Raw genomic sequence first — 107,472 nt, 5'->3', positions numbered from 1 at the left:
ACACGCGTGTAAACTGAAGCACCTCCACTCTCTGCTGTCGCCATGACTCTAATCTCTGCTCTTTATTTAAACTTGTTTTTGTTAATTTATTTTTTAAATACAACATTAAACCAAACACACACACACTCCGTCCTCCTCTGCTTCCATTCATTATTTAAACCAACAGGATCATGACTGGGTCAGAAGAAACCATCGGATCTACGACGCCCCCCCAGAGAACCACCTACAGCCCAGGTATTAACACCTGTATGGGCTTCACTTTCAGGACCCTCTGCTGTCCCTCTGGTGTCCCTCAGGTCAGATTGACCCAGGACACATTTGAGGTGTTAAAAACTATTCTAATATAAAGTTTTACTTCATAAACTATTAATGTTTAATGACTGTAATCAGCCTCCACTATAACACCGTTAACAGTGGAAGTGTGACGGCTCTTTTTGTCGTGAGGTGAGTGTTGTAGTCCAGTCTGACCTCTGGCTTATGGTCCGTCCCTGTTTAGAGGCTCATCAGCTCCACACTTCGTCCTTTCTGTGGTTTGTGAGACACCAGGGCAGCGTTGGCTGTGAACATGGAGCTGGAGGAATGAACGGGCCTTTTCTTCACAGTTTAAACCTCCTTTCTTTTGAGAAGCTCCTGTCCCAGACTGTGCGATGTAAAAACATGGTCACAGGTCATGTTGTGGTCACTGAGGCCTTGTGACATATCTAACCCCACTCGTGCCCCCTGGTTTCTTTCAGCAGCTACTGATATATATATATATATAGTGCCTGAAAGGGCAACGGCCTCTAAACCCCACAAGCTGTTCGTCCTCAGCGACACTGGAACCAGGTTTATAAAGACAGGGAGGGATGCAGATGTGTGCTATTTTGTTTTTGTTTCTTTATACGTGTTTATCACAGAGAATAAGTTTCAGATAGAAAAAAATGTGCAAAAATCTGAATTAATTAATCAATTTGAGCCGAGTGCCATACAAGAGTTAAACCAACGAGCCAGAGACAGAACAGATAAAACTGTTTCATCTGAAAAAGTCCTTCACAAACACTAAAAAAAATAAAAAAAAAATAAAAAGGAAGTAGAGACGCCTCGTATCAGAGGTTTTCTCCGTAACATGTTCCAGCTCACTGAACTGGAATCAACAATAAACGTTTTCCGATAAAATCAGTGAAGCAGTGGAGCCACAAGGTGGCAGCAAAACCTAGTTATCAGTTTAATATTAATGTTAAATGTGTGGAGTCAGAACAAAAAGAGACAAACGAACCAAACAAACGTCCTTCCGACTAATCATCATCACCGTCTACGACAGAGGCTCCTGTTTCTAATCATTTTACCCATGAACCACCAGGAACACCCCCCCCCCACAGAAACCTGGGACAGGCTGAACCTCATCTAAAGGTAGAGTTTAAGATAACGGTTCTGATCCGTGTGTTTATTGGCTGATATTTATTGTTATGATCATGACGTCATCTCTGCTCACGTTCTGTTTCATTTCTGACATAAATGTTTTAGGCTTCGTTTTTGGTTTTTAATGAATTTATTCATTAATAAATCCCCTTCACTGACCTGTCCAACACTTTTTGTTGGCCTGGCAACTCTTTATATTCCCCTCCACACTGAACACACTCCGTGTCTTTCTACTACTGTGATTCTCTATGTATTTTCCAGTTTGGTTGTTTTTTGTATGTGTTTATTATAATGTTCTCACTGTGACATTTCACACACGTGGAATAAACAAATAAATGAAACTTCTTTTCCTCTTTACTGTCAGAACTCAGAGAAAAGTTTCCCTCAGATCAAGAGAAGAGATGAGAGTCTGGTCCAGACCAGACCAGGCTCCACGAAGACCCGGATCCATCAGAAACCTTTAGCTCCACGGACCGTGGGGGGGGGAGGAGGAGGAGGAGGTGTTTTTCTTTTTTCGTGGGAGTTGGTGAGTGGAGGATGCTGGGATATTTTTAGGATGACGGTGACGATGAAGATGAGGATGACGAGAAGGAGGCGGAGCTCTGACGTCACTGCTTATCATGGGAAGTTTGTCTCTTTTCTGTGAATCGACTCTTGTACCACGTCCCAAAGAAGAGTCGATTCTTTATTCAGTATCGTTCATTTTAAAAATGAGGAGAAGTTTCATTTTAAGGTGAAAAACAACGATATAGAGTTTAACAGCTCTTTGGTTCAGGAGCAATAAAAGTCATATTTATATTATTATTATTAGTAGCAGTAATATTTCTTTTCATTGATATCTGAAGGAAATGAATGTTGCAGCAGAGACACAGTAGAGATGGACAAAATCACAATAACCACAATAAAATTAATAAAAAATAATACTTATAAAACGTGATGCAATAAAGTAAAAATGTAAACCACGCATAAAGTGAATAGCACTAAGAGAGAGAAATAAAACCAACGTATTAAATAAGTGAGGATGAGTCTAATGAGCCGGGAGGTTCAGCCTTTCTGTGGCCACAGGGATGAGTTTATTATTAATAGGTTTGATTTTTAGGCATCGTATTCTTATTCTTTATATTTTTGTGTATTTTTCTTGTATTTGACTTGAAACGGCCACTTTATGGGAGAAACCGCAACAAAACTGGTTCCTTGAAGGATTAATAAAGTTTTCTGCATCATAAATAGAAACTATAGCAGCATAAAGATAAAAACAAAAAAACTATAGCAGCTACACACAATAAAATACAGTGAACAGTAAAAGCACCAGAAGCACAGAAATGAATGGAACTGGTACAAACAGTGAACAATTAAACCATGTGTGTGTTGGGTGGAGGACTGGACTGGACTCTGTGTACGTAGGATACTAAAGGCAGTACTATAAACGAGCCTTTACTCAGTCTGTGAACTCATGGTTCATCATGGATCCCACACCCTGCTGGTTTATGAGTCCTCACACGTGATTAACCACGTGGTTTGTCCATGAAGTCAAAGTTCAGTCCCCTCCTCACCTGAGCACAGATGAACGAGTAAAAGGAAACATAAACACTGAGGAGACGGCTCTGACTACATGGGAATCGACTCTTCTGATTCACTACCAAGAATCGGCTCTTTTACGCATGACGCATCACAACTCCGCAGTACTGCTGAGAACCAGGGAACCAGGGAACCGGAGAACCGTGCAGCTGCAGGAAGGATTTCAACTTAAATACTTCTCCTCTATCTCTCCGTCTCCGTCTCCCTTTCTCCTTATCCGCCCCCACCCCCCCGCACCGACACAGACCCCGGGCCTCTCCGGAGCCGCCGCCCCGGCCTCCCTCCCTGCAGCCGGCGCACCGCCCCAGCTGCGCCCCGCCGCGGTGGCCTGGTTCCCGGGGAGAGATGCTGCCGCTGCCGCTGCCGCTGGTGGAGGTGGAGGAGGTGGAGAGGACGGTGGTGGAGGTGGAGAGGATGGTGGAGGTGTGAGGAGAGCGGAGAGCCGCAGGAACATGTCCGGGACCAAGCCCCTGACCCCGGTCACCGAGTCCGAGCAGGTGAGTCGTCCCCGCTCCGTCCTCCGGTTCCGCTTCTTTCCGGCTCTGGGTTTGTTGGATTAATAGTTAACTTTTATTACTTTTATTAATTTCAAACTTTCACTCCTGATTATGTTGCACACAGTTTGAACCTCATACTGTCGACTGGGTGGGATTAGTTGTATTTCCTGATGACTTTAGTCATTTTCTTGTAGTTCAGAGGCTGATGCTCCTCGCGGTTGATGCGCTCTGCTCCTCCGGTCTGAAGGAGTTTTAAAGGTCCTGACGTATTGATCCTGGAGCCTCTACAGATATAAACCTGGGCCCCTTTTATAGAGCACGGCTCTGTTTCATGACGGTGCAGTTCTGACTGGAGCACTGTGATCTCCCAGCGCCCCTGAACTCCACACAGCCTGTTAGATTTGACCTGAAAGTGAATGAGGAAGGTTTTAGTGGGTGAGGACCGGAGGTATCAGCGGCTCCAGGCTCCTGTTAGACCTCTTTGTTCTCTGGATGAAGTTTGTTAAACATATCTGTTGCCTCTGTCCTGAGCCGTGGGGCAGACGCGATGAAGATGATGAAGATGTCTGCAGAGACTTTAAGAATAAAAGCCAGACTCAGTCTCATTCATAGACAGATATTAAATATTAAATGTGTTGGAGAAGAGGATCAGGACCAGGACGTCCTGCCCGGTGCACCTTCTCTCTGTGGTGCAGGGGTTTTATATTTGTTGAGGGATCAGAGACTTGAGGAAACGCTTTAAACTTTAAAGGAGGAGGATGAGTAGAAGAGAAGACTCGTCTCCAGGAAACGTTTCTTTCTCCTGAACCATGCAGCATTCAGTGTCTGTTGTTGTTGTTTGTTTGCAGCCTTTGACCTGAGCGACTCCACGGATTCTGTTTAAACATCCACATGTTACTAGATCCTGACTAACGCCTCCGTCTCTGCTTGGCTGCACACGGCTTCTGGTTCCTCTTCATCCTCAGACGTCGTGACTCTACAGGGAAACATTCACAAGTATTCATTTAAACTTCCTGGGTCTGCGCTGACTCTGATGGACCTGCCTCTCCAGAGCAACAACACTTTAAATCTGTTTGTTTGCCACTGAAGGGTTTTATTCTTGGACGTCCTCTTTGTCCGTCCCCCTGACCTCAGCCTGTCCTCAGTGTGTTGTCCTTTAACACGGAGGAGACGAGGGCTGGACTCGGGTTTGATTTGTTTGCTCTGTATCTGTGTCGGTTTGTGGAGGTTGTTTTGTTGGCTCCTTTTAGTTTCCAGTCACAGTCTGAATCTTTCAGTTAATCGACCTCTTTCATGGACCAGGACCTTAATTAATCTGTTTGTGAACTGATTCTTTTTGCCTGATGTTTTTGGCCTCTGGAGCGTTGAACCTGGTCCGTGTTCGGATGTTCTCAGGATAAATGATGCTGCTGCTTTGACTCGGTTATTCTATTCTAATAATAATAAATGTCTCCGTCTTTCAGGTCAAGTCTTCAGACCTCGGCCTCCCCGAGCCCCCGGCTCCGCCCCCCAAACCGTCCGGCCGCCACGTCCTGCCTCCATGTCGAACCTCCTCCTCCTCCGACCAGCCTCATCTCGGCCACTACCGGCTCATCAAGACCATCGGCAAGGGCAACTTCGCCAAAGTTAAACTGGCCCGACACACGCTGACGGGACGAGAGGTGAGAACATGTCTTATATAATCTATAGGAACCTAACTGAGAACGTGTCCTATATAATCTATAGGAACCTAACTGAGAACGTGTCCTATATAATCTATAGGAACCTAGCTGAGAACATGTTATTTAATCTATAGGAACCTAACTGAGAACATGTCCCATTTAATATATAGGAACCTAACTGAGAACATGTCATATTTAATATATAAGAACCTAACTGAGAACGTGTAATATTTATTTATAGGAACCTAACTGGGAACGTGTCCCATATAATCTATAGGAACCTAACTAAGAACATGACATATTTAATATATAGGAACCTAACTGAGAACATGTTATTTGATATATAGGAATCTAACTGAGAATGTGTCATATTTATTTATAGGAACCTAACTGAGAACATGTTATTTGATATATAGGAACCTAACTGAGAACATGTCATATTTAATATATGAGAACCTAACTGAGAACGTTTAATATTTATTTATAGGAACCTAACTGAGAACATGTCCTATATAATCTATAGGAACCTAACTGAGAACATGTCCTATATAATCTATAGGAACCTAACTGAGAACGTGTCCTATATAATCTATAGGAAAATAACTGAGTACATGTCCTATATAATCTATAGGAACCTAACTGAGAACATGTCCTATATAATCTATAGGAACCTAACTGAGAACATGTCCTATATAATCTATAGGAACCTAACTGAGAACGTGTCCTATATAATCTATAGGAAAATAACTGAGTACATGTCCTATATAATCTATAGGAACCTAACTGAGAACATGTCCTATATAATCTATAGGAACCTAACTGAGAATGTGTCATATATAATCTATAGGAACCTAACTGAGAACGTGTCATATATAATCTATAGGAACCTAACTGAGAACGTGTCATATATGATCTATAGGAACCTAACTGAGAACATGTCTTATATAATATATAGGAACCTAACTGAGAACGTGTCCTATATAATCTATAGGAACCTATCTGAGAACGTGTCATATATAATATATAGGAACCTAACTGAGAACGTGTCATATATAATCTATAGGAACCTAACTGAGAACGTGTCATATATAATCTATAGGAACCTAACTGAGAACGTGTCATATATAATATATAGGAACCTAACTGAGAACGTGTCATATATAATCTATAGGAACCTAACTGAGAACGTGTCCCATATAATCTATAGAAACCTAACTGAGAACGTGTCATATATAATCTATAGGAACCTAACTGAGAACGTGTCCCATATAATCTATAGGAACCTAACTGAGAACGTGTCATATATAATATATAGGAACCTAACTTAGAATGTGTCATATTTAAATATAGGAACCTAACTGAGAACGTGTAATATTTATTTATAGGAACCTAACTGAGAACATGTTATTTGATATATAGGAACCTAACTGAGAATGTGTCATATTTATTTATAGGAACCTAACTGAGAACATGTCTTATATAATATATAGGAACCTAACTGAGAACGTGTCCTATATAATCTATAGGAACCTATCTGAGAACGTGTCATATATAATATATAGGAACCTAACTGAGAACGTGTAATATTTATTTATAGGAACCTAACTGAGAACGTGTCCTATATAATCTATAGGAACCTAACTGAGAACGTGTCATATATAATATATAGGAACCTAACTGAGAACGTGTTATATATAATCTATAGGAACCTAACTGAGAACTTGTCATATATAATATATAGGAACCTAACTGAGAACATGTCCTATATAATCTATAGGAACCTAACTGAGAACGTGTCATATATAATCTATAGGAACCTAACTGAGAACGTGTCCTATATAATCTATAGGAACCTAACTGAGAACATGTCATATTTAATATATAAGAACCTAACTGAGAACGTGTAATATTTATTTATAGGAACCTAACTGGGAACGTGTCCCATATAATCTATAGGAACCTAACTGAGAACATGACATATTTAATATATAGGAACCTAACTGAGAACATGTTATTTGATATATAGGAACCTAACTGAGAATGTGTCATATTTATTTATAGGAACCTAACTGAGAACATGTTATTTGATATATAGGAACCTAACTGAGAACATGTCATATTTAATATATAAGAACCTAACTGAGAACGTTTAATATTTATTTATAGGAACCTAACTGAGAACGTGTCATATATGATCTATAGGAACCTAACTGAGAACGTGTCCTGTATAATCTATAGGAACCTATCTGAGAACGTGTCATATATAATATATAGGAACCTAACTGAGAACGTGTCCTATATAATCTATAGGAACCTAACTGAGAACGTGTCATATATAATCTATAGGAACCTAACTGAGAACGAGTCATATATAATATATAGGAACCTAACTGAGAACATGTCATATATAATCTATAGGAACCTAACTGAGAACGTGTCCCATATAATCTATGATGAGGAGGCTGTTGAATCTGGACTCAGATCCTCTGCAGAGACGGTCGAACGTGTTTGAAAGGTTCAGTTTTTAGATGAATTATTGATGGTGCAGACGTCAGCAGCTCAGAGTCGAGTTCAGATCAAACAGAGACAGAGATTTATTTAGAGAGGAGGAGGAGGAGGTGGGGGGGTGGGGAGGAGGAGGGGGGGGGCAGGGGGGGCAGCAGAATGTCCTCCTGTGGGGGGTCAGGGTGGAGGTTTCACTGTGTTGATGATCTACTTCCTCCTGTCTGCAGGTCGCCATCAAGATCATCGACAAAACTCAGCTGAACCCTTCCAGTCTGCAGAAGGTAGGATGGATGGATGGATGATGGATGGATGGATGGATGGATGGATGGATGGATGGATAGATAGATAGATAGATAGATAGATAGATGGATGGATGGATGGATGGATGGATGGATGGATGGATGGATGGATGGATGGATGGATGGATGGATGGATGGAGTTTTGCCTGGTTCTTCTGATCTGATTCATATTATTCCCTCAGCTCTTCAGAGAAGTCAGCGTGATGAAGATCCTCAACCACCCCAACATCGGTGAGCCCCTCCCCCCTCCTCCTCCTCCTCTTCCTCCTTTTCCTCCTCCTCTTCCTCCTCCTTTGTCTTCTGTCGATAAAGTTGTTATTTTGCTGACGTTTGCACATATTTTGCTTTGTAGAACAGTGGAACCATGGTGCAGTATTTGGCAGGAGTGGTCCTTCACATTTAGCAGCAGTGCAGTTTTACAGCATCAACTAGTTCAGTATCAGAGGTCGAAGTACAAAGTACTTCATTTGTAGCATTAAGTATTTAGCAGCACTGGTACTCGGTATTTAGCAGCATTACAGCTCAGTATTTAGCAGCATTATTTAGCAGCATTACAGCTCAGTATTTAGCAGCATTGCAGCTCAGTATTTAGCAGCATTACAGCTCAGTATTTAACTGTATTAGAGCTCAGTATTTAACAGCATTAGAGCTCAGTATTTAGCGGCATTAGAGCTCAGTATTTGACAGCATTAGAGGTCGGTATTTGGCAGCATCTTGAGCTCAGTATTTGCCAGCATGTTGATGGCTCAGTATTTGCCAGCATGTTGATGGCTCAGTATTTGGCAGCATGTTGATGGCTCAGTATTGGGTAGCATATTGATGGCTCAGTATTTGGCAGCATGTTGATGGCTCAGTATGTGGCAGTATGTTGATGGCTCAGTATGTGGCAGTATGTTGATGGCTCAGTATGTGGCAGTATGTTGATGGCTCAGTATGTGGCAGTATGTTGATGGCTCAGTATTTGGCAGCATGTTGATGGCTCAGTATGTGGCAGGATGTTGATGGCTCAGTATATGGCAGGATGTTGATGGCTCTACTGTGTCTCGTTCCAGTGAAGCTCTTTGAGGTGATAGAGACGGAGAAAACCCTGAACCTGGTGATGGAGTACGCCAGTGGAGGTGTGTTCATGTGTTCATGTGTGTATGTGTGTCTTGTGTCTCAGATGTTTCATATGTTCATGTGTTCATGTGTGTATGTGTGTCTCAGATGTCTCATGTGTCTCATGTGTTCATGTGTCTCATGTGTTCATGTGTCTCAGGTGAGGTCTTTGACTACCTGGTGGCTCATGGACGGATGAAGGAGAAGGAGGCCAGGGCCAAGTTCCGCCAGGTGAGAACAGTACTCGGTATCCCACAATCCTCTCTGCTGCTAGCACTTAGCCTTTAGCTTCACAAGTTTATCTTATTAAATTCCGCTGCTGTGGGAAAATTCCGCTGCTGTGTTTGGATTGGGATATGTAGACCTGAACCAGAGGCTCACCTTCCCACCCAGACCTGCACCCAGACCTACACCCAGACCTACAGTCAGACCTACAGTCAGACCTACACCCAGACCTACACCTAGACCTACACCCAGATCTAAACCCAGACCTACAGTCAGACCTGCACCCAGACCTACAGTCAGACTTACACCCAGACCTACACCTAGACCTACACCCAGACCTACAGTGAGACCTACACCCAGACTTACACCCAGACCTGCACCCAGACCTACAGTCAGACCTACACCCAGACCTAAACCCAGACCTACAGTGAGACCTACACCCAGACCTACACCCAGACCTACAGACAGACCTACACCCAGACCTACACCTACACCCAGACCTACACCTACACCTACACCCAGACCTACAGTCAGACCTACAGACAGACCTACAGTGAGACCTACACCCAGACCTACAGTGAGACCTACACCCAGACCTACAGTGAGACCTACACCCAGACCTACACCCAGACCTACAGACAGACCTACACCCAGACCTAAACCCAGACCTACACCTACACCCAGACCTACAGTCAGACCTACACCTAGACCTACAGTCAGACCTACACCCAGACCTACACCTACACCTACACCCAGATCTAAACCCAGACCTACAGTCAGACTTACACCCAGACCTGCACCCAGACCTGCACCCAGACCTACAGTCAGACTTACACCCAGACCTGCACCCAGACCTACAGTCAGACTTACACCCAGACCTACACCTAGACCTACACCCAGACCTACAGTGAGACCTACACCCAGACTTACACCCAGACCTGCACCCAGACCTACAGTCAGACCTACACCCAGACCTAAACCCAGACCTACAGTGAGACCTACACCCAGACCTACAGACAGACCTACACCCAGACCTACACCTACACCCAGACCTACACCTACACCCAGACCTACAGTCAGACCTACAGACAGACCTACACCCAGACCTACACCCAGACCTACAGTGAGACCTACACCCAGACCTACAGACAGACCTACACCCAGACCTAAACCCAGACCTACACCTACACCCAGACCTACACCCAGACCTACAGTCAGACCTACACCTAGACCTACAGTCAGACCTACACCCAGACCTACACCTAGACCTACACCCAGATCTAAACCCAGACCTACACTCAGACCTACACCCAGACCTGCACCCAGACCTAAACCCAGATCTAAACCCAGACCTACACCCAGATCTAAACCCAGACCTACAGTCAGACTTACACCCAGACCTACACCTAGACCTACACCCAGACCTACAGTGAGACCTACAGTGAGACCTACACCCAAACTTACACCCAGACCTGCACCCAGACCTACAGTCAGACCTACACCCAGACCTAAACCCAGACCTACAGTGAGACCTACACCCAGACCTACACCCAGACCTACAGACAGACCTACACCCAGACCTACACCCAGACCTAAACCCAGACCTACACCTACACCCAGATCTACACCTACACCTACACCCAGACCTACAGTCAGACCTACACCTAGACCTACAGTCAGACCTACACCCAGACCTACACCTAGACCTACACCCAGATCTAAACCCAGACCTACAGTCAGACCTACACCCAGACCTACACCCAGACCTAAACCCAGACCTACACCTACACCCAGACCTACACCCAGACCTACAGTCAGACCTACACCTAGACCTACAGTCAGACCTACACCCAGATCTAAACCCAGACCTACACCCAGATCTAAACCCAGACCTACACCCAGATCTAAACCCAGACCTACAGTCAGACCTACAGTCAGACCTACACCTAGACCTACACCCAGACCTACACCCAGACCTAAACCTGAACCTACACCCAGACCTACACTCAGACCTACACCCAGACCTAAACCCAGACCTAAACCCAGACCTACACCCAGACCTACACCCAGACCTACAGTCAGACCTACACCCAGGCTTACACCTAGACCTAGAATGAAATCAAAGCTTAAAAGGAAATGATATTTGTCTTCTGAGGCGTCCTCTCTGTGTCTCTGTGTCTCCGTCAGATTGTGTCGGCGGTGGAGTATTGTCACCAGAAGAGGATCGTTCACAGAGACCTGAAGGTAGAAAATGAACCTCAGCATTTCACTGAAAGAGACGCCCTCTGTCTCTGTCCTCTGTCTCTGTCCTCTGTCTCTGTCTCTGCCCTCTGTCTCTGTCTCTGTCCTCTGTCCTCTGTCCTCTGTCCTCTGTCTCTGTCTCTGTCCTCTGTCTCTGTCCTCTGTCTCTGCCCTCTGTCTCTGTCTCTGTCCTCTGTCTCTGTCTCTGTCCTCTGTCTCTGTCTCTGTCTCTGTCCTCTGTCTCTATCCTCTGTCTCTTCTGACCCACCAGATGTCTTTGTGATGGATGATTAGATTGATTGATGTCAGAGCTGAATAACAACATAATAATAATAATAATAATAATATTTCCTACTTAGGGACCAGATATTATTTATTATCCATCCCAACGTATCAGACGTCTCCTCCTTGTTAAAGTTTCTACCTTCTCTTCTAGTTGTGCATCATCTCATGTATCTGTGTAATATCCAGATCATTTCATATCTAAAAACATCCTGTTTTCTTTCTGTGACTTCTTAAGATGTTACATAATGTACATGGAGCAGGGAGGTCTCAAAGTAATAATCTTACTTCTCACTTTAGTGACACCAGGTGGCGCTGTCACTCCACTTCTGTCTGGTTCACTGATGACTGATAATATTTCATTTCAAATCCTAATCTGAGGTCAATATTCAGCTCATATCTGATTTATTTGGAATGCTTTTTTTCTAAATTGCTGGAGATAATGAATGAGTATTGAACCAATGACCTTCCTGTCGTGACTGATGGGTCTTTAATGTGTTTGTGCTGTTTCAGGCGGAGAACCTCCTGCTGGACGCTGACATGAACATTAAAATAGCCGACTTTGGCTTCAGTAATGAGTTCACGATGGGCAGTAAACTGGACACGTTCTGTGGGTCGCCTCCTTACGCTGCTCCTGAACTCTTCCAGGTCAATAAACACATGTCCTCGCGTCTCTGGGCAACATGCCTAGTGTCTTAGGAAAGAAGGGACGGATAAATGATATGAAGACAATGATTCCATTTCCAGAGTGAACATGTGGTTCTGTCTTCATTCTAGGGCAAGAAGTACGACGGGCCGGAGGTGGACGTCTGGAGTCTGGGAGTCATCCTCTACACGCTGGTCAGCGGGTCGCTGCCCTTCGATGGACAGAACCTCAAGGTTGGACCACGCAGAGAAAACTCTCAAAGACAAAACTACCCCTGAGCTTGGCAGGGACCCTGCCACAGGTGGCAAAGATACGGCCCGTGGCCCAAAAGAGGCCCACCAGAGGATCTGATCTGGCCCACAGGAAACCGGACCACATTTCATTTTTTTAAAGGATAGAACACGATCTGGTCGTTTGTTTTATTCAAATCATAGAAAAGACTCAGATTTACTGAAACGTTCCATTTAAAGGGTGAACGGTGTCAAATGTTCAGGTACTTCAGCTCATTAATATTTGATGTGCTTTAAATATTTCAGTTTCATAGAAACTATGTGGTGATCTGGCATCCAGATCTAGACCCAGATCAAGAGCCAGACCCAGACCCAGACCCAGACCCTGATCTAGATCCAGACCCAGATCAAGATCAAGATCAAGATCAAGATCAAGATCAAGATTAAGACCTTGATTCAGATCCAGACCCAGATCCAGACCCAGATCAAGATTCGGATCCTGATGCAGATAAAGATTCAGACCCTGATCCAGACCCTGATCCAGACCAAGATCCGGACCCAGATCCAGATCCGGATCCATATCCCGATTCAGACCCAGATCCAGATCCAGATCTAGATCAAGATTCAGACCTAGATTCGGATCCAGATTCAGATCCAGATCAAGACTCAGATCCAGACCCAGATCAAGATCCAGATCCAGATCCAGATCTAGATCAAGATTCAGACCCAGATTCAGACCCAGATCCAGATTCAGATCAAGATCAAGATTCAGATCCGGATCCAGACCCTGATCCAGACCCTGATCCAGATCCAGACCCAGACCCAGACCCAGACCCAGATCCAGATTCGGATCCATATCCCAATTCAGACCCAGACCCAGATCCAGATCCAGATCTAGATCAAGATTCAGACCTAGATTCGGATCCAGATTCAGATCCAGATCAAGACTCAGATCCAGACCCAGATCAAGATCCAGATCCAGATCTAGATCTAGATCAAGATTCAGACCCAGATTCAGACCCAGATCCAGATTCAGATCCAGATCCAGATCCAGATTCAGATCCAAAACCTTATTTGTCGCCTGGGGCCATATTAAGTCACAAATGAGCAGCATGATGTGAAAGAACAAGACACTCTGGAGGAACAAAGTATATACATGTATAGTTTTTTAAGATCTGGTCCTGGTTCTGGTTCTGGTTTCTTCCTGTTAAAAGGAGTGATTTCTTGCTGCTGTGGCCTTAGTTCTTGCTCCAGGAGTTTTATTTTGTGTAAAGTGTCCGGAGACAGTTTAAATATAGGAAGTTAAACCTCCTCCAGGTCCAGTAGTGAACTGTTTCCTCTACATTAATCACTAAATGAGGGAGAATATATTTCAGCTTCGTCTCTAAAATAAGAAGAACAATAAATAGATAACAACCCTTCGCAGCTGGTTCTAAAGTATGTGTCACCTCCTCACACCTCAAACAGCTGACTGTAGAGACTCTGCTCTAATATAACATATTATATAACAACATATTGAAGCTGGACTCTGACTCTGAACAGGGTCTAGTCCAAAGGGTTCAAGCTCTGAGAAGATCAACACGCGCAACAGTATCTGACTTTATTTTCCAGTGTCAGAACCAAGAGAAGCTCTTTAATAACAAAGAACAGAAACATGTTTGTGTGTCTGTGTGCAGGAGCTGAGGGAGCGTGTTCTCAGAGGAAAGTACCGTATTCCCTTCTACATGTCGACCGACTGTGAGAACCTGCTGAAGAAGCTGCTGGTCCTGAACCCGGGCAAACGAGGCAGCCTGCAGGTGAAAACACAACCGCAGATCTACACAAAGACGGACGCCTTATGTCTTATGGGTTTTAAAGAAGTCATCTGGACTTTAGGAGAGTTTAGAGGATACGTTTCATCTGAGGATCTTCTTCAGTTCTGAGGAACTGGAGGAACTTTCAGTTAATGGTTAAATCAGTGGTTCCCAACCTTTACAATTGTCAATCATCCGAGGAGCTGTCCATCAGCACCACACACATATCAATCAGGAATCACTGCGCTGGATACGTACTGGTCATTGGGGGGGAGGGGGGTGTTGACATCACCCTATTTAAACCTCTTTAAACTTCCCTTCAGTCCCTCAGAACTGAAGAAGCTCCTCAGATGAAACAGTGATTTTAACAACACAACCCTGCTATGTGTCCACTAGGGGACAGTTACCAAATGGACCTACAGGGACATGTTCTGTCGTCATGGTGGGTCTGACTCCAGCTTCCTCAGTGGTTTTAAGTCTGTCCTGGTGTGAGGGAGTGGCTAAAGCAGACCACGTGGTCTGGACCTCTCAGAATGTGGATTCAGTGTCTGTGTTAGATTAGTCTGGATGTTCTAATGTGTCAGAGGACGTTTACACCAAGGACAAGAACAACACCTGTATGTTGGACCTGTGGTCACAGAGCAGGAGGATATAAAACGTCTCAATGTGGAACCCTGGACCAGTTTAGAGTCCGTCCACTAATATTCACACTGCTCTGTGCTGGTTAAAGCTGCATTAATCAGCTCCTGTTGTTCCTCAGCAAGTCATGAAGGATCGATGGATGAACGTCGGCTACGAGGAAGAGGAGCTGAAACCGTTTCCTGAACCAGAGCAGGACCTCAACGACCTCAAACGCATCGGTGAGACGATAATCGGCTTCATCATTTATATCATTTATAACTAACTTTATCATTTATATCATTTATAATCAGCTTCATCATTAATAATCAGCTGTATCATTTATAATCAGCTTCATCATTTATATCATTTATAATCAGCTTCATCATTTATATCATTTATAATCTGCTTCATCATTTATATCATTTATAATCAACTTTATCATTTATATTCGTTATAATTAACTTTATCATTTATAATCAGCTTTATCATTTATTATCAGCTTTATCATTTATATCATTTATAATCAGCTTTATCATTAATAATCAACTTTATCATTTATATAATTTATAATCAACTTTATCATTTATAATCAACTTTATAATTTGTATCATTTCTAATCGTTATCATTTCTAATGGACGTTTATATTCACTGAGCTTGTCTCATCCATTCGTCCAAACAGCAAAGTGTCTCCTGCTCCAGATATTCTGACCCCAGATAAAACAATGAGGGTCATGACGAGAGGAATTAGCCCGCGTTCCCAGTCTGTCCACTAGGGGTCGCTCTGTTTTTATCCAGATCTAAACTGCTGATGGAGCAATGAATCAATCATCTTAATGTTCTTGTTCTTCTTTGCTGAGGTGATCTGGGTTAGAGGAGGAGGAGGAGGATGATGCGTTCTGGAGAATAAATGAAAGATTAGAATAAAATAGTGAAAGGCAGTGAACTGAGAGGTGAAGGGAACAGTTCTCTCTCTAGTTCAGTTCATCGTTACAGTAGTTTCTGTGTGTTTTCATCCTGTGATATTATTCTAGTCTTTTCATTCAATACATTTGAGAAGTTGAAAGTTTTCTGGCCTTAAGCCGTTGAGGGGTGATGGGTCCTGAGGCCAGACCAGATGAGAACCACTGAATCCCTTGTGTCTTCTGTCCAATCAGAGCTGATGGGGACCATGGGGTTCCCCCAGGAGGAGGTGAGGAAGGCTCTGGACGGCCAGAAATACAACGAGGCCACGGCCACGTATCTTCTGCTGGGGACCAAGTCTGCTGAGGTTGGTCTGGTCTGATAAATGAACCACTGAGACCTGGACCAGCGTGTCTCTAAACCGTCTGTCCCCCGTCCTCCTCCAGTGTGAAGCCTCCACCGAGTCCTTCTCCAGTGGGGTCCTGGTCCACGGCTCCAGTGGGATCCAGTCCCCCGCCCCCCCACGCAGCCTAGCAACCACTCACAAGCAGCGACGCTACAGTGACCACGGTCAGTCCAGAACCTGGATCCATGCACTCCCTCTGGGACTGGATCCAGACCAGGGGGGAGGTCCTTCTTCTTCTTCTCCCTCCTTCAGCTTGTTCTTCTCTCTCTTCTTCTACTCTTCTGTGTTCTTCCTCTTCCTCCTCCTCTCCTTCTTAATCTCATTTTTATCTCTGTCCTCCTTCTCGTTCTTCTTCTTTATTCTAATGTTCTGAGTTAAATCCAGATGAATGAATCTTTCAAATCTGGTTCCTGGTCCTTAAACTAATGTAAACATGTATTTGTTAGAACATCATCAACATCATCACATTAGAAACATCAGGACACTTGTTCTTCTTCATGGTTCCTAATAAACCGGTTCAGAGGGGGACCTTTTCTTTAGTCTTCAGTCTTTAGTTTGTGTGTTTTGTGTCTCAGTGGCGCCCTCTATCCCCCCGCCCGTGTCCTACACCAAACGCTCTCATGCCAGCAGTGTGGAGAGCAGCAGGAAGGATGAGCCGGCGTCGCCCATGGGAGCTCCAGACCGCAGGAAGTCAGCCACCGCCTCCGGGGTCAGTATTTAGCTTTAGTGTTTAAATGTGGACGTACGACTTCACTTCTACTAACAACACGTTTTATGCTTCAGGTCAGTTTGACTCCAGCAAATTAAACCTATAATGATAATGATTACAATTCGTTTTTTTACTTTCTGTTTGTTTGTTGACTTCCTAAATAGCTCTTTAAATAAAAAGAAAGATATTAATCACATATTTAGAGATGAAAGCGCTGAATGATGGAGTTACTCCTTCTAGACTTCTAGACATTCACTATGAATGAGCTGATGATAACCTGTGTGTGTGTGTGTGTGTGTGTGTGTGTGTGTGTGTGTGTGTGTGTGTGTGTGTGTGTGTGTGTGTGTGTGTGTGTGTGTGTGTTACAGAGCATGACTCGGAGGAACACATGTGTCTATGACAGGAGCGCTGCTGAACGCCACTCGGTCGCCGTCCCCAACGGGAAGGACTCCAGGTGAGGTGCATTCTGGGAGACATTAAACCTGGACGACCTCCTAAAGTTTTAATGATAACAGAACAGAAGTGATGCTGTTTGGTCCCAGCTACGTTTCCGAACCCATGACATGTTATGTGAAGCTGGCAGTCTCAGCTCTGGGCTTTAAGATGATTTAAGACGTGAGTTTAAACTGGTGCAGTGGGTAAATCCAGATTTCCTTCTTCACATCTCATCTGGGCTGGATTACTGTAACATACTTTATTTTGGGGTCACTCTTCTCTTAACTAGAGGACATAAGAGGGACCACAGACCTGCTCGGCGAGGGTCTCAGGTCAGCTGATAAGGTTTTCCTGGAGGTACCGAGGTCTAAACGAAGCTCAGAGGGGACAGAGGTTATTCACAAACTACTGCGCTGCCTCAACCTCACTGTCCATTTTAAGACTCGAAACCCATTTTTATTCCTTGGCTTTCAACCCAGCATGAGACCCTGCTCCTGTTTAGTGTTTTTAATAGTTTGTCTTGTATCTTGAGTTCTTATTCGTACCTATGTGCATCGCTTTGTTTCAGCTGTGGTTGTTTTTGGTGTCTTTCTGTATCATTCCACACTAATATCTGACGTGCTCCAGTCTTCCTGAGGTTCCTGCTGCCTCCCCCTCCCCGTCGCTGGGGGCGACCGTCTCCTCCACTCGCCCCCGTCACGTCAAGTCCATGTCTGCGTCAGGACATCCCATGAAGTCCTGCCTGCCCCCCATCGACGACAACGCCGAGTATCAGAGGTGAGTTTAGATTTTTTTTCTTCTTATTTATTGAGGATGCAGGACGAGTGGCTGGTAACTACAGCTCCAGGTAGTTACCACGTAGTTACCACGTAGTTACCAGCCAGTCGTCCTGGGGTCCAAGCCAAGATACAATGAATCATTTACATCATCTGTAACTGATCACATTTTGTTTTTTTTTTTGGGACTTGATGATTCAAGGAGCAATTGATCGATCGATCTTATAGAAACCTTTTCAGCAACATCTCCGTCTGTCGTTAAATTCACTTAAGTGTTTTCAGTCCATGGGGCTCTGTTATTCTCTGACATCCTCCCCCTCCTCCCTCAGCTCGCCCCACCAGCCCCCGTCCTCACCCTCAGCCTTCAGCGTCACCAGCAGCACAGCCACCCCGGACCGGACCCGCTTCCCCCGGGGCACCTCCAGCCGCTCCACCTTCCACGGAGCTCAGCTTCGAGATCGACGTCCTGCCACTTACAACGGCCCCCCCGCCTCGCCAAGCCTGACGTCGCCGGCCACGCCCCATCGCGGCACCTCCACCTCCCTCATCGGCAAGATCACCTCCAAGTTCGTACGCAGGTCAGGAACAGCTGTGGAACATGTGGGCAATACTTTGATGGTCGAGGTTCTGCAAGATAAAAAAAATAAATTACCCTAGAGACTAGTGGACTAGTGGACCAGTGGACTGTTGCAGCTTCCTGCTACTAAATGATACGTACATGCTGAACCTTTACCCTATTAGGAAACTCAACGTAGGGGTGGGCGATATGACGATATTAAATGGTGAACGATTACAACGTGAAGACGATCTATCAAACTGCAGAGATTGTGGGATCGTCGAGGCCACATTCTGTAAATTGCAAATTAAACTGACACTATTTAAAATAAAATCGGTTAAGAAAGGTTCTTTCATTTCATTTTTCAATTTAAGATCGTGATAAAATTGAAATCGTGATTTTATTTTTAAAAATCGTGATATGATATTTTTGCCGTATCACCCATAACTCAGCATAGAAGCTTCCAGTAGATGTGTAGACGGAGCAGTAACATCTAGAGACGCCCCTTCACCTCCTGCTCCAGGTCATTATGATACGATGTGACTATGGGCTTTAGTCCACAGTCCATTAGTCCACTTCACTCTTTAAGCATCATGTGGGCTAGTCTCTGATCACATGACCGTACCAACATGGCCGCCACCATGAAGACAGGTGAGGAGTCCAGTGGGTCGCTGGTTCATCAAGTGTGTGGAAATCCTCCACTAAAGATGAAGCCCATTCTACTGTGGCATGTCAGTCCTGCAATGCAACTAAAGTCCTACTGCAGTTAAAAAGACATGCTAATGCTAATGCTAACAGAGGAACGGTCCAGATCCTCTGGACATCAGGTACAACATCCTGTGGTACCAGAGAGAAGGAGGCTGCACATCAACTATCTGATAAACTTATTAAAGAAATACCTGCTCCACCGTCTATCTACCACCAGGCTGTGGAGGACGAGGACATGCAGCCTGGTTTTATACAGGCTATACATATCTGCACCTCACAGTGTGGTGCACATGAGGGGTCTGTCCTCAGGTCAGTGATAGACATTCATTACTGTCTACTGGTCTAGTCGGCTCCATAAGAAAAACACCTGGACAGAAATTCATTTGGTTTAATGAGGATGAATCTTCGGTCACTTTTGTCAGAGCTGCTGTTCCTTAGTTTCATTCTTCCTTGTTTTTACTGGTTTCCTCCTGCAGGAGTTTTTCCGGTGAACCTAAAGAGGAGGGCCGGGAGTCCAAGCCTCGTTCCCTGCGCTTCACCTGGAGCATGAAGACCACGTCGTCCATGGAGCCGGGGGACATGATGAAGGAGATCCGGAGGGTTCTGGACGCCAACAACTGTGACTATGAGCAGCGTGAGCGCTACTTGCTGTTCTGCGTCCACGGCGACGCCCGCCATGACAGTCTGGTCCAGTGGGAAATGGAGGTGTGCAAACTGCCCCGCCTCTCGCTCAACGGAGTTCGCTTTAAAAGGATCTCGGGCACGTCCATAGCCTTCAAGAACATCGCCTCAAAAGTGGCCAACGAGCTGCGGCTCTGAGGAGCCCCCAGTTATTATCAAACACCCCCCCCCCCAAGTGACGGTGGCCGTCTTGTGTACAGCGCTATCCTGGGCTAACTGCTGTATGACTCAGAGATATTACTCCTTATTATACCTAACACCATTACTAGTTAATGTTGCCACTAGATGTTGATGCAAGTGAAACCAAATATTAAAACAGCTGATGGTGCAGATGTTTAGGAGGTTGTGGTTTATCCCTCAGAGCTTCAACTCCTACAAACCGGTGAGATGACAACCAAGAGCTGTAACTCAGTTCCTCTGCAAGCATGGAAGTCTGTTCACTACCAAGAGGAGCAAGCCTTCCTCTGGGTGAATCACTGTTTACATGCACTTAAGAAATCTTTTCTTTCTCTAGGACCTTAAAAACTGAGCTCTGAAACATGACGTAAAGCTGGAAAGCTGCTGCTCTGAAGAGATCAGGTTCTGTTGGAGGAGCCCCAGAGCCCAGATGTTTGTTAGAGCTTTGCATGTCAGAGAGCCTGGATGTGGATGTAGCTGAACCAACTGCATGCGATCTGGATTCTTATTTCAGTGCATGTCAATTTCTTGGCTTAACCTGACTGCAAAGACTCCTGGGTGTTTCTGGAGTGTAGGTAAACAGTCACTGAAATATCGCTGCTGCTCTGCCTGTGCAACTTTCTAGCATTTGCATTAAAGTGGATGCGTGTGAAGCTCTTATTTCTAATATTCATCAGCTGTGGCTGCAGCAGCTAACGAGCTAACGTCTGCTAACTAAAGATGAGTTCAGACTGATTGAGAGGCTGGTTGGAGATGCTGAAAACATCTGACTGTACCCTAACTCAAATACATACACTGACCAGCCACAACATTATGACCACTTTCCTAATATAGTGCAGGTCTCTCTTGACGTGACTCATCAGGGAATAGACATGGGCCTTCTGAGGGGGTCCTGTTGTGTCTGGGGTCTTTGGGAGGGCCTCTGTGGATCATCCCTCAGTAACTCGATCAGTTTGGGATCTAGTGGATTTGAAGGCCAGGTCAACACCTTGTGTTGTTCTTGATATATATATATATATATAAGTGTTTTTGTGTGTGTGTCTGTGTCAGGCTGCACCCTGCTGAGTGTCGCTGTTATGGGGTGGGGGGGCTGGTCTGGTTTAGATGAGGGCTACATGTCTAAATATCATCCACAGGAATGAATAGCAGGTCCAGAAGTTTCCTAACAGAACCCTGAATTGTCACAAGATGGTTTAAATGTTCTTCACTTCTCCTCTCAGTGGTCATAATGTTGTGGATGATTGATGTATGAGTGCAGTGTAGCAAAACTCACTCAAAATGTTATTGTCCATGTTCTCTATTAAATCAGTGGCTTAAGGCTGATAAAATGTTTCATGACTCATATTCAGACATTGTGTAACCATAGAGTGAATGTATTTAGTTTAACTCTCCCCAGTAAAATGACACCTCCTCCCTGACCCTGTTAGCTTAGAACAACACTGTTGGTGTTTATTGTGAACTAGATTTAGGCCGGTTGTCTCTCTGGCTCTGTGAGTTGCACGGTCAGCAGCAGAGGTAGTTCACACTGGGTCCAGTATCAGTCGGTTTCTATTGGGCTACACTATCAAACTTTAATGGTTTTAATTTATTAGTCCTGTTAACAAATAAGTACACTCCATGGAAATGGTTGACGTTTCTAATTCTAATCCATGTTGATCGTTGAGAAAAACAAACTATACTTAAATAACAATACAAAAAAAAAAAATAGCTTTTTCATTTATTTTCTTCTAGACCTGGTCTCAAAGGCCTCTTTAAACATAGACTGTATGAAAATATGGAGCAGCTCCTCTAAAGTGAAGCCAGAGCAAGTAGAGCTCCCCCTGGTGGCTGGAGCCTGCAGTTAGTGGGCGGGGCTTGGGTCAAACTTACATACGTCAAATTACTTTCAAGGATGGTTTCTGTCATTTTAGGTAGTTAATGAAATGTTGATGAATGTTAAAGTGTCATTTTTTTTTAGTTTGTTATTTGTTGCTATAGAAACAGGATATGACATAATGAGACCACCAGTTGCCTGGGCAACCGCTCCGTAAAGAGGTCCTGTGGAACCGTGAGAGTTGTAAAAAATATTTTTATAAATAAGTTCAGTGTATGATCCAACATTTACTTGTAGCTGGTGGAGGTTGAGCAGAGCGTAGGATTAATTATTAATTGTGGACGGGGCATAGTGAGTCTAGAGGAAGTGTGGGCGGGGCATAGTGAGTCTAGAGGAAGTGTGGGCGGGGCATGGTGAGTCTAGAGAGAGTGTGGGCGGGGCATAGTGAGTCTAGAGGAAGTGTGGGCGGGGCATAGTGAGTCTAGAGGAAGTGTGGGCGGGGCATAGTGAGTCTAGAGGAAGTGTGGGCGGGGCATAGTGAGTCTAGAGGAAGTGTGGGCGGGGCATGGTGAGTCTAGAGAGAGTGTGGGCGGGGCATGGTGAGTCTGGAGAGAGTGTGGGCGGGGCATGGTCAGTCTGGAGGAAGTGTGGGCGGGGCATGGTGAGTCTGGAGGAAGTGTGGGCGGGGCATGGTGAGTCTAGAGGAAGTGTGGGCGGGGCATGGTGAGTCTAGAGAGAGTGTGGGCGGGGCATGGTGAGTCTAGAGAGAGTGTGGGCGGGGCATGGTGAGTCTGGAGAGAGTGTGGGCGGGGCATGGTGAGTCTGAAGGAAGTGTGGGCGGGTGGGGAGGTTGGAGGGTTTATTTCCAGTATGTGTGAAGGTTCTCTGTCATCCAGGTCATGGTTTATCCAAAGACGTTTGTCCACTCATCCAAGTGGTTTCCAGTCATCTGTAAATTGGTTTAAACTAGAATCTAAAACTTCTCTCAACATTTTCTCCTGAAATTGAACGACCTGGTCTGACTCCTGGTCGCTCATTGAGTGTAATTTAATCTGCAGACACGGGTTGAACGACTGTTTCCATGGAGGGTACGTCTTTATGCTGCCTACATCCACTGAGTTTAATCTGCTCTAGTTGTGTTTTATATTCACATGTCTCCTGTGAGACTGGTGTTACCCTCATTATCATCATTATCAAATCCCAAGGGGAGATCCCAACTCTTTTACTCTGACACCAGAAAATTATAAATTCCTTTTGGAAATATAATCTGGATGTGACGAACCACAGATCTGTAGGTATCTTCAGGTATCTGCAGGTATTTTCAGGTATCTGCAGGTATCTGTAGGTATCTGCAGGTATCTTCAGGTATCTACAGGTATCTTCAGGTATCTGTAGGTATCTACAGGTATCTTCTTGTTTCTGTTAATTCCTGAGGGTCCGATGTTCAATGGTTCTCTACTGAAACTTGACAGCACTTAAAACAAACTGGTGTTACGTCCTTGTCGGACAAGGTCTAGAGGGGGTGGGGGGTGGGGTTGGGGTGTGGTCTGAATACGACGCTGCCTTCAGGTCACTTGGGAAAGACTGTAAACCTGAGCCTCTTACTTGAAAACAGCCTCCGCCTCAGCTCCTGAACTGTGGACTGGACTGGAGACTGAGTCCAGGTCTCAGGAGGGTGGTGGAGGTCCAGTGTAGCCGTGGTGGACTCATTTCAAATAAAAACAGTTTTCAGAGAGCACCAGTCATTCTGTGGTCTTTTTGAGTCAGTCCAGGCCAGATTCTGGGGGGCGGGGCCGCGGCTTGATGACCTTCAGGCCGTCAGGAGGAGGAGCAGAGCTTTTTAAAGCATCAGTAACAGAGGGTTGATGATGAAACTGATGTCTGATTATTACTCAGCTCTAAATTCACTTTACTCTCTTTACATTATTTGATTCATCACAGAGAAGAATTAGACCAGGTCCTGTCTCTAAATCTAAATAACACTGAACCCTTGTAGATACTCTGGAGGACTGAGGGGGCTGCAGCCACAGTCCTTCTGATTGGCTGAATGATGAGAATGTGAATCTAGATCAGATCTGATCTAGTCTTTCGGTAGCAGCAGATAAAGTCTGGTGTTTTATCTGCAGCTGTGAGAAGAGAAAGAGTCAGTCTACGCTGGTTTAAAGCTTTAAAGGTTAATTCAGATTCACAGTTATACATCAGTTTTATGTCGTTCTCTGTCCTGTTCCCTCGTTCAGTCTGTTCACCTGACGTCCATCCACCTGTCAACCTCTACATCCACTGATCCTGTAAGTCTCAGATTTACGCTTTATTTAACATTTGTGTCCACACTCAGCTTTTCAGCTACATCTTCTCTGCCTCTTTCCAGCTTCCTGTCTTCCCCTTCGTTATCTAATCTCTTAGTTTCTCTGATATCATCCCCGTGGCCTCCAGTCCTACTGAGAGAAACCAGGACCTGTCCTTTAATGGACCAGGACTGGTCAGAGACATCCTGTCTGTCTCAGAGTGATGCATTAGTGTCCAGGTCCAGGTTGGATTACTGTCCTTTTAAAATATGTCACATTAGTCCAGGTTTAGAGTTCAAACTCCTCCTCCTTACATCCATCGCATCTTAAAGAGCTCATAGGACCAGATCTTCTCAAAGTTCAGGTCAGGTTCTGTAAAGCATCTGGAGACAGTTTGTGTTGTTATATGTAAATTAAACTGAACGTCAGCCTCATCTAAACCTGCCAACGTTGGAGTAAGTTCCCTTGGTCTGGCTCTGGTCTGCACCGTCTTTTTTTTATATATATTCTCCAGAATTCTCTTTTAACGTCACTCACGTCTCTTTTTTTCTTTGTCCCTAAAACGCTGCTGATCTGATCTGTTTACATCCACTGCTCTGATATTTATAGCAGACTTGTCAGGAAGGTTCCCCTACCAACATGGCCGCCATGAGACTAGTCTCTAGGAGCTTTACTAACACACTACCTGCTACCTTCAGACTTCTGGCAGAAAAGCGAAGTCAAATTAAAACCCCATGTAAATTAAAATCCAAGTTTTATTTTCACCCTCTCCTTCTCCTGGGGAACAAACACAGACGGTAGAAACCAAGCAGAAGGTTTAGTTCCTAACTGGACATATTGTCTCTGATGCAGGCGGCTGGTCGTCCTCCTCACATCTACTTCTGTGTGGGGATGAGCTCGTCGATGTCCTGGTTGCGTTCCAGCCTCTTCTCCATGGCGATGAGCAGCTTGACCCCGTCCACCACCAGCTGGGTCAGCGCCACCTCGCTCTGGCCGAAGGTCGCCGCGTTGCTCACACAGTGCAGCCCCGAGGATTCTGGGAAATGAGACGAAAGGGCTCTCATATTCTGTTGAACATGGTCTCAGGACCAGGTCCTCCTTTAGAGGGGACACCTTTGGACTAAATGATCTTTCTGTAAAGCCGAGTCAGTCTGAGGATGCTAAATAGCATTGTTGCTATACTCTGGCATATTTACCTCTACTGCTGCCTGGATAGGTGTTCATTAACGTGCACTGTCCCTTGTCAGATAAAAAAACAAGAGAAAAGTCTAAATACTTCAGATTGAGACTTATTGATTCCTCAGACTGTAGAACAGAATCTACCCCACGTTGGAGAAACTTAAACACATCAGTAGTGATCAACTCTGTCGATGTTTGGAGTAATTTTTATGCAGAAACTGATAAAATTCTGAAAGAAATGAGAAACTAAACAATTACAGATGGAAAGTGAAGCAAATTTGGATTTCAGATGGACCTTCCTGTTGTCCTACAGTTTGGTGTAAATGTGAACAGAAGTGAACAATGTAAATGAATTAGCTGCACAGATGTTGGCTAAATGTGTGTAACACACAATTAGGTGGTGTATTTTAATTTCTGAGGCTTTAGAAATAGTCAGGGACCAGGTCTGGACTGGGAGTGTCTTGGTCTCTATGAAATGAACACATGTGTCCTGGCCTGTACTACAGATGTATTTAAAGGTTACAGGTTACTCTCTGTGTACCTGTGCTGTCCATGCGGATCCTCAGTCTCTTCAGGACGTCCTGGAGCCGTCTGTGTTTGGGGAGGAGTTGCAGTTTGAGGTGGACGTTGACCCTCAGACCTGTCCCCACGTCGGCCGGGGAGCTCGTCACCCACCCCAGCTGCTGCTTCCAGATGAACGGGTGTCTGAGCTCCCTGTAGAACTCCTCCAGCTACAGGCAAACAGTCAGCTCATGCTTTTAAAAATCCTTCATCTATTTAGAGCCATGTGGGCTGACGCAGTGCTGACTGGGTCCATTGGGTTTGACACATTTTACAGTTTACAGCTCTTCTTCTGGTCATTCTGACCCAGAACCAATGTACAACTTCATGGTATAAGCTGACATACTGAATACAAACAAAATACAAATACATTTGCAAGAAAAAGTATTTATGGACCAGTTGGCATGGCAATTGGGCACGTCCTGTTTCTATAACAAAAACAAAACATATCATTTCAGTTTGACCCAAGCCCCACCCACTAACATGGAGGGGGTGGAGCTTATGACCTATACTGGAGCCTCCAGCCACCATGAGGAGGTCTACTAGGTTTGGCTTCACTTTAGAGTAATGTGCATTAATGTGAAGCCGACCCATCACTGACCTTCTGCAGGTTGATGCAGATCCATCTGAAAGCTTTGGCCACGTTGGCATCGTTCCGCGTGGACACCAGCCTGAGGTGGTCCTCCATGTTGACCCAGACCACCAGGCTGTCGTCTTCACTCAGCCTGCACGACACAAGCAACCATTAACCACAGAGTCTTCACTCAATCTACACAACACAAGCAACGGTTAACCACAGAGTCTTCACTCAGTCTACACAACACAAGCAAAGGTTAACCACAGAGTCTTCACTCAGCCTGCACGACACGAGCAACCATTAACCACAGAGTCTTCACTCAATCTACACAACACAAGCAACGGTTAACCACAGAGTCTTCACTCAATCTACACAACACAAGCAAAGGTTAACCACAGAGTCTTCACTCAGCCTGCACAACACAAGCAATGGTTAACCACAGAGTCTTCACTCAGCCTGCACGACACAAGCAACCGTTAACCACAGGGGGTCGAACTATTCTTTTAAATAATATTCCATCAACAACCTGAAACGTGCAGTGTAGTGTAATGGGGTAATTTGAGCTGTCTAGTTCTGGGCCTCGGTGTTGTTTTCAAATTAGTGTGAATTTTATTGGAAAATGATGATTTCTAATTTTCACTCTTTGCAAATTCATCCCGCCGCAGGCCATATTGGACCCTCTGTTGGGCCGGTTTTAGCCCGTGGGCCATAGGTTTGACCCCCCTGGTTCATGTGAAGCTGTGATTCCTGGTCCGACCCCCTCTGTCCACATATGGAGCCAGACTGACCAGACGGCCCTGGCATCGGGCCAGTCCCGGGCCACACCGGTGCGGAGCTGGGAGGAAGACGGAGGCTTCAGGCTCAGATGCTTCTCCTGCTCCTGGTTCAGCTCCTCCAGACACAGGAGTCGACCCGGCAGCTCCTCCTCCAGCCTCTGCAGAGCTGAGGAGGAGGACGAGGAGGCGCTGGGTTAGAACCTGGGTCTGGACTGAAGGTTCTAAGTAGCTAATTCAGGAGGAACACCTGGTCATGTTATACCCAAAAACCAGCTGAAAGAAATGGGAACTGGACCTGGAGGGTTTGTTGAAGACATTTCATCCAAGTCTTTGGTTCTGAGAGACTGGTGGAGTTTAAAGAGGGAAGGGAAACAGGAACCATCTCTTCCTTCCCACCAGTCTCTTAGAACCAAAGAAGCTACTCAGATGAGTGTTGTCTTTTTTTTTTAAATGCCTTTTGTATCACCATGACCTGGATGACTGAGAACCTCCAGACATCAGAGTCAGATGTTGCAGCTGTGTTGGTATCAGACCTTCTACTTTAGGTTGGAAAACCACGTGTTCCTCTCTGACTCTGCAGCCCAGCTCTGCAACACAACTCTGTGCGAGGTCCCGTGTGGAGATACAGACATGCAGTACCTCTTCTGGCCAGCGAGAGGAGCTGTCTACGCTCTCCTCTGCTGCAGTGCGTTGGAAAGCAGAAGTCTTCAATGCTTCGTATCAGGCTGACCTCACAGCGTGCAGCGTACGCCCCGTCCAGGTCGTCACCGCCCTGCACACACCGGTCTGTTAGTGTGACACTATGTTGAAGGTTCAGAGGATGAGAAATGATGCATCATTAGTTATTGTCAAGTCTTCCCTTAAGAAACTCTTTGCTGCTGTTACTGACTGTAGATTACAACTTCTACCTCATACAGAAAAACAGTCTGCTGATACTAATACACATACACTGTGAACTCTTTATTTTCTTCTTAATACTAGTTAATGCTTCACCTGTCAACTTTAGTTATTCTTTACTGTTAGGACAAGTCTGTCTTTATCTGTTGTTTCTGTGCACTTTACCTCTTGGCTGGGGGAGAGTGAGAGACATTTTTTGATTGTCTATATGTACATGGTACATGTGAAGAAGCTGACTTTAGATATGTGATTAGTGGTGTAGGAATGAGGACAGAGTTTCCTTCAGGGACTGTTGAGTCGTGAGTAGGCTGCATGTGTCCCATGTTGCTGGACTGGTCATGAAATCTGAGCTGATGATGTTCTGCTGCTTTCTGATCTGTAACTTTTATAGTCGAGTTAAAAGCTAAACATGGCTGAATGTTGACGTTTCTCTGGTTTAAAATCACTGAAACATGCAGCGCCACCTTCAGGTTGTCGTAGTTGAAGTCGCTCTCTGGGGTTTGGTTGGTGACCTTGTGTCCGTGAAACGCTTCGATGACTCGGTCCAAGAAGTCACAGAACAGGACGTAGGACTCAGCATCACCGGCTACACAGCCGACAGACACGGGACCGGACCACTCACCTGCAGCACAAACATTCAGAGAACGTTACTGGACAGGACGACTTCACTTCATGAACATACACTGACCAGCCACAACATTATGACCAGCTTCCTAATCTAGTGCAGGTCTCTCTTGAGCCGACTCATCAGAGGATGGACATGGCCCCTCTATTGGGGCGGGGGTGGGATCTAGGGAATTTGGAGGCCAGGTCAACAGTTGTTCAGGAGTTGTTCCTAAAGTGTTTTTGTGTGTGTGTCATTTCTGTGGAGTGTCTGGTCTGGTTTAGGTGGTGCTACATGTCTATAGGTTACATCCACTCCACAGGATGGTTTAAATCACCTGGTTCCTCAAGACCCGGGCGGATGATGTCGTCAAAGATGACCCCGCTGTGGGTGCAGCGGTGGAACTGTCGGCGGTACATGGCCGGGGTGAGGATCCGGCCCATCCAGGTGAAGTTCCTGCACAGGTCAGGGAACTCGTCCTCAGGGGAACCCCTCCTCAGGTGGAACTGGGACATGGGGTCAGGGGGAACCAAACTCTGATGGAGCACACAGGACGATGTCACAGAGGACAGGGTTTTAACTGCTGCATGTACAAAATGTAGGAGGTAGAAATGTTTCTCATCATGCTCCTCAAGAAATAGTTGAAATGTGGAGAATAAAGTGGAGCTTGAGAGGCTATAAAATACTGTGCAGCCTGTTGGATGAAGTGGTGAAACTAGACTTGGGACCACGGAACAGTATTAGGGCCACTACTATTTATTTCTATTAAATTCATCTTGCCCCAGTGAGGCCTCCTCTTCAAGACTGTGTGGTTTCTCCTTGGGAACAGTCTCACTTTTGGGTTCAGATACTGAGAACCAGACTGTGTCTGAGCTAAAAGAGAAAGGATTTCTTTGGTACTGAAGTCCAGTATCAGGTCTAGTTTCACCACTTCATCTAACAGCCTGCACAACATTTAGTAGAAACAGTCACGTGATTTGGCTGTTATAGTCGCAGAAGGTCCATTTTATTCTCCACTTTTTTCTCAAAGTGCATGATGAGAAACAAATCTACCTCCTTTCATTGTTTCCTATAGTGTCATTGTATTATATTCCGAGTATGACACAAATAGAGCTGAAAGCAGAACCATTATACGTTCACACGTCTGTCATAACTCATCAGTACCACAGTACCTCTATCACACTATGTTGACTGGAGCTCAGTGTGGTTCTAGCTTTAAATAAAAAAAATGAAACTGAAGCATGAGAGCGTTTACCTCCAGAATTGGCCGGTACCTTGTCTCCATAGGAAACACGACTGGAGCTACAGAAAAACAGTGAAAACATTTTAATAGGAAATATCTTAAAGGTCTGAATATATGTATGCAGCTCTTCTTTTAGCCTTGTAAATTTATATATTCCGTCTTTCTACCCTAAAGTTCTTCACAGCCACAGTAACACATCTGTAGGTGTTGCTCCTTAGTGTCACTGAGAGGAGAACTAGAACAAAACCTCCAGTTCCAGGTCTGGTCCACAGACCCCTGTCATGAGCCATGTGATCACCACCGAGGTTCTTATTTTAACCCCCAACATGGCTTTTAACCTCTGGCCTTTACATAGAGACGTTAGACATATCAGTCATATATTATTTATAGCTTAAATCATGTATCTAGGAGGGAATCCAGTCTGCACTGGTGTTTTCTGTTTATACTACTGAAACATTACGTTTATATCACGTCCACCTCTCCTTATGAAATCTCCATCTGTTCAAATGAATTGTTCTGGAAACAAAGGAGACGTTAATCCTCCATCTCTGGGTCTAACAAACCTCTAGTCCGTCAAAACCTTCTACAACACTCCGTCATTTCTGAGTGAAAACCAGAGTCATGCAGTGAAAACGATGGGACACTCACGTTTGACCTTCCACATGTCGTCAGTGTGTCGGTGTCAGACGCCGTCAGAACAACAAAGGCTCTAAGAATAGTGGAGCTGGTCCAGGGCAGCTCATCCTGCAGGAGTCCAGTTACAGTCCAACCAGCGTCGGCCCTTTTTATAACCACCCCTGCTGCTGTGGGAATCTGTGACCTCATGCTTTTGTCTTCAAACAGTCACTGAGAGCACTGAGTAGTCCCACACTGGCCAACTGCTATTCTGATGGACAAACACATGTAGCTCATGGATGCACTTATGCATCAATTCATTCTGAATTCATTTTAGAGCAGAGCTCCATGGACGTACTGCAGGTCTAGGTTCATTAGACCCACGTCCCACGTCCCACATCTTTAAATCCACATTAACTTGAATCCAACATATCATGGTGAATGGATGAATGGAGAAAGAAGAAGTCGTCTTTTAGTCACAAACACATCCAGCATCACTACAACAACAGGACAAACCTGAAACAGTCCCTCCAGGTCTGGACCCGTCCATCCAAGTCTGGACCTCTGGACCTCCGAGTGACCCAGGACATATTCAGTCCTCCACTGACTCAGATCCAGATCGATTCAGATCCAGACTGACACAGATCAGATCCGGACCGACTCAGATCAGATCCAGACTGACTCAGATCAGGTCCAGACTGACTCAGATCCAGACTGACTCAGATCAGGTCCAGACTGACTCAGATTAAATCCAGACTGACTCAGATCCAGACTGACTCAGATCAGGTCCAGACTGACTCAGATCCAGACTGACTCAGATCAGATCCAGACTGACTCAGATGTCAGTGCTGCTGCACAAATAACCTGAATTAAACAAAGACAAAAAGAACTAATCCTGGATTTCAGGAGCAAACATCCAGCCCTGCTTTACATTCATGGAGCCACGTGGAGCAGGTTCACTCGTTGGTCCCTGGAGCTCCACATGTCAGATCCTATCAGAAAACACCTTCTGGTCCATAAAAGCTCAGCAGTGTCTCCTTTTCCTCAGACTGCTGAGGAGGAACGTTCTGGAGGAGAAGCTGCTTCAGACCTACAATGAAAATGTCACAGAGAGGAAACCTCCATCCATAGTCTCCTCCCATCACCCCTAAACGGTCCAGATCTAGAAACAGTTCCTTCCTTCCTTTCATCATTACTGCACCAAACTTTCAATAACAATGAAAGTAAGTAACTCTGTGAATGTGGGGAGGGTGGAGGACAGAAAGGCTTGGATCAAGTCCCATGAGATTAGAAGCCTGTGATGCCACTCAGCCTCAGTTTAGGCCGCCTAGCAGCGTTGGCTTGTCTTAACCTGTTAGGACGAGACAACAGACTGCAGACGTGGTTTGCCTCCTCCAGCACCAACAGCTGTTTGCTTGTAAACATGTTCATTATGTCTCGTGGTGATTCCCTCATTTGAAACCAAACCAAAGCTGTCTGAGGTTTCTGTTGATACTCCTGATGGGGTGACGGGTCTTATTCTTGGTTGGGGTTTAGTCGGGATGTTCCCTTTGAGGACTGGCCTAAGGAGCTGCTTTTCATTTTCTTTCATTGTCGTAAGCAAATACAAAAGCAAAAAAACACAAAAATGAAAAGGCAAACAGAGAAACACCAGAGTTGTGGGAAAAACAAAAGCTGCTGGTAGTGCAGGTAACTGGCTAAACACAGGAGCCACGGCTACAGCACAGAGAGCCGATTCAATGCACAGGACCTGGATCATGACAAACAAATCTTAATAAAGCTTTAATGTGACCTCTGTGTCTTGTTGAGAGACTGAGCTTTGTAACACTTGGTGTGTGCTGTTACTCATAGATTTATCTGGCACTTTAAAAACAAGTCCAATGAAATTTGAGTTGCAAATTTCTACAAACAAACTCATCTGGAGAAAACAGTCAACAGAAAATGACTCATCTTCACACCAGAGTAGCACATGCAGGGCTGTTTTCTTTTCCAGGTAAATGGTGTGAGGTCTGATGAGTCAGATAGAAAGATGGGCGTATTTCCTGGTGTGTCACATGATCACAGAGGCAGAAGACAAACAAAAAGCTATTGCAGAGACTCACTTTCATTTCTGCTGAACTAGCCAACAGTGTCCTGATGCTAACTTCCAAAGTCAGGTTGACTGCAGGTTCTTCTGAAGTCAGACGGTGGAAGAATGGAAAACAGGAACACTGTGGTTTCAGCAGCATCACAGGGTGGTAAGATGGTTGTTTATTTCTTTAAGGCCTTTCAAAACTTCAAAAGAAGATGACATATTGAGGTTTTCCTTCATTTTTGTTGCTGAATAAATGACAGCCTGTTTGGTTAGGGCAGGAAAAACCAGAATAATTCCAGCAAAGGCAGCAAGGAAAGTAACATCCTCTATAATAAACAGCCTCAGTGATGGGCCTATATCAAATAATATAGTATATTCAGTGTTTCATTGTTATAATCTGCACAGACTAAATCCTCTTAACACACTGTCTAATGGCATTATGGACTTCACTTCTTCATTCAATCACATATTAATTATTACACAAAGGTGGAGGCCTTAACACCCATAATAATGGTGTTGTTGTTGTTGCTTTTCAGAGTGAAGTGAAGCCGAGGAACATGGAAGGAGTCAGCGCCAACAACGGAAGCATCGTCAACCAGCCTCATCTATCCAGCGTTAACGTTCAAGGGAATCTGACTCTTAACACATATGGTAAATGAATCCCAAATAAACAAATGAATGCTTTATTTACTTTTAATTGAAGTGAATTATACATGTGCTAGAAATACTGCCTCTCCAAATAAAAGCTCCTCCCCTCTAGTCTGTAGGCGGAGCTCCTCCCCTCTAGTCTGTGGGTGGAGCTCCTCCCCTCTAGTCTGTAGGTGGAGCTCCTCCCCTCTAGTCTGTGGGCGGAGCTCCTCCCCTCTAGTCTGTAGGTGGGGCTCCTCCTCTCTAGTCTGTGGGCAGAGCTCCTCCAGTCTGTAGGTGGAGCTCCTCCCCTCTAGTCTTTGGGCGGAGCTCCTCCTCTCTAGTTTGTCTAGTCCAATGTCTCCAGATTTCTTCCATCCAGTGTTTTCAGTTCAGATCTTGTATTGATGATGTCAGAGTCTGAGTCTCCAGCTCATCCCAAACATTCTCTATGGGTTCAGGTCTGGACTCTGGTCTGGTCTCATGCTTCCTGAACCTCTTTCACTATCTGAGCCCCATGAATCCTGGTGTTGTCATCTGGGAGTATGGGTTTAGATCAGGGTTAGAGTTATGGTTAGTACATCAGGGAAGAAAGACTTTGGATGGAAGAACCTGGTCATTCAGTGTATTCAGGTAGTCAGCTGACCTCATTCTTTGGGACCAATGTTGATGAACCTGGAACTGAGCAACTGCACCAACCCCACATCACAGCACTGAGTTCTACTGCTGCTTTTCTTCCATCTGATTTCACCAAATGTTTCACCATCAATCAGGATTTATTTCTTACTGGAAGACCATGATTCTCCACTATCCTTCCAGTCTGTAATAAAGTTCTTAAGCCAGTTTTAGTGGTTTCTAGGTGGTTCCTCTGCTTGATATAGCCAATGATTTGACTCTTCTCCCCCAGACTAACATCTTCTCCACCACCACCAGTAATTATCCAGTAGAGGCTCCTACCTTTTTGCTTGGTTAAATCCAGGCCAGGCAGGGTTATAACATGCTTTTAATCATTTCTTAGAAGATGTTATTTCTGTTTCAGTTCAATCTTCCACCACGGCTGATGTGGTTCCTTCCCAACCCAAAGGTACTGAGCTTTTTCTGTGTTAAGCTAATCCACATGTTTACTTTAAACATCTAGATGTTATGGTGGCAATGAATAACAGAAGCTAAAAACGTTCCTGTCTGGTAAAGTTAGTGACGGTCACCTGTTTGTCTTTTCTGTCCTGCATGTACACACCAGGATGCGCTGGTTTGATGTGCTTTTTCACTAAATACTAACCTGAACCTTGTTAGTCTACCAGCATGTGATCATCCTGCAGTAAGATAGTTTGAAAACCTGAAAACTTTTGTTAACTTAGAGGAAAACAAGAAATGACTTGACATTTGTGCTACTGTATGTAGGTCTTTCAGAAAACATCAGAAGATGTCAAGATGACCTGAAATCTTTCCTTAAAGATGAAACAGAGAAAATCCGTGAAGGATTAAAGGAAGATGCATCATGGAGTTTGTTAGACAAGATCTACACAGAGCTCTACATCACAGAAGGAGAGAACGGGGCAATTAATGGAGAACATGAAATAACTGAATTAGAGTGTTCAAGGAATACGAGCGAGGAGAGGAAAATAGATCTTAATCACCTTTTTCAACCTTTGTCAGGAGAAGACATTCCTCGTAAAGTTTTGACAAGGGGCATCGCTGGCATTGGAAAAACTGTGGCTGTGCAGAAGTTCACTTATGATTGGGCAACTGGAAGAGCCAACCAAGGGATCCAGTTCATATTTCCCTTCAGTTTCAGAGAACTGAACTTAATAAAAGATGAGCGTTTGAGTCTTAAGGATTTAATATGCCAACATTTTGAAGAAGTTAATGATTTGGAAATATCAGATTACAAAAGCTGTAGTGTTTTATTCATTTTTGATGGTTTGGACGAAAGCAAATTAGCGCTGGACTTCAGTAAAAATCAAATGTGCCGCAGTGTTACAGCGCTTACAACAGTGGACGTCCTACTGACCAACTTACTAAAAGGGAAACTGCTGCGCAACGCGTCCATCTGGATCACGAGTAGACCGGCTGCAGCCAGTAAGATTCCTCCCGAGTTCATCGACAGAGTGACCGAGGTACGAGGTTTCACTGACGAGCAAAAGTATGAGTACTTTCAGAAGAAAATCAGTGACAATGTTATTGCTCAGAAAATCTATGACCATCTTCAGTCAAAGCCGCTCAGAAGTCTGTACATAATGTGTCACATCCCAATGTTCTGCTGGATCTCAGCCACGGTTCTCCAGAGCCTCCTCACTGATCAACAACAAACCGAGTTACCCAAAACTGTGACAGAGATGTATACACACTTCCTGATCGTCCAGACAAAAAGCAAACAGAAGAAAGATTACCAGGAAGGAGAAACAGACCAACATCTGATCATGAAGTTGGGGAAGTTGGCATTTGAACAGCTACAAAAAGGCAACATGATCTTCAAAGAAGAAGATCTGAAAGACTGTGAAATTGATCTGAACCAAGCTGCCGTGTATTCAGGAATCTGTACGCAGATCATCAGAAAAGAATGTGGTCTTTACAAACAAGAGTTTTACGCTTTTATACATTTAAGTGTTCAGGAGTTTCTTGCTGCTCTGTATGTACTACAGACCTTCATAGAGAAGAAGAAGAACCTCCTCTACCACGGAGTGATGGTGATGTCAGAGGAAGGAGAAATTCTTATCATCTTCCTCCACAAGAGCGCGGTGGATAAGGCCCTGAAGAGTGACTCTGGAGAGTGGGACTTGTTCCTGCGCTTCCTGCTTGGCCTCTCTCAGGAAACAAATCAGAGACTTCTTCAGAGCAGACTGGGACTTAAAGAAGGGAGTCCACAGAGCTACCAGGACACCATCGACTACATTCACGAGAAGATCAAGAAACTTTCTTACACTGACAAGAGTATCAATCTATTCCACTGTCTCAATGAGTTGGGTGACCGGTCTCTAGTAGAGCAAGTCCAAAGCTACCAGAGCTCTGGAGATGTGAGCAAAATTTCACCTGCTCATTGGTCAGCTCTGGCCTTTGTGCTGCTTGTTTCGAAAGATGACCTGTCTGTCTTTGAACTGAAGAAATACTATGGCTCAGATGAGGTTCTGGAGAGGCTGGTGCCAGTGCTCAAAGTGTCAAAGACCGCTCTGTAAGTATATGGATTGAAGAAACACCTCTGATGCTCTGAGTTTGAGATTTAATGCAGAAGAGTGTTAGTTGTGACACGTTAACCCACATTTTCTTCTTCACTTCAGGTTAAGTGACTGTAACCTCACTGTCAGATGCTGTAGGGTCATCACTTCAGTTCTCAGCTTCAAATCTTCTGGTTTGGAGGAGTTAGACCTGAGTGGAAATCAACTGCAGGACATTGGAATAGAGCCCCTCGCTTCTGGACTAAAAAGTCCCCACTGCAAACTTCAGCGACTCAGGTAAAATCCTCCGAGCCCCTCTTTGTGTGCAGTAGTCTATGAGAGAGTTATTGTCTATATTCCACAGCAGGATTTCTATGTGTAATACATCCCATGGAATCATGGGTTTGGTGTAGCTGGGAGGGAAGAGTAAGGTTATCATAGTAGAAACAAGTTTATAGCACCTGCCAGAGGTTCAGATGAATTTAACTTTACTGTTTCATCATGTTTGACCATGTTAGAGTACAAATACTCTCCTGCAGATTGAAGAAGGATCTAGCCTGACTGTGGTCCTAGCCGATACGCTTTGTATTTACAGTGTGAGCTAAAACTCTTTTCCGTGTTTCCTGTGGTGTAGCTTGAGACGGTGTGGCATTACTGAAACTGGATGCAAACCTTTAACCCTGGCTCTAACTGAGAATCCTTCCCACCTGAGAGAGCTGGATCTCAGCAAAAATAAATTCCAGGATGAACTGATGTTATTTCCAGTCATTGCTGAAAAATGCTGCTTGGAAACACTGAGGTAAACATACATTTATTTCCATGTTAGAATGTGAAGTTTGTTCAATTGCTGGTGCTAGTAGAGTAAGAGTCTTGGGATGGTTCAAATATGAAGGAGTCATTGTCATTAACCCTGTTCCCTGTTCTGCCTGCAGGTTATCTGATTGTGGCATCACGGAGTACGGATGCAATCTGCTGGTCTCGGCTTTTTGCTTAAATCCATCCCACCTAAAAAACTTGGATCTAAGTAGGAACAGTCTGGGAGACAAGGGAGTTGCTCGTCTCTCTGACCTCCTGAGGAGCCCTGACTGCCAGCTGCAAAGATTATGGTGAGACTCCCACCTTTAGACTGACAGTATGAAGGAATCATTTTCAGCTGAACTGAAAACATCTGTTTTCAAAAAGAGAAACCACGGGGATTTAAAATAAAACATGTCTAATTTTTCTGTAAAGGCTTTTTAAGACAGACCTCCAAAGTAAAGATGCAGAAGTTCTTGTCTCAGCTTTGGTTTCCAACCCTTCACATCTGAAGGAACTGGATTTGGGTGCTAATGACCTTGGTGATGCCGGAGTCAAGGAAGTAGCTGCTCTGCTGAAGCATCAAAGCTCCATGATCGATACACTGAGGTGAGACACATGCTGAGAACTAAAACCTTTTTAATATTTAAAAAATCCACCGTAGCTGATTTGATGTTCAGTTCTAACCAGGACAGACCGTTAAATAGCCGAGTGTGCCTTGCAAGCACAGGAGGATTTAATGGACAACCTGGACGTCTGATCTTCGCAACACATGTTTGTGTTGAAGTGTGTGATGACAACGGACAAAAGAGCTTTGTGAGGAGCTCAGAAAAAGAGTTGTTGTTGCTCATCAGGCTGGAAAAGGTTCCACAACCATCTATAAAGATGATTGAAGACGACTGTTCCTCTCCACAGGAGTGGTCCACCAACAAACATCACTCCATCATAGTGGGAGAGGAACCAGAGGAACTCAGGGGAACTTCTAAGCAGCTAAAGGCCTCTCTCACATTGGCTGATGTTCATGTTGATGGATCCACTCAACAACCAAAGACACTGCTCTCTGTCCAAAAAGAACATTTGGGACAATGTTTAGTGGACAGATGAGACCAGAGTAGAATAGTTTGGTTTAAATGTTTGGGCATCGTCATGTTTGGAGATGAACCAATACTGCATTCCAGCATCAGAACCTCATCCCTCCATGAAACATGGGGGGCGCTAATGTCCTGGTTTGGGCCTGTTCTGCTGCATCTGCTCATCATTGATGGACCAATGAACTGTGAATTCTACCAGTGAACTCTGAAAGAAAATGTCAGGACATGAGTCCATGAGCTGAATGTGAAGAGAAACTGGGTCATGGAGGAAGACAAGGAGCCCAAGAACACCAGTGGTTCTCCATTAAAACAGCATAAAGTGAAACATTTCTGCAGCATTGGACTTTCAGGGCAACTGAGTCACTTATATTAAATAAAAATGTAGAACATTTTAATAACGTTTTACGTTAACGTTTTAATATTGACACAACATCAGCAACCTGAGACTTCCATCTGTGAGACATAGAGGTCAGAGGTCAGATTGTGGACTTTCTATTGTGTTCTCCTTTTCATGAAGAAGGTTTTTCCCAACAGATTATCTGGCTGTCGGTTTACGAAGACGGGCTGTATTGAACTGGCCTCCAGTCTGAAGTCCAACCCCTCCTACCTCAGAGTCCTGGATGTGTCCAGAAACCACCTCCTAGACCTTGGAGTTGAAAACCTTTCTGAATTCTTGGCAGAGCCACTTTGCAAACTGGAGACACTGAAGTGAGTATTCGTAGCCATGATTCTGAAGCTGCCACATGGGTCCAGGTGTGCACAGACAGAGATAGTTTTCAGGCCATTTTGAAGCTAAAACAGATCACTGAAAGTCAGTATAGTACAAACCGAGCAGTTATCAGTCATGTACAGTCAGTATACAGCTGGTAAATAAGATAAGATAAGATAAGATAAGATAAGATAAGATAAGATAAGATAAGATATTACTTTATTGATCCCCGATGGGGAAATTCAGATGTTGAAATTCAAATTCAAATCAGCAGCACAAGTCAGAAAAAAACAGAAAGAAATGAAATAGGACAGAGGGCAGGCAGAAAACGTAAATGTAACCAGAACTGTGATTGGTCCTCTTTAATGTTTAAATGTAACCAGGGCTGTGATTGGTCCTCTTGGTAACAGTGCGTCTCCTCCATGTTCTAACTGATAGTTGTGGATCAGTACAGACTGAGTCAGGTTAACTGAGGAGGTTTGGAGACTCCTGTTCAGTCTCCATTGTTGAAAGTGAAGCAGGAAGTAGAAACTAAAATGACTGGTAAAAAAGACACAGCACCACCTAGTGTTTGGGTGGAGTTGTTCCAGAGTGAACCAGACTGAGGAGGAACCAGTAGAAGTGACTCAGACCGGTGGAAGATACGTTTGTACTGTGTGTACTGTACTGTATAGTGTCTGTGTCCTGCTGTACTATGAAAGAACTCCATCTACTAACTAAACCTCCTCTTGCAGCCTGAAGTGTTGCACTTTAACAGACTCCTGCTGCCGACTTCTGACCTTTGCTCTTAGCTGCTCCTCTGCTCTCAAAGACCTCGACCTGAGCTTCAACCAGCTGAAGGACCAAGGGATGAAGCTGCTCTGTGATTGGCTAAGAAAACCCAAGTGTCAGCTGGAGATACTGAGGTGAGACTTTTTATGTGAACAGGTTTAGTACCTGAATTTAAAAGAAAGCTGAAACAACACACTTGCATTTTTTATTTAATTTGTATTGATCAGATCTGTCTTTGGGCTGTTTAAATGTGATCTGAAGTATCATTTATTGCATTTGTGTGTTTCAAAACACAGATGTTAGCCTATGTATGAAGCTCATGTGGGTTTTTATTATTTTTTCCAGTAGTGGGGCCCACTCGGGTTTTTATGACCTCTCCTTCACATTTGCCTTATCTTTTCTTCTAGGTGTAATGTTCTATTTTGATAAGTGCAAACAATAAACAAACAGATGAGTGTTCACTTCTGGACTCTAGAGACCAGGTTCCTGGGTCTGAACATGTTGAACGCGTTTTCTTCCACAGATTGTCCTGGTGCACAGACAGAAGCTGCCAGTCTCTGGCCTCAGCTCTGAGCTTGAACCCTTCACACCTGAGAGAGCTGCACCTGAGCAAGACCAGTCCAGGAGGATCAGGTCTGGAGCTCCTCTCGGACTTAAAGGAGCTGAAGCTGATGGTGACGGAGTGATCACACCTCAGACTGAGCTGGACGAGGTTTATTCACATCAGATACCTCCTACAGCTGTGTTCAAACAAAAACATGATGCATTATTTATTAGCTACATTATAATAATTACTGTCTTTGAATTGCATTACATTTCATTACATTATATTTGCATTACTTTCAAGTTTTCAACAAAATAAATAAAGTGTGGATTCTCAGTGGATCTTATTTCTTTCAGTGGAGCTCATGTCCACATCCAGTAGAAGGTGAATGACATGATGACTGAGCTAGGCTAATGCTAACAACAGTCCAATATAATGGAGCAGTTACGGCTCATGGTTCGATACTTATTGCGATGGCGCTGCTGTAAATGTAGGTGTATTCATACTGAAGTAAATATTACTAGAAGCTTCTGCTGTATATTGTAACCTGACACCTATAGAAAGCTGCACCATGCCACACGTTTCCTTAAATTACTTGAGCTATTCCCTGAGCTCCACAGACCTTTTGGTTCCTCACACAAAGCGAACTTAACTCTAATGTTCTTTGTCTACTTTGTCCTCCTTATGTTGATGATTATCATTGTTTGTTAATCTCCTGTTTGTGTTGGTAGCTCATCACATCTGAGCTCATGTCCTCAGTTAGAAATGAAAACTTATCAAACAATCATCAGGTCTTTTCCTCAGTAATAATTTTATTCAGAGACAGTTGTCACAAGGATCTTTGTCGATAAAAGTTGGTAGTTCATTTCTAAGTAGAATATCAACACGTTGGACTCATTTGTGAGTGTGTTCTAAGTTCTGCTGCCTGGTCGCAGCATAGAGACGTCTGAGAGTTTACTCTGAAGTAAACTGAACTCTGGGTATGTAGCTGACATCATGAAAACACAAGCCAGTCAGAACGTAGGATTCCCTTTAAATCACCGTTCATCCTCTACATGACTTCATTCATCTTAATTCCATTTCATCTCATTTTATTTCCTTTATTCCACTGTTTCAGATGGTCATAAACTCAAGTGTTTACTCAGTTATTTTTATAACTTTACTCTTATTGATTCTGTTTCTCTCTTCTTACCACATGTTTCTGTTTCAGTCTTTTGCCCATTTCAGCCGTGTGAAGCACTTTGTGTTATATCCGTATGAAAATAAAGTTTGATTTGATTTACTTATTCATTTATTTCTGACCCCTGTAGGTTATTGCAGAGTCAGGAGACTGTATTCTGGCTCTTGGTCATTTTCTTTCTACATGAACCTGATAATTATCTTGACATTGTATAGAAACCTGCTGTCAGTACGTTTATCTCTCCTCATTAGACAGGATGATAAACAGAACCTGAACTCTCCCTCCACGTCACTGCTGAGAAATCTGAATGAAACACCATCATTAAATCCTGACCCCAGAGTTAAAGGAACAGCTTGATTTCTCTGGAGTGTGTAGGAACAGTCACTAGTAGGAGCTCATTCAGACTTGTGGACCAATCTCTGATCATGTGACCGTACCAACATGGCCGCCTCCATGAAGACAGGTGAGGAGACAGGTGAGGCTGCACATCAACTATCTGCTCCACCATCCAACTACCACCTCCTAGGAGGACTAGGAAATGCAGCCTGGTTTTATGCAGGCTATACATATCTGCAGCTACTACTACTTTACTGCCGTCTGCTGGGTTTTATTAGAGACCTCATCAGAGACTAGATGTGTCCAGTTTAAAAAAGCATCTGAGCTCATTCATCCCCCAGTCAGTATATTAACTACAGCGAACTGTGGTTGACGTGTTCCATACTCCACCAGACTCCATTGAGAAAAGCAGTGATTTTAGGTTTCAGGACACGAGTTGATGGTCAGTTGATCCGTGGTTGGTTAGTTTGTGTTATTGTGCCACGCTGATGTGTTAACGGGCAAATCTGGATCAGAATGAAGGAGTTAAAACTTCAGATACATTTAGTTTTTTCACAACTGCAGCTCGTAGCCATGTAGCTTGTTAAGAGCTGCTAGCACTGTTTTCCAAGAGTCTCCATCCTTTGTTCATCTTTTATTCATCCTTTATTCATCCGTGAGTCCTGAAGAGCTGCAGCAGCAGAGCAGCTTCCAACACAATGACCATGAATTCATAAAATTATAAATAAATAAATAAAATCAACGTGGTAACGGCCTCTGGATGAGCAGAAATCAGGAATTTTCTTTGAGGCAGAAAGTGTGGGCCTTGCTACAAACATTATTAAAACCTAATAATTAACTGAGCTCTTTGACGTAGTCTTGACCAGTCCCTGATAATAATCCCTGAGATAATCCTGAAGATTTCCACGAGTCAAGAAATCCTCTTCTTCTCTTTCTTGACAAAAGTCACATTAAAAAAAACTCTAGAAATGATAATTCATCATTTAAACTTCATTTAAATCCTTTTAACAGCTCCTTTAAACCTCAGTGTCCTCCCTGAACCGACCTCCAGACCCGACCCGGACCCTCAGAGCTGCTCCAGACCCGTCATGTCCACCTTGGCCTTGACGAACAGCGTGTCGTCTTTGACGTACGCGGCGTTCGGGCTGTTTTCCAGCAGGTTGAGGGGAATGAAGCAGGGGAAGCCTACAGCCACATTGCTCACGGACTCGGGGGCTGGTTGCTGGAAGCATTTGGTGGTGGGGTCAGGTCTGAAGCTCAGGATGCGGTGGTTAGAGGCGCCGCTCTGGTCCAGAACCGACAGGGACACGGTCTGTCTGAACGGCCACTGGAGCAGAGCGTCGAAGTCTCCGGGCATCAGGACCACGTACAGCGACAGGTGGGAGCCCCTCCCCTCGCCGTCTCCATTCAGGTACGCCTTCATGGCCATTTTGTAGCCGCAGCGTCCGATGTGGAACGGCACGCTGCTCAGGCACGGTGACTGACCTTTCACCTCGGCTTCCCGCCTCTTCTTGAAGTCCTGGATCTTCCAGATCAGTCTGCCGTCGTAGGACGTGGCCTCCAGCTCCTGCAGGTGCTGCTTGTTGAGATTGAGCTGAGCGGCGTGAAGGTCCAGGAGACCCGAGTGACGCTTCAGGTTCTCCTCCAGCGTCCCTGGAGGAAGAAAATACCACTAATGACACCAGCACCGGGACCTGGGACCTGAGTCCGTCCTCTTCAGCTTCCATGGAAACAGGTCTGATAAGTACTCATTGATGTGAACATCTCAACACTTTCTATGAATTTAATCTTGGTGCCTTTGACTGTGTGTTGATATATTTTCCATTTATGATCATGAGAGCACTATAAACTATGATAACTGAGATAACTGTGTCGACCATGTTTTACCTGGAAGGAGCTGCTCTAGTGTGATGTTATTGTCTCAGTGACTCCGGTCAGTAAAATGTAAGTATGGCTCCCTATTTAGTTTCAGATGGATTAGTTTCAATTCATCTCCTCATAACAGGTAAATGTTAAACTGAAACTGAAACTACGGGGTGAACCTCATAGTAGGCCAGGGGCCAGTGTGCTCTCACGGGGCAGTAACATAACAATCTATAAATATCATCAGCTGTTTACTCTGGTCTCAGTGTCCCAGAAAGCAGAGCGTCCCCTGGTGGACTGATTAGGATTAACTGCATTGATAAATTGCATGTTTTTGCTAATTCAAAGCTAATTCATCCTGTGGACCAGACGGGGCCCTCTGGTGGCCAGGTTTTGTTCTACTGCTTTACCCAGGTGTTCTTTGAGGGCCTCGGCTGTTGACACTTCCTGCATCACGGCATCCAGAGACTGTCTGAGCTGGTCCAGCTCCTCCAGGGTAGGACCCAGTCCCCGAGACACCTGCCGGACGTCCACCTGGACAGAGGACAGCACGTCGTCCTGCCTGCTGAGTGTCCTCTGAGACAGAGAGAGATGTGGAGGTGAGACACAGGATCCTCCCATGGTGACTAACCTCAGCCTCCTCCTTAATAATAGCTTTAAAATCAAGCCTGAGTTTGACTGGTAGAGACGAATGTCCCCCTGACGCCCCGGAGACGGAGACGTGGAGACGAGCCTTAACCATTCACAGGGCTCTCACTGAAATACCAGCAATAATACATTTCAACCCTAGTGGGTTATTGTAGGACTTTTCTAACGTTCCTGAGTTAAATCCAGATGAATGAATGTCTCATATCTGGTTCCTGGTCCTTAAACTAATGTAAACATGTGTTTGTCACATTAGAACATCATCAACATCATCACATTAGACAACATTAGGACACTTGTTCTTCTTCATGGTTCCTAATAAACCAGTTCAGAGGGGGACCTTGTAGACCACATTAGACCCTGATTAGACCTGACAATGTTTCCTTGATCTCCTCTGATTGGCTCAATGAAAACCACATGACGATAAACCTCACTGATAAATGAAGTTACCACATCTGGTTCCTGGACCTGTGGAGGGTTAAAGAGCATTAACCTGAGCCGTAGACACGACGTGTTCGTTGTTGTTGCTCTGCTGCAGCAGAGGACAGATTTGCTTCTCGAGACCAGGAAGCAGTAAACTCCCCGTCTGGACCTCCCTCCTCCTCAGCTGCGCCTCCTCCTGGAGAACCTCCACCTGACAGAGGACAGAGCTCATTAGTGAGTAAAGTTGACAGACTAACAACTGAACCATCGGACTCATGGACTGAAGTATCTCTCTGTGTCTGGAGATCAAAATGAACCTGAACTAAACAGAGAAGACATTGTGTGTTCGTCCTCCATTAACAGCAGCTCTCCAGGAACAGAACAGAACTATTTATTTGTCTCTCTCCAGTGAACTCCTCTCTACATGCAGCATCTGTTTCATGGATTTACATCATCATCATCATCATCATCATCTCGTTTTAACAACACTACTAAAATGACATTAGTTTTAATGTGTCCTCAATGGTTCTTGACAAACTGGAATATACTGAGGCCTTTAACAGCATCTACAGTAGGTTCAGAGTAATCAACAGATTATAATCCTGCTACAGCTGCATCTATCCCCATGTTTCCTGGAGACGTCGGCCTCAGCTGTGTTCACCTACCTGTTGTTCCAGGTGAGTGTTGCTCCTCAGCACCAGCAGCATGTGGTGATTGACAGCGGTGTCCTCATGAAGCTTCACTTTCCCTCTTTTACCCTAAAGGACACAGGACACCAAGACACAGGACACAGGACACCAGGTGTCAGAGACCAGGACACAGAGCACAGAGCTGGTAGTAAACGTCTACTTCAGGCGTCGTTCTGGACTCACCTGAACGGAGCAGCCGAACCTCTTATAGGAGCAGTCAGTATGAACCTCGGGACATGTCTCTCTGTGCTCGGGCAGCTGGAACCATACAAACGCTTTTACGAGGACGTCCTAAAATCTGTCCAACTCTAACTTGCTGAGATTAAATTTTAAATTGAAACCGTGTGGAGAATGAAGCTGTTTTTATTTTATGTTTCATTACTTGGCACCAGTTTGAAGATACTCATGACCAGAGACTGGACTGGACACATGTCCTCTTCCTCCCATTGGAGGATGAGGATGGGGGTGAGGATGAGCATTAAAATGAGGAGGAGGATGAGGGTGACGATGAGGATGAGAGTGAAGATGAGGTTGAGGGTCGGAGTGAGGATGAGCATGAAAATGAAGATGAGGGTGGGGTGAAGATGAAGATGAATATGAGGATGACGATGGCGGTGAGGGTGATGAAGATGGAGATGGAGATGAAGATGGAGATTAAGATGAGGATGAGGATGAGGATGAGGATGAGAATGAGAATGAGAATGAGAATGAGAATGAGAATGAGAATGAGGATGAGGATGAAGATGAGGATGAGGATGGGCTCACCTTGTGTCTGGGGACATTCAGGGAGCAGCCATCAGGACAGTCCACCTCTACTTCCAGACATGAGCTCTGCACATGATCCTAATGGGGAGTCATCACAAACACGTCACAGGGTGGAAACCCTTGGTTTAACTAAACAACATGACTAAAGATTAACTGTATGTTAGAGACACGAAACTGAAACTGTTCTTTACTCGCATCAAACAAGAAACCTGTCCTGAGAAAACGGGACCAAAAAGGACAAATCACCAAAAAGGTTACAAGTAAAGGAGATAAAAGAGCTGTCAAACTTAACCCACTGACATGGATTAAACCATCATCATGATTAATGCGATTAATGGACAGGAACCCTGAGATTATCTGATTAAAGGTTTTAATGGTTTGTCAGCACTAGTTGAAGTTCATGTGGACCCCTACACTCAGAGGCAGAGTTGACTCCTCTGGTCTATGGGTACTGTACCTGGACCAGGCTGAGCTGGAGCACCTGGCTGCAGTGAGGACAGGGCTCCTGCCGGTGAGGACAGGTATTGGTTAGGTGATCCTGGAGGTCCCTTCTCTGTAGCACCGTGGTGCAGTCTGGATTGGTGCATTGCATCTGTTCATACTGACACAACTTAAGGTGATCCTGCAGACAAAGGATTAAAGTCATTTCACGGAAATATTTACTCCACAGAAGCTACAGAGATCCATCAGATTGACAGACCGGTCCTCTGACACCACCCAAGCTCCTGTGATGAAGGTGAATCCAGTAGCTTAACAACATGTGACATCATGATCAACAAACCCTCAGGTTTAAACGCTGCAGATAAACTCCTATAATGATGTGGTCAGATGAGACCAGCACTGAGCTCCTTGGCTTCAGCTCTCTCTGTGTCTGGAGAATGAGACCCCCCAACATCAGGCTTTACGACGACTTCACCACACTGAGGGACCAATGAAACAAAATAAACTGAAAACTCTTGGATGACAACCTCCTCCCCTCAGCCAGTGGAGTGGAGAATGACTCAAGAAGGAGGTCAAGGAGGTTATTGTTAAGTTATTTATGAAACAACAGTTTAATTTTGGGAACTATTTCTTGTGATCATCAGTGTTCTGTTTGGTAGCTGCACCACATTTGAGAAGTGAGTGACAGCTCAAGAAGCTGATTAGTGCTTGACCTGCAGAGCTCAGATTTAAGCGTCCTAACTAATCTAAGTCACTTTCTTAGTGATACTCTTCACATTGTAAGAGAGAGAGGCACATGAGGACCAATACGATCAGAACTTCCAGCTTCCAGCTTTCAGGATGAGTTACCTGCAGATGGTTTAATGTGAGGACAGAGGTGCATTCTGGGGAGTTGGTGCAGTACACTTCTAGGCTGGAGATCTCTCGTTTGCAGCAGTTGTCCTGAAAGACCTGGGGGGAGAAAACTTTATTAAATCCAATGTTCTGGGTGTTCTGGGTCATCCAGGTGATGACACATCCAAACATCCAGCTGAAAAAGAAGGTGACAGGACTTCAGGGTTTCTTCAAGATGTTTCTCTGTAAGTCCTTTATTCAGATGTTTATTGGAAACTTGTGCCAAGGCCTCGTTTAATCTCATTATCTCCTCTCTCTTTTTAGACAATGTTTCCCTTCATTGTAGATGAATAAACTAAAGGAGCATTGTGCAACTATCTTTAGTAACAAGTTGGACCAGTAGCCAGTTGAGTTGAGTCTCTAACCTCAGCTGGTGTGATCGCAGCTCCCTCCACTGGACAAACTGGGCTGGACGAGGACGAACTCTCCCTGAAACGCAGTTAAAGTAGAACAAGAACACCACAGCGCTCAGTGACTGCATCAGAATGAGAGTGTTTAAGGTGGACTGTGGTAGCGTGTATTTAAGGTGGAGTGGCTCGTACAGAAGTCCTTGCAGGCAGTGGAAGCAGTAGATGTGTCCACAGGAGTTCTGCTGGGGGTTGAGGACGACTCCTCTGCAGACGGGACAGACAAACTCCTCCTTCAGCTTCAACACAAACTTCAAGGAGTGCTGGATGGAGGTCAGCTCTGACTCCCAGGAGATCAGAGGGCCCATCGACCTCATCCTGGACTCATCGGACCCAAGCCTCGACTCCTCAGACTGCAACCTGGGCTCCTGTGGTCCCCCTAGGTTAGTATCTGCTGTCTCCATGTGTCTGTGGGGGACAGATGGTCCAGAGGTGTTTAGACCACACTAGTTGATTCTGATGCTAAGCTGCTACCAACACAGTCAGGTCAGAAAAAAACAAGACATTAGACCTGTCATGACGGTCATCTTTTACTTCCTCCCCCCTTGCAATATCGCCCATAAGTACTACTCCCATTTCCACTGCTACATGGATGACACCCAGCTCTACGTCACAGCACATTTTTCATTTTATTTTCTGTTTATTCTTATGTTTTTGTTGTGTTGCTTGTTTTTCACGTATGATGACATTATTATTGTTATTATTACTATTATCTTCAAGTACAGGAAAATATGACCCAACAGCAGTTTACAACCTCGCCTCTAGGTGTCTCTACATCGCGCACATTGCTCCTTTAATTCCACTTCACTACATGTGGGTTTAGTCATTTACACGTGTTGGTGTTTGGATTCAATCTCTAACTTGTCTCTATATTTATTTCACTCATCGTTATTGTGAACTCTGCTGCAGGTGGAGATGGGGAGAGGAGAGGGGGTCTGCCTCTCAGAACACAACGGGAATCTCCCTGAAGCCTCTTGGTCCGATCAGAAGCTTTATTCCAAATTTATTTCAGCTTCTAATCTCGACTAAAGATGAAGACTGTGGAGAGTCTTCCTCCTGCTGTGAAACGACTGATTGAAACCAACCTCCGGGAATAAAATGAGGGTGGACCCATGTGCTACCGTGGCTCACATGCAGTTAAAAACCTGGACGTGTCTGTAACTCTGATCAGAATGAAGCTCTGGGGAAGTGTGGTGAAATATATGGTGAAGTATATGGTGAAGTTTATGGTGAAGTTTGGTGAAAAACTTTGCAGAGTTTCTCCTGGTGGTAGATTCACGGACTCCTGGGGAATCCCCGCTGCGACCTGTCCTCATGTCAGAGGGTTCTAGGACCTCTGGAGGCAGCCCCGACTGCATTAAATCATTAAATCACTAAACCGAGTCTACCCTGATCACCTCCCGGACCTTTACTGCTCTCTGACCGAATGATTTAAACCTCCAAGCCTCGATCCCGCCGCTGAGACCCGGGCCGGGTTTACTTTCACTTTCTCCCGTCACCGTCTCTCTTCAGACGGTCCCGGTGGATTTTCTTACCTCAGATACGGAAATCTGGTCCAGGTCCCCGAGAAGGAAATGTGTGGCCCTCAGGATGGATCCTCCTGATCAGTATCGATCAGGCTCAGATCAGCAGAACATCGGCAGCACAAGAACAAGAGGAAACCAGAAAGTTCAGGAAGTGACTCAACGAGTCAGAGAATGAGATGAACCGTCACCTGATGGACGAGGAGGACTCCCCCAAAGCCTCACTCAATAATAGATAAATAACTAATAATAATAGGTACATTTCCTCCCTGGCTTCCATAAAATACAATTATTTCTAATTCATTCAAACGCATTCAACTTTTAATATTTCTCTTAATATTCATTTTCAAAGGAAGTGTAATATATGTCCCCTCCATCCACCCCATCACCTCCTTAACGAACCTTACCAGGGGGTTTTCTGCAGTCAAATAAATAAATTTAAGCTGCAGTGTCATTAAAACAAACACAGAGACGCCTCAAAGGTTTTACGTCCTCCATAAAAATGAATCCAGACAGATTCAAAGTAGATGAAGAAGAGAACCCACACACAATGGAAATATTAGTTTATTCAGTAAAATGAGCCAATATTACACATCAGCCAGGTGTAAGGGCTGATACCTTTGTAATGATCTGATACTGTTACTGACCAGGTCCAAATTAAAGTCTGTGTGGCTGAAACAGGACAAAGACGCTCACGGTAGAAATGTAGTTTTTAATGAGAACGACTGAGACGTTGAAGAAGCAGCTTCATCCCAACATCAATATTTTACAAACTCAAAGGACTCTGTAGGATTCCAGTTACAACGACGCAGAGAAATAAGAGCACTTCCTCAATGATTTTTAATTTTTACACCGAGTCCAGACTGGTAGCACCAGGAAGAAGAAGAATAAATAATCCAGAGACAGACGGACAGGCGGAGGCTGTGAGGACCACCTTCGTTTGGCTGATGGAGGCGTTTCAAACTGAAATAAAAAAGAGTGTTTCTAAAAACAAAAAAGAATCAAGTCATCTAAATGTACATCGGAGTTAGTTAAACTACTGACAGCTGACTCACAAACTCAAAAAGATACCAAACTGTACACAACACTGCAGTCTTTCGTTTCTGTCCCTGTAGGAAAGCATGGAAGTTTAGACCTGGTGGTTTCTTCTCCTCTGACCATGAGCAGACCCACGTACACCAACGTTTGGACCAAGAGAAGAGTAGATCTACATCTAGTGAGTCTGGATCTGCATGACATGTGTTGACATGAACACAGAAAGTCACAAGAAGAAAACTTTAAACACAAGACTGACGGTTGACCAGCGCCTGTTGCTCACACAGAAGAGGCTGCGCTTTCAATCACAGCCACAACTCTGACCATTCATTTACAGCTACAACTTTGTCCTGAGGGTGGCGCTAGATGAAAATGTCATTGAAACCAGTAACTAAGGAAATGATGCAAATGTTCTCATTTCATTGTCGGAGATCATTTCCTTTCATTTATCTGAATAAACCCGGCTGTAAACAGTGAAACCAGCACAAACTCAATCCACTGGATCGATCGAAATAAAGTTAGGATTCAAAGAACTTTGGCGTTTTTCTGGTGCCACCATCAGGTCAAAATACCTCAAATCTATTGGCAAATGTTAGCTTGTTAGCAACTTCATAACCTACATACCTGCTAAACAGTCCCCTCCTTCGCCTATATATAGACTCGCTGCTATCTACACGGCTCCAGGAGTGACTCCATCACTTGAAATGTGGAACTGTTGGAGAAAAGAAAGGGACCCAGGACTGAACCCTGTGGAGCACCACACGACTGGCTGGGAACAGACGACAACTGGAAAGGCTCAGATTTAATAATCACAATGAGTTCTAGTCCAACCTCCTCCATAAAATAAAACCTTTAAAACCAGGCGTGTGCTACGTTTACGTTCTGTGGGAAAGACTGCTGAAGAAGAATGCTTCGAATTAAATTAAGACTGGTGTAACATTTATGTCCCCGTGTGGTGGGAGTGGCCATGTTATCAGTAGCAATGTAGTGATGTATTCTGTTGGATTTCCCACAGGAACTGAAGGCAGCAGCACTGCAGATGTTTGCAGGTGGTCTCAATCCGGCCCTGGTTAGTGAAGGGACGAGGACGAGGCCATGTCCGGCTGGTGGACGCCCAGGCCGGAAGGTTGCTGAACGGAGCCTGGCCCCGACACTCCGGGGTTACCGCCGAGGCTCATGGGAGCTGGAGGACGTGGGTTGAGGCGGGGGGGCAGGGGGTTGGAGGGGCGGATGAGGGGTGGCGGCTGCTGCAGGGTGGGGCGGGGCTGCAGGAACCGGGCCTGTTGTTGGAGGGGCGGGGGCTGGCGGTGCAGAGAGGGCGTGGCTGGGAGGGAGGGGCGCAGAAGGGGAGGGGGCTGGTGGAGAGACGACGAGGCGTTGGACGTCACCGGAGCCTGAACCGAAGAAGACGAGGAGGCGGCAGGAGAAGCACCCGAGGAGGTCACCTGACCCTGCAGAGAGGACGGGACCAGTGAGGACTACTGGTTATTACGTCACAGGAAAGTTCTACTGGCTTCTGAGATGTTATATACGGTGTCATTACAGTGATTTCTCCTGGAACATTATTAGATTATTATTATCAGCCTCTTAGAACAGGCAGTAAAGATGTGTCAGACAATCAGTTTAAACGATGCAACTCCATGTTCTGATCTGAGTCTGTAAATCTGGGCGTCTCACCTCTTCGTCCTCTTCATCCGTGCTTTTTCCCGACGGAGTGGTGGAGCTGTTCTTGCCCTCCTCTCCAGAGGTGGCGCTGTCTCCGTTGGGAGCTCGGGTTCCCTGCTCCGCCTCCCACTCCTGCAGCACCTCCTCCAGGTTGAACCGCCTCCGGTAGTTCACAAAGAAGTTCTTCACCTGTCCCACCGTCTTGTTACCGATGACGTCTGCGATGGCCTGGAAGTCCTTCCCGTACTTCCGGACACCTGGAAACATCCCACACAGGTTCAGTCAACTCTTGGATTATGAAAACAGAAAAAGTTGTTTAGTGTCTGTTTGATCTGATGAGATGAACCATGGACTCTGGTTTAGCTCTGAGTCTGATCTCCACCACCTCACAGGGACCAGATGTGGCTTTCATGGTTCCTCTGAATGATAATAATGAGTTCACCTTGAACAGCCAGGAGTTGTTCGTCCGTGGTCCAGCGGGCGTTCACCTTCTGGTTACACTACATCATCAGAGAGCACAGTTAGAGCCACAGTCAATTTATTTCCACAGTAAATGAGTCAGTGAAGGCGTAGAACTGCCGCTACCTCAGGAAGGATGTACTCTTTGATCCCAGACTCCAACATGTGTTTCAGTCCACTGTTCATCTGTTTGGCATTCTGGACCTGAACAACACAACGCAACACAACGCAACGCAACGCAACACAACACAACACAACACAACACAACACAACACAACACAACACAACACAACACAAAACAACACAACACAAAGCAGAGCAGACAGAGACGTCAGAGACCTTCCACCAAACACAGATGCCTGAAGAACAGTTGCAACTAACTTTAACTCCACAGAACAGCATCAGCACTAAACATCCTCCTACACAGTGGAGATGTCTGTTCATTTATTGACTATTTATTCTGTTTTCATTGTTATTGTGTTACTGTGTCACTTTCTCTCTTCAGCATTTTTATTATATTCCGTCTGATTTTTGTTTTGTTCCATGCCTGTTATTTTGTGACGGCTTTTACCTGCTGTTGTTGGGTTTCTCTTGCTCTTGTTCTAATGAATGCTGCTCTTACTGGTGGAGCTTCCTGTGCCTCGTTGTGTGTCAATGTGTGTAACATAGAACCCTGTTGGTTCTACTATTGGAGGAGTCTCAGAGAAGTGTCTGCAGCCAACAACTACACTGACTCCACAGAAGGGACTAGAACGCAAACCATGCTGAGCTCAATTTACTAAACGACCAACAGAAATGTGTCTGTTAGTGGTTCCTGACTGAAACATGATGATCAGAAGGTTGTTATTGTGATTTCAGATCAGTTTGGTGAATATTTCTGAGCATCAACATCTGATGTAGCCTCAGAGACGACTGGAAGAGCGATTGAGTGCTTCATTCAACAGACAATTGATGTTTTCATATGTAAGAGTTTTGGTGCTCAGAGCAAACAAGGACTGTAAGAGGAGCCGGATCCTGGGAACAAACGGAGATGACGTGGAGCAGCTGTCTTTAAAATACAATGAAAGCGTCCTACCTGTCTCTTGAGGGACACCAGCTCCATGTCCAGCTGGCGGAGCAGGGTGCTGGCGGCGGAGGCGCTGCAGGACACCGCCACCACGTCCTCCTGGGTCAGGTACATGCCTTTGGGGGGTCGGCAGCGGGAGCGCTGGTGGTGCCGGTGCTGCAGGGTCTGATGCTCCCGCCGGCCCAAAGCCACCTTAGTGCCCAGCACCACCGGCTCTGCCTGGTTCTGAATGAATGCAGGAATGAAGAAACACTGGATCAATGTAAATGATCAGATTGGTTCAAACTGAACTGGCTGCATGAACAAAAACTATTCAGATTTAAACTGACCCTCTTCATGTTTTAAATTAAAATGTTTCATTAAAATGAACATCAGCGTGTTCTCTGTCCAGGGACGCCTGGTATGACTGGGCTAACAGGGCTAAGCTCTCCCAAGCTAACACAACACTCAGGAGAAAATTGGTTTTAAATAACTTCCAACAGATTTGAACAGTTTAAAGTTTAGGTGAAACCAAGGGCAGCAACAGCACCAAAAAGTCAAAACAAAGACCTAGAATATCTCTAAATAGCCCCCCCCCCCGGTCAGCCTTCATTCATTTAATTCTTGTAAGTGGTGACAGGTGTCATGTCACGCCCCCTTCATTCACTGATCATTTGGGCTATATCCAGTCTCATTGGTCTAATGAGCTGCTGATGTCAGAGTGGGAGGAGCCAGGAGAAGTTCAGATATGAAGGTAAATTACTGGATTAGTTAAGAGACTGGGATCACATCGGCCAAACGATTAACTATTTAATTGGTATAATGCATTTGTTAGCCCACGCACCAGATTCCACCACCAGCCTCCACTGCTCTGTCCCATTTATTTTCTTCTTTCTAAACGTCCTCATATGTGCATGCAGCTCCAGAACAATGACAGATGTTTAATTTTAAATTCATTTAGTGATTTAACTCTGAGTTATTGATTAATAACCATGGCAACCCGGCTACAGATTTAGTTTTACAAAGTTTACTTCATAACTCTGTCGTGTCGAAGCTTCATGGAGCTGATTTAATAATTAAATTAAACATCACTTTTCCTGCTGAATAATTTATAATTTAAAGTTTAATAAACGGGTGGATCCGTTCTCAGATGAAGGTCAGTCATTGTTCTCTTTTACATCTCAAGACTTGTCTTTTTCTAGATGAAGTAATTAACTGAAGAAGAGGAACTCGTTCACCAATAAAATGCTAATGCATGACGTAAAGTCTGATCTTTATCTGGAGGAGACAGACGTAAACATCAGATATCAGACACAAACAGTCATGTTTACTGCAGCCTCTTCTCTTCAGACCATCTGCTTCCCACATTCATAAATATGCTGTGTATCAGACAGGCCTGGGCTCAGTTAGCTCATTTAACTCTGTTAGCTCTGTTAGCTCAGTTAGCTCTGTTAGCTCTGTCAGCTCAGTTGGCTTTGTTAGCTCTGTTAGCTCAGTTGGCTCAGTTAGCTCTGTCAGCTCAGTTGGCTCAGTTAGCTCTGTTAGCTCTGTCAGCTCTGTTAGCTCTGTCAGCTCAGTTAGCTCTGTTAGTTCTGTTAGCTCCGTTAGCTCAGTTGGCTCAGTTAGCTCAGTTAGTAAAGTTATCTCAGTTGGCTTTGTCAGCTCTGTTAGCTCAATTGGCTCGGTTAGCTCTGTTAGCTCAGTAAGCTCTGTTAGCGTGACGGCGTTGTGTTCACGTTACCTCTTTCTTGGTTTCCTTGTTGGGGTCGTAGTCGCTGTCGTTGGCTTCGATGGGATTAGCTTCCTCCATCTCCTCATCACTAGAGCAACAACAAGCCACAATTCAACTAGAGAAAGAAACGTGATCTGGAATGAATGAGGACGACAGAACAATTACAACCAACTCAAGACAACTCCAGGGTTGTGACCAAGAAACACTGATCCATCAAACTTCTTCTGTCTGCTCTCTCCCCGTGACAGCTGATGTTAATTATATGTCATCATTAGGCAGATGTACAGTAGATCCTTCCCTGACGATTCGCTCATAAAAAGACTTTAAATTGAAGAGTCTGTCTGCAGTAAACCAGCATCTGTGTGAGCTCTATCCAGGAGGTTAACAGTGATTTACAAGAACTTCAGGTCTAGATATCTGAGGACTGTACACGTGTTTGCTGGTTAATGTTCTGCAGACGTATTTATCTGTTCTATCCTTTAGATGACGCGTCTGTGATCGAACCTCAGCCGTCAGTCGTCTGTACCTGTCGTCCTGGTTGCTCCTGTTGGCCAGTTTACGAGCCTGCCGGTCCATCAGACTGGTTCTGGAGCGAGTCTTCTTCCAGGAGTAGTAGTATTTCACCAGACTGGAGATGGACTTGTCCGGCAACTGAATAAAGACACAGACACAGAAAGACATAAACAAGGATGGAGGCACATAAATTATCAGAGGCAGGAGTATCAGTACTGAGGTCTAGACAAGTCTGCTTCATCACAGAGGTGAGATCAGCTCTGTGAACCTCCTCCTCTGGTTTCCACGCTGAATTAGTCTCCTGCTGTTGTGAAGGGAAATGTGCAGGAGTCTTTAGATGAGGACACGTCCCAGTACTCTGATACTAGTACTCTGATACTAGTACTCTGATACCAGTACTCTGATACTAGTACTCTGATACTGGTCCTTTACCACAAACCTCCACATGAACTGTGTCTTTAATCATCTAACGTAGATGATGAAGATTGAACAGAAGACGAATCCCAGCTGAGCAGGAAACAGATCCACGGGTACTTCAGGGACCCACAGCAGTACTTCAGCAAAGGTACTTCAGTAAAAGTACTTCAGCAAAAATACTTCAGTAAAAATACTTCAGCAAAAGCACTTCAGCAAAAGTACTTCAGCAAAAGTACTTCAGTAAAAATACTTCAGCAAAAGTACTTCAGTTAAAGTACTTTACTGAAGTACTTTTTTAATTAGTGATATAATGATAAATAATGACGTTATTGTGGTTGTTAGTGGCGGTTGCTGTGGAGGATGTTGTTGCCGTGGTGGTTGCCGTGGTGTTTGTTGTGGTTAGTGGTTGCCGTGGTTACCATCTGCTGGATGCGGTGGAAGCTCTTGCCGTGGAAGCTGAAGGCCTGTTCAAACAGAACCTTGTCCTCCACCGTCCACTCGTCTGGGAACGGGGTGAAGTTGGGGAGGTCGGCCAGAGACTTCTCAATGTTGTGTTTGTGCCAGAAGAGCATCCCCAGCGCCTGGAGACAGCCACAAATATCCACTGAAGACTGGTAAACGCAGCGGTATCAGTACCGAACAAAGTACACCCAGTAAATACTGCAGTAAAACCCACCTGCTCCACGTTGTACCCATGTTTCTCTTTAGCGATGGCGATGTACTCGTCCACTGTGGAGACAAACCATGGACCAGGTTAGTGGACATTAAACAGCTGCTGTCTCCAGTGGACCTCTACTGGTATTATTTATTGACCTCTGCCCCGGACCACCTGAGACCAGGTGAGACCACCTGAGACCAGATGAGACCACCTGAGACCACCTGAGACCAGATGAGACCAGATGAGACCACCTGAGACCAGATGAGACCAGGTGAGACCAGGTGAGACCACCTGAGACCAGGTGAGACCAGGTGAGACCAGGGCGGTCTGAGTGAACTCACGTTTGGAGTCGACGATGGTGTGATACGGAGACCAGACCAGCATCCCTCCACTGTCTTTATCCGAGTACTTGGTGGAACCTGGACAAACACAAACACTTTTATTGAGCTGCAGTCAGTTCATACTTGTACTGATGAGAGGTTCTAGACCTGGGAGGGGGGCTACATTCAGACCAGTTTGATCTCAAGGCACCAGACCAGTAACACAACACAATAATAACCTGGAAATAACATCAACTCCAGACTTTTAACATTTGATTTAGAGCAAAGAAGAAGAAGGAGATTAGAGAATGTTCAGATTTCATAAAATATCAGAGTGATCTGGACTCAGGTCTGACTCATGGTTAGTCCTGGGCCTAGTCCTGGGCCTAGTCCTGGGCCTAGTCCTGGGCCTAGTCCTGGGCCTAGTCCTGGGCCTAGTCCTGGTTCTGTTTCTGGTCTGTCTGGTCCTGATCTGTTTAGTCCTGGGTCTAGTCCTGGGTCTAGTCCTGGGCCTAGTCCTGGGCCTAGTCCTGGGCCTAGTTCTGGGCCTAGTTCTGGGTCTAGTCCTAGTTAAGGTCCTGGTTCTAGTTCTGGGTCTAGTCCTGGGCCTAGTCCTGGTTCTAGTTCTGGTTCTATCTGGTCCTGGTCTGTTTAGTCCTGGATCTAGTTCTGGGTCTGGTTCTGGTTCTATCTGGTCCTGGTCTGTTTAGTCCTGGATCTAGTTCTGGGTCTGGTCCTGGTTCTGTCTGGTCCTGGTCTCAGTGTTGTGTCTCTGAACCAGAGGATGAATCAGAGATAAAAGTTATTTTATTCTACGTGATTCTTTTTACTCTGTAAATTCCTGGGACCATGGACCTGTTCAGACCCGGACCTCTGTTGGCCCACGGACCGCATGTTTGACGCCTGCGTTCTAAACCCAGAAAATAGCAGCTGAGGTTCTCCTGAATTTGTTTTTTTTATGTTTGACCTGATCCATAAAATGACCCATCGTCCTTTTTTTTTTTTAGAATATTTCAGGTCGTTCCAGATAAACTGATAAAACGTGTTGTAACGCACAAACTAACTTTTAATTATCAGCTGCTTTATTCACAGTGGATTCTACTTTATTCCATTTCATCCATTTATATATTTTATGTAGCAGCAGCCTGCAGGCATCACACTGGTGTCTGCTCTTATAAATAAAATAAAATAAAATAAAATAAAAATAAAATAAAAGGTCGACATGAAGCGCAGACATTATTTGTATGTAGCAGGTTCTGTGTGTTACTTTATCTTTAAAGTGGTTCCTAAAATAACACATGTCCAGTTAGAACAGAATATTTTTAGCTCTTCTCATAATCGTGTGATTTGTTCCTGATAAATTTCCTCAAAGCTTCATTGACGAGTCTCTTCCAAACAAACTAATGAGTATGAATATGAATAAAATGAGGAGTTATTCCAATTTAACGTGTGGCAGCTTATTTAAGATGCTGCGTTCACATGTTACAGTTTGATACGGTTTTAAAGCTGTTGATCACTGGTCCAATGACAATAAAACGGTTTTATAAAAATTATCTGAAAAAAAATAAACAGATTTGGACCAATAACAACTTTTTAATAGTAATAAAAATATACACTGAAGAATATTTATTCTATATTTCTATGTGTATTTATGCTCAAGAATTCTAACATAGTAAAACATATTTAAGAAAATAAAAATATACTCAGAGACTGACTGATATTTTCTGTCCATCTTTAAATATATTTTATCGGTTTTTTGGACAGAAGTCATCAACTCGGTCCAGAAGTTTTCATTCTCAACTATGAGACTTTTTACGGTTAATGGATAAATGGAGAAAATAAGAGTTGGGTGACTGGATGACTGGATGACTGCCTGTTGCTTATTTTAACGCCTCGCTCAGATTAACGGTGCGGCTGAAGCAGATGGAGAGAAAACAGTGAAGTAAATGGAGTCAGTCACAAGCTGTGAGGGAGAAGTGGAGGTATCGGCTCCTATCGGTCTGTTATCAGCTCAGAATAAACCTAGTGCGGCGTGTTTAAACACTGGTGTCAGGACCAGGAGCTCTTTATAACCCACTTACACCTGGTCCATCTGTGTAATATCTAACGATCATCTGTGGATTAAAGCCCGTGTCGTCCGTTGGACTTTTAGTAGAAATGATGCCAGTGCCTGTGTCTTTTTATTCTATTTTATTTTATGCCCTACACTTTTTATTCTTGATATTTTTGGATGCTGTTGTAAACTCCCCATAACGGGACGTTTTTTCCCTCTTAATCCTGATCTTAATCTTCATATGAACCACAGTTACTCTCCATGAGGCACCGAGGCTACCACCGTCCGTCCCCCCCGGCACAAACCACGCAAACCTCACCGGGGTCAAACTCGGGAATGTTGGCCTGATAATCGGCTCCAACGCGCATCCCCACATCTGCAAAAACACCAGCAACAAACAAGTTTTATTTCCATTTCTGAGGCTCGGGAGCCGCAGGACGTCGGGGCTGTTCGAGGCTATACTCGCCGTGTTCGTCGTCGCTGCCGCTTTCGTCTGAAAAATGTCCATTAGACGCGTTGGACGGACTCTTGGTGCCATTGGAGCGACCTTTCCCTAAATACTCCGAGCCTTTATCCATCATCCCCGGCATCTTCGAGCTGTATTACACGGTTTTCAGCGGCTTTTGTCGGATATAAAATGTCAGCGGCGGCTGGTCGCTTTTTCCGCTGCTGTTCGCTCGGTCTCCGCCGCTCGGCGCGTGTCGCTGCAGCGTTGTTCTCTGCAGCCCCGCCGCCTGTACGCACGGCTCGGCTCGGCCCAGCAAAGCACGGATATCAGCGGACATCAGCGGAGGAGTGACCTTTAATTTTAGTGTAGTTTAATATGTAAAACGTTAACACTGGCAGAGACTCCGCCGCTCTAACGCAGAGGGATCTAACCAGCGCGGCGGAAGGCTTTTTACGCACCGTGGAGCCGCGGTTCGACTCCGGGTGGCAGCGAATCCTTCCGCCGACACAAACTGATAAATTAAAATACAAATAAAATAAGATAAAATTATATGACGACAGCGTTTCAGGAGCAACGCAATAAATAATAAATCATCTGTTTTCACAAATAAACAAAAGACGAAGCATTTTCTATCTGGAACGTATAAATATTACAGTTAAATCAACACGTAAACAACATAGATCTAGAAGAGCACATGTCACAGGTTCATCTCATATTTAATATTCTCACACTGTTGCTTCATATTCTGATAATTGATGAGGACGTCGCTTCTTATTGTAGTTGTTTATCAGTGACTCCTGCACTGACTCTTTATGTCCAGCAGAGGGAAACAGACAACAACCATCCGACACCTTCAAAGTAATAAATACACAGTGGAACATACTGTCTGTATGTATAAACATATTAACCTCTTCTGTCTGTGAAACAAACTGAATCATATTAATGCAAATCAAATGATCTTTATTTACACCAGCTTTAATTAGCTGATATCTTTTGTTAATAAAGGAGAGAACCCTTCAAACTCTAGAGTCCACCCAGGTCTGGTTTGCAGAGAGGATTTATTTAAACACCTCCATTTATTTCATGAAGATGAGCTGTTTTCTGTAAATGTAACCTCCACCAGTATTATTGTAGTGGGTGGTTGAACCTGAGGACCCGGAGTCAGAAAGTCCATTACTCTCAACACGAGTGTTTCAATAAAACATGTTGTGCATGAGGTTTTGATGTGTCATTGTAATTCCAGACAAACACCTGTTGTGTTGATCGGAGGCCTTTGTTTAATCTGCTCATCGTTGTTTGGTTGTTAATGAAGGAGCAGCTTCAGTGTTTCCTGAAAGTCATCTAAGGTCACGACTGGACGCTTCAATAACATCAACATCATCCTTATATGTGTGTGTGTGTGTGTGTGTGTGTGTGGTGGGGGGGGGGGGGGGGGGGGTCAGGGAGTCGAACCCATGACCTCAGACACCTGCTGAAGCTGCTTCTCTAACCACTAATTCACAGGTTCGTGAGGCGTGATGAGTTCACTGTCACTAAGGTAATCTATCTATCTATCTATCTATCTATCTATCTATCTATCTATCTATCTATCTATCTATCTATCTATCTATCTATCTATCTATCTATCTATCTATCTATCTATCTATCTATCTATCCCTCCACCCCCACCTGGTCTTGTGCTGCCTCCATCAGCCAATGAGGTGACAGAGAGAGAGAGAGAGAGAGCACGCGGAGCTCGTGCTGCCTCCTCCTCATCCTCTGCCTCGCGCTGCGGGAGGACTGCACGAGGACGGCGGCAGGATGGCGGGAGGACGGCGGGGGCTCGTGGCCCCTCAGAACACCTTCCTGGAGAACATCGTCCGCAGGTCCAACGGTAAGTCCCGGTCCCGGTAGGATCCGGTACAACGGTATGTCCCGGTCCCGATATGTTCGCGTCCAATCAAAGGTAGTCCCGGTTCCCGGTCCCCGGTAGGATCCGGTACAACGGTATGTCCCGGTCCCGATATGTTCGCGTCCAATCAAAGGTAGTCCAGTTCCCGGTCCCGGTCCCCGGTAGGATTCGGTACAGCGGTAGTCCCGGTTCCTGTGGGTTCCGGTCCAACCAACGACAGTCCCGGTCCTATAATACATCCCGATCACGGTGGCATTCGGTCCAACGGTGGGACGTGCCCCGGTCCCTGGTTCGGTCTGGTTGTGCCCAACAGTAGGTCCCGGTAGGTCCCGGTCCAACTAGGATGCGCTACAGTTGTAGACAGGCTGTAGGTCCTCAGGTTTACCGGAGGGAACCAGCTGGAGGTTCTGATCTATCTATCTATCTATCTATCTATCTATCTATCTATCTATCTATCTATCTATCTATCTATCTATCTATCTATCTATCTATCGTTTCCATATTTAACGTTTATTTTTATTTTCTACTTGTTGTCATATTACATGTATAAATTTAGTGTATTGAGTTTCTAAGTTTCTTTCTCATCCTTTGTTCACAGGCTCAGCCAACACTGATGCTTTAATTATGAATGAAAACTAGTAGAAATAATTTGTGATCTCCAGCTGTTTCAAAACCACAACACACCTAATACTAATCACACTGTGACGGGTAGTGATGGAGGAAAAGAGCTTTTTTATATTTAGTCTGTATTTTAAACTGAGTCATCAGATAAATATGATTAAAGCGACAACAGTAAATAATCCAGCTGCTGAATGAATGAATCACATTTTGGTTTCAGTTCTTTTCTCACTGCTTCATCTGTTTCTTCTCCTTTAACTCGATTTTCTTTTTCGACTTTTCAGTTTGGACTTTGTCTCGTAGGCAGACAGGTACAGACCAGAGCTTCCACTTTGTGTCGTGTACATGTTTCCTCACCCGTCCCTGCACCTCTGTCATGTTCACTGTCATATCCACCGTGTGCTCAGTTATGAGGTTACACATTCAATCAGCTGATCACTGCATCAAGGTGTGCGTAATGATTTGGCAGACTTTCAGTAAAGACGTTAAATGAAAGAGTAACGACACATAGACGCGTCCTCGTCTAAACCCTGAGAGGCTTCATGTGTTCTCCCTTTAATCGTCTCACAGAGATGATCTGAGTTAAATCTTCAGGTTTGTTCTCCTCCTGTAACTGTGCACACAGTGTATACGCAGGTTTAGTCAGTTCCCATCAGAGAGTGTTTCTATGATACTTGTTGTTGTGTAACCGGTGGATTTCTGTCTCACCTGACTACACCTCCATCCTTCTTTCTTCTTTCTCCAGTTTAAAGACTCTGTGTAGGATGTACAGGGTTGGTTTTATTAGTTTACCCTCCTGGTAACTGAGGAACGATCAACTTTAACAACATTTAATATCACCCATGCTAAGCTCTTCCTTATCCACATCACTTCAGCCCTCTGCTTTATTTATTTATTTATTTATTTTTTGTCATTACAAACTCAAGTGACTTCTTCTTCTTCTTCTTCTCTGGTTTGATCGATAGTTTATAAACTAGTGTGTTGGTGCATCTCCCTCATCCAGGGTTATCCTGTGGATCAACATCTGTGAGCTTTCTACTTGTGTGTGATGTAACCTGGTGTGTAAACTGGGTAGAATTACAACGCTCTGCCTCCATAGAGCGAGACGATCCTCTTCTACTCTTCCTCAAACCAAACCAAACCATATTTAGCCTCCATGTTTCTTTCCACTGTGACAACGAACCAACCAAACACTGGCTCCAGACAGACAGACAGACAGACAGATAGATAGATAGATAGATAGATAGATAGATAGATAGATAGATAGATAGATAGATAGATAGATAGATAGATAGATAGATAGATAGATAGATAGAGACAGACACACTGAGACTCAGGCTTCAATCATCCACAAGGGAAAGTGCTTGGTCACAGTAGCTCAGTTACACATGAAAACACATGTGAGAACCACAAGTAGAAAGAAAGATGAAGTAAAAATAGCAGAGAAATAAAATAAAAGTGTGTCTGTGATCCAGGTCATGGTTTATCCAAAGGGCGTTGAAGTAAAATCGAGTTAAATAACATAAAAATAGTGTAAGCAAAAACTTATATGAACAAACATATAAAACTAGAGACGGAAAATCCACAAACATCCTTAGAATAAATACAAACTCTACAAGCCCAGTTTCTTTTTTTTAAACTCTTCTTGGATGAACCATGACCTGCGTGACTGAGAACCTTCACGGACACTAGAGACATTAGAACATATCATATAACGCACACAGGAATAATAAGGAGCCACAGTGTGAATTACGTGGAGTCATTATCTCGACCTGGAGAGATGAATAAAGATATTCAGTGGATTCAACTGTTCAGGTTTGGATACGACTACAATCCTTTCACTCATTAAACACTTTCTAGGCGTTTAGATCTAAATCTAAATCTAGAAACAGACATGTATAAGGACGAGGATTAAAACAGAGACACGGTCTCTGAACGACTGGAATCATGTCAGTTTATTGGTAGTTTCACTTGAAGCTTAAATCATGTGAGGAGCAGCAGCGATGAGCTAACGCTAGGACTGGGACTGGTGTCTACGTTAGTCAGTATTTCTCTTTTACGAGTCAACAACACACAGATCTTCAAGATAAAGCTCATCTCACTTTGGTTGGTTTCACTTCTTCCTCCTGGTCCATGTCATGTATTGTGCATCAGCCTGCTCTCTGCTGGTCTGCAGCTCTGGCTTTCATTTGAAAAATGCATGTAGGTGTTTGAAATATTCAGGAAATCTTACCTGAATATACGAGTGTGTATCTATGAGCATCATAAGAGATACATGACGTCACTGTTATACAGGACACAGTTAGAGCTGAGTGATACCATCCTGTTTTCATGAGGTAGGTAAAAGCTCCATCCAGGCATTAGTGAGAGGCTTCCATGTTCAGGTTTATTGGCGCAGGGACACAGTGTGGAGAAATGTTGCTCTGGATTTCCAAACATAGGGAACATTGATCTTAATGAAATCAGGATGTGAAAATCTTTTCACATCTTTTCGTTTTAAAATCCTCCACGTATTTGAAATCAGGCTTTAAACTCCTCTGTAATGCAGAAGATTTAAAAACACTGGTGGACATTTCTTAGATTATTGAGACACGTCATTGAGCATTAAATGTAAAAAACTGGATGAAAAACAGACGCGATGGAGCAGCATCATGATCCACATCAGGTGTCACTAATGTACCTGCAGACAACAAACCAGAAGAAGAAGAAGACATGATAAGTGGCTGTAACTGTGTAAAACCCTGCAGATGAAGATGAGGCAGAAAACTAAAGAGGTGTGGATGAGAAACGCCTACATCTCCATAAGAGTCTCTTCTTCTGCTGAGGTGACTCTGTGTTTAGACTTCAGTCCAAATCTCTTCTGGTTACAATCTTCAAACCTGTTCAACCAAAACTGGATCAAACTGCATTTAAATATCATCTGAAACGTAGCTGAAATTAGATTTTTATCGACTGGTCTGAGTCCAGATGCTCCAGCAGCTGAAGTCTGAATCCAAAGTGTCAAAGAACAAAGTCAGAACAGAATCAGCAACAAGGACGACAGCGGTCCAAATAAACCGACCGCAGCTGTTTCAGTTTCTGACGTTTCTGAATACATCGTGTTCCCTGAATGTGAAATGCTGTTCCCTTTATATCACTACAAGGCTTCCCTGCATCTCCACTGCTGATAGAGGCGAGTGAGTCAGGCAGAAAAAGATAAACTATGTGTTAAATCGGGTTAGTTTTTATATTAACGTTCATTCATCAGCCGCTGGGAACCAGATGAAACAAACTCCAGATGATAGAACGCGCGTTGGGTTTGGTTGGTTTCCGTGAAGCTGTGATGAAGCTACAAACACCTGGTTTAATGTCGTGTGAACGTTTGACTCTAACGTCCTGGTTTCTGTGGACAGACACCAACTTTGTCCTGGGGAACGCTCAGATCGTGGACTGGCCGATCGTCTACAGCAACGACGGCTTCTGCAAGCTGTCCGGTTACCACCGAGCTGAGGTCATGCAGAAGAGCAGCACCTGCAGGTACGACACGCTCGTGCTGCACAGCTGCTGCATTAATGAGAGATGCCGTCTCAGTGGTGACGCTGTGTTTCCTGCAGCTTCATGTACGGAGAGCTGACAGACAAGGACATGACGGAGAAGGTCCGGCAGACCTTTGAGAACTACGAGATGGGCTCCTTTGAGATTCTGATGTACAAGAAAAACCGTGAGTACTTCACAGTGCTGCATGTGTCATGTGACCTGAATCTTCAATAACCCAGAAAGGCAAGGAAACCAAGACCTTGAGACCCAGTTAACGTCCCAATCTGGGACACTCAGGGACAGTTGGTGGCCCTTCAGCTTCCTGAGCTTTTTAAATGTGGACCCATGGAGCTCTGAATCAGCAGCCTCACACATTTAGTTTAGCTTCTCTGCTTTATCTCAGACATCATTAGGGTTTAGATTAAATCTGTAGCTGATTTCAAACCACCTGCCTCATATACTGAATATACTGAATAGAACAGAATGTCTTTACTGCAACAAGTACAATGACATTATAAGGTACAGTTCTCTTTTAGTACCATTCAAAGAGTATAATAAAAACACACAAGAATAAAAATATGAAAGAAAGCAATAAAAGACATAAAAGAGTGTAGAAGCACAGGGACAGCAGCCAGTGAGACGTCTGTGTCCCTGTCTGATGAAGTGTTGGGTCAGTAGGAGCTCACTGCTGCTGGCTGGTTTTACTTCCTCCTGTTTGTCCGTGGCCCAGCGGAGCCGGGGTGGTCATACTGTTTTGGCTTTTGTTGTGTGTGTTTTCTGTTCCTGTGGTTGTGGGATATCACGTGACATCAGGAAATCCCTGCAGGGTCCTACTCTCCGTGTCTTTGTCCTCGTTGTTGTCCTGTCCTTCTCCAGGTGTGTTGTCTTGTAACTGAGGCGTCATGTGCTGTGCACACTGTGAAGCTCCGTAAGGGGAACGCGTGGGACGTCGTGGATAACACAAACTGGACTTGACATGTGTTTTTTTTGGAGGAGGGGCGGGGGGGTGTTTCTGGACTCAGGGCTTTTCATGTCATGATATCTTTGTGTGTCTGTGGGTGTGTTGGGTTGTAATAGTCACACTTGTTGATTTTTTTTTCTTACCACGCTGGGCTGTTCTGTGTTATGTAGAAACATGTGTTTAGAGTCAAGATCATTGTTTCAATCCATTCATCACACGAAGAGTCATGAGCAAACAAACATGCTGTAAATAAAGGTGTTTCATTAACTATCTGCTTCTCTAACCACTCAGTTATTCACTCTCTTTGAGCTCAGGTTTAGTCTCCACCAACTCCTTTGTTTTATTTTTTACTAAAGTAAATATCGTGATAAACTCTCCTCGATGTTCCTTCAGTCGTTTCTAACTGTGGTCATCTCCAGTTTGTGGTGATCAGGTGTTTTTTACTAGGACCAGTTCATCATTTACACCCAAAACCCCAAATAAAACGTATTTGAATCATATGTTCTGAGTCCTGTTCACATGCTATCGTGACAGATTATATAATGTTGGGAACATTTTCTCTTTGTGCTGCAGGGATGCCAGTTTGGTTCTTTGTAAAAATCGCTCCCATCAGGAACGAGCAGGATAAAGTCGTCCTGTTTCTCTGCACCTTCAGCGACATCACGGCCTTCAAGCAGCCCATCGAGGACGACTCTTCCAAAGGTGGGTCCCGTTCCTCTTGGTTCTAATACAGGAACAGAAAAACCTCCAAGCTAGAACCAGATCTGGTGTGTCACCGTTTTAGTCCCACACCTAGAATCTCTGTTTTCTGCTCATATACTCTTAGTAAATGTTCATTCAAAAAAAGACACAAGGACTATTTCAAGCTCCAGACTGATTCATTTATTAGGGAAATTAATACAGGATTAATCAACAAAGATAAAACCTCCTAATGGTTTATCATTTGGCCCAGAGGGAGCAAAGATTAGGGGCCCAGAATTCTTCCCTGAGGAACACCATTATTAATATAAAACGTTTTAACAATTAGACTAAAACCAATTCACCTTCACCCTCTGATACCAGAGATTACACATTATTTATGAGTCTCAGGTCTTCCTCTGCCCTTTATTCAGACACATCATCTACTGAAATCAACATTTCACTTTCAGTTAAAATCTTTTTTTCAGACCCCTGATTTAACACAGTGACCCAGAGCTTTAAGTAGAATTAAACGATGTGACACGTTGCTGCAGATTGTACATGAAGTCATTAACAGAACCATGTCTTCATGTCTTAGTCTCAGTTAATAAAGGGTTTAACCTGGAGTACATGCTCCTCACCTTCAGGTCGCCTGTTCATTTGGTTAAATGTTCATTACTTCTTTATTTACTGGTGTCTTGTTAGGTTTCTGAAGCCAGATGCAGACACACACAGCCACGATTGAACGGTTTAATTATAAGAAAAGAAATAAAACATGAGCGATGGTCATAGATGGTAGAATCCCTGGGCAGATGGAGGCTGGTGGTAGTTGCTTTGAAGTCTGGAGTCTGAAGGATGTGGAGCAGACCTGAGCTTCTTGTTCTTTGTGACCTGTGCTTTAAGTGTGTTGATGTGATTCTGTCTCGTTGGCAGGGTGGGGTAAATTTGCCCGTCTGACTCGTGCGTTAACCAGCAGTCGAGGAGTTCTTCAGCAGCTGGCTCCAGCCGTCCATAAAGGAGAGAACGTACACAAACATTCACGACTGGCCGAAGTAAGATGGCTTTTTATCCTCGTCTATGGGTCGGACGTGAAGTCCTGCAGAGATAACAGATGTCTGGATCAGTGATGGTTGACAAGACGTTAATGATCAGATCAGATCAGTGTTTATTGCACATTTGATGTCTGGACACACTTTACAGAACTATTACAATGGTGATGGTGGTCTAAGGACAGTGGTTTAATATTTGTTGTGACATGTGAATGTTCAAGTTATATATATATATGCTGTATATATTTATATACTGTATGTATATGGCGTATATATATGCTGTATATATTTTTAGTTGTTATTTGTTTTGCACCATGAGGACGGCTCTACTGCTATGCTGTAAAATTAAATGAATAGCTTGGAGGCAGTCATTTGGTTTTCTTAATGCATTGCACAGCTGTTCCACTGTCTAACATATCAGCCTACAGCAGACTGATTTCAAACTTTATTGCACTTAATTCAGGTGCTCAGTGCACAAATGATCTGGAAGAATACAACTAAGATAAGAAAGACCTTTATAAATCACCTGGGGAGCAAATATCATCTATTTACATAAAAAATCCGATGGGCTTGGATCAACCTGTGCTCAGTCAGTATTCACCGGGTGGGATCAGATCTGGTAGAGACATATTGTATTTATTGTATTTACTGAGTCCTCTGCAGCTCAGAGTGCAGTCATCTTCTTTTAAATAAACTTTATTGAAATTGTCTCAAAACAAACGTAGATTCCTTTTTATTTTCAGTGTTGATCTAGTATAAGCCTAGCACTCATATCTAGTGTTAATCTAATGTGGGTTTGTTACAGTGTGCTTGATGGATTCTGACATGAAGGATAAAGAATAAGAAGTTTTATTGTCAATGGCTGGTAGAAAAAAAAAACACTGAAATACACATTGCCAGTTTAACTGAGCTGAACTGAACTAAGTAGAATTAATAGATGCAGCTTTAAACGCCAGCAGCAGATCCTCTCACACTGAAAAGCTTTGTGTTAGTTTTAGATCTTATAACAGATGATGTGCTCCAGCATCGGGAGGAGGCTACGGGAAGACTCTGATGAGTATTGATGTTTTTATTCTATCATGGAATAAGAGGTGCTTTATTGATCCTCTTTAAATTGATTTGAAGTGAAGCCAAGCTGAGAGTTCATCTGACATCCTGTTCTTTGTGTGTTCACATGGGCTGGTAGGAGCAGTAACACAGTATGTGGCATGTTAACATATCCAGATATGATTATTAGTAGTTACTGGATCGATAAAAGTCCAGTTTTGATCTTTTAAGTGGTCAACGCTTGATTTCCATGAAGCTTCAGCTGGACCTGCCTTAGGTCTTCTTCAGTTCTTCGTGAACAATGGGCAGTTAAGGTTTTCAGTAGGAAAAAAAGACGACTTTTGAAGACATTTCATCCAAGTCTTCAGTTCTAGAGGAGATTCCAACCAGAGGGAGAAACTTTCTGAGTAGATGTGATAAGACTGTGTTGTAAGAGGCTGATAAATGAAATGAACCAAAGACTGAGAGTGGACATTCAGTATGTATGGTGCAGCTTTTCTCTCCAGATAAACATTAATAATTAGAAACCCTGACGTTCTCTGTAGATCAGAGCTGAGTGAATCCTAACACGAGGTGAGACAATCCATCTAAACCCAGTCAGGACCTGCTTCTCTGATGTAATGTCTATTGGGTCTATGTCTATGTGCATCTTTACTGCAGGTAGTTTACTGGTGACTGGTGATCTACTTAGAATCCGTTTGACAGTTTAAAAGCAGTCGTTGACTTTAGGGGTGATGGACGCTGGATGTCTCTGTGTCTTTAACATGTCTAGAGAACACATCTGATATTTACCGGTCTAGAGTTTAGAGGATGATCAAATTTACTGTGTAACCTGAGGGTGGACAGACTAAGAGCAGTATAGCTGCTCTATGTAGAGAAACCTGAGTCTTTGAGGAGATGTTCTCCTCAGTATCAGTCTCATCATTCTCTGTTAAAGCTCCAACCTGGTGTTTATTGAATCAATAAATGATTAGTGTTGTTTATAAAATGGAAAGACTTTTATTTGTTCTATTGCTTATGAAATTTGACAGTTCAAGATCTAAATAAATAAATAAACTTTCTTACTCCTAACCCTAAGCCCTAACTCCTTATTCATAACTCCTAACCCCTAAGTCTAACCCCTAACCCTATATAGCCAACTAACCCTAACCCCTAACCCTAACCCCTAACTCCTAACCCTAAGCCCTAACTCTAAGCCCATGCCCTAACCTTAACTCTATCCTGGAACGTTTTCTTGAAAATCTGTTTTCTGAGCTCCCTTAAAGTGACCTTAGTGTCTTCTGCATGAACTAGTCCCATCATGTCATGTTGGCTCGGACCAACCCACGGTCTAACTCTGTTTGTCGTGCCTCAGGTTCTCCAGCTGGGCTCAGAAATCTTGCCTCAGTACAAACAGGAAACCCCGAAGACGCCCCCACACATCATTCTGCACTACTGCCTCTTCAAGACCACGTGGGACTGGGTCATCCTCATCCTCACCTTCTACACGGCCATCATGGTGCCCTACAACGTCTCGTTCAAGACAAAGCAGAACAATGTGACCTGGTTGGTGGTGGACAGCATTGTGGATGTCATCTTCCTCGTCGACATTGTCCTCAACTTCCACACCACCTTTGTCGGTCCGGCTGGAGAGGTCATCTCCGACCCAAAACTCATCCGCATGAACTACGTTAAGACCTGGTTCGTCATCGACCTGCTGTCCTGTCTGCCTTACGATGTCATCAACGCCTTTGAGAATGTGGATGAGGTCAGTGACGTTTGATTAACACGTTTAATAAAAGAAAGATTCATTAAACAATATGAGGATGTGTCATATGGCCCAAGGGCTGTAGGTTTAACACCTGTGGCTCAGGGGGTCAGGTCTGTACAGTGAAGATGTTTCCTCAGATGTGGAGGAGAATGTGTGACTGTCTGGAGCTCCCAGGACCAACAGGGCGGTCATTGAGTCCCCCCAGGTCCCCTCCTAGTGTTTCAGATTCATCCTGTAGTCAGATCTACCTGGAGCTGGAGTCAGGCGGAGTAAAGATGCTCTGGGTCAGGTCTGGACCTCGTCTAGTACTGAGGTTTGAGAGGAATTATCTGGAGACAAATCTCCTGAACCTGTCACAGTTTGATGGGGATGATTACGTCCGTACTTTCACGATAGCTGGTGATAGGGTTAGGACAGCAAAGACATGGAGCAGCTCCTCTTTAACTTTTTCTGTTTAGTGGTTTGTTTCTGATGTCAGCATCAGTAGATTTACAGCAAGTTGTTGCACCACAGTCTGTTTTTGTCAGATCACCTGAGGAGGTGCATTCAACACGCCCTCATCGAGGCCCGTAGCAATCTCCTGTAATGTGTTTGAGACTGGACAGGAGAATATCTGGATCTGAACGAGATGGAAGCATGGCATGGCCAGCACCTTCCCAGTGTTCCCCCACTTCACACATGTTGTGCATGTTGTGCAAACTTGTCTTTGTCTTTTGTCTTGTGTCACTTTGCAGCTGAAGTCTTCTAAAAAGATAAACTAGTTCAGGTGGGCCGTGATGTTGTCAACACGTTAATGTTTATTAGAAGCTGCTGAAGATTATCCAAAGACAGAACATTATAAATGCATTCATTTAGGAACTCTTTGGCTACTATAGCAGAGACTTACTTGGCTCAGTAAATCGCCCTCTAAACATTACTATACACCACCGTGATAAATGATCTCATTGCAGCAAACTTCAGGCCTCTGCAGTTTGATTTCACAGTGTGCTGCCCAGCTGCCTCTGAGGAGACAAACTAGAGCTCAGTCCTGTTAAATGTCAGAGACTTTGACTTGTACAATGGTTACAGTGGGTCCAGCCCAGTGGGTCCAGCCCAGTGAGTCCAGTCCAGTGAGTCCAGCCCAGTGGGTCCAGCTGAGGTGTGAAATGAAACACAATGCCGTGGCTGCCTGGAGTCCAATCACGAAGATGGTGGGGACTGTTTTGCATCCATTCAGTGACTTTGCAGGATGTAATTGAAAGCAAAGGTCATGTCAACAAGTGCTGACATGTCAAAAATGCAAAACCCTGAGTGCTGCAATGAAAACATCTTCCAACTCACGCCAGTATTTTCATGTGGAGCAGATAATAGAAAAGACGGAGGGGAAATCTTCTTTGAGAAGAATAATCCAGTTCACCCGAAGCCGCTGAAAGAAAACCTGAAAGAGTCTGGAACAGATCTGACCTGAGACGCTCAGCTCCTCCAACACAGCAGGTTTAAATGAAGAGCACTAAGCTGGCCTCATGTCTACATGAAAGAGAAGCCCAGATAGAAGCACAGATCTCATTTATCTTTTCCTAAATAATATCTGGAGAACCATGTCCCAATAAATAAATAAAAAACATTCCTGTTATTAGGGTCAGTGATCTGTTCTGCAGAACTACATAAAACGTTTCTTTCAGAGTTCATTCTGTAATGATCGAGAGCCATGATCAGTTTAGCTTGATATGCTGAGATCAGATGGTATTTAGATCATAAACCATTAAACTGAATTAGTTTTGAATAAGCTTTTATTTCAAACTAAATTCTGAACCACTCACATCAGGACTTTTTACATCACACTGACAATTAGACAAAAACAGTAGAACAAATATAATTTGTATTTGACATAGAGAACGTAGAGATGTGTCGGGATGGGATCACAGCCTATCGGGGTAAAATAAACCTTTTCATCGTCCTCAGAGCTGATGCTTGGTGTCTCTCAGTGGTGAGGCCTTTAAACGGAGCAGCCATGGTCTGATAAGAGGCTTCGCTAACATGACGGATGACTCACACATGGGCAGGACATGTTTCTGGAGGTGGCACTAGCTGCAGGCTTCATGCATCTTTCATACATGATTATACATCTTTCATACGTCCAGACTTTAAAAGCACCAACGGATGCCAGAAAGGAGAATTAAAGAAACACTGAGCTCAGTCTAGAACCAGTCGTCATTACATGGAATCGGTTTGTCCCTGGTGAACATGATGAGTGGAAGAAGAGCAGTTTACAAAGTTGTGAATGTTGCAGCTTTTATTAAACATTTATCTGCTGCACTAACACATGCTGTGGCTCTGCCTAGAAATAAATGGGGAACTCATGCATGGCTCATTTATTGTTATTATACAGACACATAGCCACATCAGCCACAACATTATGACCACTGACAGGATAAGTAAATACCATTTAAATCATGTGGTGACACTTCAGTGTTCTGCTGGGACCTGGTGTTAGGAAGCACTCAGCTCTGATCTATGGAGACAGAGAACATCAGGAGTTCAATTATTAATGTTGATCTGGAGAGTAAAGCTGCACCATACATACTGTATGTCCACTCTCAGCCCTTCTTTGATTTTCTCCTCTATTCTACTGTCCTACACCGATCAAACTGTTGAAGACCCCTGGTCTAGAGCGACTGAAAACTGCACAGCATTGGTGTTTGTAACATTTGTCTTGAAGTCATAATGTTATGATGGGTCGATCATTAAAATCAGTCACAAAAACAAACAACAACAAAAAAAATCAAAAAAATGCATCAATAAAAGTTTCCACTCTGCACAGAGAGTCCCGACCTGGAATAAATCTGTGACCCAGTGTGGACTTATAAAGATAAAAGATGATCCACTTCATTCAAACTCAGAGAGACAGGATCTGGTAAATATCGTCAGGTTAATGAATTAGTTATGATGTTCTGTTAAACCAGAGAAGATAAATGAACTATTTAACACCACAGTGGTTGAGGTTAGCTTTATGAGTTGGACTCACTTGTTTTCCTCTTACTTCCTTCAACAATACTTAAGTGGAGCATGTTCAGGTGATGATGGTTCTCTACGTCGACACCTTCAATGTTTAATAATAAACTGTTAAATTAAATAGTTCAACTCCTCTTTTATTTTCTGATCCCTGCATTCACTTGTTCATTCGTGCGTTTCCGTGGATACTGAATAAGATGAGCCACAAAGCAGAAATACAGACGAGTGTTTTCATTCCGGCTAATGTCATAGGTCTAAATAAGAATTAGAAAAACCTTTATTTGTGGGGAAATTCCAGTTTACATCAACAGAGAGCAGGAAAAATCTCAAGAGTAAAAGGTATAGGAGGATAAATAGTAAAATGAAGTAGAATAAAAAGAAGTACTGGCATATATACAGAGTACAATGGACCATACAGGGACTATACAGGTGGACCAGGTGTACCTGGGTCATAAAGTTGTACACAGTTAATAGTGAATGTGTTGAACCCTGAGGTGTAATAATATTAACCGGTGGTTGCAGGAAGGTAAAGGCAGAGTCTGCCTGCTCTGGCTGAGGGGTAACGTAGGAACACCAGCTGAGTCCCAGCAGATGGAATTTAAGCTTTTTCAGTTTGACTAGAAGAAGATTTTTCTTTTTCTTTTTTGATCTCTGTTCGTGGTTTGTTTCATCTTGTCCCCCGTTCTCTCTCCAGGGCATCAGCAGCCTCTTCAGCTCCCTTAAAGTGGTCCGTCTGCTTCGTTTGGGCCGGGTAGCCAGGAAGCTGGACCACTACATTGAGTACGGCGCTGCGGTGCTGGTTCTGCTGGTGTGTGTGTTCGGCCTGGCGGCCCATTGGCTGGCCTGTATCTGGTACAGCATCGGAGACTACGAGGTTATCGACGAGGACACCAACCGCGTGAGGACGGACAGCTGGCTGTACCTGCTGGGGGAGACGGTGGGGACGCCGTACCGCTTCAACGTGTCGGGGTCAGGACGCTGGGAGGGGGGGCCGACTAACGACTCGGTCTACATCACCTCGCTCTACTTCACCATGACCAGCCTGACCAGCATCGGCTTCGGAAACATCGCACCCAACACCAACGGGGAGAAGATCTTTGCCGTGGCCATGATGATGATTGGATGTGAGTCCCTGTCGTCCCCTCTCATAGCTAACAGCTTGTGGCTTTTTCCAGGTGCTTGTCAGGTTAGTTGGTTCTGTAATCTCTGTCTCTACGTATAAAGTCTGACCCGTCTGACCCAGGACCCTGAGGCTTTGTGGAGGTCAGAGCTTCTTGTGGTTGGTTCTTTGTGATTCTTATCAGAAGGAGTTTGGAACCACCAGATGGAGATACTTCGTCCTTCAGGCTGGTTCTGGGTTATTGTAGAACATTTAGGAGCTGTTATTTAAAGGAGCAGCAGAGGGATCAGTGGTGATGGGTGTAGATGGACGGGTGGAGGATTTCCTCAAAATAAAAATATAAAGAGTTAAATGTAATTTCCTGACTCAGGAGGCGTGGTTTTATAACCTGTCAGACCTAAAATCAATAACTACCACAGATCAGACTTGGCTGCAGACTGATAGTAACTAGATGATTTTCATTCTCATTATAGTCTGTCTGAATAAACCATCATGTGATGCAAAGTAGGATTACTTCATTAATAACAGTTCTTCTACTAAAATGTCTAAATCTTAGACAGCTTTTATAAAATGATCCTGTTAGAAGTCCAGATGTTAAAGACTCTGTTCTGGCGGTTTCTTTGTCCCAGTGGAATGAGCGTGACATCCCACAATCATCCTGTACATAAACAGAGGAGAGCAAACACCAGAGCCAGACAGGCCCGTCGATAATTTATTGATGGATGACTCTGTCGTTTGACACGTCCTGACTCACATCCACTGCTGAGATACAGCTCACTGTGGGGGGAGGCGGGACAGGGCTGAAATCTGAAATATCCATCAAGTGAGGAAAAATAAATAAATGAAAAGCCCTACAGAAGAGACTCTACAAACCTTATGTCAACAGCATTTTGCTCTAATTGATCTGCTTTAATGTTTGATGGAATACAAACAGTTGTTATTTTCCACAACAAAACCGACTGTTGAGAGACTCAGAGGCCTGGAAAGGAAGTTTTCCACCTGTAGACGCCACTCTGCTTTCCACCACCCACACAAACCTCAGCCCTGCAGCTGTTAACAGCACATTTAAAGGAACCGTCTGCTGTTGATTCATGAGGATCTACCTCAGGACACTGATGGGCAGGAACAGGTTGTTGTGTCAGGCATCATGAAGCATTTAGTGGTGACAAGGTCATTCAGAGCCTCACAAAGCTATGATGAAGATGAACCTGATGATGAAGATGAATCTGATGATGAACCTGGTGAAGAAGATGAAGATGAACCTGAGATGAACCTGGTGATGAAGATGAAGATGAACGTGATGATGAAGATGAACCTGGTGATGAAGATGAACCTGATGATGAAGATGAACCTGAGATGAACGTCACCACATAAAAACCAGAGGAGCAGTTGTGCTGTGGACAGTGATCTCTGTACCAACTGATTTGGGTTTGATAGGTTTATCGATCTAAGACAGAAATACCAGCCAACACTGAGAAATATATTCATTCAAGCTATAAATGTGTGTTTTCTCTTTGCCGTTGTTAATATCACACTTTGCGGCTTCATGTGTTTGTAAACGCTGGGCTTTGTGACAGTAATAGAAAGCACGTTTGTTTGTGTAGTCTGACTGGATTCATAAGGTGGTGATGGTGATGTTCACACCCAGCATCTCTCAGCTGGAACAGACACACTTGACTCATTTGACTTTTCTACCAGGATTAATCAGAACTATCTTTTAGCTTTTGATGATGCACTGTTCATACTCATATTAGATGGATGACATTTGAGCCTTTTGTCAAACTCCATCCTCATCACAGAGGGAGTTTGCTCACTTGTAATAATTTGACTATTACCAGTGGCTTTTTTTCTACTGTTGGTCTCCAGACTGAGGTGGAGATAAATATACTGCTGACGTGACTATTTATTTAATGTCTTTAAGTCAACGAGGAGGTTTGGCTGCACGTATTACTGACAGATGTGGAAATGACTCAGTGGGCTTAGGCTCTCTTTGTCTTTTCTACGGTCATGTTTATTTGGAGACTCCTGCTACGCTGAAATGCTCCGTCACGTCTGCACTCAGATTTTAATGTGGTCTGGAAGCAGCCAGCAGCAGCCTTCAAGCAGTCAGCTGGAAACAGACAGGTCTTATAAAAATATCCTCTCTGACAACAGACCTCTCACCATCCATGTCTGACCTGGAGGCAGCATGTATGGCAACATACAGGAATGTGTGTCCTTTTAGTATTAAGCAAATACTGTGAACTTTTACTCACTAATGATTGAATGAGACACACTCCTGGAAAAACAGACCCACGGCGTAAAAATAGGGAAACATGCCAGAGAATAAATAAGATGCACCTGAGACACTGTGATGGGTTTATATCTGGCAGCTTTGGTAGAGCTGGACTCCAGTCCTGGTCCTCTCTGCACATGGTTCCGCCTGAAGTCTAGAGGAAACTCTACAGCAGCAATGCAACGGACATATTCTACAACATGTAGAGAAAGACAGAGACATCCCCATCAGTATACTCAGTCCTTCGATCAGAGTCCCCCTCTTGTCCTGAATGTCCTAGAGTCAGGACGTCCCTCTCTGGAGTCGACTGGATTCAGCCCAATGAATCTTTCTGTCAGGCACAGTTAATGTGGAGAGGGGAACTCGTACCCTGGTCCTCCAGCGCTGCCATCGCTGACATCCACCTGAGTGACTCCATGGATTCTGTCTACATCATCTCCTACAAACACCCACATGTTACACTAGTAACTGACTAACACCTCCATCACTGCATGGCTGCAACCAGGGCTCCGGTTCTTCTTCTTCTTCTGTGATCATTGGCAGCTGTGATGTTAGCCAACCAGCATTAAAACAGAAGAAGAAGAGGTCTATGATTCTTGGTTCATTTCAGACCAAAAATAAATCCCACAGATCAATGGACTCTTCTCAGACCTGGCTGAAGCCTGATACCAACCAGGACTGAAACATGTAGTAGACCAGCTGCAGCAGAAAATCAATAAACCAGCTGCATGAGCCTGACAACATAAATTAGTCGTAGAACAGAAACAGACAGGTTCTTCATCAACTACCAGTTTAACTTTATTCAACCTGCAGGTCCATTCGTGTCCTACTCACTGTGTCCTCCACTCTGACCTCCTCATATCTCCCAGTGGCTGGATTTAATGAGGATGGATCCTGGTGTTTGTTCTCACCAATAAGCAGAAAGACATCATGGCTGCAGTGATGTGATGTTGAACAGATCTACAGGGCCACTACCGTATGCAGACTAGATTAATCACATATTTCATATGAAGAAAGATGCACAAACTCTGTCTTATTTTTATTCAGGGACCTGTTCTCCAGAGGATGGATGTTTTTTCATTCTAATGCGTTCAGCTGCTTTCCTCTCAGTTCAACCCTTACATTACATAAGTCCTGACAGCGTGTGGAGCTTTTCCAGAGCTCAGAGACGATCTGCAGGTGAAGCCTTTTCCTCACTCAGCTGAAGGATGAAGAGTTTTAATGTTGACAATTTGTCTCGTTGATCGGAAGCTGCCGTCGCCTCGTGTCACGTCAGGATGTACAGTCTGTTAGTCTGGATCACATTCACAAGACAGACTTCAGACAGGACCTGAATCTTCTTTCAAACCCAACAAATGAAAAACCTCTTCTTATCCAGAGTCCGGGGAAGGGTCAAACTTCTGACCCTGGTTCAGTTCTTGTCTGAGATGTATTCAGAGGTCCATTTCGCTCTGACAGTTTGTCCCTCTGGGGATCCTGTAGAGGCTCTGAACAGAGAGGCTGCAGTGCATCCTGGGTAACCCTTTGGCTTTTCTATTTAGGCTCACAAGGAGCACTGAAAGAAGCTGAGTTTGGATGAACTCCCCCTCTCAGCTTCCTTCTGGGCCCCAGGATGAGAGTTTGGGTGATTAGCATAGGAGTGTGAGTGTGAAGCTTCCAGTGACATCAGGACGGAAATAACTGGTCCATTTTCTTTCCAGAACATCCTCCGTCTGTCTCAGAGAGACTGGACCAACACATGACCAACAATGAACTTAAATAAGCGTAAAAAATGAAAGCGTTAGTGTTGGTAGAGAAGAGAAACCAGAACAGACTAAAAGATCCTCCCCTGGTACCACACGTGGCTGATCTCTGTATGAATATATATAATATATAATAATATATCTCTATCTATATAAATTCATAGAAAAAATCTTGTTCTTATTAATGTCATTGTAATTATGTTATAAATAAATAATAATAAACAATGTAAATTAAAATCTGTATTTTAATGAGTTAAATCTATAAACTAAGCTGTAGCTCTGAGCCCATCCTTCTTTCCTTCATCCCTCCTCTACCTGCTTTCTGCCAGATATAAATATCCACCTCCTGGGCCGAGGTGTGCTGCCTCTCAGCGGTGAACCCCCAAACCTGGCTCTGGGTCTGGGTCTGGACCTGGACCTGCTGTTGCTGCTTCAGTGCTGGCCTGGCTCCACCACTGAGCTGATCCTGGGTTCTGGCTGTGGCTCTGATTCTTGTTCTGGCTCTGGTTCTTGTTCTGGCTCTGGTTCTGGTTCTGGCTTGGCTCCATCTTTGAGTGTAGCCTGGGTTCTGATTCCGGTTGTTTGTTGTTGCAGAGTTAGCATGGGTCATAAAGACATATACAACATATATAATATTAGATAAGATGTATTTGGTTCAGCCTCAGGAAGGAGAAATTAAGTTTTTTAATCTTTAAATTTAACACGGATGATTAAAGCTTTAGATGTATCTTATGGTCCAATACATAGAATAAACATAGTTTATTCATAGATCTAGTCTGACCTCCTGGTAAACACTGGGAACTCAAGCTCTGTGTTATATGGACAAGAAAAGCTCCTCCACTACTATTATATATATTATATCCTCCACTATTATATTATTAATACTATATTATTACCCACTATATTGTTACTACTATATTATGACACAAATGACTGTTATATGGATAATTAATGGTCGTCTAACCTTAACTGTTTCCTCTTTCTGATGAATCTATTAAACCTGTTTCACACGCTGAACCAGCTTCCACATGGTGGTTTAAGAGGAAATCCCTAAGTGTCTGTCTGTCTGTCTGTCTGACCGTCTGTCTGTCTGACCGTCTGTCTGACCGTATGCCCGTCTGTCTGCAGCGCTGCTCTACGCCACCATCTTCGGTAACGTCACCACCATCTTCCAGCAGATGTACGCCAACACCAACCGCTACCACGAGATGCTCAACAGCGTCAGAGACTTCCTCAAACTCTACCAGGTCCCCAAAGGCCTGAGCGAGCGGGTCATGGACTACATCGTGTCCACCTGGTCCATGTCCAGAGGCATCGACACTGACAAGGTAGAGAGAGGCTGTCCTGATTCTGAGGACTGACGCTGGACGTGTCCATGCATTAATGGACACACAGTAAAGGTCCAGGCTCCAGCTACTCCAGCATCTGCTTTTATTTTAAGTTCAGATATTTTAATAGATTTTTTTTTAAAATAATATAGTTATTAGACCTTAATTTAATGTTGGCTATTTAAACCCATGATATAGATTTAACTCCGACACTTGATAGATGTAGACTAGTCACTATCAGATAATTAGAGAGAAGCTTCACACTTCACTAACAGAGGGTCAGGGGTCAGCATCTAAACATTTTTGCAGAGGTCATCATTTATTCTTTTGCAAGCATCTGTATACATATGGAGGGTCATTGTTTCATAGTGTTTCATGGTGTTTCATTGTGTTTCATTGTGTTTCATGGTGTTTCATTGTGTTTCATGGTGTTTCATGGTCTTTCATTGTGTTTCATTGTGTTTCATGTTGTTTCATTGTGTTTCATGTTGTTTCATTGTGTTTCATGGTGTTTCATGGTGTTTTATGGTGTTTCATTGTGTTTCATTGTGTTTCATGGTGTTTCATGGTGTTTCATTGTGTTTCATGGTGTTTTATGGTGTTTCATGGTGTTTCATGGTGTTTCAGAGAGCAGTGCAGCATTAAATCCTCCCGATGTCATGGTTTTGAGTTTAGAGTGAAGCTGTCTCAGAAAGGTGCAGTTAAAACAAGCACGGTTCTGTTATTTAGTCATGATATAAATACGGTGGAAGAGTTTGGTTTAGTGCAGTTTAACTGATTACATTAGGGCTGAATTACCAGAGGTAACATCTCCATTAATGACCCCCGTGTTACTTTGACCTGACTGTGTCTGCAGGTCCTGCAGATTTGTCCCAAGGACATGCGAGCGGACATCTGCGTCCACCTCAACAGGAAGGTTTTTAAGGAGCACCCTGCCTTTCGCTTGGCCAGTGACGGCTGCCTCCGAGCCCTCGCCATGGAGTTCCAGACCATCCACTGCGCCCCCGGAGACCTGATCTACCACGCCGGGGAGAGCGTGGACAGCCTCTGCTTCGTGGTGTCCGGGTCCCTGGAGGTCATCCAGGACGACGAGGTGGTGGCCATTTTAGGTGAGATCCATTTAACTGGAAAGGTTCTGCCTGTATTTCATCCATCTACAGTTCAGGGTTCAAACATATGGCTGGTGGGCCGACAGCAGCCCACCACAGGGTCTAATCTGGCCCCAGCACCAATTTACAAAGTGTGAAAATTACATTACATCATATGTATCTCTAATTTATCCACTGGTTTATTCTGAGAAATGAACAGAACACTGAGACCAGGACCAGACAGACAAGGACCAGAAAAGACCCAGGACTAGACAGACCAGGACCAGACAGACCAGGACCAGGACCAGACAGACCAGGACTAGACAGACCAGGAGCAGACAGACCAGGACTAGACAGACCAGGACTAACCAGACATGAGCCCAGACTACTCTGATTATGATAAGAAAGTTCTTTTTTAAAGGATAGTTTATTAAATATAAACATTCTCCTAATTTCCTTGTTCTTCTTTGGACTAAAACAAAAAGTCTGGAGTTGTCGTTACTTGAGATCAAACTGGTCTGAATGTGACACCTGAACTAACATGAGCTGGACCCCCCGGTCTAAACGGTACCGATACGATGTTAAATTATAGAGAACAGAGAGTAAAAGCATTTAACTTACACTGATACACTGATGTTTCTTAAATTACTAAATTATCATCAGTGTTTGATCTGGTGCATTTTAAAGGAATCCTGTTGAAAAGTCATTTTAAAGCCAAATTCTTTGTAGGATTTATCAGAAACGCACACTGACGCTGGTATCCCCATACTGGATGAGGATAAAGTGTGTGTTATATACTGTATGTTAGCTGTGGTCAGAACGTGAAATGTCTATAAAATGTGTAAACATTAAAAAAGTACAGGAACTTTCTGCTTGTGTCACACGTGAAAGGAGTCTGAGAATCTTTCCTGAAAGTTTCCTTCATCCTTCATGTCTCGGGCCCGTCTGTCCGTCTTTACCGAAGTCAGAGAGATTTCCTGCAGACTCTTCTGGTTCTTATCCATCAACACGTCCTCTCCCAGGTTTATAAGATCAGAATTAAGATTAAGAAAACCTGCATTTGTCAGAAATTCCAGTTTATAACAGCGGACAAGAGATCAGCAAAAACATGAAGATGAAAAAATGTGGGATATAAAAGATAAAAAGTAAAATAAAACAGGATAAAAAGATACAAGTAGTGGCATAAATACCGAAAGTACAAAGGACCAGGGTTATTTAAACAGCGTTAAACCTTGAGCTGCAGAAACATTAAAAGAGTGAAAAGTCTCCATCAGCAGGAGCCGAAGTGAAGTGTGTTTAATGTGTAGAAGTTAAAAGGTTTTTGAGGTTTTAATGCTGAGGAGCAGGCGACTCAGCGGAGCTCAGGGTTTTGGTTTCAGAGCTCAGGTGGAGGTGTGTCAGCGGTAAAATCACCTCTCAGCTATTTCAGGCTCTCATTAGTATGGAGTGTTTTTTATTTTTCTGATGAGGGGAGCAAACAGGGTGAGGGATGATGGAGGAGGAGGGGGAGTCAGTTAGAAAATCAAACTGTTAAATGAATTTAAAGAGTCGGTCCCCTGTAGACGTCTGCTTTCACCTCCAGAACAGACGACTTATCATCAGACACAATCAGCTCCAGTTCCTCTCCGGACAAATATTTAGGTTTGACTCAGAACTCAGAACCCCCTTCTCCTCCTCCTCCTCCTCCTCCTCCTCCAGCGTCTCTTTAGTGATGGATGAGTTCATCATCCGTCTCGAGCAGGAGGGACACATGTTTTAGATGAAGGAAAAGAGACCTGAGAAGAAAAACGAACACTTCAGGTGACAACAGAGACACAACTCAAATTAACAAAGAGACAGAAAACGTGACAAAAAGGAGAATAACAGCACCTACAGGTGTCAAACATACGACCTGACGGCCACAACGGGTTATTTTCAGTTATTCCTACTAAGTCTGGAGGTGTAGTTGTTACTTAGATATTAGTCTGTTGTGTTACTGGTCCATGGGCTGAATGTGGCCCCTGATCTAGAGATTAAATCATCATCTTTTACATCACAGAAGCCCATCTGCTCTTTAATTTGAGTTGAACAGTAGAAATCTGAAGCTTCAGCATTCAGCTGTTTTCAGTCTGTATGAGACAGACGGATATAATTTGATGTAATTAGCCCCCCCTTTTCTAGCCCCCTTCTGACTGAAAACGTAATTGTTTCAGGTTTTTATTTTCATACGTCTCACTTCTCTATTGATGCACCACTCAGTGTTAGCGCCTCACCACCGGTGCAGATTAAACATAGATGAGGGTGACTAGAGAAATGAGGAAGCTGAGTCTGTGTCGCTGGTTCACACCTGCAGCTCACATGTGAAATACGTTAACTACGTTCCTGACAAACATCTACACACACACTTCAGATCTCATTAGACAACGGGGGGAACAGCTGTCTGACCTAAACCTGTTTTAAACAATGACAGATTGTGATGGACAAACACAACAAAACAAAGAAGGAGCATGAAGAGATAAACAGGATATGAATATGGACACCTCCTCTAAAGCTAGAAGAGCTCCCCCTGGTGGCTGGAGGCTGCACTATAGGTCATAAGCTCCACCCCCTCCATGTTAGTGGGCGGGACTAAAACATGAAAATACACGTCAAATAATTTATCTCAAGGACAGTTTCAGTCATTTTAGGTAGTTAATGTAATTCTGATGGATGTTAAAATGTCAACGTTTCGTTTTAGTTCGCTATTTGACGCTACAGAAACAGGATGTGATCAGTTGCCATGACAACTGCTGCGTAAAGACATCCCATGGGACCATGAGAATTATAAAAAATATTTTTAATAATAATAAGTTCAGTGAATAATCCAACATTTCCTTGTAGCTGGTGGAGGTAGAGCATAGTAGTAGTATTACTTATTTAAGTACTAGTATTAATTTAACCAAAACACCAGAGAGTCTGTAGGAAGTGTGGGCGGGGCATGGGCAGTCTGGAGGAAGTATTCGGTCTATGGTGGAGACGTGGCCTCCACACTTACATATGGTCTACGAGATGAACAGACTATAATTGCTGTAGTTAATTAAACATTATAACAACTAATTAAACATTCTCACTGGGTTCCAGGTCTGATTTGCTGATGAACATTAATTTAGCGAAAGAGCTAAAATTATCTCAAGGACTGTGAGAATGTTTTGTTGTTGTCCTGGAGGCTGAATATGACCTGATGAGACTTGTCAGATGTCCCCTGACGACTCCAACCAAAGATGTTCAAAATCTGATGGAGAATCTTAAAACTTAACAAATATATTTTAACGTAGGTGAAAAAAGAACTCATCACATTTATTAAATCTGTCAATCTACAGTTAATACTATTTAGTCTTCTTCATACTTTTTGAGGACTATCTCAAAATAGAATAGAATAGAATAGAATAGAATAGAATAGAATAGAATAGAATGCAATCCCGCTCTTTCATCCCTTTAATATGAACTAAATGTAAAAGATCCAACACTTATTTAGTTTAATAGTAAATAGTTTAATATTCTGAGTAGTTCAATGCTACCTTTTTCCAACGAATACAGTTGTTGTGTTTCAAATAAAACTTGTTTGTAATTCTTCCATGAAGGAGACCTGTGTGTATTATTAATGGATCATTTAATGAACAGAACGTGACACAACATTGAAAAGCTATTGGGATTATTGTTTTAAGTTTTTTGCTGTTTACTTTTTTTCGTTATTTACTCTGTTTCATTTTCTTTTCCCCTAGAGATGCCAATAATGGAGATCATAGTCCTCTACAGTGTATACTCTACACTGTAGAGGATGCACAAGTTGGACACTGACTAGTCTCTGATGACATGTCTAATAAAAACCCAGTTGACCTGAATCCATATGCTGAGAACAGACAGCGCATGTGCTCCATACTGTGAGCTGCAGATATGTATAGTCTGTATAAAACCAGGCTCAGGAGCAGAAATGTATAGTCTGTATAAAACCAGGCTCAGCATCCACCACGTCCTGTTGGTAGATGGATTGTGGAGCAGGTATTTCTCTGCAGCCTTGGTCTGTTTTCAGCCTGATGTGGCCGTCTGTGTGTGTGTGCAGGTAAGGGTGATGTGTTTGGTGATGTATTCTGGAAGGAGATGACGTTGGCTCAGTCCTGCGCTAACGTCCGGGCGCTGACCTACTGCGACCTCCACATCATCAAACGGGACGCGCTGCAGAAGGTCCTGGAGTTCTACTCCAACTTTGCAAACCACTTCGCCAGAAACCTGGTGCTCACCTACAACCTGAGGAAGAGGGTGAGTCCTGAAACTTATCCCATCAATTTATCAGAAAGTCACGGTAAAGACCTTAATGCAGCTTCCTGCTTCATTCCCATGACCTGTTTTTAGAGCTTAGTTAATCAGACCTAGGGTTGATACTGTATATGATGTAAGAGGGATGGATGCTGGACTGACATGGATCATGTTGCTTCCTGGCACTTTGTCCTCCTCCATAGAGCAGGTGTGGCTTTTGGTAAAGCTAACAGAGCGGAGGTGGATGATGACAGATCACCCTCCTACACAAAGACTCTTAAACCTGGTTGATTTAGGCTGAAGAGAATGAAACCCTTTGACCAGCTATGATCTACTACTACTAGCCCCACAGAGATAGCCTCGAAATTCTTCTTAGAATAAAACAGTTATTGGTGTGTGAAGTTAGCCAGTACTGACAATGACATAAATAAGAACATAAGTGATATATATATATTAAACATGTTTGCCTCTACCAGCTGTCAGGGTGGTGCCATGAAAACCAGGCCCTGACTGTAGATCAATATTTGACCTTAAAACAACCGACGGGACTCACTTTGTTCCAGATGAACTGCGTCATCTCCATTAAAATATGTACAGAGGAACCCTGACCCTAACCCTGACCCTGAACCATAACCCTGACCTGAACCCTGACCCTGACCTGAACCCCGACCTGAACCCTGAACCCTGAACCCTGACCCTGACCCTGACCTGAACCATAACCCTGACCCTGAACCCTGACCCTGACCTGAACCATAACCATAACCATAACCCTGACCCTGACCCCTGACCCTGAACCATAACCCTGACCCTGACCTGAACCCTGACCTGAACCATAACCATAACCATAACCCTGATCCTGACCCCTGACCCTGAACCATAACCCTGACCCTGACCCTGACCTGAACCCTGACCCTGACCCTGACCTCAACCCTGACCCTGAACCCTGACCCTGATCTGAATCCTGACCCTGACCTGAACCATAACCCTGACCCTGACCCTGACCCCTGACCCTGACCACAACCCTGACCCTGTAAAATAAAGGAATGAGCCGATGAGCTGCAGTGGATCAAGTCAGAACATCATGTTGTAAATATCTTTAACAGTTTGAGTCAATCATAAAATGTGATTGGAGAACCTGGAACCAGGACCTTGGTTCTTGGAATCCAGCTGCAGATTCTTTTCCTGATCTCTGTGCTTCTTATCTTCTGCTGCAGAGGTTAACAAGTCCTTGACAGTTGATTTAAAAAGAGCGGCAACAATCGACGCGCTGATTTACAGATATTGGCTACGATGCTTTTACTTGAAGTGCCCCCTGTTCTGACCCAGAGCTATTAATATTCAGTACCTGAGTCCTGATCTGATGTTAAATGTCCTAAAATTGTTCCCTTGTAGCTTCCTAAAGTCTTTTCTTTGTCTTTTTTTCTTATAAAATAGTTTTGATTCGTGCTTTTAATAGAGCTGTTGATGTCATAGTTTCTGGCAGCTTTAATTCTAGTTACCTGTCACTTAACAAGAAAACCTAAAATAGTACAAAAGATCATTCTTGGCTGAAGCCGGATACTGATCAGGTCATTTCAGAGATGCCTGGATGAGCCCTGGTACCGATCAGGACTTTACCACATCGTTGAGTTTCACCTTTACATCCAGACTGAACATCACAGTCAAAACTAGAGATGTTAAAATGAATATGGGACCAAGTGGAGAAGAAAGTCAGACACAATAGACCCAACGCAGAATGAGAAACTGCCAGAAACAAGAACTTAAATAGTACAGAGAATATATTTAATTTAGACCAGAAACTTACAGCTGCTGCTTTAGAACCACAGACACTGAAACCATTTGAAAGTTTTTGGGGAAGTGAAAACACCTGATAAGAGATGCATGGTTGGAGCTGAGGTCAACACACTCTCACATCTGCTTTCAGAGAGAACTCACTGGAAGTTAACCAAGTTATAAAAGTGGTGTAAAGTTAACAATAACTGGTTGTAACTGCAGTTCAGCCCCTGATACACCACCTCATTCCTCATGATAGATGGACAACAGCAAAAAGAATCTGTAAATCTAATACCTGTAAAGTGTTTGGTATCAAGGTGAATCAAAGTCTTTAGGTTTAATACAGGAATAATGATACTAATATTACTACTACTACTAAGTGCAGTAGGTATAGTAGAGTTCTCGTTACTGAGTAGCTGTCACTTGGAGGCATCTTGTGTTTTGCTGCTGATCATATGTAAGAGATGAAGACTCCCTGCTGAGGGCCTTAGTGTGTAAATATATATATATTAAACTAATATTACGTCAGGGGAAGGAGAACTTTGAAGTGTGAGGACTGTGGTGGTGGACAAAGCCAATCTAGGAGATGGTGGAGTTTCTCTGAGGAGTGTGATGTCGGCCGTAAGCTGCTCTGAATCAATGTGAAAGCCATCGTGTCCTGTTCTGCTTGGCTGTGCAATAATGATGCAGCTGAAGAGAAACGACCTACGAGAGCAGCACTCACCTCCAAACCAGCAGACTGCTGCTCCTGCACGACCCAGTCTGTCAGACACATTCCCCCAGACTAATCATGAGCAGCTTTACTTCCTCTTTTTCTTTTTATAAAGCAAAATTAACATAATTGTGTGGAGACATTTCATGTCGGACTGGAGCGTGAACCAGTGACTCCCAGTCAGTGGATCCTGAGTATTGACTGTGTTGTGTCTTTCTTTATTTGTGGATTGAGTTTAACAAAGGCAGATTTCACAGTCACAGCAAAAGAACTAGAAAACTTTCATGTGTTGGCATAAGCTGCTGGTTTAACCACATCTCTCTGTGTAGCTCCCAGGCTCATATACAACTAATATCTGACCCCACTCTTCTATAGATGGTGGTCAGCGTCTCCAGGAAGGTTTTAGTCTAAGTGTGACCATCCCAGTGACATTCAGATGTTCTCTGTTAGAAGACGTCATCAGTTCTCTAATGTGTTCACCTCTGAGAGCTCTGGGATCAGATTTCATCAGATCAGGAGCTCAACAGCAGGTTGAACATGCTGATGACATTACTGCTGCACAGTGAAGAAGCCTTCAGGTCCGACTCAGCAGAGGTCACCAGGTCACAAAGAGCCAATCGTGCCTTGACACCTTTAATATACATTAAAGTAATTTATCTGACACCTCTGACCATAAACAGAAAGGTCAGCCATGAGGTAACCTTCAGCTCCTGCAGCACCTGACACAAATTAAAGGATGGCGTCACGGTTTCAGAACTCATTGAAACCTATTTTACTTCACAGCGCTGCAGATCATTTCCCAAATTATTTTCATTTCCTTCTCTGCAGACAGAGACCGTTTTGCAGAAAACCTCAAATAACAAAGGAGGCAGTAGTTTACCAGAAGGTTGTGGTGTTGTGAAACAATGACGTGTAGAATAATCTCTACCTGAGGTCTCAGGTCCCTGGTCCACCGAGCTCTGTCTCTATCAAACTCTGTCCGTCTAAGATTCAGCTTCTATAACCATGATGTGTTACTGGACTTTCTTTCTTTCTTTCTTTCTTTCTTTCTTTCTTTCTTTCTTTCTTTCTTTCTTTCTTTCTTTCTTTCTTCCTTCCTTTTTTTAATAGATATTCAGATAAAGAGATTTTTCCTGCTCTGATATTTAGATGGAAGCTTTAGAGAAAGACTTTGTAATTTAATTTCTTCCTTTTTTCCTGATCAGATCTCAGCACAGAGATGTTTCTTCAATAATAAATGAACTCCATTTAACAGCAGAAGCAGTCGATGCTGCATATGAACACTTTCAGACGTGACTACTCCATTTGACAGTGTTGGATCATGCAGTTTTAATTCGTGGCCTCGAGCTCTCAAGCCATGAGTTCACATCTGCTCTGAGATTATTTCTCTTCCTGGAGGACAGATTCCTACTGGTGCTACCACATGAAGTCAGCTGTGTGCTTTATACAGGAGGGTGCTAAAGGTTCAGACCAAGATGAAGCCCATACTACTGTGACATGTCAGTCCTGAAATCCAACTAAAGTACTATTGCAGCTAAAAAGACATGCTAATGCTAACGCTAGCAGAGGAACGGTCTAACAGAATGGTTTTATACAGACTGTACATATCTGCAGCTCACAGAATGGAGCACATGAGCTGTCTGTTCTCAGGTCAATGATAAACATGTATTACTGTCTGCTGGGTTTTAGTTAGAGACCTCATAAGAGACTAGTCGTGTCCCCCTTTGCCACAGCCTACTGTAAACTCTAAAGTCTTTCATGACTGACACAGCTGGGTTCCTTCTGTCTTTCAACAGATTGTGTTCAGGAAGATCAGCGACGTCAAACGTGAGGAGGAGGAGATGCTGAAGAGGAAGAACGAGGCTCCTCTGAACCTTCCTCCGGACCACCCGGTCCGACGACTCTTCCAGCGTTTTCGGCAGCAGAGGGAGGCCCGACTCGCTGCGGAGCGGGTCAGCCAGGGCCCCGGTGATGTGGAGAAAGGTTCTGTTCATGCAGAGCCTTCCAGAGGACCGGAGATCCTGGCCTCCACCAGCATCACCATGTTGACTGAGAGCCCAGCCACGCCCACCACCTCCTCCACGTCCTCTTCCTCCAGGGCCTCCAGTCGAGTCATGCTCAACACTCCCGTCACCCAAAACGGAAACCTGACAAGCTGCAAATCTGCAGAGCCCCCCAAAGCCAAAGGCTGGGGGCGGTTCAAGGAGTCAGTGGTGAAAGCTGAGTCCTGGAGCAGCGTCTCCAAGGCCGAGTCCATGGAGACGCTTCCTGATAGAACTAAGTCTCACAACGAGGTGTCCCTCAAGAAAACCGACTCCTGCGACAGTGGCATCACAAAGAGTGACCTCCGCTTAGACAACGTGGGCGATGCCAGAACACCACAGGAGAGGAGTCCAGTCCAGTCCGACGAAAAGAGGGTCTTTTGTCCGATACCGGAGCAGAGCCTACAAGCCTCCTTCCAGGAGCTGAAACAAGAACTAAGAGGAGACATCAAATCTCTGAACAGTCGCATAGCAGCTCTGGAGACTCAGCTGGCAGAGATGCTTCGACTTCTCAGATCTAGAAAGTCGTCTGGCTCCTTTTTTGAGATATCTCGGCCTCCTTCCCCAGACTCTGATAGGGACAGTGTTTCCTAAACTGGATGCGGACTCAATCAAAGTCAACCTACTGAGCCTCCAGATACTGTAGCACAGTTCTTCCTGCTGTGTGGATCTGAACATGGCGGTGGATGAAATGACAGCAGCACTTTGAGTTAAAGACTGAAACCAGAATGAGGACGAAGCTAATTCTTACTCTTAAGAGTCTTGACATTCACAACAGCACCTTCGGTCCTCAGGAGGTTTAAACCTTCAGACCTTCATATGATATTGGCAATAATAAGAGATGGCTTTAATGTTGTTGTTTTAAATGTGACTTTGGCACTGTGATGGAGGGGGAGACTGTGTTAATCTAAGGGTCTGGTTTTACTGCAGCGAAGGTCCAGGTTCAGCCTGGTAGCACTTACCCCTGCAGGGCATCATATCAAAGCGACACTCTGTGATCACCGGTTAATCAAAAGCCAGGAGGCTCCTGAACCAGAGAAACTTGGCTGATTGTTCAGGTTAACTAGGGTTATTAGGACAAAAACAGAGAAACTATCAGAATATCTTCTCGTTGATGCAAACTAAACACTGTGTGTGCAGACTTAGAGAGAACTCACTGGTGTTTGGAATCGGTAGAGGAGCTCAGTGTTTCTGATGTTCATGTTTCATTTGTGAACTGTTGAGTGACTCGTCTGGATTTTTAGATTGATTTTATAAAATTGCATGTCTCCAAGTTAAACATAACGTAGTCTCTTTAACACAACTCCAAATTCAAGCAGTCATCTAGAAACTTCACTTTTAAAGAATGCATGTTTTAGATGGTAACTCTGAATCGTCCGATGCCTGAATGCATCTGGACTCAAGTGGAATATGTATTCGTAAGTTGCTATACACATAAATAAGCCTTGATTCAGAAATGATGTGAAATGTGAAATGATATACATTTACTAAAATGTCTGGCGGTGACATCGAGCTTCTAATACGTGTTCCAGGACTTCACATGCAGTCTTACAGTATTCTCATTATCACCATTTTGCTAATAGTCTGGTTTGATTTAAATATGCAAAGGACCAGTGCATAGGAGGTCAAGTGACTGGAGCTGTCTTGTCTGGTTGTGTCCTTTGTGCAGCAGCAGTTTCTAGAGAGTCTGGAGGCAGCGCCGCTCGTTTTCTTTGTGTGGATAAAGGCTCACATGTGTCTTCTTTTTCATCTGGTAGTTTGCCAAAGCAAGAAGAGGCAGACACTTTGTTTCTGGTGGATATTTCATGTAAAGAATGCTTGTAGCCTGGATAAGGCAAACCGCTGAGATCTGACTGCGATAATCCACATCCCACATGGAAATCAGCTCATATATAATGTGAGACGTCTGAAGGTTCTCAGTTCTCAGGTCATGGTATATTTAAGTGTTAAAGATGTTTCTGGATTTATGATGGATTATGTGTGTCTGCCATATTTTCATTTTTTTCTGCTTTGAGCAATAAGAGGGTGAAGGTAAGTCTGTCTCATTATGGCCTCACCTCGGGACTCATGAAGTTAACGTTACTGATGCTGGGGGGCCCATCCACACTGCAGCCTGACCTCTTTACTCCATGTTAGTTAATGAACAGCTGTATCTGAGGAGATCTCAGTGCTTATTTAAGGGTTCATTGTGTGGAGTGAGTGGTCATCTGTTTTGTGACTGCTCATTAATTTGTGGTAAAAGACTCCATGGACCTAATGCACTTGGTTCTGCCGTTATAAGAGTAGATGTATCGGCCGGTGGGTCACATGTGTTCACACTGGAAACAAACCTGTATGAGGCAGTGGTGAGTGCTCCTTAGCCGGGAGAAACTCTCCAGATCTACAACCAATGAAAAAGCACCACCAATGAAGTTCATAGACGATAAGACTGTACTTATTAACATTTGACCACGGGGGCAGAAAGACCCAAAGTTATCATGTATTTTAGTCTAAAAAGAGAGAGGCCAGTGTTTTGTCAGTCAGTGCCTCCATGGGGAGAAACAAACGTTTACTCAGACTTTTGTTGTCATGTTGTTAGCTTTCGTTAGCTTGGTGTGTGGCTGCTATTCCTTGGTAATAATTCATCCCTCTCGTAGTTGTGTTACTACGTCTCGTCCACAGAACAAACATGATGAACAAAGCCTTGAGTAAACAGGAAAACAGGAGCTTTTATTGTGGTCATGTCTGCTCGCTGTTTGTTCACTCCTGTTGAATGTGGGCGGATCATGGGGAAGTGTCCGCGGGGAGGACACTGAGCCAGTGATGGACCAACATGTGAGTGAATGAGAAACACTGTGGAGCTCTCTGAAAACTGCCAAGATAGAAAATGACTGTGATGGAGCAGGTGTAATGTCCTGTTCAGCCGGAGGAAGGGGGGGGTGGGGGGGGGGGGGGGGGGGGGGGGGGGGGGGGTGGCTCTGCTTGTCTTCCTTTGACTGTAGCTTTGATAACTTATACCTTCATCTGTGCCTCCATCAGAGTTTCATTGATTTTATAGACAAGGCGTTGATTTTACTTGTTTCTCTCTCAGGTTCACACCCAGCGCCTCCCTTCAATCATCCTGACGGGTCTGATCCTAATCTAGTTCCTTCTGGAGGCAAAGTAAATTTTATTGGCGTCTTACATAATCTGCTCTGAGCTCTGGTAGAAGTGCCAGCGGCTGACTGCACATAAAGATTTTCATGTGGAGAAAGGACTTGTTCAGAGGAGATGCAGCCTGGTTTAATGGTTCCTGGGTGAAGCCTGCTGCCAGCTCCTCGGACCCTCCTGCAATATTAAACCTTCTCCACAGTTTCTCGTATTCAGTTTCTCCATATCATCCAACAGCACGGTGTCTCTGAAGCCCTCTGCATCATCCTGGGTGTTAATGGAGCTTTAAGTTGAGTATCATCTGCAAACATGGTAACGGAATAAAAAAGCAGCGCTTCCCTGGTGAATCATTCATTGCTTTGTTCCTGATAGTCCGAGGAAATGTAACTGGATGCTAATCTGAGATGCTAATCCAAGCTGTACCTTCGTCTTGACTTTGGTCTGTTGTGTGTTCTGTGTAGATGTGATAATATATTGTCATAATATGCAATTCTAGTCGTGTATGCTGTTGTCACAGAGAGCCTGGTTGGTGTTTGTGGTACTTTGTGTATCTCACGCCTGTGTTCACACTGATGCACTTTGCCTGCATGGCGCTGGTTGTTGTAGAGGAAGGAGTCTGAGGTCTGACTCTGTCTAAACTAAACCAACCGTCTGTACGTTGGGGCTGCTGTCCATGCATGAAGAGCTCCCCTGTCTCACATATGCACTGTTTTCACAAGCTGGAGGAAAAGCCTGAGAGAAAACCTGCAGTAATCACAGACTCTTCTTTCTTTTCTTCACTGACTGTATCATCACAGAGAGGATTTATAAAGAAAATCAAATGTCAATAAAATGATTTTATACTTTTACTTGGATCTGTGCTGTTTCATTTAATCTCTGGTGAAAAGAAAATGACATACAGCAACAGGAATAGGAATAGTTTCTATGTAGAACTGTCACAAACATCTTTTCATACGAGTCCTGTCTTTGTTTAATCAAACCAACTCCTTCATGTTTCCTTCCCTCAGCGTCCACCCTGGCCTAGGTCTTCTGTTAGCTTTAACCACACTAATAAAAAAACACAGTCAGAACTATACGCAAACTAAAGGTGATATATTTCTCATGTAGCTGAATCATTAACATGTCGGTAAGAGGAGGTGGACGTTTGTCTTCATCAGAAGAAGAATAAACAGGATTATAACATTGTCAGTGTTTCTGATGAGCTACTCTCAGACGTTTCCTACACTTCCTAAGCTTTGCACCTTTTCTTGACCCCTCATATATTGAGATAAATGTCATTATTAAAGCAAGAAACTCCCTTAGAGTAATCTATAAGGTCACCTCCAGCTCCACACGCGTCAACTCCAGCAGAAGCATCAATATCAACACAATAAAATGACAAAAATATACATAAAAGATGTAAATATGATTCATTTCACTCACCAGAGCTTCAAAAACCATTTGTCAGCCGAGGGTAGCCTCATAGTTTCTGAGCTGTAGGGTCGGGATGGCCAGCTCCAGCCTTTCCTTCAAAGTCCACCTTGAAAACATCCTCCTAAGAAGATCTGCAGCCAGGTCCACAGCCTCTCCTCCCTCATCCTCCATCAGATAGTTAACATCAAAACATCAACAACAGATGAACGTGAACCTCTAGCCTGGTTTAAACTGAGCGGCTCTCTGGCGTCCAATCAGAGGACAGGAAAACACTGAGAACACTAACTAGAAATGTGATTGGTTAAAGGAACATTATGAGGTGTGTTACCTGCACCATGTGGATGGACTAATGACTGAAGTGAACCTGGTTATTCTTTGATGGTTTTAGTGAAGCTGGACCCGGAGGTTCTGACCAGTGGTGGCGCTGTGGAGCAGATGGAGGAATCACCTGCAGCTGGTTTCACTCTGTTCAGCTCAGGATAAAAACGTGTGACCGTGAGGAGTGAATCAGTCTCTCTCCTCCTTCTCCTCCTTCTGGAGCTTTTCCAAACCAACAGGGAATCCCTAAACCCCCCCTCCCCCTCTCCCCCTCCCCCTCAGAGAGAGAGAGAGAAAGCTTTCTGCACAGGCAGCTCCCTCCTCCTCCTCTTCCTCCTCACCCCTCCCTCTGTCCTTCCACCTCCTCATTTGATGATCTGCATTGCAGTGCCAGCCCCCGCCCCCCTGCCCCTCCTCCTCCTCCCCCTCTTCCTCCTCCCTCCTCCTCCAGGTTGATCTCTGCAGCAGAGAACAAACTGCAGGGTGATCCTCTGAGTCTGAGACTAAACATGCCTCCACAGCCTCCTCCTCCCCCTCCTCCTCCCCCTCTGCATCTATGTGTTCTCTAGTGCCACAGCGCCCTCTACAGACCAGACTCCTCATCCTCTTTAAATCTCCTCATGGCTTCGCTCCCATCTGGTTACTGATGATAACCTCTATGATGAACCAGTAGATCAGGACGTTAGGAGCCATGAGGACAGATGATCTTTCACTTAGATTACACACATTACTCCATGTTAGTTAATGAACTGAAATCACATTAGATTTCAGTTCAGGGACAGAGGCAGAGACAGAGACGTTTAATATTCCTCCAGGACTGATTTACCTGCTCTAGTCTCTACATCAGGATACATGAGTTTACATTAAATATTTGTGGTAACATCTGATCATTTGGAGGAACCTGATCCCACAACAGAACCAGTATGTGGAAAATAAGGAAAGCATATGTCAGTGTAAGTTTTTTTTTTCTATGCCTGTTGTAAAGACATATACTTTACGTATATGAAAAAATACCATTATATGTAGGTCTTCTGTATGTGAAGTGAATATTTTTTCCAGGGGGATTATGCTGTCTTTATATGTTTTATACAGGTTTATTAAATGGCATCTAATAAAAATCTATATAAAATGTATAGCAATATGTAACATTACATATAGATTATTGTATGTTAAGGGAATATTATTTTGTTTTCTTTATGTTTCACGCCACCTATGCAAGAATATTGTAGGCAATGCAACACATACTGTCATATAACCTTGTTCTGATAAATATCCAGATCACACCAGTTTTATTTGATTCAAATTTACTAAGGATTTTATATCTGGTTTCACTGTTGTATGCTTTACGTACATGCTTCAGACAAAGAAGATAAAAGTTCACAAGATTTATCTATATCTTTTCCATTTGGGTTAAACCAACCTGTTCTACTCTGGTCTCATCTGTCCACTAAGCATCGTCCCAAATGGTCTTTGTGGACAGAGAGTCTTTGGTTGTTCAGGTTTTTTTTTTTTTTTAACTTCAGACACTTTGATGATAATGATTTATATTTAATGGTCAAAGTTCACTGTGAGCGGGAGGCAATGAGACCAGTTATATTTGATATTTTACCACTAGGACTCACAGTCACAAACACAACGCAACACAACACAACACAACGCAACACATCGCAACACAACGCAACACAACGCAACACAATACAACACAACACAACACAACACAACACAACACAACACAACACAACACAACACAACACTGCAGATGGCAGCAAAGAGCCCTAATTACACTGGTTTTCTTAAGAAATTTCAGGTTGTTAATAAAACTATTTTAAAGGGATAGTTCATTAAGACTAAACTATTTCATAATGTTCTTCTACGAACTAAAAGAAAGTCTGGAGACGCTACTTACAGGTTAATATTCTGTTGTGTTACTGGTCCGGTCCCTTGAGATCAAACTGTGAATGTGGCCCCTGAACTAGAATGAGTTTGACCCCCTCGCTTTAGACCAACTAATATCAAACTAATATTCAAACTGTGGGAAAACTGGTCAGAAAACTCCCCTTGTTTATTAGACTGGAGGTCTGATGTTTGCATCTTGTTTCTCCTGCTCCTGCTGTTCTTCTCTCTATCTTCTCTGGTTCTACCCAGCTGGACTTAGACAGATGGTTCCTCCATATGAGCTGGTTCTGGTTCTAGTTCTAGTTGTGGAGGTTTCAGGCTGGTTCTTGAGTGGAATTGAATTGAGACATGATTTAGATCAGAGGACAGAGAATGTATTTTATTTATTTTTCCCTGGAACGAGGTGGAGGTTTGGAGCTTTGGAGGTTTGGAGGAGTCATTGGGTGCAGCAGGTGACTGGGTTCTGTCTGCAGTCTCTTCCTTCACCATCCAGTCCTCCCTCTTACACCCCCCAGCCTCAGTAGAGTGGGCGGGGGGGGGGTTATGACAGCCCATGCCAGGCGTTAAGCCGCTCCCTGATTGGCTGCTCCTCCTGGGATCACCTTTTGGTGTTCTAGTCAGAAGTGCTGAGTGGACCCTCCTTTTTAAAGGCCCCAGCCCCGCCTCTCCTCCACCCCCACCCCACCCTCCCACCGGGTCGGTTCATGGCCTCCTATTATTGAGTGCATTTTGTTTTTGCATCCTGGCTGAACCTTCTAGTGTGCGAGGAAAAAGCTGCAGCAGGGATCATATATGTGCCTCTGCAGGGACGCTGGGGGCATAACCTAACAAATGTGTGGGGTGAATTGGTAAGGACTGCTTTCTGTTGTGTTCCTTGTGCGGAGGTAGGGGGGGGGGTTCTGCTGGTTGTGTGGCGAGGTGATGGAGAGCCCGGATGTGACTCCATGCTCCGCTCTTAAGCTGCTAACTCTTGAAACTTGGTGTATTTCAGAGCCTCACAGTGAGAACTGGGACTCCTGATGAATTTGAGGCAAGTGTTGTGGTTTGCCGGTGGCGTAGAGTCACAGATGTGACTATTTTAACAGTTTGGATCAACGTAGTGATACGTGAAAAATAAACTTCTCTCTGTTTGGGGACCAACGGTTCATTTCATGCTGAGGCAGGCGGCAGTGAGGATTTTTGACCTGGATGATGGTGATGATGGTGATGATGGTGATGATGATGATGATGATGGTGGTGATGATGATGATGATGATGATGGTGATGATGGTGATGATGGTGATGATGATGATGATGAAGATGGTGATGATGGTGATGATGATGAAGATGGTGATGATGGTCTGCCAGCTTTGTTAGGTGACTCAGATATGGGGATAAGGGTGGGCTCCTCTCACTAGCTGCTACAGGCTGGACGGACGAGGAGAATGTCAAAGTTACCTGGATCCTCTGAGTCTAAGGACGTCGGCAACTGGTCAGTAAGAGACAAGGAGGAGGAGGAGGAGGAGGAGGAGGAGGTGGGTGGAAGGAGGAGGTGGGTGGGGGGAGGGTGGGGGCAAGAGGAGAGAACATCTGAAAAAACAAGTTGTGTGTTTGGAATTAAAGCGGCAAAAGAAGGTAAGAAAATGATCTGGTTTTAATTAGATGAGTAGAAAACTGAGAAGGTAAAGAACCAAAGAACTAGAGGAGGAGGAGGAGGAAGAGGAGGAAGAAGAATGGGAGGAGGATGAGTTGAAGGAGGAGGAGGAGGGGGGAGGAGGAGCGTCACCAGAGGAGATGAGGCTGACCTGATGGGCTGATGAAAGGGAGGGGGCGGTCCCACACAAACAATGCCCCCCTCGCTACATTTAACATGGAGCCCCCGGAGGCGACAACAATGGCGTCCGCTCGGCCTCCAGGTCTGAACGTTGCTAGATTCGTCTCTGGCTCAAACAGCACAAACTCAGAACAATTGAGAGTTTTTTGTTTTGTTTTTTTCAGTTTCCATCGAGCTCAGCAGGTCACATAAAGACTCAGAGCCTCCGGGGGGGTTGGAAGTGTCTGTAGGAGTCTGAATGCTCCAGTGAGGAGGGCTGGTTCTGGTGGAGGTTTGTCAGGAGGCAGGAATGTGACTGGTCGGTGGTGAAGGTGAAAGGTCACGCTGCTCCTCCTCTCATCATCATATGTTTAACCAGCACTAAAGTAGAAATCTAGTTATTTCCTGTTTCGCTTGATGTTTTGAGCCAGTGATGAGTGAACGCTGTTTAGATTCATGGACTTGATGTTTCCAGAGGCTCTGGATGATTCACTTCTACATGTATCCATCCAACGGTTAGAGCTCAGGTTCCTTCACATCATCATCATCATCGTCTGCTTTCTGCACACAAGAAGAGCTTTTTCTCTCTATCATTTAATGGAGGAAAGGGTCTGAGTGATAGGAGGCGGTTTATAGGAGTCCACCATAAAGTTCTATTCATTCAGCTGAGTTCACATAAGATAAGATAAGATAAGATAAGATAAGATAAGATAAGATAAGATAAGATAAGATAAGATAAGATAAGATAAGATAAGATAAGATAAGATAAGATAAGATAAGATAAGATAAGATAAGATAAGATAAGATAAGATAAGATAAGATAAGATAAGATAAGATAAGAGAAATTAGGGCGTTACAGCAACGGGGAACAACAGAGCAAAATACAAAAAGACACAAAAATAGCACAAGGTAGACAAGAGAAAAAATATACAAAAAGGTAAATATGCTATGGTACAAAACATACTGACATACTGCGTCAAGTTTAGGTAGTTCATCTAAAGTAGAAAAATGACTGGTGCAAATAGAGGGATACTCTAGGCTTTAGTCTCTAGTCTCTAGTCCCTAGTCTTTAATGACTGACTAGTGCAAATAGAGGGAGGCTGAATATAAAATAATGACATTCTGAATAAAAAACAAACTCCAGCAGGAGTTGAACCAAAAGAGAACTGAACCAAGATGACCTGAGGTAGTGTCTGGGCTCTAGTCTCTAGTGTCTGGGCTTTAGTCTCCGGGCCCTAGTCTCTAGTGTCTGGGCTTTAGTCTCCGGGCCCTAGTCTCTAGTCTCTGGACTTTAGTCCCTAGTCTTAAGGCTTTTGTGTCTAGTCTCTGTGCTCTAGTCTCTAGTCTCTAGGCTTTAGTCTCTGGGCTCTAGTCTCTAGTCTCTGAGCTTTAGTCTCTAGTTTCTAGTCTCTAGGCTTTAGCCTCTAGTCTCTGGGCTTTAGTCTTTGGGCTCTAGTCTCTAGGCTTTAGTCTCTGGGCTCTAGTCTCTAGTCTCTAGGCTTTAGTCTCTGAGTTCTAGTCTATAGTCTCTGGGCTTTAGTCTCTAGTTTCTAGTCTCTAGGCTTTAGTCTCTAGTCTTTGGGCTTTGTCCTCTAGTCTCTGGGCTTTGTCCTCTAGCCTCTGAGCTTTAGTCTCTGGGTTCTAGTCTCTAGTCTCTGGGCTTTAGTCTTTGGGCTCTAGTCTCTAGGCTTTAGTCTCTGGGCTCTAGTCTCTAGTCTCTAGTCTTTGGGCTTTAGTCTCTAGTCTCTGGGCTCTAGTCTCTAGTCTTTAGTCTCTAGGCTTTAGTCTCTAGTCTTGAGTCTTTTGTCTCTAGTCTTTGGGCTTTGTCCTCTAGTCTCTAGTCTCTAGTCTTTAGTCTTTAGTCTTTAGTCTCTAGTCTTTGGGCTTTGTCCTCTGGTCTCTGGTCTCTAGTTTTTAATCTCTAGTATTTGGGCTTTGTCCTCTAGTCTCTAGTCTCTAGTCTTTGGGCTTTGTCCTCTAGTCTCTAGTCTCTAGTCTTTGGGCTTTGTCCTCTAGTCTCTAGTCTTTAGTCTCTAGTCTTTGGGCTTTGTCCTCTAGTCTCTGGTCTCTAGTCTTTGGGCTTTGTCCTCTATTTTCTAGGTTTCTCTTCTCAAACCAAACTACTGGTTTAAGAACTCTGTATCAGGATGAATTCATGGGACGTCTGAACACTTCATGACTTTCCATCCAGTGGTTGTAGAGATATATTTTTCTTTGACGTGTCCTCGTGTTCAGATATTTAGTCTCTAGGCTTTAGTCTCTGGGCTCTAGTCTCTAGTCTCTAGGCTTTAGTCTCTGAGTTCTAGTCTATAGTCTCTGGGCTTTAGTCTCTAGTTTCTAGTCTCTAGGCTTTAGTCTCTAGTCTTTGGGCTTTGTCCTCTAGTCTCTGGGCTTTGTCCTCTAGCCTCTGAGCTTTAGTCTCTGGGTTCTAGTCTCTAGTCTCTGGGCTTTAGTCTTTGGGCTCTAGTCTCTGGGCTCTAGTCTCTAGTCTCTAGTCTTTGGGCTTTAGTCTCTAGTCTCTGGGCTCTAGTCTCTAGTCTTTAGTCTCTAGGCTTTAGTCTCTAGTCTTGAGTCTTTTGTCTCTAGTCTTTGGGCTTTGTCCTCTAGTCTCTAGTCTCTAGTCTTTAGTCTTTAGTCTCTAGTCTTTGGGCTTTGTCCTCTGGTCTCTGGTCTCTAGTTTTTAATCTCTAGTATTTGGGCTTTGTCCTCTAGTCTCTAGTCTCTAGTCTTTGGGCTTTGTCCTCTAGTCTCTAGTCTCTAGTCTTTAGTCTCTAGTCTTTGGGCTTTGTCCTCTAGTCTCTAGTCTTTAGTCTCTAGTCTTTGGGTTTTGTCCTCTAGTCTCTGGTCTCTAGTCTTTGGGCTTTGTCCTCTATTTTCTAGGTTTCTCTTCTCAAACCAAACTACTGGTTTAAGAACTCTGTATCAGGATGAATTCATGGGACGTCTGAACACTTCATGACTTTCCATCCAGTGGTTGTAGAGATATATTTTTCTTTGACGTGTCCTCGTGTTCAGATATTTACTGGACTGTGGACACTAGTTCAGCTTTGTGCTGGCCTTGATGATAATGATGATGAGTGATAAACAGACTCTGTGGACATCCTGGCTGTTAACAGACTGCTGTTCCCACAGGTTTCCCAAGGGGACGCTACTGAGAAGCTGGCTCACCAAGTCGCGGCCCAGGTTGCTGCTGCTGATCGCAGGGTTGAAGAGGCCTCAGGTGACCCTCATGAGGAGGAAAAGGATGAAGCGCACGAAAGTAGCAAAGGCCACGTAAGCGGTAAATATGGCTCATGGTGCATGGAAGACAGGGACAGAGACAGGGAAAAAGACAGAGACAGAGACAGGGAAAAAGACAGAGACAGAGACAGGGACAGGGACAGGGATGGAGATAGGGACAGGGACAGGGACAAAGACAGGGATGGAGATAGGGACAAAGACAAAGACAAAGACAAAGACAGGGACAGGGACGGAGACAGGGATGGAGACAGGGACGGGGATGAGGACAGGGACAGGGACGGGGACAGAGACAGAGACAGAGACAGGGACGGGGACAGGGACAGGGACAGGGACATAGACAGGGATGGAGACAGGGACGGAGACAGGGACAGGGACAGGGACAGAGACAGAGACAGGGACAGGGACGGCTTCTCTATAAACTAATCAGGGCTTTAACCCTGAGGGACCAGTAGTCTGTCCCCCTGTGGTTCTGAGGACAGATGTTGGAACTGACTCTAAAACTCAAGTCAACAAAGTCCAACGTGTCCAACAACAGTTTCCTCTTTATTTACTAGTTAACACACAGACCAGACAAGACCAGATACCAGATACCAGACCAGATACCAGACCAGACCAGACCAGACCAGACCAGATACCAGATACCAGACCAGATACCAGACCAGACCAGACCAGACCAGACCAGACCAGACCAGATACCAGATACCAGATACCAGATACCAGATACCAGACCAGACCAGACCAGATCAGACCAGATACCAGATACCAGATACCAGACCAGACCAGACCAGACCAGACCAGACCAGATCAGACCAGATCAGACCAGATACCAGATACCAGATACCAGACCAGATACCAGACGAGATACCAGATACCAGATACCAGATACCAGATACCAGATACCAGAGCAGACCAGACCAGATACCAGACCAGACGTCCACCTCATAGAAATGTCCAACGTGCTCCACGCTGTGTTTTCTTTGGTGTTTCTAGGTTTCACATGTGGAGCTGAATAGAAACAGAACAACATGGTCTAGTCTAGTCTGGTTCTTCTGGGTTAGTTTCTTGTCTAGTCTAGTCTAGTCCCAGTGGTTTATCTTCTAGCCTAGTTCTTCTAGACTCTGATGTGGTCCATCCAAACTGTTAACTCTGTTCTTGCAGAACCTGCAGCCGGATGCCCCACTTCATCTGAGTCCTGGACCGAGAGGACCTGGACCGAGAGGACCTGGACCGAGGGGACCTGCTCTCTAGACATGGAGGACAAAGTGAACCTGTGTGTTGGATCTTTGCCCCAACAACGAACTAAAATCCAAGAACCACAAAACAGAACGAAGAAAGAACCACAGAGACCGAGACCCCCAGACTGACCCGGATTACGCCCAGACCTGGACCACCAGCTCCACCCCCTCATTAAACACCCATTAGACTCTATTTGCTGATCTCATCTAAAGAAAACCACTGTCCCTGTTCATGGTTTTAAAGACGTGTTGACTCCAGATCAGATCGGATACTGGTCTACGAACATCCAGTATCTGACCTGACCCGGTAGCTTCTAAAGTCTCTTCTGGTCTTCCTGGTACTTCCTTAGACCTGGACTCGGTCTGAAACTCCTCTGGAATAAAGTTCTCCAGGAAACTTTTAGTTCTGAATCAAGTTGATCTCCTACTTCCACCTCACCAGACTTCCACATCCTTCTTCTTTGGTTTCTGTCACCTCTCACACTCGTCAGCCACTGTTAAAACAGCAGCAGAAGATGAAGGAGACATTATGACGCAGCAGGGACGTCGTTTTAGTTTACGTCTAAAACCAATAGCTTATCTCACACTGATCATTTTAATATCTGCTCTACATGACGTCCACCACTCAAATGAAGTGTTGGTTCATTCACACCAGCTACAAGAAGTAAGAAACATGTCTTTGATGTAATTATTATTCGGTTTGACAGGACATTCAGGAACTTGAGACACATTCTCAGACTGGACCGATGAGGTTTTTGTCAAACTTACTTTCCATAGAGAACATTTTAAACTCAAAGATTCCATCTCCACTCAGTCTGTCCATTCACACACTCGACCACAGCAACCAACCAAAGAGAGAGACAAACGTCCCCATGGGCCGACCACGTCTCAGCCTGAGGAGACCAACGGGCCGGTTTCAGCTCAATTATCACAATTCACTGTGTTCACCCACCAACCAACCTTTAATTAACAACTGACTAGGAATCACGTTGTATCCACAGCTACTTCGCTTAGTGGAAAACTTTACTGAACTGTGACGTAATAATTAGTTTGGTTTATCTGAAGCATGACATGAAGGAAAGAAATGGTGAAATAAAATGATTTTTTTTCTTGTGATCAAGTGTTTTGTTTTTTATTAACAGATGTGTTTGGTTATATTCACTGGTGGTTTTGGTTTGTAAATTCTTGTGGAGCCATGTGGCAATATCTAATAATGCAATTCAGAAATACCACAATCAACACCCTCACAACACAAACACAGCGAAGGTGGAGAAAACCCACATGGCAAAACAACTCCACCCAGAAAGACCTGAGTCAGACTCCAATCAGGACCTTCAAGCTGGGAGGCATTAGCTCTAACCATTAAACCCCCACCGTTCCAACCTGATGACATACACTTGCCACTTTATTAGATACACCAGTTCAATCGCTCGTTAACACAAATAGCTAATCAGCCAATCACACGGCTGCAATTCAGTGAATTTATCCATGTAGAAGTGATCAAGTTCAACCTGGTCTGAGTATTTCACAGACTACTGGGATTTTAATTTGGTTAACTGACAACCATGAGGAGCAGCTGTTGATGTGAGAGGTCAGAGGAGAATGGGCAGACTGGTTGGAGATGATAGAAAGGCAACAGGAACTCAAATAACCACTGGTTCCAACCATGAATGCAGAATACCATCTCTGAACGCACAACACGGTCATGGTTTAAATGCCACAGCCTACCTGAGTATTGTTGCTGACCATGTCCATCCCTTTATGACCACAGTGGACCATCTTCTGACGGCTACTTCCAGCAGGATAATGCACCATGTCACAAAGCTCATATCATCTGGAACATGACGATGAGTTCACTGTTCTCCAACGGCCTCCACAGTCACCAGATCTCAGTCCAATAGAGGAACCTTTGGGATGTGGAGGAACGGGAGATTCTCATCATAGATGTGATCAGATATCAACTGTGTGATGTTATCATGTCAATATGGACCAAAATTCTCTGAGGAATGTTTCCAACACCTTGTTGAATGTATGCCACGAAGAATTAAGGCAGTTCTGAAGGAAAAAGGAGGTCCAACCTTTTACTGGCAAGGTGTACCTAATAAAGTGGCTGCTGAGTGTATATAATCATATCAATAGCGCCACCAAACAGCGGTGTTCAAGGTCTCACTATATCTAATACTCAAGATCGAAAAAATAATGTGACAATAAAAACATGGCTCATCAATATGAAAAGTCACCAAACACAACATACCACAGCCAAACATTTCAGCACCACAGACAGGTGGACAGCTCCACACATGTATCACCAGTTACATAAATCCTACTATAATTCAGACAAAACTACATGATCAATTCTATTTATATTAAAATCAATTAGACTCACCAGCTCCTTTTTATGAACTCCCTGTTAACAAGTTTTCTCCTTAAACGTCTCCTGGTTGAATGTCCTTGTTTTATCTTTTCCCTCTTGAGAAATGATTAAATCCTCCTAAAACTTTTATCTCCAACTTCTGGTCCAGTGGTGAAGTCCTGAATCTGACACTAGTCAGGTAGACAACTCCCTTCATCATGAAATGAATCACTGAAACATCAGTTAGCTACCAGTTATGTTAAGTATGTTAGCCGAGCTAACTAGACCTCTGCAGTCCCTGCCCCCTGCTTCAAATCAGCCAATGAGAAGAGCTCTGGGTCCTGAACCAACTATTCACACACTACAAGAAGTGTCTACAGAGGAAATTAAGTTCACCCCCAATGAAAACCGGGGACATTTCATTGGGGACAAAGTTTTTTATGACTAAATAAATCCAGGCTAATCTTCCTGTGTCACACTCTTTGTCTACTTTCAGGACTTAATGTGTAAATATCAACTTATGTTTTGAGTCATTTTTATAAATCAATGTAGAAAAGTCCTAAAATGATCTTTTAACTCCTTTGATTATGACGTAGTGACGTTAACAAAAAGAAATCACACCTTTTTATTATTAGTGTGTCGCGACAACTTTATTAATTACATTCACTGTTGTATAAATTACCTTCTCTTTACATCATTTACATTTTATTACAGCGTCGTTCAGCAGCAGGAGGCACTTTAAATGATTCATGGGAACGTTTCTACTTCGCTGTGAGTTTCTGTTGAATGTGTTTGTATCTCAGCAGCTCCTCGTTAGTAACTGATGGCTTAAAGTTCTCCAATGCAGTAGAGAAATCCTCGACGGACAGGAGGACGGGGGAGTCCTCTGAATCCAGACCTGAGAGAGAAGGAGGGAAGGAGAGAGTTACAGACTGAGCCTTAGATTTAGATTCAAACCCTCTAGTTGAAGGGAAACAGTTACAGACCAGATGACGT

General features: G+C 44.1%; 7 protein-coding genes and 1 long non-coding RNA gene across 11 annotated transcripts in view; 4 read left to right on the top strand and 4 right to left on the bottom strand.

Annotated features, from left to right (window-relative positions):
• The first annotated feature begins 2,392 nt into the window (after nt 1-2,392).
• Nucleotides 2,393-21,341, top strand: mark1 (MAP/microtubule affinity-regulating kinase 1). Of its 2 annotated transcripts, XR_007112224.1 has the most exons (19): nt 2,393-3,473; nt 4,937-5,134; nt 7,867-7,920; nt 8,121-8,169; nt 8,991-9,056; nt 9,197-9,267; nt 11,449-11,505; nt 12,298-12,432; nt 12,562-12,663; nt 14,337-14,456; nt 15,214-15,313; nt 16,230-16,342; nt 16,422-16,545; nt 16,957-17,090; nt 17,459-17,544; nt 18,153-18,302; nt 18,631-18,879; nt 20,042-20,628; nt 20,761-21,341. XR_007112224.1 is itself a non-coding variant. In XM_047577526.1 (18 exons), exons 1-18 carry the CDS (start codon nt 3,060-3,062, stop codon nt 20,382-20,384), a joined length of 2,565 nt encoding a protein of 854 aa, XP_047433482.1. In that variant the 5' UTR covers nt 2,393-3,059; the 3' UTR covers nt 20,385-21,341. The 2 variants fall into 2 exon arrangements, 1 of the variants encoding a protein (XP_047433482.1); XM_047577526.1 differs by having other exon boundaries at nt 20,042-21,341.
• A 1,649-nt stretch (nt 21,342-22,990) lies between these two features.
• On the top strand, nt 22,991-23,974 carry LOC125003589. The gene is made up of 2 exons (XR_007112238.1): nt 22,991-23,541; nt 23,582-23,974. It is a non-coding gene; the product is annotated as an uncharacterized LOC125003589 (long non-coding RNA).
• A 1,284-nt stretch (nt 23,975-25,258) lies between these two features.
• zgc:172076 lies at nt 25,259-31,099 on the bottom strand. Its single transcript, XM_047577569.1, has 9 exons — nt 31,007-31,099; nt 30,371-30,417; nt 29,453-29,651; nt 28,976-29,133; nt 28,254-28,386; nt 27,627-27,780; nt 26,863-26,986; nt 26,242-26,431; nt 25,259-25,557 (listed from the first exon to the last, which is right to left on the bottom strand). The coding sequence occupies exons 1-9, from the start codon at nt 31,020-31,022 to the stop codon at nt 25,397-25,399; spliced, it is 1,182 nt and encodes a 393-aa protein (XP_047433525.1). The 5' UTR covers nt 31,023-31,099; the 3' UTR covers nt 25,259-25,396.
• A 2,505-nt stretch (nt 31,100-33,604) lies between these two features.
• LOC125003944 (NACHT, LRR and PYD domains-containing protein 3-like) lies at nt 33,605-40,954 on the top strand. The gene is made up of 9 exons (XM_047578211.1): nt 33,605-33,698; nt 35,076-36,843; nt 36,950-37,123; nt 37,461-37,625; nt 37,759-37,932; nt 38,057-38,230; nt 39,247-39,420; nt 40,156-40,326; nt 40,716-40,954. Exons 1-9 carry the CDS (start codon nt 33,605-33,607, stop codon nt 40,876-40,878), a joined length of 3,057 nt encoding a protein of 1,018 aa, XP_047434167.1. The 3' UTR covers nt 40,879-40,954.
• Nucleotides 40,955-40,990: 36 nt separating this feature from the next.
• Nucleotides 40,991-50,101, bottom strand: traf5 (Tnf receptor-associated factor 5). The gene is made up of 11 exons (XM_047577539.1): nt 49,915-50,101; nt 48,515-48,787; nt 48,338-48,401; nt 47,928-48,029; nt 47,095-47,259; nt 46,638-46,715; nt 46,056-46,130; nt 45,849-45,941; nt 45,254-45,394; nt 44,526-44,691; nt 40,991-43,905 (listed from the first exon to the last, which is right to left on the bottom strand). Exons 2-11 carry the CDS (start codon nt 48,781-48,783, stop codon nt 43,319-43,321), a joined length of 1,740 nt encoding a protein of 579 aa, XP_047433495.1. The 5' UTR covers nt 48,784-48,787; nt 49,915-50,101; the 3' UTR covers nt 40,991-43,318.
• A 499-nt stretch (nt 50,102-50,600) lies between these two features.
• rcor3 (REST corepressor 3) lies at nt 50,601-60,707 on the bottom strand. Of its 2 annotated transcripts, XR_007112225.1 has the most exons (13): nt 60,266-60,707; nt 60,119-60,175; nt 57,768-57,845; nt 57,445-57,497; nt 57,188-57,349; nt 56,365-56,489; nt 55,848-55,926; nt 54,137-54,352; nt 53,188-53,265; nt 53,045-53,102; nt 52,615-52,859; nt 51,562-52,388; nt 50,601-51,130 (listed from the first exon to the last, which is right to left on the bottom strand). XR_007112225.1 is itself a non-coding variant. In XM_047577543.1 (12 exons), the coding sequence occupies exons 1-12, from the start codon at nt 60,387-60,389 to the stop codon at nt 52,008-52,010; spliced, it is 1,656 nt and encodes a 551-aa protein (XP_047433499.1). In that variant the 5' UTR covers nt 60,390-60,707; the 3' UTR covers nt 50,601-52,007. The 2 variants fall into 2 exon arrangements, 1 of the variants encoding a protein (XP_047433499.1); XM_047577543.1 differs by having other exon boundaries at nt 50,601-52,388.
• Nucleotides 60,708-61,980: 1,273 nt separating this feature from the next.
• Nucleotides 61,981-94,006, top strand: kcnh1b (potassium voltage-gated channel, subfamily H (eag-related), member 1b). Of its 2 annotated transcripts, XM_047577521.1 has the most exons (12): nt 61,981-62,120; nt 63,041-63,067; nt 66,149-66,272; nt 66,350-66,456; nt 67,807-67,935; nt 68,845-68,963; nt 71,362-71,754; nt 75,443-75,872; nt 81,014-81,213; nt 82,070-82,322; nt 86,380-86,576; nt 90,855-94,006. In XM_047577521.1, the coding sequence occupies exons 1-12, from the start codon at nt 62,048-62,050 to the stop codon at nt 91,692-91,694; spliced, it is 2,892 nt and encodes a 963-aa protein (XP_047433477.1). In that variant the 5' UTR covers nt 61,981-62,047; the 3' UTR covers nt 91,695-94,006. The 2 variants fall into 2 exon arrangements, with proteins under 2 accessions (XP_047433477.1, XP_047433479.1); XM_047577523.1 differs by lacking the exon at nt 63,041-63,067 and having other exon boundaries at nt 61,982-62,120.
• A 13,092-nt stretch (nt 94,007-107,098) lies between these two features.
• Nucleotides 107,099-107,472, bottom strand: part of pex6 (peroxisomal biogenesis factor 6) — a 12,952-nt gene continuing 12,578 nt past the window's right edge. The window contains exon 18 of the mRNA XM_047577517.1: nt 107,099-107,374. Within this exon, the coding sequence (XP_047433473.1) occupies nt 107,238-107,374 (137 nt within the window). The 3' untranslated portion in view covers nt 107,099-107,237. The remainder of the gene's footprint in view (nt 107,375-107,472) is intronic.

Source organism: Mugil cephalus, chromosome 2, assembly GCF_022458985.1.
Source record: "Mugil cephalus isolate CIBA_MC_2020 chromosome 2, CIBA_Mcephalus_1.1, whole genome shotgun sequence".
NCBI lineage: Eukaryota > Metazoa > Chordata > Actinopteri > Mugiliformes > Mugilidae > Mugil > Mugil cephalus.
Note: the sequence above shows the minus strand (reverse complement) of the source record. Positions and strands in the feature narration are given on the sequence as shown.

Excerpts from the sequence above, each read along its gene's own strand:
- kcnh1b (XM_047577521.1), top strand. The coding sequence starts at position 62,048 with ATGGCGGGAGGACGGCGGGGGCTCGTGGCCCCTCAGAACACCTTCCTG. Across the intron at positions 66,457-67,806 it reads TCTGATGTACAAGAAAAACC|GGATGCCAGTTTGGTTCTTT; the intron begins GTGAGTACTTCA and ends TTTGTGCTGCAG. Across the intron at positions 67,936-68,844 it reads CGAGGACGACTCTTCCAAAG|GGTGGGGTAAATTTGCCCGT; the intron begins GTGGGTCCCGTT and ends TCTCGTTGGCAG.
- zgc:172076 (XM_047577569.1), bottom strand. Across the intron at positions 29,652-30,370 it reads GGTACCGGCCAATTCTGGAG|AGTTTGGTTCCCCCTGACCC; the intron begins GTAAACGCTCTC and ends GTGCTCCATCAG. Across the intron at positions 26,432-26,862 it reads TCTGCATCAACCTGCAGAAG|CTGGAGGAGTTCTACAGGGA; the intron begins GTCAGTGATGGG and ends GTTTGCCTGTAG.
- traf5 (XM_047577539.1), bottom strand. The coding sequence starts at position 48,783 with ATGGAGACAGCAGATACTAACCTAGGGGGACCACAGGAGCCCAGGTTG. Across the intron at positions 48,030-48,337 it reads CTGCGATCACACCAGCTGAG|GTCTTTCAGGACAACTGCTG; the intron begins GTTAGAGACTCA and ends TTCTCCCCCCAG. Across the intron at positions 44,692-45,253 it reads ACGTCGTGTCTACGGCTCAG|AGGACACTCAGCAGGCAGGA; the intron begins GTTAATGCTCTT and ends TCTCTGTCTCAG.
- rcor3 (XM_047577543.1), bottom strand. The coding sequence starts at position 60,389 with ATGCCGGGGATGATGGATAAAGGCTCGGAGTATTTAGGGAAAGGTCGC. Across the intron at positions 57,350-57,444 it reads ATGGGTACAACGTGGAGCAG|GCGCTGGGGATGCTCTTCTG; the intron begins GTGGGTTTTACT and ends GGCTGTCTCCAG. Across the intron at positions 53,103-53,187 it reads AAGAGTACATCCTTCCTGAG|TGTAACCAGAAGGTGAACGC; the intron begins GTAGCGGCAGTT and ends CTGATGATGTAG.
- LOC125003944 (XM_047578211.1), top strand. The coding sequence starts at position 33,605 with ATGGAAGGAGTCAGCGCCAACAACGGAAGCATCGTCAACCAGCCTCAT. Across the intron at positions 37,626-37,758 it reads TGCTGCTTGGAAACACTGAG|GTTATCTGATTGTGGCATCA; the intron begins GTAAACATACAT and ends TTCTGCCTGCAG. Across the intron at positions 39,421-40,155 it reads TGCAAACTGGAGACACTGAA|CCTGAAGTGTTGCACTTTAA; the intron begins GTGAGTATTCGT and ends CTCCTCTTGCAG.
- mark1 (XM_047577526.1), top strand. The coding sequence starts at position 3,060 with ATGACGCATCACAACTCCGCAGTACTGCTGAGAACCAGGGAACCAGGG. Across the intron at positions 9,057-9,196 it reads GATGGAGTACGCCAGTGGAG|GTGAGGTCTTTGACTACCTG; the intron begins GTGTGTTCATGT and ends CATGTGTCTCAG. Across the intron at positions 9,268-11,448 it reads CCAGGGCCAAGTTCCGCCAG|ATTGTGTCGGCGGTGGAGTA; the intron begins GTGAGAACAGTA and ends TGTCTCCGTCAG.